The following is a 120,191-nucleotide window of genomic DNA, read 5'->3' as shown; positions in this document are numbered from 1 at the left end:
GTAAATATGTTTACTGTATTTGTAATAATTATAATCCATTCGCTGTACAGCATAGATGTGTCATGCAGATATCCTAATTCTATGTGTGGTAATCTTGCACCATTGAACTGTTAGTGAATGAGGCAACAATAAAAGTGGGAAACGTGCATTAGCAGATCAAGTTCTGCCTGCTTATTTCCTGCTTTATGTGAGCTTCTGCTGTAGTTTATTATGTGCTTTTAGCCCCAAGAAACCACCCTTTTACTGTGGCGCACGATAAGATCTTCTGATGTTTGGTGTCATCTTCCTGTGATCTCCTGTGAACAGGTGGATTCATTCATTTCAAGTTTATGTATGTAGCACCAAATCACAGCAGGGGCTGAACACTGTAAAGACTCTAGAATAATTATGGAGGCACAACATTTAAAGGACTAACACAGACAAAGAATTAATCATACAATGAAGCAATGTCATTTTTAAATGTTTATTTATAAACAGGATAAAACCATTCAAGTATTGAGTCACAAATAAAACAGCAACCTCTGATCTGCTAATTAGGAAACAGAGGATGTCAGTGTATTTTTCAGTGCTAGTTGTCCAAATTAAGTGAGATGACTTTACATTTGAATAGATTTGATTACAAGTTATATTTGGTTTTAATTGAATGAGTTCAATTTGATTTAAATCAAGCCAATTCACAACAACATTTTTCTCGATATGCTAAAATTTCCACTGAGACTGGATAAGATTATTCTAAAACTGGTAAAAATACAATTCTCTTCATGCACAAAATCCCACCCAGTCCCACAACCCAGGACGAATATTCCTTGTGTGTTCTTGAGCTGGACAGAAATTCCTCTTGCTGAGCGGGGTCCACGCCAGCCTCGTGCCAGGCAGACGAGGAGACTCCTGTCCCAGTCTCGTCCATCCACTGGGCCCATCACATCCCAGCCCAGTTCGCATTCTGCATTGGAGTCCGTTGCTCGATACCACCGCGGCTCCCCTCACACCATCACCTGTAAGTTAAAACAAATAGGAGCCAGAACCATCATCCCGGAAGCTGCCCTGGCTTATAGCCATGGCGACCCTCTCCCAACACGGCTGCACCCAGTGAACAACAGTGAGACACTACTCACAAATGCAGGCAGTGGTATACATCTGCCCTGATGTCAATCACACACGTTGTCTCCTACTGTCGCCGTTCCTGCTGTCGGGACTGGGTCACCACATCACGCTGACCGGTCTCCAGACGAGGCGTCGCACCCCCACGATCAAACACAGCGGCTCCCTCTTTTCCACCTGGCCTTCATGCGTTCCTCTTCCAATCTAGGGCCTCTCTCCTTCCAGTGCTCAGCTTGCTTCCTTTTAATACGACCTTTAAACAGCTGAAAGGACACCTCTGGACACACCCATGCCTCAACATGTGATCACTATCAGCTAATTTGTCCCATTGCCAGCCAATCCACAGTGGATTAAAACAATGTAAAAATAAAAGACTAAAAACAATGAACTCAGAATAAAAAAAAAAAAAAAAAAAGATAAACAAAGATTTCTAATGTGTTAAATTAAATGCATCACCAACTGAACCTTTTATGTAAACGTTTCAAGTTGCAGCCTAACCTCATTTAATTTTGCTTAGCAAAGTACTTTTCAACTCTAATAATTAGTAAGAGTATATTTCTTATCATCTATTGGTCATCTCACCTGATAAACTTCAATGAACATTATAACACAGGAGTGATTGTCTCTAAAAATGGGCTCCTGCACGCTTGCAGACATTTTTCCATCACAACTTATGGATGATGAATGATTTGATTAAAGCTGTGAAAACATTACTGATAACCTTCATGTGATATTACATTAAAGCCAATTTTTTATTAAAATCAGGGACTTTTCTAAGTGACCTCCAACCTTTGAGCAGCAGTGTGTACTGTATGTTTGTATGTAACTGTATCTGACCTGGATTTTATCACCAGTTTCAAATACAAATTTTCTTTAAAGTCTGTCTTTAAATACAAATGAAGTTCAACTTTAGCAAGGCTGATGGTAAACTGGCCCTAACAAGTCCACTTTATTGCGTGCTCATTGACTTTCTCCTATCAGAGCTGTTTAACAAGCCCACTTGATACATGCTGATTAATCTATCACGCGTATCAGTGGCTCATGGTTGCTTAAAGCCTATGTCTGAACTTGAGCACAGAGGCAGAGCATCATTCAATCCTTGAATCCCATCATTCAAGGATGACAAACTCCACTTTCTCTGCATTAAGACAGCTCATAACTTTTAACAGTGTCTCTGTCCTCATACTTTTATATATTCTTCTGTAATAGATAACTATACGCTATCATTGCAATCTACACTACAGCTCAAAAGTTTGTAGTCAGAAACGTCTTTTTTTCTTAAAAAAAACAAGATTCTTTTCATATTTTGTAAATTAGTTGTCAATGCAAATAAATAGTATTGCTTAAAACTTGCATTGATCACCAATTATGATTGATGTTTGATAAAATATTACCTGGTGTATGGATACAACAATAATAGCGAGTTTGTAGATTATATTACCTATCCTCAGTTTATCACATTAAATCTCAGCCTACTGGTGTCCCAGCATTTTTCAAAATACAACCGCGCTAACCAACATCATTTTTTCAAGTAATATAAAAATCAATTTTATTTATTACCTTTTTAAACATCTGATTTTTCTTTCTAATGTCACTAAAACAAGTTTGCACATTTGTATAACAACAGTTGGACCTCCAGATCTTTTAAGCTTTCAGTTTATTTCTCAGTGTGACACATAGATTTGTTTTTGTCTCTTTCAATAAGAAAGTCAAATCTTCAAACCCTAAAGTAATCTTTGTTTCTTTCAATCATTCCAATATTTATCATCTCCTGTTAATTGCAGTTAACCAGGGCTTAGCTACTCTGATCTACAGTGATTTTGGGGCGGCAATGGTCACAGTGGCTGGTTTTAAGTATGTTTGCCCCATAGAAATCCACTGATGTTCAGTGAGTCCCTTTGACACATATTTAGACCTTCATAATTTTCAGGGTGCATGAGTGTTATATCTCCATCTCATCCTAAACATTGTACCATCATGTAAAAGACAATTAATTTTAATTTAAACTTGTTTTATTCTGAATAAATGTGTGAGATGGCCCTCAGGCCTCTAAATCCACGTCCAGGTTTGGGTGACTACTTGGATTAGGGGAGTATTATTTAGAGCAATGTTTGTCACTTTGGTTAATTGCTCAACTCAGGCCGTTTTTGTTCAGTCTTTTTCTAACTGAACTTTCACATTTAACATGCTAACTGAAGCCTGTAGAGTCTGAGATGTAGCTCTTTTTTTTTTGTATTGTACAGTCTGACTTAGGGGTGAATTTGCTGGGATTGGTGACTGTGTTGCATGTTTTGAATAATCTTAAACTGATAGTGAATGAAAAATACTATAAAAAGCTGCTGTGGTTTTAATTTTCCAAGAGAGGTAATGCACATAATGCAGAGACGAGCGCACGGGGGATATCCAAATTCTAGGAAGGCAGCCTGCTGCTGTACACAGGCGGATTCTTCTCAGTCATAGTTCTTAACAACTTGACTGTTTTCTCAAACCACACAAAGAGTGCTGTTTCCATTCTGGGAAGTCTACTCATTGGTGTAGGCAGCTCTTCAAATTCCTGAACATCCTCAGTCTTCAACACACTACAAGCATTTCATCTCTCTTGACTCCAGGTTCATGTTGGTGGACCCAGTTACCTTCATCTGGACCTCATTCAAGCCCCTCCATTTAACGGAGAAGAGATTAAGCTGATTAAAGTGGAGGAAAACCACACCAAAGATGATCCAATCAACACTTTCTGATCTGATCACACTTCAGCTGCTCAATGCGACCAAACAGCTGTTCATGGGGGAAAACAGTACTATTCTGTTAACATCAAATAATTCAATGCAATAACATTTAAACAGTGTGTTGCTTTAAATCCACAATTATTGAGAGTAATACGCACTGTACAGTTGAATGAACAATTTTTTAAATGACAAATAAAGCATCGTAAAATATTTTGTTGATTGTTGATTCCTTGAGTCATGAAGTCGTATTTCTCATAGACGATGTGAATTCATGGTTTTATTAACATGAAGTAAATGTCATTGGTGGGAGAAAAAGTTGATATTTAATTAAACCTGAAAAGTGCAGAAAAACTCTTGGTGGATTTTACATCAAAAACATTGATTCTTCAAAGTTTATATTTTCATATTAGGTCATGAATATTCTGAAAAAGAGAAGACGCCCATGCCTCTCATTACAGATGCATAAACATGACACAGACAAAAACAGCACATGTAGCATATTTTTATTATGGTGCAATGTTGCAGAGTGCAAAGATGTTGAAAAAAAATATGCAAAAAATAAGTAGTTACTATATAGAGAGTATATACATGAGGATTACAGTGCCCTGTACCAGGTGATATAAAATACATCGAAGCATTTCGGTTCGCAGCGTTTTCCATGCACTGTTTTATCTGAGAGAACAAATGATAAGGGTGTTGTTTCCAATGTTTCACTGGAAAGTTTCATCACACTCTTTTGTTCTTTGAAAGTGTGAAAGTACTGCTCTCCCACAACTTCCTTACACATTTAAATTCACCAGAAATGGCTTCAGTTGTTCTGCAGTTACAGGACTTGAATACATCTGCGAGACAGAGTGTGAGAGCATGTAAAGGAGGGTAACAATAATTTACTGCAAGTTTGATTTTGATTGATTATATTCTTGTTCGTGGAATGACAATCGCAGTACCTTCAGTAAATGTTTATGATTTCTCTGCAAGTCTTTTAACATACAGCACAATGCTTTTATTTTTAACTGACTGTGTTCATCATCTGTGTGGTTTGGTCAAAGAAAATTTGAGAATTTATGTTCATAAAAGTAAAAAGGGTTTCAAGAAATATCTGCATCAGCCTAAAAATGTTTGAAAACACAGCTCACAGGAGTAAATATATTTGCTTGCTTTATTTCTGATGGTGGAAATTTTAGAAAAAAAAATCTACTCAAGTGTTTTAAGAGGAGGAAGACTCAGCTTTTATTAAACCAACAACAATTAATACCATTAATACCCGTTTGTGATCAGGTGGGGCCCTCCAGTGGAAATGAAACAAACTGCAAGTACTGGACTGCTGGAGCTTGTGTGATCACTGCTGACAGGAGGCTGCGACAGACCGCTGCAGTGCTTCTGTTTATTCAGTTGGGAAACAGTGATAGAACGTGTCAGCCATGACACCAGGATCAGTCACACGTTCTCCGTGAAATAGAAGTTTTAGTCCTTTCCTTGTTGAGAGATCTTTACATCTCTGATAATCAGAGAAAATGATCAGATCAAGGCAGAAGCACTAAAAAGTAAAATACCAACGTACGTAGTGAATACAGCTCCTGTTGTTATGCAAGTACAACAGATCACGTTTAACAACAACGACTTAGTTTGGAGGATTGGCAATTTCTTATAAGGTACACTTGAAGCTGATGGAAGTGTTGTTCTTTTTGCTGGTGCTTGGTACCAAATCAAATTTTTGGACAGACAGATTTTTGACACTGTATGAAAAGTTAAAGAATGATCAAATCTTGTAGATCTCATCCTGAGGGATGGACTGATGAAGACTCATCCAAAATGTCACAGTAATCCATCAACCCAGCAGTTGTTGAACCGATTCCTGATGAAGACAGTGCATAGTAACTTATTAACGTCTGTCTCTCTTCCACAGCATGTCTTTTATCCTGTCTTCCTTCTCTCACCCCAACTGGTCGCAGCAGATGGCCGCCCCTCCCTGAGCCTGGTTCTGCCGGAGGTTTCTTCCTGTTAAAAGGGAGTTTTTCCTTCCCACTGTCGCCAAAGTGCTTGCTCATAGGGGGTCATATGATTGTTGGGTTTTTCTCTGTATCCATGAAGCGCCTTGAGGCGACTTTTGTTGTGATTTGGCGCTGTATAAATAAAATTGAATTGAATTGAATTAAACATTTGAATTCAATACATGTAAAAAGGACGTCTAAGGTCAACAAATGATTTCAAACTCAGACAACCATTTGACTCCATTTTAAAAAAAAAAAAAAAACTCTTTTTGTACAATAATTTCTGAAAAAAAGTACTTTCATTTGTCTTGATGCATTCTCAATCATCCAGGAAAATAAATCTCCAAAAGTTGATTCTGTTCATCTGGACGTAGCGTTTTCTGGGACAAACGTTTCGTCACTCATCCAAGTGACTTCTTCAGTCTCAGCTGACTGCAGTTTTCCCCAAATCTTATAAATAGTACATTTGCATAATGACTGAAACCAGCCCACTGAAGGAACAATGGGCTGTGAGGTCAGTTCCTTAATCATAATTATGCAAATTCTGATGACCATTGATCAACAACCACTGACCAAAATCCACTGATCAAAGATCACTGATCAATGGCCATGAGTACCATTCACAGAGAGTTGGGAAATGGCTGCAATCACAGCAGGAGGAGGCGAATATGTTCACCTTCGTGTTTACAAGAAACTCCCGGCTTATGGAGGAACGCTCCAGCTGACCAGACTGCAGCACCCCAAGAGTCAACATGACACTATTGCGTACTTCTAATGGGAGAACGAACCAGCCAAAGCATCAGTGCCCACAGTAGTCTCATTGTAATTCATTAATAACCTGCCTCTTCATGAGGGGAAAGCTTTCCTTGTTTCCATATAATAACATACTGTAGATAATGGAAATAAGACAAACTAGATCAGTTAAATACGAGGTGGGTAAATAAATAAAGCAGTTTTTTTGTGTGTGTGTGTGTGTAATTGTAAGATACATTCTGTGGTCATATGGGCTATTTTTAAAGTATGTGATTGGTTGGGGAATTGAACTGACTCACAATTAACCACTTATGTGACTCACTTCAGAGATGCCATCAGAATAGCAAGGATAACCAGCGCAGTTTCAAAGAAACAAATAAAACATCTACTTTTGTCCATAGTGAAGCAGATAATACGTTTGAAATAAACATTATGCTTTAAAAAGGGCTGTAAAGTAGTGAGACTGTCATGGTGAATTGGGTTAAAGGACTCAGGTGCGAGACTTCTTGCAGAGTGACAGTGAATTTATTCACAGTGAAAAAAAATAAGGCAACAGTTCGAGTCTGTAATCCAAAAGGGCAGTGCAGTGATACGGTGACTTCTCCCCTCGGTGACAGTGCAGTGATTATCCAAAACTACTTCTTGTGCCTGCTCCTCCTCCGATCCCTGGATCCTGGAGGCAGATGAGAAAAACACACGCACGGTAACTTAAACGTTCTCTCTCCTCCACAAACTAGGTACGCTAATCGCGACTACGCTACCCGGTTTAGCTCAACGTTCCAGCGTTGGTTGTGACCCGACCGCGCCGTTAAATAGGTCTGCTTCGGATTAGTAGCAGCCGGCGAAGTGATCAAGCACAGGTGTGGCGATTCCAGCTCAGGATACTCCCCCCGGGTCAGCTGCCGTTCCGTGCCACGGCTTCTGGAAGGACATGTTCCCACATACAAACACACACGCACAGGATGGAGAGGAGAACACCACAAAGTACACACAAACACAACAAAAATTGGCAAGGCGACCGGTGAGGACTGTCTAGCCGTGACAGAGACATCTATAGTCTGTGCTGTAACCCAGCAGTATCGAGACATCGCTCTGGCAGTGTGTTTGGGATCATCGTCTCACTGAAAAACAAAGCCATTTGGTTGTTGTAAAGGGGTTTTCTCATGACCATGGAAATGATTCTGCGATCATCCACCCCCGTTGTCTTTCTTTGACATTCAGGTCTTTTTTGCATTGCTGAGTTCACCAATCCTTTGTTTCTTTCTCAGGATGTACCAAACTGTAAATTTTGCCACTCCTAATATTGTAGCAATTTCTTGGATGGGATTTTCCCATTTTCAGAGCTTGAGGATGGCTTGTTCCACCTACACGGAGAGCTGCTTTGACTGCATGTTGTCTATTCACTAGTGATGTGCGATACTACTGATTTCCTTTCCGATCCAATACTAAGTAAAATTCAGGGTGGCATCGACAATACTGATCCGATACTTTGTACAAAAATGTAATGTTTTATTGTATTTTATATTATAGCTTCATAATGATTACAGGACATCAGACTACTTGTTCTTATTGCTTAATAATGCAGAATTATATAGAAATAAAAAAAACAACAACCCTGAAGTTGTGTGCTATTTGAACATTTGCCTTCCTGCAGCTCTAAAGGACTCTTACAAGATGTCTGTCTCGCCCTAGCTGCACCTTTCCTGTCCTCTCCTCATCTTCAGTTCCCCTCAACATAAGCTCGTCATAGTCTGTGATATGATTTACTCTGAGGTGTTTGATGAGGTTAGTGGTGTTTCCACAACACCTCACTGTCTTGCCACATGTATCGCAAACCACGTCTTGGCTGTTTGTGGAGGTAAAATACATCCACACATGACTCCATTTACGCTTGGCCATTGTTGAGTGTGCACGCCAAAGGGCTGCGACACATTTATACAGCCGTATTTTGCATATGACTATTGTGAGTACCTCCATATAATCATCTTCCAAGTTAGATGATCCAAATGATATAGTTTCTTTCCACCATGTTCCTGTTAGTGATAAACTACAAATTTACTCCATATTACTAAAAAATTGATATTTTAATATGAGAATTGATTCTAGCACATTAATAACTGTTACTGGAGGAATCGATATTTGAACCAAAAACTTCAATATTGATCTGCACAACACTACTGTTCACAGCAAAATATTCCAAATGCAAGCACCACGCCTCAAATCAGCTCCAGGCAATTTATCTGCTTGATTGATAATGACATAATGAAGGAATTGCCCACATCTGCATAGCACATAGCGTTTGAGTCAATTGTCCAATTACTTGTAGTTCTTTTAAAAAGAGGGTGGCATATGTTATGTAGCTGAAACTGCTAAAGCCTTCATCCAATTTGAATGTGGATACCCTCAAATGAAAGATGAGAGTCTACACATTGTGTCTATAATATAACTATAATATTGTTCAGTAAGAAGTTGAGAATTGTTTGAACCAAAAACTTCAAATTTGGATTCATCTCTCCATAAGACCTGTGGCCACTGATATTCAGTGCAGTTCTTGTGTAACTTTACATATTTCTGCTTTCCTTGAAAATGGTAAACGGTAGATGGACCGACTGTGTCAGGGTTTTTTCTGGATATTTTTTCTCATTTCTGAAGGGCAATGTTTTCAGATACAGTTAATCTGTTGTAGGTTGTTTTTTGTTTTGTTGTTGTTGTTGTTTTTTCTTTAGGTCTGCCACTCACTTGTTGTTCAGTTTCTTCATTTTTTTAAGAAGTGTAGATTATACTAAGTTATACCAGTTTTTTGGCTAACAGCTCACTGGAAATCACCTTCTGGTGTAAAAATATTGATTTATGTATGTCAAACAGTGCTTTTTTGTCATTTTTCATAGATTTAACAAAATAAATGGGAACAAATTATTTATTTCTGGAACAAGCTGCAAATAACAAAGTGCCCAAAGATAAGTTAACTGGTTCCTCTCTTGAGTTAGTTTTTTTTTTTCAATGCTCGAATGATTAATATGTCAGCATAAATTGCCCTAACAAATAAAACCATTCCACTGAAACTGCTCAGGCACAAGGACTGGTCTGAAAATAAGTGGAAAAACAGCCAGAGTTTACAGTTTATACTAAAAATCTCATCTGTTTTATTTATTCATATTGCCTCCGTCTCTCAGGCTAAGAGTTATTTCAGTTATTGGGAATGTATTATCATTAAAAAATTATGTTTCCAAGCTTCAAATTAAGCATGCGACACATTAAAGTGGCTTCGTTTGATTTGTTGGGATATAGTTGGGATATATTCGCTGTACACAATATATCCCAACTATGACTGCGGTGATCCCACACTAAGCTGATAAGATAAGCATTTGCAGCATACCTTATCAAAAAGCAGCCTTCATTTCCTTTTAATATCATACACCATCAGCAAATTGATGTGAGTTTTTAAAATGCACATGTAGTATATGGTTTATTAGTATTCGCTATGACACAAAAAAGGAAAATTATCCAAATTTTTTATGAATATTTGAAGCATGAAAAGCAAAAAACATCAAAGCTTACAGGAGGATGGGAAAAGGCAAAACTTCACCCACTCTTTTACTCAACCTGTGGTGAGCTGCAAACATAAAGCTGCTAAAATTAAGCAAAAAGCAAACAAATTATCCTCATTCAAAATGTCATGTAAGAACCTCATTGGCTTACGGAATGTTGATGTTATTTAAAAAAAAATTCATACAAAAATATGACCTCATTCAAAAATGTCATGTGACAACCTCATTGGCTTATGGAATTCTGATGTCACAGGCTTCTAAAGCTTTGATCCTTTGATCCTTTGATCCTCATGAATCCTTAAGTAGGGGTGAGGATGTACAACTTTTAGTCCGTTATTTGCAGCACTTGTGTTAGCAGCATTCAAACGTTCACCAGAAAAGCATTTTCAAACATTTGGATCCTTTTCGTACTCACGGTATACAGACTCCAACATGTCTCAGAAACAGCAAGAAAGACAAGAATCTGACCCCAGCTCTATTCCATGGTATGAGTCCCTAGACCCTTATATCAGCTCTCTTCCTTGGGATGAACAGGTAGAATAAGAGGAAAAGCGATTGGAAGAAATGGAGAAAGAAAATCTCATGAACAGAGAGAAGATTAAGATCCTGACGGAAGAAAATGAGAGAAAGAGCGCTGAATTAGAAAAATTATCCTACCAGCTTCAGGAAAGGGAAGGTATTATTGAGGAGAAACAAAGGGATCTCCAAGATAAGAACAATCAGGAGCTCCAAGAAAAGCTTGATGAAGCTTTGGAAAAAATTAAAGATCTGCTCCAAAAGGAGACAAAAGAGAGCATTAAAGGGGATAAAATGCTCAAGAAGAATCAAGAGCTCCAAGAAAAGCTTGACGAAGCTCTGGAAAAAAATAAAGATCTGCTCCAAAAGGAGAAAAAAGAGAGCATTAAAGGGGATAAAATGCTCAAGAAGAATCAGGAGCTCCAAGAAAAGCTTGACGAAGCTCTGGAAAAAAATAAAGATCTGCTCCAAAAGGAGAAAAAAGAGAACATAAAACAGGAAAACATGCTCAAGAAGAATCAGGAGCTCCAAGAGAAGCTTGACGAAGCTCTGGAAAAACTGAAAGAAATCCACCAAGAAGAGAAACAACAGTCCACACAGCAGAGAGACATGCAGAGCAAACTCCAAGCCATGGAGGAAAAATACAAAGCGCTGCAGGTGAAGCATGACAAAACTCTGCACAAAAATCAACAGTTGCTTCAAGACAAGAAGCAAATGGAAATGAAACTGAAAGAAATGGACTCCAATGTTGACAAGATGGAGGAAAAACACAGATTGCTCCAAATCAGGCTCGATAAAACAGTGCACAGAAATAAAGAGTTCATTCAAGAGAGAGAGGAACAAGAAATGCTCGAGAAAGAAACGGATTCCAAGCTTGAAGTCTTGGAGGAAGAACTGAAAATGCTGCAAATGACTCTTGAGAAAACACTGCTCAAAAATAAAGAGATGCTTCATGAGAAAGACCAACAGAAAATACATCAGGAAGAAATGGATTGCAAGCTGAGGAACATCGAGAAACAAAATGAAGGCTTGCAAGTAATGCTTGACGAAGCTCTGGAGAGAAATAAGGAGTTCCTTCACGAGAAAGACCAACAAAAAATACAACAGGAAAAAATGGATTGCAAGCTGAGGAACATCGAGAAACACAACGAAGGCTTGCAAGTAATTCTTGATGAAGCTCTTGAGAGAAATAAAGAGATCCTCCAAGACAAGAAACAAGAGCCCGTAGAGCAGAGAGACCTACAGGGCAAACTCCAAGCCATGGAGGAAAAATACAAAGCTCTGCAGGTGAAGCATGACAAAACTCTGCACAAAAATCAACAGTTGCTTCAAGACAAGAAGCAAATGGAAATGAAACAAAAGGAAATGGACTCCAAGCTTGACGAGATGGAGGAAAAACACAGATTGCTCCAAATCAGGCTTGATAAAAAAGTGCACAGAAATAAAGAGTTCATTCAAGAGAGAGAGCAACAAGAAATGCTTGAGAAAGCAACAGACTGCAAGTTTGAAGTCTTGGAGGAAAAATGCAAAATGCTCCAAATAACTCTTGAGGAAACACTGCTCAAAAATAAAGAGTTGCTTCACGAGAAAGACCAACAGAAAATACAACAGGAAAAAATGGATTGCAAGCTGAGGAACATCGAGAAACACAACGAAGGCTTGCAAGTAATTCTTGATGAAGCTCTGGAGAGAAATAAAGAGTTCCTCCAAGACAAGAAACAAGAGCCCGTAGAGCAGAGAGACCTGCAGAGCAAACTCCAAGCCATGGAGGAAAAATACAAAGCTCTGCAGGTGAAGCATGACAAAACTCTGCACAAAAATCAACAGTTGCTTCAAAACAAGAAGCAAATGGAAATGAAACAGAAGGAAATGGACTCCAAGCTTGACGAGATGGAGGAAAAACACAGATTGCTCCAAATCAGGCTCGATAAAAAAGTGCATGGAAATAATGAGCTGCTTCAAGAAAAAGACCAACAGAAAATACAACAGGAAGAAGAAAAACTTGTTCTCCAGAGGAAAAATGAAGAACTCCAAGAATTGTATAATGAAACAAAGTACAAAACAACTGTACTGGAAGGAGAAAAGAAAAAACTGGAAAATCAATGCTCAGCGATGCAGAGTAGCATCAATGAAATGCTGAGAAAAAATACAGAACTTGAAGAATTTTCTAAGACCTTGAAGCACAAAACCACTGAAATCCAGGCGCAAAAGCAAGAACAACAGAAAACACATAAAGACCTGCAGTGTAGACTTCAAGATATCCAGAAGAGAAACCAGCAGCTGGAAGACATGCACACGGATGTGCACAAGGCAAAGCAAATAGAGGAGGCAGCAGTTAAAGAACTGAAAGACCATCTGAAAGAAAAACAAGAACAATTAGAAGACATGGTGAAAAGATGCAACAAACTTGAGAAAGAAAACACAGAAACAATGGATGAGCTGAGAACCCTCATCATTGAGAAAAAGGTGCTCGTGGAAGAGTATCTGAAAAAGAAGAAAAAACGCTTCTTCTGGTTCTGGAGGAGAGACACTGCTGCTTCTCACCTGATGTAACCTCGTCTTCCTCCACCTCTATTCCATCTTCATTTTCCCCCTTCCCCTTCCCCTTCCCCTTCCCCTCCCTCCTTTTTCTTTTTTCATCCTCACCCCCCGACCAGTCCCGGCAGTTGACTGCCCCCTCCTGAGCCTGGTTCTGCCATAGGTTTCTCCTTTAGGTTCCTTTCACTTTAAAGGAGTTTTTCCTATCCACTGTCGCCTGGTGCTTGCTCAGAGGGGATTGTTGGGCTTTTCTCTCCCCTTTCTTTTCTTCTTTCTTTCCCCCCTTTTCCCCCTTCTACCTTTTCCTTTACCCAATAAACACAATTGGCCACATTTTACATGTGTTTGAAAAATGTCTTCATTCAACAATAATTGATCTTAGGCATAAAAACAAGAAATGGGTAATAGCTGCATGTGTGTTTGTGTGTGTGCATAATATACATACTTGTATCCCAGAAGGAATTAATACTAGATGGGTAGAGACAGGTTTTAAAGACTAGAAATGAAAACATGTGAGTCCTATAATCTAAGCTTGTTTAACCAATAGGTGATGTTACATTTTAAATTAGGCACTTCATTACAGGACTGCCATTGTACCGAGGTACATTAAATACCATGAAAATGGATTTCTCGTGCCGCAGGTGACCTCGCTGTGAAGCTATTAACTTGTTGAATAATTTAGTTATTTAGTTATATAAAGTTATTTCTCACCACAGAGGGGAGGGAAATTCAGAAAGTCAAAAAAAATTTAAACTTGTAAACATTACAACTCATTCAACATGCCAACAAGGCATCAAGGAAATAAAGACATCTCAGTATCAGCTCTCTTCATGTCGTCTACTGACAGCAAAATGAGCACAATTCTATGGTTTTCTTGGCTTTTGGCATCTATTCGTCAGCTGAAGGTTTATACATCATTATAATCAGGACAGCCAGACTGGGAGACAGATCTGATATTCTCAGTCAATGATGAAAATCAAGCTTTTTTAGTTCCATCATATTAAAGCAAATTACATTTTCATTTCCATTTGTCCTGACAGGAAATAGCAGAAAATACCACATTTTGTTTAAACATGGGATGAATGCTATGCAGTTTAATATCTGAGCTGATATCATGCTACAAAACAACAAAAATCATTCCTATTTTCACACGTGAAGTCAAAGCTTTCTGGGAAGTTGAGTATATTGGATGTTTAATGGTAGAAACAGATGTTTTAGACTTCTAGAGACTGACAGATGTTAGTTTAAATCAAATCTGAATCCGATGTGCTTATCTGTCTAGTTGTGGTTTGCACAGATGTCAGGTTTTTAAAACTAATTAAAGGGTAATAGTGTGATATTTTATATTTATTTATTTCCTTTTCTTTGTCCTTCTTTAAGAAATTTGTATTGAAATAACAACAAGAGCAAGGGCCTTTATGTTGGGTCTGTGTTTCCACAAGCCCCGCTAGTTTAGAGACTTATGCATCATGAAGAAAACAAGACAGTCAGTGATCGATCGATTTACTTGCAAGGGAGGCCTCGTCGGTGTCTACCACAAAATGACCCCAACGACGGCCTCCGCTTGCTGCCTTTTATTGGGAAAACAGTTCACACAATACACATCACAGCAAAGCAACGTGCAACTTGTGATAAAACACTACAGCCCCCCCAGAACCTCAAGAGGCTGGGGAGGGGAACAAAGGAATTCCTTTCATCACAGAGTTGAAACAATGTAGAGATGGTTAGCATAAAAATGACAACATTAACAATTCACTTTAACACTTTATTTTGTCCTGATGAAACTCACTTTACTATACTTGACATAATTCTTTTTTATTTATACAGATATGCAGATATACTACATGTGTAACATTCATTGCATTGTTTAAATGTTTAATAATAAAGTACATGAATAACATGAGCTTATTATATCAGAGTAAAGTATATTTCCTATTAACTAGGCAGGTCATTGTCTCTTTTGACAACGCTGTCTTCAAATAAAAATAATTCCCTATATTCCCATCTATTCCAAACAACGGTAGTAAGTAACAAAGTTTCAAATTTGTCTTTCACTTTGACTCTTAATTTAGTAACCATGAACAAGAGGTCGGAGGTCAAATGTGGCATGATACCTTAATCTTTCTATGACACTTTCTGTATGTGGACCAGAGATGGGCAATAACGCATAATCCGATTGACTGACTGACGGGGACCATGACAGTGCGGGAAAGAGAACGACCATGCAGCTTTTAAAGCGTGGAAATACTGATCTTACTTTGAGTTTGATTCCTTAAAAAGTGACAAAAGTGTCCGCTGTTCACTGCATGGAAGAAAACTTCTTTTTACAGCAAAAAAACCCCTAAACTTCCGAGCAAGCACCGAGTACGCTGCCACGGGAATGCGAAATTCACAGAGAAACTCCAAGATTCTTCCACTGACATGCGGCACACCTGCACCAGGGCAAACCTTCGCCTGCTCCACTCCTGCTAAGCAGGGGAAAATAGAGCAACAGGACCGCTGAGTCTTTGATTTGATTTATTTTATGCTGTGTTTTACTTGCATCTTTGAAAGAGTGAATGTAAACACAAAAAACTATTTTATTTTATGTGCTGGAATGTGCAGAAAATAGGTTTAAATGTTAAACAAATTTCTTCCAGTCAGAGAATGTTGCATATGATTTCATTTTTGCTTGATGCATAAAGTTAAAAGATTAAAACTAATAAAACTAGTTTTAAAAAGAGACTTTTTCATTTGATTACATTTTGTATGATGGATTATGCAGAAAAAGTAGAATAGGGCTGAAAGATCTTTCGCTTTATCACCTATTCAGGTTGTAAATTGTGTGTTTTTTAAAGTAACTTAGTAACTAATTGCTTTTGAAAATAAGTAATCAGTAACAGGATTACTTTTGGGGGATATAATCAGTAATTAGTTACTGATTACTTTTTTCAAGTAACTTGACCAACACTGATGCCAACTACTCACTAAGTGGTGGAAAAAGTTTGGTTTGGTTTAGTTTTGCTTTCATCTTTGCTTTTGCGCCCTCCTGGGTCGCATTGTCTAATCAGCCTCTTGTGCATTTGTAATCCTGCCTTTCCCTCTGCTTTGCCTCACAAACAGCATGCACACCTGACTTGACTGCAGGATAAAATAAATACGGTCAGTATAAAAAGAAAAGCAGCAGAGAGAAGAAAACATTTAAAGTCCCTCCACCAAGCAAAGATTTATCAGTAAAACCTGGATTTTGGCAGCGTTTGGGAAAACAATTCATCCAAAATGAAGTATTAAGAATCAGTTTCTTATCCTGGTAAAAGGGAGAAAGGATGGACTATAGCAGAGGAGGTGAAAAAGCAGAGATTTATATAGAACAAAAACGACACTGGAGTTTTATGTCAGGAGGTGTGAAAAAGTGATGTAGGTTTGAAAGATGTGAAGAAAAGATAGAAAAGATTGAGAGAAGGGCAAAGAAGTCATCAGAGGGCAGTACAGCAGGAAGAGATATGGACAGAGAGCTTCCCTGTAGTCACATCTGAGAGGGTGCAATAACCAGAAAAGTAAAAAAGGTGAGAAAATAATGAGCTAAAAAAGAGAGCTGCAAAGGATATGAGAGAGAAATGCTGTAAGCATGTCTCCAGGCTCTGAATTGAAGGATTTTAGCACACAATGCTTTGTGTTTTCAAATTCACAAAATCATATTTTACGTTCTTGTAGCAATAACCATGTGAGACTGAAGTTTAAATACTTTTCTTCATCCCGTGTGCAAGAGTCAATTATAGCATCATTTGGAGAGTTATATTTCATTTAGCATGTTATCCTTTTTGAACGTATATCTGAAGGTGACCTAAAATAAAGCACAGTACAGTCAGAGAGTCTTTTATTGATTGAAATCTACTTCTCCAGCTTTTAGGAGATAACTGAAAGTACACATGAAAGGTGTTCAGTAGGTTGTCAGCATTATTTTATTAGCAAATTTGAACATTAGTTTATCTTGTTACTGACACTTGTCTTTTTTTAATTACATCAGTGTGAATTTTGTGGTTTGTTTTGTTCGACAAAGTATTGAGTCAGGTGTTGTACTTAGTTTTTCATAGGACAGTACAGAGTTCAGTGAAAAGTTTCTTTTCCACGTGAGCTAGAGCTAAAGCAAAAAATGTCAGGCTCAGATATGTTTTAAAAAGTGAATAAATAATATTATACAATAGTTAGGATAAACTATAGCATGTAAACAGTTGATGGTAGACTTTAAATATTTGACTTTTATTTGATGTTTATTATGTTTACCATATAGATCAGACATACTTTATCATTTGAATGACAAACTAAAAAAAAGATAAGAAAGAAGTTCTGTGTCAGACTAAAAGAGTTGACTTTAGACTTAACTTGCTGTCATCTGATCTTCAAGCTTACTGTATACCCATGAGGGTGGTATTTATGTTTTTAATTGCATTAAAAAAACAACAAAAATAAATAAATCCCCACCAAAATATCACACAGTACTCTTTATTGCCCTTAATGATATAAGCAGTAAAAGACACTATAAACTGAGTTGATCTTACTTACTGGATATAATATGTTTTGGTCATGAGTCATGCTCTGAGTGCGTGCACCCTGACGGCTCCACTCCGTCAGTCATTAAGCCTGGGAATGCTGGGCACCCCAGGGCTGGAATAAGAGAGCTGCACACTGAAGTGGGAAATGTCAGATATAGGCTGGTGGTGAGGAAAGTCCAGGACTGCCAGTGTGTGTTCAGATACCTGTAAGTATATTGATTACTGCAGTGTGTGTTATTGATGGTAAGAGTTCTGGTGATGTTGACTATGAACGCAACTGCATCTTGTATTTATTTAATCAGTGTTTTGCAGTTATCTTGTAAATGTGAAAGCATTGTGACATGTACAGCATTTTGGATGAAGTCGCTGCTTTTTGGACGGCCTCAGTGCTGCGTGTGTTTAATGTATTTACCTCTATAGTGCTGCGTGCACCAGAATAGTTGCAGCTGTCAACCTTACGGTAAGTTGGTGGCAGAGCAGTGGGGTAGGCTAAAGTAACTGTGCGTGTGTAGATTATATAAATGAACATATAAATTATATAAACTGTATAATCTTTTAATCAATTAATGTATTATTTTAAAATTCCCCTCTTGCCCCTGCAGACTGTCTATCCTTCCAGCGCAGGTCTTCCACCAGAGGCCTGGGATCTTGAGGGTCCTGTGCAGTATCCTGCTGTTCAGAACAGAGATCTCTGATGTTGTTCCAGGATTTCCTGGTGCCACTCGCCTAGCTTGGGAGTCACTGCACCTAGTGCTCCAGTTACCACTGGGACCACTGCTACCTTCACCCTCCACATCTTCTCTGAGCCCTTGGTACTTTTCAAGCTTCTCGTGTTCCCAGTTGTTACATGATATAATCTCGATATCTTTCTACAAAGGGACAAACTCAGCAAAAGCTGTCCTATCGATGCATCAATCAGCATCAATCTCCTTTTTGTTTTTTGTTTTTTATTTTTCCATCTACCATTTACAGCTCCAAATGTTAACTAGAAAAGTGTAATAATTAGGCAGAGCACCCTGAAACTCACTTAAAAACATGTGAAGAGAAGATTTTCTTCAGAAAAAACAAAACGAAACAACAAGAACTAGGGAACAGTAAAATCCAATCTCTACAGCCTTAAACGCCAAATAATAGTAATAAAATAATATCTAAACCACAGAGAGGAGTGTACACTAGAGCAGGGGTGTCAAACTCCAGGCCTCGAGGGCCGGTGTCCTGCAAATTTTAAATATCATCCTGGGTCAACACACCTGAAACACCTGATTAGTTCATTACCAGGCTTCTGGAGAACGTCAAGACATGTTGAGGAGGTAATTTAGCTATTTAAATCAGCTGTGATGGATCAAGGACACATCAAAAACCTGCAGGACAACGGCCCTTAAGGCCTGGAGTTTGACACCTGTGCACTAAAGGTAGGTGGATCACTACCAACTCTAGTATTGGTATCTGATCGATACTAGCTCATTAGGATCAATACTTTGTTTCTATCTCCTTAAGCTCAGTAGGTATAATTGTATTACATAAATAAAATTTTTGGAGATTTAGAAAGGCTGAGGTTCAGGTGTCAGAAGTAGGATAACCGGAAAGGAAGAGCTGAAAGCAGTACTTTGGCTGTGATTCATGTGTGATCCTTTGCAATATTTCAATCACAGCTCACACCCTGTATTTTCACTTCCCGGCAGACTCGAGAGTATTTTGTCATATGCCTCGACAAACCCACACATGCGGTAAAAATGTGGGCAAAAGTTATTATTTTCTTGTGCTAGTCTAAGTGTGCTTGTTTTGTTTTTGATTTTCACCACCCCCCTTTTTCTTCAGCTGATGGTACGGTCCAAAATGCGAAGTCATATGACTCGCTGTTGTGTTATTTGGTTTTTTACATGATCGTTTACAAATACCGTACCAACAAACACCCCTCTTCCTCTGCGCTGGTCCACAATGCAGAGTCTTGTGAATTGGCGTGTGTTTATTAGCTTTTTGGTCATTTTTTACCAACAAAATGTTGTCGAAGTGGAAATGTGCGGGGGGCTGACCGAGGTGAAGCAGGCTGATGAAGCAGTTCAGAAGATCTGTGATGCAGTGAGTAGAAACGGGAGATTTTACACTTGCACAGATATGGCCTGTGCTTCATATTGATGTTGCTGTCATTGTTATTCAGATGAAGCCTCTCGCAGAGCAGAAAACCGGGAGAAACTTCGAGGTTTTCACTGCAAAGAACTACAAAACACAGCTTGTAGCTGGGACCAACTACTTCATTAAGGTAATGTTTGTAATGCAAGCAGTGAGCAGTGACAACACTACAAAGCTCTGAGATCTTGCATGCAATAAAATATAATTAAAAAGAGCATTGATTGATATTGTGCTCTGTCAGGTGAAAACTAAAGCAATGATCAGTGGGGTTTTTTTAGTTACTATCTCTTCACATATGTAGTGATTTTACAAGAAGGTGTGGGCAAACCTTTAACTGTTATTTCTGTGAAGGTTCTCAGTCATCCAGGTCATCGTAGTCAAAGGAGCTTGCAAAGAAAAGCGTCTGGACTTCTTTAAGTTACTTGAAGACGTTTCACCTCTCATCCGAGAGGCTTCTTCAGTTCTAAGGTCAAAACACTGGAAACACTTCTACCCTCTCCAATCTTAGAAGAGGTTTACAAGTTTGTGGACAAGGCTCAGCGGGCCCAACACTCGAAAGGAAAAGAAAGACAACGCAGGAAATTTCACACCTTGCTTTCAAAAACACACACTCCTCATTCTGAATCTGAACCTACACAACCCATAGAAGAAAACACACCTGAAGACAGTCAGGAGAAATGGGTCAAGAACTTTTCAGACAGGAATCTCACTGAACCTGAAAAGAGAGTATTAGCCAAAGGTCTCAATTTTGCCATTTCTCCACAACAGTTGCCCATAGTGGACCTCATCACAGCCACAGAATCTGCCATTCGGATTAATAAATTATCACAGACAGAAGCAGAGCAAATCAGGATGAAAGTCTCAGCCACCCTCTCCAGTGCCAAAGTCCCTCCGTCCAACCTCACAATACAGGAAAAGAAGGCCGTCGCTTCCCTGAGCAAAGACCACAACATCACTGTTTTACCAGCGGATAAGGGAAGATGCACCGTGGTCCTAAACACTACAGACTACCATACAAAGATCACTACTCTCCTCAGTGACAACAATACCTACGAAGCCTTAAAGCGAGACCCCACAAGCAGCTACAAAAAGAAAGTTATAGCTTGCCTTCAAGACTTGGAAAAGGACAAAATCATTGACCGCCTTACTTATCACCGCCTTTACCCAGGGGATGCCATACCCTGCATTTACGGACTTCCAAAAATCCACAAGGAAGCTGTCCCACTCAGACCCATAGTGAGTAGCATAAACTCAGCCACTTATAACATTGCAAAACACCTTGCTACCATCCTTGCTCCTCTCGTGGGGAACACCCCACACCACATCAAGAACTCCACCGACTTCACTGACAAGGTCCAGAAACTTACCCTGGATCCAGATGAAACAATAGTGTCCTTTGATGTAGTCTCTCTCTTCACTTGCATACCCACCACGGAGGCAGTGGAGACTGTCAGAAAACGACTACAAGAAGACAGCTCCTTGGAGGACAGGACCAACTTCACACCCGATCAGATTTGCACACTGTTAGACCTCTGCCTCACCACCACATATTTCAAATACAACGAAGGCTATTACAGACAAAAACATGGCTGTGCCATGGGCTCCCCCGTGTCACCTATTGTAGCCAACCTTTACATGGAGGAAGTGGAAAGGAAGGCTCTTGGCTCTTTCAAAGGAAGAGTACCCAGCCACTGGTACAGATATGTAGACGACACCTGGGTCAAAATCAAGACACAAGAAGTGGAATCCTTCACTGCGCACATCAACGCTGTGGATAAAAACATCAAGTTCACCAGGGAAGACATGAAGGATGACTGTTTGCCTTTCCTGGACTGCGCTGTGCACATTGAAGAGAATGGCAACCTCAACATCGAAGTTTACCGGAAGCCCACACACACGGACCAGTACCTCCTATTTGACTCCCATCACCCTCTGGAACACAAACTTGGAGTAATTAGGACCCTACACCACCGGGCAGAACATGTTCCCTCTAAGCCTGAAGGGAAAAAGAAGGAACACACACATGTAAAGGAAGCACTCAAAACGTGCGGCTATCCTAAATGGGCGTTTTTAAAGTCAGCAAAGAGGCACAGAAAAGAAGATCAGACACCAGCGAGGGAGGATAAGAAGGACAGGCGCAACAACATTGTCATCCCCTATGTAGCCGGTGTATCAGAGAAACTCAGGAGGGTTTTCTCCAAGCATGACATCCCGGTGTACTTCAGACCCAGCAACACACTCAGACAAAAACTGGTTCACCCGAAAGACAAAACGCCAAAACACAGACTTAACAATGTGGTGTATGCCGTACAGTGCAGCGAGGAATGCCCAGACCTCTACATTGGAGAGACCAAACAGCCACTTCACAAGCGCATGGCACAACACAGAAGAGCCACCTCCACAGGACAAGATTCAGCTGTCCATCTGCATCTTAAGGATAAAGGACACTCTTTCGAGGATGCCAATGTTCACATTTTGGACAGAGAGGACAGATGGTTTGAAAGAGGAGTGAAAGAAGCCATCTATGTCCACTGTGAGCGACCATCTTTGAACAGAGGCGGTGGTTTACGACACCAACTCTCTGCCATCTATAATCCAGTTTTGAGATCCCTTCCCAGACGCCTTAACGCCCACTCACACCCTGGGACATCTGACCTCAGGAATTCGCATAATAAGGTGGGGCCAGGTTTCACAATGAACTCACCTGAAACTCTGGCTGATTGGGACCCACACCCAGTTCCACACCTTGGCTCAGGCGATTAGAGGATCATCAGGGGGTCCTTTTGTCCCTCTGTGGGGGGACACTCCCACTAGGGTTATATCTGGGACTCTCCACCATTTGACCTTAGAACTGAAGAAGCCTCTCGGATGAGAGGTGAAACGTCTTCAAGTAACTTAAAGAAGTCCAGACGCTTTTCTTTGCAAGCTCCTTTGACTACGATGACCTGGATGACTGAGAACCTTCACAGACATATGTAATGTGCTCTCTTTTTCATGCCTTTGTTAAGAGCCTTGCAGCAGCAGCATTTTGGACTGACTGGAGACAGTTAAGATTCTTTTGGCTCAAACAAAGAAAACAGCTGTTACAATAATCTAAGCAAGCTGAAATAAAAGCTTGAATAATCATTTCCAATTCAGATTTAGACAACAACAGTCTGGTGAGGAGTAGTTTGGGAGACTGTGGGTGTTCATAAAGTACCTCCTATCTCCTATTCCTAGACTTCTTCCCTGATGTTGATGAGAAAAGGTCATTGATAAATCGATAAACGCCTGTGAAAAATATCATTACAAAGGTTGGCATATGAAAGAAAGAACCTCTAGGGTCAGATCTATGGAACGCCAGGACTGCCATAATGAATTAATTAAATACACCATTAAATAATTAATTAAATGTGGCAATAATTAATTAAAATTGAAAATAATTAATTCAATAAATATTTAAGACACATTTAATTAATTAATTATTGACACATTTTATTAATTATTGACATATTTAATTAATTAATGTCACATTTAATTAATTATTTAATGGTGTATTTAATTAATTCATTATGGCAGTCCTGGCGTTCCATACAGCTCTACTCATGCCTGCAGCAGCTAAAAGCCTTCTTTTGACATTAAAAAGCTGTTGGGTTTACTAAAGAGGCTCAGCGTCAGCTTGTGACTGAAAGTTGTGAACAGGAGTATTTTTGCAGCTGGCCTTTGATTCAAAATCTTAAACACTAAATGGGATTTGAGCCTAAGAAACTCAAACTGAGGATCATCCACAAAGACCAACAAGTCAAAGAAGACAGGCACGTTCTCATTTTTACAATCTCACATGCCAGTGCAACAGGGACTAATATCAGGTTTAAATGTCAACATAGTATACTCACCTAAATCTGTCTCTCAGCCCAGGAAGTCTGAACAGCCCCTGCTATGTAGTTACCAGCACAACAACTTGGATGTGATCCTGATCCCAAAGCTCTACTAAGGGAATAGTTTAAGCTTTTAGCCAATTCATTTCTGTGTTCGGGATTCCCAAAGTAATTCAGAAGGATCAAGGCTCTAATTTTACTTCTAGATTATTTGCACAGGCTCTCCAACAACTTCATTTTAAACATAAATCATTGGTGTGTCATCGTCAAAGTAAGGATTCATTAGAACGCTCCCATCAGCATTTAAATCATTGCTGCTTGTTGCACCGAACTGAAGGCTGATTGGGATGAAAGTTTGCCTTGGCGCTTACTGGCAGCCAGAGTAAGTAAGTTAATCCAATTTTTTTATATAGCGCTTTTTAAGACATGAAGCTATTAAAAAGTGCTTCTCAAGGGAATATAAAAGCGTATCAAACAAAACAACATATTACACATGAACATTACCCAAATGCCTGTCTAAACAGATGTGCTTCAAGCTGTTTTTTAAATGAAGCCACAGAGTCGATGGTGTGTAGTGGGGAGGTAAACTGTTCCAGTGTTGGAGCTAGGGTTTGAAAAGCGCGATCCCCCTTTGTTTTCAAACGGGTCCGTGGAATAGTCAGAAGACCACTATCACTGGCTCTGAGGATCCGGTTTAGAGAGTTTGAAGGTTGAAAAAGCTCCGCGATATAGGTGGTGGTCTCATCTTGTGAAAATATGAACATAAAAGTGAGAATTTTAAACTGATATCTGCACCCAACCAGACACCAGTGTAAGGATTTTAACATGAGAGTGATATGGGACTTCCAGCCTAATTGCAAGCGACAACGTTTTGTCTAGTTTCTGGTTTCACTTACTTTCTATTGTGAGTTTATGTATTTTAGTTTAGTTTTTATTGTTTGAAATTGTTTTGCTTTTCATTACAATTTTCAGTTCAATTCTATTTTATTTATATAAATAAAATTACAAATCACAGCAACAGTTGCCTAGGGGTGCTTTAGACTGTAAGCTAAAGACCCTACAATAACACATACCCCACAGTGGCCATGAAGAACTCCCTTTTAAAAAGAAGAAACCTCCAGCAGAACCAGGCTCAGGTAAGGGGCTGCTGTGCCAGAGAGCAAGAGAATAATAATAACTAATAATAAGATGCAGAGTGGCGTATAAACACATAGTCAGAAAAGTGACATGAGAAGAATCTTATTTCAGCACAACTAAGGGAGAATTCAGGGTCCCCTGGTCCAGTTCTAACTTTATGCTTTATTCAAAATGAAACTTTATGTTAAAGGAATTCCCTGACTTACACTGTCTTTGTGTCTTTGTTTAGAAGCAGAACGACACAGATGGATCCACTTCCCAACCCTGTCATTGCTGTGGTGGTGGGAAAGATATTTCTGTTCTAAAACTTTTGTGCATACAAAATAATACGACAGGACTTGAAGGAAAGTAACACATTTACTCTCATTTGGGGCGACTGAGGATGGATCAGATGAGTTTCACACCTACCTTTTGTCCTCATACCTGGTGGTAATGGACAGCGTGTTGACTTATCAACACTGGGGTCTTTTGTTTGATGGCTCCACAGTGCCTCCTTCTGGCCGTGAAGAAGCACCACACCCCTCTACTCTTTCCATTACAGGGAATGTGTAGAAAGCACAAACCTTTAATAATCACAGCTGAGATCATAAAGTGTAGTTATCCTTCCTTCCTTTCTTTCTTCCTTCCTCTTAAGCACTTAAGGGTTGCTGAAGAGGGGGTTGAAGAGTATCCCAGCTGTCACGAGGTAAAACTCAGGGTACACACTTGACAGTTCACCACTCATGATCACATTCCCAATAGATTATTGTAGTTCCCAAAAGAATCAACAATTAACCTAAAAAAGCAAGTTGTTGGACAGTGAGAGGGAGCCGGAGCATCCTCAGAGAACCCAACATGCAAACAACAGATTCACATGCACGACCTTCTTGCTGTGAGGCAACAGAACTAACCACTGCATCGCCATGCTGACCTTAGAGTGCAGTCCTGTGGTGGAAAATGTTACTGTGGGTGCTTTAGATTATATTACATACAAACAAAAAGTACTGGTTTATTATATCAGTGGGTAAAAGAGTCAAGATTGGATCTAAAGGATGTAAATGGACACGCACAGTGCATTTCTGCTCAGTCTGAACACTCAACGCAGCCTCATTCGCCCAACTGAAACTCAGCGTTCAGTATCTCCTTTTTTTCACCAAAAGACTTTCTCTGTATCTCTGCTCTGTTTGTTTTTGACTTGAAACACTAAATAAATGTTTTACTACACATCTGTCTCGATTGTTTAATCAGCTGCTGTAAACTGTCCAAATTTAAAATGCTACATTTAGTAGTTTTATTATTATTATTGTTATTATTACTGGTATTTTTTACATAATTATTATTATAAATTTGTTGTTATTGGCATCATTAGTAGTAGTACTAGTTATATTATATTATTATTTAAAATATTATTGTTATTATTATTGTTGCTGTTAAGTAAAGTAAGTGTATTGCATTTGTGCAGTGGTTACAGTGGTGACACTTATTAGACTCTGTAGGCTGTGCCCCAGTTTTTCAGGGTCCTTTTAGGTGCAGTTGTTGCAACCACTGTCAATGTGACACCATCACAGAACAAGTTTATTAAACCAGAAGAAGAAAGAGAACTCTAATATGATGGCTGCACACCAGCTGGACCATTATAATCACATCACATCACTTCAAGGACTCCAAGAATGTTCATACAGGGAGGATAAATAAAGTTTTTGATTATTTATTATAAAAAAGAGATGATATATATATAATGCAGCAGGGACTCCACCAGCTAACATGTCAGTTCATTTGACACATTGATTTATTTATCATTTCTTTTTCTCTCTCAGCTTTTCAGCTCCACATTTTTGCCATTTCTTCCACACTTAACTCTTTTCTACAAGGTGAGCCCACAGTGAATGTAGGAGAGGGCAGGTGGCATTAAGAGATTTAAATTGGCAATCTAGGGGCCAGTTAGTTCTTCCTTTGGTGAAAGCTGGGCTCTTCAGTTCAGCATGGTACAGCTCCAAAGATTCTGCAACATCAAACCCTCTGTTTGCTAATGTTACATCACCTGGGCTGAGGCAGTCCAGGTAATTTCAACAGTTTCTATTTTTGTTTTTAAACTTTAGATATAAACAAAACAAGAAAAGTAACATTTGTCACTCTCTATCTTCACGATGGAAGATTCATGTTCATCTCAAAAGTGTTAGCAACAGTTCTAGAAAAGGAGACATGTTTGTTCCAGTTTGCAGAAATGTTATTATAAATGTTCAAACTACTGCACTGTAAAATCTAATTAGTTCCCAGAACTCAAAAAACTATGCAAACTCGTTACCTCCAAAAAATTGAGTAAAGTTTACTTAAGATGACTGTTAGGAGAACTTATTCATTGCAAGTATGCAGTACTAAGAATAACTTGATGTTCCTGAAGGTGCTTTATGAATTGTTTACCCACTGACAAACATTTTGAGTTCTTCTAAATTAAAAAACAATTTGTGGAAACCTGATTATTATTTAAAAAGAATGATTAACAACACTTCTTGTAATGGTGTTAAAATCAGCTCAATGTTTATTTTCAAATGCAAAAAGTAAACTACACTGCCGCCATGGCAACTATGACACGTTTAGAATCTTATGACCACTTTGTCCTTTGATCCTTTGATCTTAAAAACCCTCAAATAGGAGTGAGACACAACCACTTTTAGTCCGTTATTCGCAGCATTTATGTTCGCAGCATTCAAACGTTCGCCAGAGAAATCTTTTTAAAAATTTCAATACTTTTGAGAGTGACAGTTTACAGATTCAAACATGTCTCAGAGAAAAAACAATAAAGAAATCCTTGAAGAGAACGAACACCTGAAAATAAACCAGAGAGACATGCAGTGCCAACTCCAAGACATGGAGGTGAAAAACAGAGCGCTGCAGGCAAAGCTTGATGAAAGACCGCACACAAAGGAAGAGTTTCTTCAAGAAAAAAGGCTACAGGAGATAAAACAGAAGGAAATGGATTTCAAGCTTCAGGACATGGAGAAACACAACAAAGGCTTGCAAATCAAGCTTAATGAAGCTCTGAAAAAAATTAAACAACTCCTCCAAGAAAAACAACAACAGGACATGAAGCAGTGCAAACTCCAAGGCATGGAGGAAAAATACAAAGCGCTTCAGGTAAAGCTTGATAAAACACTGAACAAAAATAAGGAGTTGCTTCAAGAACAAAAGCAACAAGAAATTAAACAGAAACAAATGGACTGCAAGCTTGAAGACGTGGAGGAAAAATACACAGCGCTGAAAATAAAGCTTGATAAAGCACTGCAAAGAAACAAAGATTTCCTTCAAGAGAGAGAACAGCAAGACATGAAACAGAAACATCTGGATTGCAAGCTTCAGAACATCGAGAAACACAACGAAGGCTTGCAAGTAATGCTTGATGAAGCTCTGCAAAAGAATAAAGAAATCCTTGAAGAGAAGGAACACCTGAAAATAAACCAGAGAGACATGCAGTGCCAACTCCAAGACATGGAGGTGAAAAACAGAGCGCTGCAGGTAAAGCTTGATGAAAGACCGCACACAAAGGAAGAGTTTCTTCAAGAAAAAAGGCTACAGGAGATAAAACAGAAGGAAATGGATTTCAAGCTTCAGGACATGGAGAAACACAACAAAGGCTTGCAAATCAAGCTTAATGAAGCTCTGCAAAAAAACAAAGAACTCCTCCAAGAAAAACAACAACAGGACATGAAGCAGTGCAAACTCCAAGGCATGGAGGAAAAATGCAAAGCGCTTCAGGTAAAGCTTGATAAAACACTGAACAAAAATAAGGAGTTACTTCGAGAACAAAAGCAACAAGAAATTAAACAGAAACAAACGGACTGCAAGCTTGAAGACGTGGAGGAAAAATACACAGCGCTGAAAATAAAGCTTGATAAAGCACTGCAAAGAAATAAAGATTTCCTTCAAGAGAGAGAACAGCAAGACATGAAACAGAAACATCTGGATTGCAAGCTTCAGAACATCGAGAAACACAACGAAGGCTTGCAAGTAATGCTTGATGAAGCTCTGCAAAAGAATGAAGAAATCCTTGAAGAAAAGGAAAAACTGAACATTAACCAGAGAGACATGCAGTGCCAACTCCAAGGTGTGCAGGAACAATACGGAGCGCTGCAGGCAAAGCTTGATGAAACACTGCACAAATATCAAGAGCTGCTTCAAGACCAAGAACAACAGGAAATAAAGCAGAAAGAAGGCAAACAAGCCAAATTAGAAGAAGTGGAGAAAACATGCAAGAGACTTGAGCAGGAGAATACAGAAACAATCGATCAGCTGAGAACCCTCATCCTAGAGAAAAAAGTGCTCGTGGAAAAGCTGATGGAAAAGAAGAAAAAACGCTTCCGCTTCTTCTGGAGGAGGGACACTCCTGCTTTTTCTACTTTTTCTACTTTTTCTACTGCTGATGTCACCTCGTCTTCCTCCACCTCTGTTCCATCTTAACTTTCACCTCTCCTCTCCCTTTCTCTCCCTTTCCCTCCTGACACCTCTCCCTCCCCTGTCTCCCTTTAACTCCTATCACCTGTCCCATCTCCCTCCCCCCTCTCTCTCTTTTCACCCTCACCCCCCAGCCAGACCCGACAGTTGACTGTCCCCTCTAGAGCCTGGTTCTGTCATAGGTTTCTTCCTTTAAAGGGAGTTTTTCCTATCCACTGTCGCACCTAGTGCTTGCTCAGAGGGGATTGTTGGGGTTTTCTCTCCTCTATCTCTTTCCTCCTTTCTATCCCTTTCCTTTACCTTCTTCTTTACAACCTCCTCCCCCCCCCCCCCCCCCTTTCTATTTCCTCAATAATTTAATGATAAACACAATTGGCAAAATTTTAAAAAGTCAGATCAATGTCTTCATTCAAGAATTAATTGTCTTTGTTACGGGGTCATGTGTATTTTGTGTTTTCCTCGGGCTGGTGATCCTTGCAGTCGTTGAGCACAGGAGTCCAGATTTTTAGTGTTTTAATCACATTTAGTGTTACAGTTTAGATCACAACAATAGGATATCCACAATTTAGGATTCAGACATTTGTTTTTTCCAATACCGTAATCATTCTATGATTGAGTCGTTTACAGAACCAGCAGTTAGCAGCAATAACTTCAGTAAAATGTAAAATTAAAGATCATTTTTTGAGTTAGACCACTTTGAGCCGTGTCTTTTTTGGCCGTTAAAGAATACAAAGAACTTGATTTAATACATACTTGACAGTGGATTTGAGGTGTTTGTGCTGTGTTTGATTTTTGCTAAAGTTACTGCTGTGCATTATGGCCAAACCTCCACTTTGGTCTCATCTTTTAAAAATATGTTGCTCCAGAAGCCTTCAAGGGCAAATTTGCAAACCTCAACTGAGTTGTTGTGTTCTTCTTAGAGACAATAAGCTTTCTCCTGGCAGCCCTTCGAAACCAACCATACATGTTTTGTCTTTTTCTAATTAAACTGTCATGAATGTTAACATTTAACATGCTGTTTAAGGCCTGCAGAGGCTCAGATGCAGCTCTTGGGTATTGTGCAGTTTCTGTGAGCACTGAACAGTCTTTGGGGTGGATCTGAATGCTCCAGACTAGCAAACTTGCTCACGGTCAGTTAATCAAGTGCATAGAACTCTGTGATGAATTTTCACATTTACTCTGTGAATCTTCATTCTTCTAGCTAGTCTTTACTCTTCTAGAAGCTTTCTTTGGGGGTAAGGGTAAGCTGAAGCCATCTGATGTTTATGTTCATGAATATGACACACGGAAACATTTTGACTTTTTTTTTTATTGTTTACTAAAATACTTTTAAATCTCTAGTTTTAGTTTAAGAACCATCTAGTCCAGCAGGTGGCGGTAATGCACGTTAAAGCTCTAACCGCCAAAGTAAAACCCAAAAGAAGAAGAAGCCGCAGCGTTCCCACTTCATTGCGTTTGTGTTTTAGTTTATTTTTCTTCCTCATCTAAAGTGAAGCACTAAGGTAACTTTGATTTGAGTTCAGTCAATCTTGAATTTAGCTCCTGAGTGAAGTTTTCTGTTGCTCTCCTCGGTCTCTGTTGTCAGTTATTTGTGAATCTGTTGAAAGAAAAAGCGTCTACATCAAGTCAACCTGCTATAAACTAATTTACAAGAAGATATCAACAAATACTAATGAAACACTGAGAAGACAACAGTGTTATTATTAGAAGAAAGCTTTTAAATTAGCTAAGTGTAATCAGGGTTTCTGTTGTTTTATTAGTCTGTTACTAAGCGCTAGTTAGCATCTCTGTGTCACTTTGTGGCACCTGCACAGTTTTTGAATGCAGCGTGCTATCCAAGCTAGCTAGCTAGCGCCACCCTTCATCCATATAAGGTCACTTCTGACTACAAAAAATCCCAACATGTTGGCGGTAAAAGTGCTATAATGAAATCCATTTATGAGAAATGTAAAAATAAATGTATTCCAGGCTAAAACACAGCTGCCTTTGTCAGCGCAAAGTTGTGTTGTCCCACAGGGCATGTGATTGTAAAAACCGGCCTCACTCTGAGACGCCTGTTATTAGAATCATTTCAAAGATGATTTGATAAATTCTGATCAGTATTCAGTAAATGAGTCCGATTAACTGTTAGCAAAATAATAATGATAGGCCAGAGATACCAGAGATGCATTTTCAAAACTTATACAGCCTCAAACCCTAAGAGGGGATCTGTGTTCTTATCGCATTTAAATGTACTGCAGATTTTTTTAAAGCTCCAAACAAAACTGAAATGGAGGAACAAAGATATATAGAATAGAATAAAATAGTCTTTTATTGTCTCTGTACATATTCAACTAAATTGTGGGTGCTCCACACCAACTGTGCATGGAAAACAATATAAATAGTAAGACAGTAAGAATAAATAACATATAAGAGGAGTATATACAAAGAGAAGGAAGGCACACATTAGAGAACAGAATGCTTGAAAGTAGTGCAATGGACTTGATACAAGTAGAGAATCGGAGTGTGACTGAGTGATGAGAGTTACTCAGATCATGGCTTTCTAAACCCACTCAGATAGGATAATCTTCCACTCAAACTTGTTGAGAGATTGTTAACAGCCAATCTCTCAACAAGTTTGTGCTCTCTGCTCATATAGTCTTCATATTAAATCATTTTGTGCTTTTTAAAGAACTTATTTTAACATTGCACTCAACAACAAGCAAATCCTCCATAACAACAAAAGTAACTTCAATGGCGAAACTGCATTATATTTCTTCAGGTCAATATACGGGCCCCAAGTAGGAGTGAGGTAAGCCGTGAGTTTGAGACCCTTGCTAAAATGAAATGATGGAGAGTCCCAGGTATTTATACACAGGGACATACATGGAAGTCTAAACTAAAACAACATCAGCTCATCCACACTGGAGAGAGACCGTACCAAAGATGTGTACTGGTGTGATCAGTGTGGCAAATACTGTACAACAGACGCACAGTTACAACGCCACATGTTTACCCACACTGAGGAGAGACCTTATCAATGTGACCTGTGTGAGAAGACTTTTAAAGTACCTCGTCACCTGAGACAACACCAACAGATCCACACCAGAAAGAGACTCTACAAGTGCAGTTACTGTGAGGTATGTTTTTTTATTTTCCTCTTGTAAGTTCAGTCTGACTGTTTGGAACAAGTCTGCTCATTAAATTATGTTAGCATGTTAGCACTTCTACTGCACCGAAGAGTAGCTCTGAGCCATTATTCAGATTTTCATTTCAGTTATGATTTTTGTGACAAATTAAAGTTTTGCAAATGACTAATGCAAAACTGAAAAACAGGGGGCACCCAGATTTGAACCGGGGACCTCTTGATCTGCAGTCAAATGCTCTACCACTGAGCTATACCCCCTCACGTTAAACATGGAGGACGCATATGTATTTATCAGGATCATAATCATTCCCCCACACGAAGTTGGCATAGAGTTCATGTTTATATCTTCAATTATGTGATAACGAATTGATTTCGTATACTTTACATACTCTACAGCACACCATTGTCTGTTTAACTGGAAAGACATAACGCTATCAGCGGATGTGTCGTCATCAAAACGAGACGCTACCGGATACAGCAGTGTATCGAAAGGAAAGGGGAACAAACAAAGTGAGAATGGTATGATAGCGTTTTTAATCCCTATACCATATTTTTAAATATCTTAAACCTTGTTGTTGCGTACTCTCTCTGCTTTAATAATCTATGTGATCATTTGAAGTCTCGGTGGTGAAGTTGTTTGTCTTTAACCGTGCCCAAACTGAGTAGCTGTGAATTTGATTAGTCACTCGAGCTAATGCCAGCTAGCGCTTAGGTTAGCCACAAGGTCCCTTAGATAAATACAACTTCCAGTATTTGTTGCTATTAGCTACATTAGATAGCCATTAGCTAAGTGTTATCAAATGTAAATGGTTTATGTATGTCTTTGATGTGGACTACAGAATTCCAGAGGACTTCGCTCTCAGCTTAAGGACAGTGTACCTGTGGCTGGGTTCTCTCCACAGGGAGCTTACGGAGTGCAGGACTCCCTCCGTAGTGGGTGAGAAACTGTTAAAATAAAACTCTGTTGCATGCTAACCTCAAAAAACACATTTTGTATTAGCCTCCAAATAAAGAGCAATGTGCTTTTTGTAATACTGTTTTTTCTCTTCTACTTTTATTAAACAGATTTACCAGTGTTAAGAATGAACTTCTTCCAAGCCACCAGCTGGAGCTGTTAGAAAAAAATGTGAGTCATTAAACCAATTAATGCTGTCTTCATGAAATGCTTAAATGGTATTTGTGTTTTGTGCTTGGTTTTACTATAAAAAATTACTTTTTTGTCAAATGCAGCTCAGTTTAATCACAATAGACACAAAGTGCAAGTAGTAGTGATCTTGAAAAAAGTCACTCACACAGGCTGCTTTTGTATGATTTCATTTGGTTATTTCTAATAAACTTCATGACTCTCCTCATTGTCCTGGTTCATTTGATCAGTTATTGACATTTTTAGATGAGCTTTCGCTGATAAAATTACCTGGTGATGTGTTCAGAGAGAAGGTGTAACAAAGCCTCACTCTACCCACTCTGAGTATGTTCACCTGTATAGCTAACATTGATTCGCCAATGCAACAGGTTAATAAAGAGCAACACTTGTATTTTAATCCAGGGGCGATTTTAGCCCAGTTTTGGAGGTGCTTCAGCACCCCCAAAATGAATCAAAGCACCCCCAAAGATGTCTTACTTTTTTTGAAAATATTTGCTGTTTGTGGGACACACTACTAAAAGTATAAAAAGCATACAGTACTTAATTGAGATGGAACATTTTAACAACAAAAGTATAGATAACCCCTCCCCCCTCCCAAAATGGTTTGTTCCAGCTCGGCTCTCTCCTACTTACTTTAGCGCAGTTGCTGCCAGAGCGATGGTGGCTGAGACGCAGCGGAGCAGAGGTGGAAGTGCCTGGCTTAAAACAGGACATATTAGCTGCATTTAACTTTCAGTTACTCTTTATATAGTTAGGTAGGAGTCAGACCATGTTTCTTTTTAACTGAAAAACATTACACCAGGTAACCTGCTGTGTTGAAAATAGGGTTGCCACGATTAGTCAACTAGTCACGATTACGTCGACTATCAAAATCATCGACGACTGATTTAATAGTCGACGCGTCGTTTGAAGCTTTGTAAGATCACAAAAGACGCAGGAACAAGTAGTAGAATTTAAGAGTGTAATAACGGACTGAAACAGAAGATGGCAGCACTGCATGTACAAGGATGCCAGCTGCCGTTAAACCCTGAAGAAGAAGAAGGAGCTGTGTCCCAGAATTCATAGCGCAGCCCAGCTCAGTTTCCAACAATGGCGGCAGCTATTTAGTTTTAATATTACTCTTATTATTCTTTCTGGGTCACAAAATAAACGTTTAGCATATTTTCAGGCGAGAATGTAGCTGTGTAAACCTCAAATATCTGCTCAGTTTATCAAGACGCCACATATTTTCAAAAGCGCTCCGACGTTTTCGGAGACGTCTGTTACCCACTAGCTTGATAGCTAGCCGGGGGCAAGGCTCTCTAGAGCCCGTGAGAACACCGGACTCCAGCAAATCGTTTTCAAACCCACTGCGGTCTTTCGCTACTCAGGTTAAACATATATAAGTCACTTAGATAACTTAAAAATGTTATTGTTTGGCTTTTTTTAGTATTTTATTTGTTCCTGAGTAAATCGGTTAGGCTGAGAATAAAGTTATAGTTTTTACACAGCTGAATAAACTTCAAGCAGACAACTGATTATCAGAAGTGTGAGATGCTCGAGAATATACTCCGGTGTCCCGTTATATTTTAGATAACAATGAGTTTATTAAACTTCACCGAAACAATCTGCAAATTTCATTCAAATTTAATAAACTATCATCTTGTCTTTATTTTTAGTTAGCACATACCTTAAACACTTAGAGCTGTAAGCTAATGATAGTTATATGAGAGCAGATGCATGCTGGTGCAATAAGCTGTACGCTGTACATCCAATGGATGCATGATCTGATTAGTCGACTAATTGCAAAAATAATCGGTGACTAGTCAACTATCAAAATAATCGTTTGTGGCAGCCCTAGTTGGTAAGAAAACAGACAGGGAGTATTAACAGGCAAAACAGTAACTGTTTAACTGTCAAAGAAAAAGAAAGACAAACAACTAATACAAACAACTCATACAATCTGGAAGTTGTGTTCTCCCTATATTAAAGCTGCTATACAGAATCTGCAAAACAAACTGGGTTGTCAGCCCTGGCACTGCATTACCATATTGAGCTTCAGTCAGAGGAAGTCACGGTTGCCAAAGACTTTTTGAAGCTCAAGAGTGAGGCTGGTGCCATTCCAGATATGTTAACATTGTACAATCTTCTGGATAATCAGATCTTCCCCAAACTGAAAACTGTTATTCAGGTTGCCCTAACAAACCCAGTTAGCAGCTGTAGCTGTGAAAGGTCTTTTAGTGTCTTGAGTCAGCTCCATACCTGGCTGAGAAGGACCATGGGTCAAAGCAGATTCCAGCACCTGGCTGTGATGTCAGTTGAGAAAGAGATGCTTGAGAGACTTGACCACCAAAATGCGATAGACAGATTTACCAACCTCAAGGTGAGGCGACATAGGTTAAAAGAAAAGAAAAAATCTGCAGAGCCATAGTAGTATCTGCAGTAAAGATCTTTTCATACATTGTATACATTGTACCAAAGGCCAAGTGTCTCCATTTTCTAATAATATTTTGTATATTTCAAGGACTCTTCTATTTTTGGAGTGTATTTTTTATGTATCTGTATTGTATTATACATACACTTTAGAAGTGAATCTCTGTGCAAAAATGCACACAGTTTACTTTTTACTCACTATGAGCATCATTTATCATTTTTCCCCAGTAATTAAGGTTAGGATATGTAATTTTTTTAAATTCCAATCCATTCTTCTTTGGCAGCATTTTAATAACCTTGATCAGATTTGATGGTTTTGTTACAGACTTTTCAAAAAAGTGTTTTGCTATTCTTTCAAAAATGTGGGGATTAAATTGTGTTAAAATGTACAAAACAGTGATGTCATGTTTTGTGACGAGGACCCAGGCACAGAGAGACTTGATGAATTTAAGAAACTTATGATTTAATAAAGAAATTTGCAGACTTGAACAGAGAGGGTAAAATTATGATGACTGATAATGGAGATGAAGACAACAGACGATGAGGACAGGGAGGAACAGGGGTTTAAATGCACCAAGGAGGCAGTCAGACAGAACTCGGGAAAACTGGAGGCATTTAGGGATGCAGGGACTGACAGAGACGGGGAAGAAGTCTCATTGTGATGAGTAAAGTTTACCTTGCCTGGATGGGCAGCTCTCTGGGTGCTCAGCACCCCCAAAGCTCTGATCCTAGAATCGCCCCTGTTTTAATCCATGTTATTCTTCACTTCACTCATTCTTCATTTGCCTAACTTGAAGTGTCCTTAAAAACTCATTGATATTTAAATCGTTTGTTTTTTCATCCCACAATTCAATTCTTCAAATATGTTATTTAAGTCTAATTGCATGTTTATATGACTGTACTGTCCAATTAGAGCTTAAGGAGCTGTTAGCAAGGCTCTCCACTCTCTTTAAAAATTTGCACTGTGAAGCCCGAGGTTGTTAACATTAATAGCAGGGTGGAAATCACTGAGGTTGAATTTATAATGGCTGCTGCATGGTGGCATGGGCCGGTCAACCATCTGCAGCGAGTTGAAAAAACGTAGAGTATAGGTTTGTGATTGATGCTTTTCTGGGTGATGTATGACGTTCATGTGAAAATGTGCTAAAGAGAAATCCTACAAATGAACCCTAAAAAGGCACATCTGTGAAGTGAAAACCATTTCATATATCATGATGCTCATTGAGAGAAGGCTGAGGGTTTGTGGCACTGTGAAATAAGCAAAGCATGGCTACTTCCAGGAATCTAAAATATAAAACATATTTAGTTATTTATCATTCTTTTTGATGGTACATGATTCCATATTTCTTGCTTCATTTATTTGACGTCTTCAGTTTGTATCTACAATATAGAAAAACCCTGACAATGTGTGTCCAAACTTTTGACTGGTAGCTTTCAAGAAAATCTTTCATACATGCTGCTTCATTTGCTCTGATATGTAACTTTCGGAAAAAGACTTGGTGCATTTTTTGTGTGGCTCGTTGGTCTAGGGGTATGATTCTCGCTTCGGGTGCGAGAGATCCCGGGTTCAAATCCCGGACGAGCCCAGATGTTGTCTACAAGACCAAAATATTGTTTAGCCTCTATTTGATCCAGCAATCAGTGAGATGTTCTCTACAGCTGCAAATCACACATGTTCCCATAGCAACTCATTTAGGGGCAGCTAAGAGATCTGATATGAATGACCTCATTGGCCTTGGCCAAGTAGAAAACATCCATAAATATTTCCAAAAATCTAGTGTTGTGTTCGTTTTTTATTTTCAAATATTGAATAACAAGACAAAACTGCAAAGCTGAATTAATTATTTTCACATTCTTAATTAACTGAAGCCTTTCACTGAACTACCAAACAAACAACTTGGTACTCTCTTTCTGGCCAGTGTCATTGAAGTGTTTAAAAAAAACTATAAACATGTGATGAGCATCTTTTGAAGTGGATTTTAATATTACGCTGCAGCTGAGAGAGCACTCTGGTCAAACGTCAAAATGGTCTCTTAAGTTTACACGTTAGTTTTGACTGCTAATGAAAATAGTTTTCTTTACAAATAACTCTCGCACTGAACTAACAGCCAATCCCTCAACAAGTTTGTGCTCTCTGCTCATATTGCCTTCATATTAAATCATTTTGTGCTTTTTAAAGAACTTATTTTAACATTGCACTCAACAACAAACAAATCCTCCATAACAACAAAAGTAACTTCAATGGCGAAACTGCATTATATTTCTTCAGGTCAATATACGGGCCCCAAGTAGGAGTGAGGTAAGCCGTGAGTTTGAGACCCTTGCTAAAATGAAATGGTGGAGAGTCCCAGGTATTTATACACCAGTGGGATGTGTCCCTTAAAGGGATCCGGACACTCATCTTTCAAAGCTCCTTAGACTAACAGGCCCTGGATGACTGAGAACAGACAAAACTACTATCTTTTAGGCACTGCTGGGAGTTGAACCCAGGATCTCCTGTTTTCTAGTTTAATACTTACTAGACAGGAACTTTAACCAACTAAGCCACAGTGCCACATACACACAGGTGAGTGACTGATGAACACTGAGAAAACCTCCAACCGTTAAATAGATTTGAGTCTAAATGGAAACACATGAAAGGCAGTCTTGTTTCTTATATTAATCACCAGAGGTTGTCGCATAAAAAGAGACGACGTGTTTAAAACTCAGGGGTTAAAAGTGGGACAGTGTTTTTGTTTTTGCTAGCTAAAGGTTCAGCTGCTGTTTTTCACAGGGACAGAGAAGACAGGGAGCTAACATCACATGGAAATGGAGAAAGATAAGAAAGATGGGACAGGAGAGGTGAAAGTGGTTCACAATAATATCACACAGATGTACATAAAACATACATCATCATCATACAGCACAAATCCATTTAGAAGCTAGTCTAAATAAATGAGTCTTTAGCTGCTTTTTAAAAAACCTAAAGATGGAGTCAAAGTATTCCACAACCTGGGGGCCACCGCTCTAAAAGATCTGACTCCTTTGATCCTAAAACGTGTTTGTGGGACCACCAACAGCCTTTGATTAGATGATCTCAGGCTGTGAGAGGGAGGGTGGGGTTCTAACAGATCAGAGATGTAGGCAGGAGCGTCACGACTCAGAGCTTTAATAGTCAGCACTAAGAGTGAATTCTAAAATGTACTGGAAGCCAGTGTAATGAGAAGAAAACCTATGTAATGTGCTCTCTTTTTCATGCCTTTGTTAAGAGCCTTGCAGCAGCAGCATTTTGGACTGACTGGAGACAGTTAAGATTCTTTTGGCTCAAAGAAAACGGCTGTTACAATAATCGAAGCAAGCTGAAATAAAAGCTTGAATAATCATTTCCAATTCAGATTTAGACAACAACAGTCTGGTGAGGAGTAGTTTGGGAGACTGTGGGTGTTCATAAAGTACCTCCTATCTCCTATTCCTAGACTTCTTCCCTGATGTTGATGAGAAAAGGTCATTGATAAATCGATAAACGCCTGTGAAAAATATCATTACAAAGGTTGGCATATGAAAGAAAGAACCTCTAGGGTCAGATCTATGGAACGCCAGGACTGCCATAATGAATTAATTAAATACACCATTAAATAATTAATTAAATGTGGCAATAATTGATTAAAATTGAAAATAATTAATTCAATAAATATTTAAGACACATTTAATTAATTAATTATTGACACATTTTATTAATTATTGACATATTTAATTAATGTCACATTTAATTAATTATTTAACGATGTATTTAATTAATTCATTATGGCAATCCTGGCGTTCCATACAGATCTACTCATGTCTGCAGCAGCTAAAAGCCTTCTTTTGACATTAAAAAGCTGTTGGGTTTGCTAAAGAGGCTCAGCGTCAGCTTGTGACTGAAAGTTGTGAACAGGAGTATTTTTGCAGCTGGCCTTTGATTCAAAATCTTAAACACTAAATGGGATTTGAGCCTAAGAAACTCAAACTGAGGATCATCCACAAAGACCAACAAGTCAAAGAAAACAGGCACGTTCTCATTTTTACAATCTCACATGCCAGTGCAACAGGGACTAATATCAGGTTTAAATGTCAACATAGTATACTCACCTAAATCTGTCTCTCAGCCCAGGAAGTCTGAACAGCCCCTGCTATGTAGTTACCAGCACAACAACCTGGATGTGATCCTGATCCCAAAGCTCTACTAAGGGAATAGTTTAAGCTTTTAGCCAATTCATTTCTGTGTTCGGGATTCCCAAAGTAATTCAGAAGGATCAAGGCTCTAATTTTACTTCTAGATTATTTGCACAGGCTCTCCAACAACTTCATTTTAAACATAAATCATTGGTGTGTCATCGTCAAAGTAAGGATTCATTAGAACGCTCCCATCAGCATTTAAATCATTGCTGCTTGTTGCACCGAACTGAAGGCTGATTGGGATGAAAGTTTGCCTTGGCGCTTACTGGCAGCCAGAGTAAGTAAGTTAATCCAATTTTTTTATATAGCGCTTTTTAAGACATGAAGCTATTAAAAAGTGCTTCTCAAGGGAATATAAAAGCGTATCAAACAAACAACATATTACACACGAACATTACCCAAATGCCTGTCTAAACAGATGTGCTTCAAGCTGTTTTTTAAATGAAGCCACAGAGTCGATGGTGTGTAGTGGGGGAGGTAAACTGTTCCAGTGTTGGAGCTAGGGTTTGAAAAGCGCGATCCCCCTTTGTTTTCAAACGGGTCCGTGGAATAGTCAGAAGACCACTATCACTGGCTCTGAGGATCTGGTTTAGAGAGTTTGAAGGTTGAAAAAGCTCCGCGATATAGGTGGTGGTCTCATCTTGTAAAAATATGAACATAAAAGTGAGGATTTTAAACTGATATCTGTACCCAACCAGACGCCAGTGTAAGGATTTTAACATGGGAGTGATATGGGACTTCCAGCCTAATTGCAAGCGACAACGTAATTCAAACAGAATTCAAACAGTTTAACAGAAACACATGAAAGGCAGTCTTGTTTCTTATATTAATCACCAGACGTTGTCGCATAAAAAGAGACGACGTGTGTCAAAGTCAGGGGTTAAAAGTGGGACGGTGTTTTTGTTTTGCTAAGTCTCCACGACACTCTAAACTTCAGGCTGCTCATCTACAGTCAGCCTCCTCCATTGCCCCTTGATGCCCACTCACACTAGTCAGCTTCTTGCAGTTACCCCACAGTGGGTGGGGTAACTGCAGAGTTACTCTAGTTTTGCTTTTTCATTTTTTCCATTTTTTCATTTGTTTTTAATTTTGTCTAGTTTCACTTACTTTCTATTGTGAGTTTATGTATTTTAGTTTAGTTTTTATTGTTTGAAATTGTTTTGCTTTTCATTACAATTTTCAGTTCAATTCTATTTTATTTATATAAATAAAATTACAAATCACAGCAACAGTTGCCTAGGGGTGCTTTAGACTGTAAGCTAAAGACCCTACAATAACACATACCCCACAGTGGCCATGAAGAACTCCCTTTTAAAAAGAAGAAACCTCCAGCAGAACCAGGCTCAGGTAAGGGGCTGCTGTGCCAGAGAGCAAGAGAATAATAATAACTAATAATAAGATGCAGGGTGGCGTATAAACACATAGTCAGAAAAGTGACATGAGAAGAATCTTATTGCAGCACAACTAAGGGAGGATTCAGGGTCCCCTGGTCCAGTTCTAACTTTATGCTTTATTCAAAATGAAAGTTTATGTTAAAGGAATTCCCTGACTTACACTGTCTTTGTGTCTTTGTTTAGAAGCAGAACGACACAGATGGATCCACTTCCCAACCCTGTCATCGCTGTGGTGGTGGGAAAGATATTTCTGTTCTAAAACGTTTGTGCATACAAAATAATATGACAGGACTTGAAGGAAAGTAACACATTTACTCTCATTTACTCCATCTGAGGATGGATCAGATGAGTTTCACACCTACCTTGTGTCCTCATACCTGGTGGTAATGGACAGCATGTTGCCTTATCAGCACTGGGGTCTTTTGTTTGATGGTTCCACAGTGCCTCCTTCTGGCCGTGAAGAAGCACCACACCCCTCTACTCTTTCCATTACAGGGAATGTGTACAAAGCACAAACCTTTAATAATCACAGCTGAGATCATAAAGTGTAGTTATCCTTCCTTCCTTTCCTTCTTCCTTCCTCTTAAGCACTTAAGGGTTGCTGGAGAGGGGGTTGAAGAGTATCCCAGCTGTCACGAGGTAAAACTCAGGGTACACACTTGACAGTTCAACACTCATGATCACATTCCCAATAGATTATTGTAGTTCCCAAAAGAATCAACAATTAACCTAAAAAAGCAAGTTGTTGGACAGTGAGAGGGAGCCGGAGCATCCTCAGAGAACCCAACATGCAAACAACAGATTCACATGCACGACCTTCTTGCTGTGAGGCAACAGAACTAACCACTGCATCGCCATGCTGACCTTAGAGTGCAGTCCTGTGGTGGAAAATGTTACTGTGGGTGCTTTAGATTATATTACATACAAACAAAAAGTACTGGTTTATTATATCAGTGGGTAAAAGAGTCAAGATTGGATCTGAAGGATGTAAATGGACACGCACAGTGCATTTCTGCTCAGTCTGAACACTCAACGCAGCCTCATTCGCCCAACTGAAACTCAGCGTTCAGTATCTCCTTTTTTTCACCAAAAGACTTTCTCTGTATCTCTGCTCTGTTTGTTTTTGACTTGAAACACTAAATAAATGTGTTACTACACATCTGTCTCGATTGTTTAATCAGCTGCTGTAAACTGTCCAAATTTAAAATGCTACATTTAGTAGATTTAGAGATATTAATTTCACTATTTTTAGGTAATGATACTTTATAAACCTGTTCGGCTGTTTAACAAAGACAGTATCATCATGTTTACAGCACTTTTAAATCTGACAGCAGCACTCAGTTCTCCTGCACATGTGTGATCTTGGAGTGAACTGAAGGTTCAGATGCATCTCTCAGGTCCTGTGTGGGGACTTTGCTGGACTTTTGTCTGTTTCTTAAAGATGTGACTTTCAGATTCTATTCAGCTGGTGTAGATATTGGAGGGGGTGGGGGGGCGGGTAGGTCTGAAACATCTTCTTTTGTCCTTCACTCTTCCAGTTTTATGTTTGTTTAATCAAGTGTAATAATACACATTGATTAAATGTCCCAAAGTAAAGAAATCTCTCTGTGAACATTTAGTTTGCTGCCATCTTGTGGCAGCAGCTGGCTACTGTTATTTTCACATGTGCATTGTGTTTTAAACAAACCCATTAATTAAATTGGTGATTTGAAGTAATATATGTAATATTAGTGTTGGGTGAGTCCCAGATTTCAGTTTATTTGACAATAGCTACATTTAATAAGAAGATGTGAGATCCAAATATATGCTTCTGTCGACACGTGTTCATTTTGATGAGGTTTACTGAACAAATTTGAATCATCACAACAACCAAAATGTTAGCAACACATTATAAAGTTTATTATTATTACTATGGTAACCATGTTTATGTTTGATTTAGCTGTTTTAGCCTTACCTGCTAACTCAAACACGTTCTGTAGGTGTCACATTTAGAGGACTGTAAGTTCACACACATTCAGACTTTTGCAAACCGGAGTTGGAGATTGCAGAGAGAAGGAGAAGTGTCTTGTAAAAACTTTACAAGTTATACAGATTATTTTCTCAAACAGCAACCAGTGCAAACATGTTTTTCTGGACTCTAAGAAGGAGAAAGGGACAGCCTGATATGTCATGTTTTTTGATATATTTTTTAAAAGTTGCTGTTTTTGTGCAGCACAGTTCTTATTTAATCAAATGCTCTTTGATTTATTTGAATCCTATAATAAAGGAGGTTACTGTGGGTGTTGGAGAGGAGAAGGCCCCTCTAAAAAAGTAAGATCTTTGCTCTGTGATGAAAATTATGTTGATGTTGTACATTTATAAATACACACATAAACATGCATGCACAGTTTTCTGGTTTGAAAGTAAATATTTGTCTGAATATTTGAGCTGAATCAGTTTTTACTGTGTAAGTTGTAGATTTCTTCCCTCTGTGGAGTCAACAGCTTCATGCAGTCGGTTCAGATGACTTTCTTGAGGCACTGAGTGCAGTTTGAGTGCATTACAGCAGACTGATCTTCTCTGTTATCGTTGTGTTTCCAGTGTGAGTGCACAAAAGGGTCTCATGGATCAACATGTGGTCCCTGGGACTCCAGCCACCTCTGCTGCACCAGTGTCACCTCCAGCTGAGACTCAGAGGAACGAAGCAAAGAAAGCTTCCTGGTGGCGCAGATAAGGTGAGTTTAACACTGCAGAAATAAATAAATAGCAGTTTTATTATTATTATTGTACGGAGCCCCGCAGGGGACATGGGAGAAAAAAAAATTAAGACGGACTTTTGCGAGATCTCGCAAAACTAACTCGGGATCTCGCAAAAGTTTTGCGAGATCTCGCAAAACTAACTCGGGATCTCGCAAAAGTTTTGCGAGATCTCGCAAAACTAACTCGGGATCTCGCAAAACTTTTGCGAGATCTCGCAAACGTTTTAGCCGCATTCTTCGGACGCTGGCTCGAAGCCGACCGGGAGGTCGAGGCACGATGTGCCGGGAAAGCGGTGTTCCTCCCGGCTGTAGTAGGTCTCGACCTCCCGATAGCTCGAAGCTAACGGGACGTCTCGACCTCCCGTTAGCTTCAAGCTAATGGGAAGAATGCGGCTAAAACTTTTGCGAGATCTCGCAAAAGTTTTGCGAGATCCCGAGTTTGTTTTGTGAGATCTCGCAAAAGTTTTGCGAGATCCCGAGTTTGTTTTGCGAGATCACGAGTTTGTTTTGCGAGCTCTCGCAAAAGTTTTGCGAGATCCCGAGTTTGTTTTGCGAGCTCTCGCAAAAGTTTTGCGAGATCCCGAGTTAGTTTTGCGAGATCTCGCAAAACTTTTGCGAGATCTCGCAAAAGTCCGTCTTAATTTTTTTTTCTCCCATGTCCCCTGCGGGGCTCCGTATTATTGTTATTATTACTGGTATTTTTTACATAATTATTATTATAAATTTGATGTTATTGTCATCATTAGTAGTAGTACTAGTTATATTATATTATTATTTAAAATATTATTGTTATTATTATTGTTGCTGTTAAGTAAAGTAAGTGTAAAGTAAGTGTATTGCATTTGTGCAGTGGTTCCAGTGGTGACACTTATTAGACTCTGTAGGCTGTGCACCAGTTTTTCAGGGTCCTTTTAGGTGCAGTTGTTGCAACCACTGTCAATGTGACACCATCACAGAACAAGTTTATTAAACCAGAAGAAGAAAGAGAACTCTAATATGATGGCTGCACACCAGCTGGACCATTATAATCACATCACATCACTTCAAGGACTCCAAGAATGTTCATACAGGGAGGATAAATAAAGTTTTTGATTATTTATTATAAAAAAGAGATGATATATATATAATGCAGCAGGGACTCCACCAGCTAACATGTCAGTTCATTTGACACATTGATTTATTTATCATTTCTTTTTCTCTCTCAGCTTTTCAGTTCCACATTTTTGCCATTTCTTCCACACTCAACTCTTTTCTACAAGGTGAGCCCACAGTGAATGTAGGAGAGGGCAGGTGGCATTAAGAGATTTGATTGGGCAATCTAGGGGCCAGTTAGTTCTTCCTTTGGTGAAAGCTGGGCTCTTCAGTTCAGCATGGTACAGCTCCAAAGATTCTGCAACATCAAACCCTCTGTTTGCTAATGTTACATCACCTGGGCTGAGGCAGTCCAGGTAATTTCAAAAGTTTCTTTTTTGTTTTTAAACTTTAGATATAAACAAAACAAGAAAAGTAACATTTGTCACTCTCTATCTTCACGATGGAAGATTCATGTTCATCTCAAAAGTGTTAGCAACAGTTCTAGAAAAGGAGACAGGTTTGTTCCAGTTTGCAGAAATGTTATTATAAATGTTCAAACTACTGCACTGTAAAATCTAATTAGTTCCCAGAACTCAAAAAACTATGCAAACTCGTTACCTCCAAAAAATTGAGTAAAGTTTACTTAAGATGACTGTTAGGAGAACTTATTCATTGCAAGTATGCAGTACTAAGAATAACTTGATGTTCCTGAAGGTGCTTTATGAATTGTTGACCCACTGACAAACATTTTGAGTTCTACTAAATTAAAAAACAATTTGTGGTAACCTGATTATTATTTAAAAAGAATGATTAACAACACTTCTTGTAATGGTGTTAAAATCAGCCCAACGTTTATTTTCAAATGCAAAAAGTAAACTACACTGCCGCCATGGCAACTATGACACGTTTAGAATCTTATGACCACTTTGTCCTTTGATCCTTTGATCTTAAAAAACCCTCAAACAGGGGTGAGACACAATCACTTTTAGTCCGTTATTCGCAGCATTTATGTTCGCAGCATTCAAACGTTCGCCAGAGAAATCTTTTTAAAAATTTCAATACTTTTGAGAGTGACAGTTTACAGATTCAAACATGTCTCAGAGAAAAAACAATAAAGAAATCCTTGAAGAGAACGAACACCTGAAAATAAACCAGAGAGACATGCAGTGCCAACTCCAAGACATGAAGGAGAAAAACAGAGCGCTGCAGGCAAAGCTTGATGAAAGACCGCACACAAAGGAAGAGTTTCTTCAAGAAAAAAGGCTACAGGAGATAAAACAGAAGGAAATGGATTTCAAGCTTCAGGACATGGAGAAACACAACAAAGGCTTGCAAATCAAGCTTAATGAAGCTCTGAAAAAAATTAAAGAACTCCTCCACGAAAAAGAACAACAGGACATGAAGCAGTGCAAACTCCAAGGCATGGAGGAAAAATACAAAGCACTTCAGGTAAAGCTTGATAAAACACTGAACAAAAATAAGGAGTTGCTTCAAGAACAAAAGCAACAAGAAATTAAACAGAAACAAACCGACTGCAAGCTTGAAGACGTGGAGGAAAAATACACAGCGCTGAAAATAAAGCTTGATAAAGCACTGCAAAGAAATAAAGATTTTCTTCAAGAGAGAGAACAGCAAGACATGAAACAGAAACATCTGGATTGCAAGCTTCAGAACATCGAGAAACACAACAAAGGCTTGCAAGTAATGCTTGATGAAGCTCTGCAAAGAAATAAAGATTTCCTTCAAGAGAGAGAACAGCAAGACATGAAACAGAAACATCTGGATTGCAAGCTTCAGAACATCGAGAAACACAACAAAGGCTTGCAAGTAATGCTTGATGAAGCTCTGCAAAAGAATAAAGAAATCCTTGAAGAGAAAGAAAAACTGGACATTAACCAGAGAGACATGCAGTGCCAACTCCAAGGTGTGCAGGAACAATACGGAGCGCTGCAGGCAAAGCTTGATGAAACACTGCACAAATATCAAGAGCTGCTTCAAGACCAAGAACAACAGGAAATAAAGCAGAAAGAAGGCAAACAAGCCAAATTAGAAGAAGTGGAGAAAACATGCAAGAGACTTGAGCAGGAGAATACAGAAACAATCGATCAGTTGAGAACCCTCATCCTAGAGAAAAAAGTGCTCGTGGAAAAGCTCATGGAAAAGAAGAAGAAACGCTTCCGCTTCTTCTGGAGGAGGGACACTCCTGCTTTTTCTACTTTTTCTATTTTTTCTACTGCTGATGTCACCTCGTCTCCCTCCACCTCTGTTCCATCTTAACTTTCACCTCTCCTCTCCCTTTCTCTCCCTTTCCCTCCTGACACCTCTCCCTCCCCTGTCTCCCTTTAACTCCTATCACCTGTCCCATCTCCTTCTCCCTCTCTCTCTTTTCACCCTCACCCCCCAACCAGTCCCGACAGTTGACTGCCCCCTCTAGAGCCTGGTTCTGTCATAGGTTTCTTCCTTTAAAGGGAGTTTTTCCTATCCACTGTCGCACCTAGTGCTTGCTCAGAGGGGATTGTTGGGGTTTTCTCTCCTCTATCTCTTTCCTCCTTTCTATCCCTTTCCTTTACCTTCTTCTTTACAACCTCCCCCCCCCCCCCCTTTCAATTTCTTCAATAATTTAATAATAAACACAATTGGCAAAATTTTAAAAAGTCAGATCAATGTCTTCATTCAAGAATTAATTGTCTTTGTTACGGGGTCAAGTGTATTTTGTGTTTTCCTCGGGCTGGTGATCCTTGCAGTCGTTGAGCACAGGAGTCCAGATTTTTAGTGTTTTAATCACATTTAGTGTTACAGTTTAGATCACAACAATAGGATATCCACAATTTAGGATTCAGACATTTGTTTTTTTCAATACCGTAATCATTCTATGATTGAGTCGTTTACAGAACCAGCAGTTACCAGCAATAACTTCAGTTCATCGACATTTGCAAGCATTTCTTTATACACAGCATTTCTGTCAGGTTGAGGTCTGGACTTCCATGCAGTAGATTTGCTGCTGTGTTTGGGCTCATTATTCTGTTGCATGGCCTAATTTAGGAGAAGCTTTAGCTGTCGGACAGACGGCCTCACATTTGACTCTAGAAAACTTTGGCATACAGAGGAGTTCGTCGACTGCAAGGTGCTTATTGCTTCTGTCTGCAGAACAAGCTCAAATCACCACTATTGAACCATCATATGTTAAGAAATAAATATATATTCTTAATGCTTATTTGCTGATTAGATTGTTTTATGAGAGGCCCAGACTTGACTAGGTCACAGGCTGACAGGAAACTGCATGTTTCTGCAGAATATGAGGACCAGACAGAGTGAAACTAAGACGTTCAGACGAAGGGTGACAGGTTGCCCTGGAAACAGACTTCAGAAAGGGGAAGTTATTGCAAGCTGCACAGGAAGTTTTAGTGCGTTTCTGTGCTAAGTCTCCATTTTCCGGAAAATGTAAAATTAAAGATCATTTTTTGAGTTAGACCACTTTGAGCCGTGTCTTTTTTGGCCGTTAAAGAATACAAAGAACTTGATTTAATACATACTTGACAGTGGATTTGAGGTGTTTGTGCTGTGTTTGATTTTTGCTAAAGTTACTGCTGTGCATTATGGCCAAACCTCCACTTTGGTCTCATCTTTTAAAAATATGTTGCTCCAGAAGCCTTCAAGGGCAAATTTGCAAACCTCAACTGAGTTGTTGTGTTCTTCTTAGAGACAATAAGCTTTCTCCTGGCAGCCCTTCGAAACCAACCATACATGTTTTGTCTTTTTCTAATTAAACTGTCATGAATGTTTACATTTAACATGCTGTTTAAGGCCTGCAGAGGCTAAGATGCAGCTCTTGGGTATTGTGCAGTTTCTGTGAGCACTGAACAGTCTTTGGGGTGGATCTGAATGCTCCAGACTAGCAAACTTGCTCACGGTCAGTTAATCAAGTGCATAGAGCTCTGTGATGAATTTTCACATTTACTCTGTGAATCTTCATTCTACTAGCTAGTCATACCTCTTCTAGAAGCTTTCTTTGCTCAGACGTCTGCAGCACTGAGTCTATGTCTTCTCCACTGTTATTCCAAACATGGTGCTGATGCAGGGGTCATTAACACAGTAAGATTTAAGTGCACAAAATGTTCACATCATAATAGTAATAATAATTAGAGGAGAGTATTATGTAGTCCAAGAAGTGTGTGGAGAAGAGAGTTCAGTGTGGAGGAGGGAACCATGGTGTTCAGGAGCCAGACTGCTTTGGGGGAAAATGCTATTGCACAATCTTGCTGACCTGCTCCTGAAGACGCAGAGTCGTCTTCTGGATGGAAGGGTGGTAAACAGTTGGTGGGAAGGGTGGTGCATGTCAGCCATGATGCTAGTGGCTTTCCCAGTGAGGTGTAAATAACCTGTAGACTGGGTAGAGAGCTGCCAATAACACGCTGTGCAGTCCACACTATCCTCTGCAGGGCTCTGCGGTTGGACGCGTGGCAGTTTCCATACCAGACTGTGATGCAGTGGGTTAGGATGCTCTGCATGGTACCTCTGTAGAAGGTGTTAAAGATGGGTTTGGATGTGCACCTTCTTCAGTTGCTGCTGAGCTCTTTTTGTCACTGATTTGGTGTTGCTGGTCCAGGACAGGTCCAGGGGCGGATCTAGAGAAATGTTCCTAGGGTTGCATGGAAATCAAATGGGGTGGCAAAATCAAAGCCTTGTTTTAAACACATATGCAGGTGTTACATATGGTTAATGCATAAGTATATGTTTCATCTAAATATGGTCTATAACTTAATTATTTTCTATAGCCCACATAATTAAACATTTCTGTTACATAAAATGTGTGAATTTGTATTTTATGTGCTATATAGCCTTTATAATAAATAAATATGTAACCAATGAGTATAAAATCCAGAAAGCTACACAAGTCAAACTTAAGCTTCACACTGTTTTTTGTTAGAAAAACAATCAAATTGTTACTGACTACTACTACAGTCAGAAATATGCACTGTCACAAACAATAATTTAAACCTAATTTTTCATGATTTGTTGGGTTAATATTTTGAGGTCCAAAATATAATTGGCCATTTTTGGCTACTTTTGATTGTTTTTGTTTAGTTTTTTTTTTCACCTCAAAAAAAAAAAACTACAGCAAGAAATAAAGACAATATAGAAATTTTTAAAAAAAAAAAGAAAAAAAAAGAGGTAAAGCAGACATTCCCACTTCAAACGGGGTGTGAAACTGCATATATATTTTATTCCAGAAAATGAACTTGAAATGCTAATCTGGCTATGAAACGATAAAAATGAGACCAGCCAAACTTTGTGCCCAGCTACATTATGTGTTGAGGGTTGCTCAGAGCTTGGTCTACCAAGCTCTGAGCAATTTCTTGGCATCATTCTTTTTCAGCACAACCTCACATGTCCGAATTTACAGTTATTTATTCATTGACAAACTGTATTAACACAACTGGTCTGAAATCACACAAACACATAAAATCCTAGTAGTAGTTATATTTTCTTTTCACTGTAAAAAGTACTAACAAGTTTAGTAAATTATTTTCATAACTTGAAATGCAAATATAAATTGTAAATCTTTAAAAAAAAATTGTGCAAAACCTTTGTAAATAATAAAGTTCTAAACAACTATTCATCTAAAAATGCAGCCAGTGCATCTCGTGTTTTTTTTTTCTTGTAGAGCCATTTAAAAATACTAAGACTTTGCTTGCAAAATTTTGAACACAGTAACAAATCTGGTCGATTCTAAGCTAACCAGTTAAAAATAAAGAAAAAACAACTATATGTGCTGTTGAAGATTTATCTGGGAACATAATATATGACATGACCCTGAAAGAATAAACAACAACATCTTTAGGGATTTCTATGAAACTTTATACTCACCACAAATAAACCCACTTAAAAATGATATTGATCTGTTTTTGGACAACATAACTCTTCCAAAATTACTAGACAGTCAAGAATGGCACTGGATTTGCCGCTGACACCAGGTGAACTCCAGGAAGCCCTGATAAGAATGCCCAATAATAAGGCTCCAGGTCCAGACGGCTTTCCAGCAGAAGTGAGTGAGCTTTGACAGAGTGAACTGGAAAGTTTTACTTGCAACCAAATTTGGTTTTAGAAACTCTTTCATAAACTGGTTAAAAATATTATATAATTCCCCAACAGCTTGTGTCAGAACAAATGACCAAACATCCTCCAGCTTTTGTCTCTTGACGGGCACCAGGCAGGGATGCCCACTCTTCCCTTCACTGTTTGTAATTTTTATTGAACCACTAGCAGCAGCAATTACAGTAATTAGGGGCATAAAGTGCAAGAATGTAGAAGATAAGATCAGTCTTTATGCAGACGATGTGTTGCTTTTTCTCCAAAACTCACAAACCAATCTCTCTGGGGTGATTACATTGATAAACTTCAATAAACTGGTCAAAATCTACAGTCTTTCCAGATAATTGCTCTCTGCGTAATTCCAATGTCTCTTCTGTTTTTTCTTTTCTCAACAGGTGATCCAGGTGATTGTTTTTAAGTGCCCTTTCTCACTGTCCCTCTTCCCCTCTGTTTTCTTTCTCTCCCTCTCTTTCTTTCTATGTTTCTTTCTTTCTCCCTTTAATGTCCCCCAGTCATGTCTGTCCCATCTGTAACAGCTGAAAATAAAATAAAATAAATACATAATAATAATAAAGGTCAATCAAATGAACCAATATGGCAAGGCCATAATGATCCACTTGGTAAAGTAAATCCGTTGGGCAACTTTCTTGGCCTTTAGAAAATAATTCTGATGGAGCCAAATGAAAAAAAGGAGCTGTATGTGAGGCATTCAGGGAACACTGGCCATTTATGTGGAGAGCAATCTGTCTCAAAAGTCTTACAAATGATACTCAATTGTATATAGCATTTGTATTCTATTTATTCTACTGTATATAGTATTTTATTTTATTCTATTCTATTGTGTACAGTTGCGTACAATATCTTATTCTTATCTTATTCCAGTGTTTTTCTAAATTTCCAATGTGTGGGACTAATAAAGGTTATCTTATCTTATCTTATCATATCATAAACTAACATTTTAGAAAAGTGTTCAGTGATTGATAAGTAACTTTTGAGGAAGCGCTCACAAGTGTGCGCTTCGATCCACAGACAAAAACAAAACAATGTTTTGTTTGACAAATTCTATGAAACATTCACGCTCCAGTTTGTTTGCTATTCAGAGATTTCATGGCTTCATGGTGCAGATGAATGACTTTTTGCACCAACCAGGCCGAGTTTATCTGCAAAGCAACACAAGTTATTGTGAGGTTCATCAATCAACCAGTAAAAGATCTAACCTTACTGAGTGGGACCAAGTAGCTATCTATACTTTTCCTATGAAAAAACCTTCTAAAGCTGTCTATAGTTTTACTTCCAAACTTCATCAGCAAACAGTTTGAATGCCTGTAATTATCAGGCTGTACTCAAGCCCATTAATTAATCTGAAAACTGCTGTGACTCCAAACCCAAGTACCCTCCTGGGGAATTATGGCTAATGTCACACTTGGATCTGCTGATAGAGAAGTGAGTCAGTGTAACCTTTATTAAATCAGGCAAAACAACACATACTTATTTCCTGTGGCAAACTGCAGAAAGCAAAACATCTTAAATAAATGGGGGTAAGGGTAAGCTGAAGCCATCTGATGTTTATGTTAATGAATATTACACACGGTCACATTTTGACTTTTTTTTTTATTGTTTACTAAAATACTTTTAAATCTCTAGTTTTAGTTTAAGCACCATCTAGTCCAGCAGGTGGCGGCAGTGTTGCCAACTTAGCGACTTTGTCGCTATATTTAGCGAGTTTTCAGACCCCCTTAGCGACTTTTTTTTCTAAAAAGCGACTAGCGACAAATCTGGTGACTTTTTCTGGTATTATTGGAGACTTATTTATGACGACTTTTTGACGTGAAAACGCATATCGCTCTTACTCTCAACAAGCAGCGGTGCTGCCGTGGGCGCCTCACCCGTGCCAAAGCGCTCACGGGTGGAGGATAGTCCTCCCCCAGCTGCTATCAGGGCAGGAGACGTTCACACCTGTGCGTCCAAACTGCAAATGAATCGCGCATGAGCGAAGCCTCTGCTCCAGCACTGACTGTAATGCAGTCAGTTCTTCCTTTACTGTTACGCTGTTTTGTGGATCACAAGGTTTAAAACTACTTATAAACACACACTCTCACACACAAATTAACTCCACCAGAGTGCCAATTTCGGGTCACTTTTGCTGGTCCACGCCCGGATAAAGGAGCAGGGTTGGAATTGTGACATTAAAAAACAATAATTGCTAAAAGAAATTTAATTTGTAGTTCTAAATAAATTCTAACTGCATTTAGGACGTTTTTTACTCACTTTATGTCTCTTCCACGATGTTATTTCTCTCTCCAACAACGTAGGTTACAATTACATTAGCATGACAAATTATGCAAATTAGGCGATGACGTAATTTGGCGACTTCTAGCGACTTTTAGGACAGCCAATAGCGATTTTCCTTACTAAGGAGTTGGCAACACTGGGTGGCGGTAATGCACCTTAATTCCCAAAAGAAGAAGAAGCCGCAGAGTTCCCGCTTCATTGCGTTTGTGTTTTAGTTTATTTTTCTTCCTCATCTAAAGTGAAGCACTAAGGTAACTTTGATCTGAGTTCAGTCAATCTTGAATTCAGCTCTGAGTGAAGTTTTCTGTTGCTCTCCTCGGTCTCTGTTGTCAGTTATTTGTGAACCTGTTGAAAGAAAAAGCCTCTACATCAAGTCAACCTGCTATAAACTAATTTACAAGAAGATATCAACAAATACTAATGAAACACAGAGAAGACAACAGTGTTATTATTAGAAGAAAGCTTTTAAATTAGCTAAGTGTAATCAGAGTTTCTGTTGTTTTATTAGTCTGTTACTAAGCGCTAGTTAGCATCTCTGTGTCACTGTGTGGCACCTGCACAGTTTTTTAATGCAGCCCAAGCTAGCTAGCTAGCTAGCGCCACCCTTCATCCATATAAGGTCACTTCCAGCTCCAAAAAATCCCAACATGTTGGCGGTAAAAGTGCTATAATGAAATCCATTTATGAGAAAGGTCAAAATAAATGTATTCCAGGCTAAAACACAGCTGCCTCTATCAGTGCAAAGTTGTGTCGGCCCACAGGGCATTTGATTGTAAAAACCCGAGAGGCCTGTTGTTAGAATCATTGCAAAGATGATTTGATATATTCTGATTAGTATTCAGTAAATGAGCCTGATTAATTGTTAGCAAAATAATAATGATAGGCCAGAGATACCAGAGATGCATTTTTAAAACAAATACAGCCTCGAACCCTAAGAGGGGATCTGTGTTCTTATCACATTTAAATGTACTGCAGATTTTTTTAAAGCTCCAAACAAAACTGAAATGGAGGAACAAAGATATATAGAATAGAATAAAATAGTCTTTTATTGTCTTTGTACATATTCAACTAAATTGTGGGTGCTCCACACCAACTGTGCATGGAAAACAATATAAATAGTAAGACAGTAAGAATAAATAACATATAAGAGGAGTTTAAAAAGAGGAGGAAGGCACACATTAGAGAACAGAATGCTTGAAAGTAGTGCAATGGACTTGATACAAGTAGAGAATTGGAGTGTGACTGAGTGATGAGAGTTACTCGGATCATGGCCACTCAGGATAATCTTCCACGGCACAGCTGATCAGTTCTCACGGCACACGTATATATGCCGCAGCACAGTGGTTGGGAAACACTGTACTCGTTTATGCAGCTCCATCGATTGTTCTGTTTTCGTTCTTTGCCAGGGCCTTTTTTAAAAGAGGAATTGCTCTCCTGGTACTGGTGTGCCATACTGCTGAATTTGGTATCGGTGCTCAAACCTTTTGTGTCTGTTTTAAACATGTTGCCCACCCAGGGAGGCTAAAATTGTTGTTTGTGCTCTCAGATGAACATATGAGACACTTTGACTCTTCAGTGCAGTGTGGAGCCTAACAAAGTTCTGTTTTGTGTCCCAGCTGATCAGCAGGAGGAGAAGAGTCTGACGCAGCAGCAGGGGAAATTTCAGCTACTTGGACTCAGCTCAGCCACTGCAGAGAAAACAATGAGTTTGACAAAGAAGGTGACAGATACTAGTGTTAAGAAATACTCCATTAAAAGCTGAAGTACTGATATATGTTCAGTGTTGGGGAGTAACGGAATACATGTACCGCCGTTACGTATTTAAAATACAAAATATGAGTAACTGTATTCCGTTACAGTTACCGTTTAAAAAGGTGGTATTTAGAATACAGTTACTTTGTTCAAATAAATGGATTACACGGTGGTACTTCCCTGTTTCATATTGTGGTGGGTCAGGACTGTTTGGGTTTTGTTTGACAGCTACGTTCTGTTGTTCCAGGCGGCAGCGTTACGGTTGCCATGGTTACAGGGTGACGCTCTCTCTCTGCGTGTTTCCTGGGTGAGAGAGGCCTTTTTGTTGTTGTTGTGCTAAGCTAATAGGCAGAATGCTACCGGTATAGCTCTAAAGAATGTAGCATCATAGGCAGCGTAGTCCGTGCTGCAGGGAGAATGGACTGCCATACCCGTTATGTGTCTGTGAGCGAGGGAGGGAGAAAAAGGAAAAGTACGAGGAAAAGGAAAAAACGGGAGCTGGAAGCATGTAAATATAATAATTACCACTGCAGCCAAGAAGAGTGCCTGAGAGCCCAGTTGTAAGTAAGCTATTAAGACTCGACTGTACACCGTGTTCGTGTTTTCCTCTGAAACAATAAGTCCCGTTGGAGCAGCCTTTCAACTCCTCTCTCTGTCTCTCGCTAGCAAAGTTTACCCAGACAACAAAGTAAAGCTAGTTTTCGGCTACGAGCCCGACACAGAACCCGCTGTATTAGCCAGAGGTGCCTTTACTACGGACCTTCAGTAACAGTAATAAATCACAGCAATAGTACATTCACGTAGTTGTAAACAGCATGATAATATATTAAGTAATCCAAAGTATTCAGAATACGTTACTCTCATTGAGTAACGTAACGGAATACGTTACAGAATACATTTTGGGGCATGTATTCTGTATTCTGTAATGGAATACATTTTAAAAGTAACCTTCCCAACACTGTATATGTTTTATGCTAAACTAATGGAACCTTGTGCTATATTAATGTAATGGTAAAGTAATGTATATAATGCCTACATGACTTTGCCTCTAAAGAGGAAAATGGGCAGGGAAGATGTTAAAGTGGGATTCAGCAGGATTCAACCCTAAAATCAGCTGTAGTGGCTCAGTGTGGGGAAAAGAGTCACAGCTCACAATCATTTCTATTGAAAGCTCCAGTAGATTTTTTAATGTACAGGCTGATCAGCTGACCTGCTGCTCTCTGTGAATTCAACCAGATGTTAGCAGATGTTTCATGAGTTGTCCTGGCTGATTTCCATTCTCTACACTGACAGTACACTGTCTTTATATTAGACACTATACTGTTGGTATGTGGGTGGAGCTCAGTGAATGAATGTCAGCATCATGAGCTTAAGTTTAAGTGCATCTCTGCTACACTTGATGTAACCTAACTCTGACATGAGCACCACAGTTTCTGTGCACCAGTCACACACTGTTCTTTACTTTAAATCCATCACAGTACAATAAACTTGCCTGCTTGTCCTGTACTAACCTGCAGAGGATTTTACTGCAGTCTTTGAATCAAAAATGTAATTTTTTTTAGGTAGGGATTAAAAGTAAAAAAAAACCTCAGGTTACAGTCAGACTCTGACATCATCCTTCACTGAACCAAGCTAGTAATTGTCACATTTGATTTATTATCATTGAAGAAATTAGACAATTATAGAAATAGAAAATAGGAAACAGCAACAGGGAATATAAAAAAAAGTACAGACCTGGTAAACATTTATTACTATTCTGAGTGTGTTAGCATTAATATTTGTGCACAAGCAGGAGGGATGGGCATGATTTTAGAGTGTTTGAACAGTCATTAATTATCTTTAACACCAGGTTGGATGTAATGTGTTACTACTACCAGTAGGTGGGGAAAAGAGACCTTTAAGGTGTTTGGTGCCACACTCCACCTTCAGGTTTAAAACTAGTGTTAATGGAGGGAGTTTGAAGCTTCAGTTTGTTCAATGAATGCATTTCACTCACTGCCTCTGTTTGTATCTCTTTCACTGCAGGACCAACATGGACCGAGAAGTCAGCGCTCTCAGGAGGCCGACAAACCTCTGTGACGAGTGTGGGAATGATTTTACCTGGAAGTCTAAACTAAAACAACATCAGCTCATCCACACTGGAGAGAGACCGTTCAGCTGTGACTTGTGTGGAAAGTTGTTTTCCTGGAAGAAAGCCCTAAAAAGACACCAAATCGTCCACAGTGGAGTTAAAGCTTACAGCTGTGATCAGTGTGGCAGAGCTTTTACTCACAGTAGCCACTTACAGAGACATCTAGTTACCCACTCTGGAATTAAGGCATACAGCTGTGACATCTGTGGAAAAACTTTCAGCCAGCTAGGGTACCGAAATATACACCTATGCATTCACTCCGGAGAAGATGTGTACTGGTGTGATCAGTGTGGCAAATACTTTACAACAGACGCACAGTTACAACGCCACATGTTTACCCACACTGAGGAGACACCTTATCAATGTGACCTGTGTGAGAAGACTTTTAAAGCACCTCCTGAGACAACACCAACAGATCCACACCAGAAAGAGACTCTACAAGTGCAGTTACTGTGAGGTATGTATTTTTATTTTCCTCTTGTAAGTTCAGTCTGACTGTTTGGAACAAGTCTGCTCATTAAATTATGTTAGCATGTTAACACTTCTACTGCACCGAAGAGTAGCTCTGAGCCATTATTCAGATTTTCATTTCAGTTATGATTTTTGTGACAAATTAAAGTTTTGCAAATGACTAATGCAAAACTGAAAAATAGGGGGCACCCGGATTTGAACCGGGGACCTCTTGATCTGCACTCAAATGCTCTACCACTGAGCTATACCCCTTCACGTTGAGCATGGAGGACGCATATGTATTTATCATGATCATAACCATTCCCCCATACGAAGTTGGCATAGAGTTCATGTTTATATCTTCAATTACGTGATAACGTATTGATTTCGTATACTTTACATACTGTACAGCACACCATTGTCTGTTTAACTGGAAAGACGTGATTCTGTACATAACGCTATCAGCGGATGTGTCGTCATCAAAACGAGACGCTACCGGATACAGCAGTGTATCGAAAGCAAAGGGGAACAAACAAAGTGAGAATGGTATGATAGCGTTTTTAATCTCTATACCATATTTTTAAATATCTTAAACCTTGTTGTTGCGTACTCTCTCTGCTTTAATAATCTATGTGATCATTTGAAGTCTCGGTGGTGAAGTTGTTTGTCTTTAACCGTGCCCAAACTGAGTAGCTGTGAATTTGATTAGTCACTCGAGCTAATGCCAGCTAGCGCTTAGGTTAGCCACAAGGTCCCTTAGATAAATACAACTTCCAGTATTTGTTGCTATTAGCTACATTAGATAGCCATTAGCTAAGTGTTATCAAATGTAAATGGTTTATGTATGTCTTTGATGTGGACTACAGAATTCCAGAGGACTTCGCTCTCAGCTTAAGGACAGTGTACCTGTGGCTGGGTTCTCTCCACAGGGAGCTTACGGAGTGCAGGACTCCCTCCGTAGTGGGTAAGAAACTGTTAAAAATAAAACTCAGTTGCATGCTAACCTCAAAAAACACATTTTGTATTAGCCTCCAAATAAAGAACAATGTGCTTTTTGTAATACAGTTTTTTCTCTTCTACTTTTATTAAACAGATTTACCAGTGTTAAGAATGAACTTCTTCCAAGCCACCCGCTGGAGCTGTCAGAAAAAAATATGAGTCATTAAACCAATTAATGCTGTCTTCATGAAATGCTTAAATGGTATTTGTGTTTTGTGCTTGGTTTTACTACAAAAAATTACTTTTTTGTCAAATGCAGCTCAGTTTAATCACAATAGACACAAAGTGCAAGTAGTAAAAATACGTTTCTGTAGGTATCTCACTGTTTTCTGTGTTTCTCCATGAGCAGTTCCAGTTGAACCAGGATAAGATGAATTTCTCAACACTCAGAAACATCCAGGGTCTTCACGCTCCTCTAAAACTGCAAATGGAGTACAGGGCGGCCCGACAGGTAGCTGCAGTCCTTTTTCAGGTGTTCTCGTGTTTTGTTTTTCTTTTTTCTTTCTCAGTCCTGACACCAACGGTTTCTTCCCTCCAGATCCAGCGTCTCCCATTCCTACAGAGCTCAAATTTGGCTCTCGATACGCTGCGAAACAGCGATGAGTCCATTGGATTTGAAGACATCCTCAACGGTGGGAACCTTGTCCTTCCCTTTTACACCTTCAGTGATATGTGTGTTGACGTGAAACCATAGCTTATACTGTGCTTTTGTCTTTTTCCTTTGTAGATCCAGCCCACAGTGAAGTGATGGGTGAGCCACACATGATGGTGGAGTACAAATTGGGATTGTTGTGAACAGAGTTGTGCACACAGATCCATATTATTATTATGTTTGAATACATTTGTTTATCAACTCCATAACCAAAGTTAGTAGTTGGTGGAGAGTTTTAGTTGTGGAGTACTTTTGAGCAGGAAATGTGTGTGTGTGTGTAGTGATCTTGAAAAAAGTCACTCACACAGGCTGCTTTTGTATGATTTCATTTGGTTATTTCTAATAAACTTCATGACTCTCCTCATTGTCCTGGTTCATTTGATCAGTTATTGACATTTTTAGATGAGCTTGCGCTGATAAAATTACCTGGTGATGTGTTCAGAGAGAAGGTGTAACAAAGCCTCACTCTACCCACTCTGAGTATGTTCACCTGTATAGCTAACATTGATTCGCCAATGCAACAGGTTAATAAAGAGCAACACTTGTATTTTAATCCATGTTATTCTTCACTTCACTCATTCTTCATTTGCCTAACTTGAAGTGTCCTTAAAAACTCATTGATATCTAAATCGTTTGTTTTTTCATCCCACAATTAAATTCTTCAAATATGTTATTTAAGTCTAATTGCATGTTTATATGACTGTACTCTCCAATTAGAGCTTAAGGAGCTGTTGGCAAGGCTCTCCACTCTCTTTTAAAATTTGCACTGTGAAGCCCGAAGTTGTTAACATTAATAGCAGGGTGGAAATCACTGAGGTTGAATTTATAATGGCTGCTGCTTGGTGGCATGGGCCGGTCAAACATCTGCAGCGAGTTGAAAAAACGCAGAGTATAGGTTTGTGATTGATGCTTTTCTGGGTGATGTATGACGTTCATGTGAAAATGTGCTAAAGAGAAATCCTACAAATGAACCCTAAAAAGGCACATCTGTGAAGTGAAAACCATTTCATATATCATGATGCTCATTGAGAGAAGGCTTAGGGTTTGTGGCACTGTGAAATAAGCAAAGCATGGCTACTTCCAGGACTCTAAAATATAAAACATATTTAGTTATTTATCATTCTTTTTGATGGTACATGATTCCATATTTCTTGCTTCATTTATTTGACGTCTTCAGTTTGTATCTACAATATAGAAAAACCCTGACAATGTGTGTCCAAACTTTTGACTGGTAGCTTTCAAGAAAATCTTTCATACATGCCGCTTCATTTGCTCTGATATGTAACTTTCGGAAAAAGACTTGGTGCATTTTTTTGTGTGGCTCGTTGGTCTAGGGGTATGATTCTCGCTTAGGGTGCGAGAGGTCCCGGGTTCAAATCCCGGACGAGCCCATATGTTGTCTACAGGACCGAAATGTTGTTAAGCCTCTATTTGATCCAGCAATCAGTGAGATGTTCTCTACAGCTGCAAATCACACATGTTCCCATAGCAACTCATTTAGGGGCAGCTAAGAGATCTGATATGAATGACCTCATTGGCCTTGGCCAAGTAGAAAACATCCACAAATATTTCCAAAAATCTAGTGTTGTGTTCGTTTTTTATTTTCAAATATTGAATAACAAGACAAAACTGCAAAGCTGAATTAATTATTTTCACACTCTTAATTAACTGAAGCCTTTCACTGAACTACCAAACAAACAACTTGGTACTCTCTTTCTGGCCAGTGTCATTGAAGTTTTTAAAAAAACTATAAACATGTGATGAGCGTCTTTTGAAGTGGATTTTAATATTACGCTGCAGCCGAGAGAGCACTCTGGTCAAACGTCAAAATGGTCTCTTAAGTTTACACGTTAGTTTTGACTGCTAATGAAAATATTTTTCTTTACAAATAACTCTCGCACTGAACTAACAGCCAATCCCTCAACAAGTTTGTGCTCTCTGCTCATATTGCCTTCATATTAAATCATTTTGTGCTTTTTAAAGAACTTATTTTAACATTGCACTCAACAACAAACAAATCCTCCACAACAACAAAAGTAACTTCAATGGCGAAACTGCATTATATTTCTTCAGGTCAATATACGGGCCCCAAGTAGGAGTGAGGTAAGCCGTGAGTTTGAGACCCTTGCTAAAATGAAATGGTGGAGAGTCCCAGGTATTTATACACCAGTGGGATGTGTCCCTTAAAGGGATCCGGACACTCATCTTTCAAAGCTCCTTAGACTAACAGGCCCTGGATGACTGAGAACAGACAAAACTACTATCTTTTAGGCACTGCTGGGAGTTGAACCCAGGATCTCCTGTTTTCTAGTTTAATACTTACTAGACAGGAACTTTAACCAACTAAGCCACAGTGCCACATACACACAGGTGAGTGACTGATGAACACTGAGAAAACCTCAAACCGTTAAATAGATTTGAGCCTAAACAGAAACACATGAAAGGCAGTCTTGTTTCTTATATTAATCACCAGAGGTTGTCGCATAAAAAGAGACGACGTGTTTAAAACTCAGGGGTTAAAAGTGGGACGGTGTTTTTGTTTTTGCTAGCTAAAGGTTCAGCTGCTGTTTTTCACAGGGACAGAGAAGACAGGGAGCTAACATCACATGGAAATGGAGAAAGATAAGAAAGACGGGACAGGAGAGGTGAAAGTGGTTCACAATAATATCACACAGATGTACATAAAGCATACATCATCATACAGCACAAATCCATTTAGAAGCTAGTCTAAATAAATGAGTCTTTAGCTGCTTTTTAAAAAACCTAAAGATGGAGTCAAAGTATTCCACAACCTGGGGGCCACCGCTCTAAAAGATCTGACTCCTTTGATCCTAAAACGTGTTTGTGGGACCACCAACAGCCTTTGATTAGATGATCTCAGGCTGTGAGAGGGAGGGTGGGGTTCTAACAGATCACAGATGTAGGCAGGAGCGTCACGACTCAGAGCTTTAAAAGTCAGCACTAAGAGTGAATTCTAAAATGTACTGGAAGCCAGTGTAATGAGAAGAAAACCTATGTAATGTGCTCTCTTTTTCATGCCTTTGTTAAGAGCCTTGCAGCAGCAGCATTTTGGACTGACTGGAGACAGTTAAGATTCTTTTGGCTCAAACAAGGAAAACGGCTGTTACAATAATCGAAGCAAGCTGAAATAAAAGCTTGAATAATCATTTCCAATTCAGATTTAGACAACAACAGTCTGGTGAGGAGTAGTTTGGGAGACTGTGGGTGTTCATAAAGTACCTCCAATCTCCTATTCCTAGACTTCTTCCCTGATGTTGATGAGAAAAGGTCATTGATAAATATGAAAAATTAAAAATATCATTACAAAGGTTGGCATATGAAAGAAAGAACCTCTAGGGTCAGATCTACTCATGTCTGCAGCAGCTAAAAGCCTTCTTTTGACATTAAAAAGCTGTTGGGTTTGCTAAAGAGGCTCAGCGTCAGCTTGTGACTGAAAGTTGTGAACAGGAGTATTTTTGCAGCTGGCCTTTGATTCAAAATCTTAAACACTAAATGGGATTTGAGCCTAAGAAACTCAAACTGAGGATCATCCACAAAGACCAACAAGTCAAAGAAAACAGGCACGTTCTCATTTTTACAATCTCACATGCCAGTGCAACAGGGACTAATATCAGGTTTAAATGTCAACATAGTATACTCACCTAAATCTGTCTCTCAGCCCAGGAAGTCTGAACAGCCCCTGCTATGTAGTTACCAGCACAACAACCTGGATGTGATCCTGATCCCAAAGCTCTACTAAGGGAATAGTTTAAGCTTTTAGCCAATTCATTTCTGTGTTCGGGATTCCCAAAGTAATTCAGAAGGATCAAGGCTCTAATTTTACTTCTAGATTATTTGCACAGGCTCTCCAACAACTTCATTTTAAACATAAATCATTGGTGTGTCATCGTCAAAGTAAGGATTCATTAGAACGCTCCCATCAGCATTTAAATCATTGCTGCTTGTTGCACCGAACTGAAGGCTGATTGGGATGAAAGTTTGCCTTGGCGCTTACTGGCAGCCAGAGTAAGTAAGTTAATCCAATTTTTTTATATAGCGCTTTTTAAGACAGGAAGCTATTAAAAAGTGCTTCTCAAGGGAATATAAAAGCGTATCAAACAAAACAACATATTACACACGAACATTACCCAAATGCCTGTCTAAACAGATGTGCTTCAAGCTGTTTTTTAAATGAAGCCACAGAATCGATGGTGTGTAGTGGGGGAGGTAAACTGTTCCAGTGTTGGAGCTAGGGTTTGAAAAGCGCAATCCCCCTTTGTTTTCAAACGGGTCCGTGGAATAGTCAGAAGACCACTATCACTGGCTCTGAGGATCCGGTTTAGAGAGTTTGAAGGTTGAAAAAGCTCCGCGATATAGGTGGTGGCCTCACCTTGTAAAAATATGAACATAAAAGTGAGGATTTTAAACTGATATCTGTACCCAACCAGACGCCAGTGTAAGGATTTTAACATGGGAGTGATATGGGACTTCCAGCCTAATTGCAAGCGACAACGTAATTCAAACAGAATTCAAACAGTTTAACAGAAACACATGAAAGGCAGTCTTGTTTCTTATATTAATCACCAGACGTTGTCGCATAAAAAGAGACGACGTGATTAAAACTTAGGGGTTAAAAAAAAAAAAAAAAGCTACTTTTTGTTTTGCTAAGTCTCCACGACACTCTAAACTGGCTGCTCATCTACAGTCAGCCTCCTCCATTGCCCCTTGATGCCCACTCACACTAGTCAGCTTCTTGCAGTTACCACACAGTGGGTGGGGTAACTGCAGAGTTACTCTAGTTTTGCTTTTTCATTTTTTCCATTTTTTCATTTGTTTTTAATTTTGTCTAGTTTCACTTACTTTCTATTGTGAGTTTATGTATTTTAGTTTAGTTTTTATTGTTTGAAATTGTTTTGCTTTTCATTACAATTCTCAGTTCAATTCTATTTTATTTATATAAATAAAATTACAAATCACAGCAACAGTTGCCTAGGGGTGCTTTAGACTGTAAGCTAAAGACCCTACAATAACACATACCCCACAGTGGCCATGAAGAACTCCCTTTTAAAAAGAAGAAACCTCCAGCAGAACCAGGCTCAGGTAAGGGGCTGTTGTGCCAGAGAGCAAGAGAATAATAATAACTAATAATAAGATGCAGAGTGGCGTATAAACACATAGTCAGAAAAGTGACATGAGAAGAATCTTATTGCAGCACAACTAAGGGAGGATTCAGGGTCCCCTGGTCCAGTTCTAACTTTATGCTTTATTCAAAATGAAAGTTTATGTTAAAGGAATTCCCTGACTTACACTGTCTTTGTGTCTTTGTTTAGAAGCAGAACGACACAGATGGATCCACTTCCCAACCCTGTCATCGCTGTGGTGGTGGGAAAGATATTTCTGTTCTAAAACTTTTGTGCATACAAAATAATACGACAGGACTTGAAGGAAAGTAACACATTTACTCTCATTTGGGGCGACTGAGGATGGATCAGATGAGTTTCACACCTACCTTGTGTCCTCATACCTGGTGGTAATGGACAGCATGTTGACTTATCAGCACTGGGGTCTTTTGTTTGATGGTTCGACAGTGCCTCCTTCTGGCCATGAAGAAGCACCACACCCCTCTACTCTTTCCATTACAGGGAATGTGTAGAAAGCACAAACCTTTAATAATCACAGCTGAGATCATAAAGTGTAGTTATCCTTCCTTCCTTTCCTTCTTCCTTCCTCTTAAGCACTTAAGGGTTGCTGGAGAGGGGGTTGAAGAGTATCCCAACTGTCACGAGGTAAAACTCAGGGTACACACTTGACAGTTCACCACTCATGATCACATTCCCAATAGATTATTGTAGTTCCCAAAAGAATCAACAATTAACCTAAAAAAGCAAGTTGTTGGACAGTGAGAGGGAGCCGGAGCACCCTCAGAGAACCCAACATGCAAACAACAGATTCACATGCACGACCTTCTTGCTGTGAGGCAACAGAACTAACCACTGCATCGCCATGCTGACCTTAGAGTGCAGTCCTGTGGTGGAAAATGTTACAGTGGGTGCTTTAGATTATATTACATACAAACAAAAAGTACTGGTTTATTATATCAGTGGGTAAAAGAGTCAAGATTGGATCTAAAGGATGTAAATGGACACGCACAGTGCATTTCTGCTCAGTCTGAACACTCAACGCAGCCTCATTCGCCCAACTGAAACTCAGCGTTCAGTATCCCCTTTTTTTCACCAAAAGACTTTCTCTGTATCTCTGCTCTGTTTGTTTTTGACTTGAAACACTAAATAAATGTTTTACTACACATCTGTCTCGATTGTTTAATCAGCTGCTGTAAACTGTCCAAATTTAAAATGCTACATTTAGTAGATTTAGAGATATTTATTTCACTATTTTTAGGTAATGATACTTTATAAACCTGTTCGGCTGTTTAACAAAGACAGTATCATCATGTTTAAAGCACTTTTAAATCTGACAGCAGGACTCAGTTCTCCTGCACATGTGTGATCTTGGAGTGAACTGAAGGTTCAGATGCATCTCTCAGGTCCTGTGTGGGGACTTTGCTGGACTTTTGTCTGTTTCTTAAAGATGTGACTTTCAGATGCTATTCAGCTGGTGTAGATAGTGGAGGGGGTGGGGGGGGGGATAGGTCTGAAACATCTTCTTTTGTCCTCCACTCTTCCAGTTTTATGTTTGTTTAATCAAGTGTAATAATACACATTGATTAAATGTCCCAAAGTAAAGAAATCTCTCTGTGAACATTTAGTTTGCTGCCATCTTGTGGCAGCAGCTGGCTACTGTTATTTTCACATGTGCATTGTGTTTTAAACAAACCCATTAATTAAATTGGTGATTTGAAGTAATATATGAAATATTAGTGTTGGGTGAGTCCCAGGTTTCAGTTTATTTGACAATAGCTACATTTAATAAGAAGATGTGAGATCCAAATATATGCTTCTGTCGACACGTGTTCATTTTGATGAGGTTTACTGAACAAATTTGAATCATCACAACAACCAAAATGTTAGCAACACATTATAAAGTTTATTATTATAACTATGGTAACCATGTTTATGTTTGATTTAGCTGTTTTAGCCTTACCTGCTAACTCAAACACGTTCTGTAGGTGTCACATTTAGAGGACTGTAAGTTCACACACATTCAGACTTTTGCAAACCGGAGTTGGAGATTGCAGAGAGAAGGAGAAGTGTCTTGTAAAAACTTTACAAGTTATACAGATTATTTTCTCAAACAGCAACCAGTGCAAACATGTTTTTCTGGACTCTAAGAAGGAGAAAGGGACAGCCTGATATGTCATGTTTTTTGATATATTTTTTAAAAGTTGCTGTTTTTGTGCAGCACAGTTCTTATTTAATCAAATGCTCTTTGATTTATTTGAATCCTATAATAAAGGAGGTTACTGTGGGTGTTGGAGAGGAGAAGGCCCCTCTAAAAAAGTAAGATCTTTGCTGTGAGATGAAAATTATGTTGATGTTGTACATTTATAAATACACACATCAACATGCATGCACAGTTTTCTGGTTTGAAAGTAAATATTTGTCTGAATATTTGAGCTGAATCAGTTTTTACTGTGTAAGTTGTAGATTTCTTCCCTCTGTGGAGTCAACAGCTTCATGCAGTCGGTTCAGATGACTTTCTTGAGGCACTGAGTGCAGTTTGAGTGCATTACAGCAGACTGATCTTCTCTGTTATCGTTGTGTTTCCAGTGTGAGTGCACGAAAGGATCACATGGATCAACATGTGGTCCCTGGGACTCCAGCCACCTCTGCTGCACCAGTCTCACCTCCAGCTGAGACTCAGAGGAACGAAGCAAAGAAAGCTTCCTGGTGGCGCAGATAAGGTGAGTTTAACACTGCAGAAATAAATAAATAGAAGTTTTATTATTATTATTGTTATTATTACTGGTATTTTTTACATGATTATTATTATAAATTTGTTGTTATTGGCATCATTAGTAGTAGTACTAGTTATATTATATTATTATTTAAAATATTATTGTTATTATAATTGTTGCTGTTAAGTAAAGTAAGTGTATTGCATTTGTGCAGTGGTTACAGTGGTGACACTTATTAGACTCTGTAGGCTGTGCACCAGTTTTTCAGGGTCCTTTTAGGTGCAGTTGTTGCAACAACTGTCAATGTGACACCATCAAAGAACAAGTTTATTAAACCAGAAGAAGAAAGAGAACTCTAATATGATGGCTGCACACCGGCTGGACCATTATAATCACATCACATCACTTCAAGGACTCCAAGAATGTTCATACAGGGAGGATAAATAAAGTTTTTGATTATTTATTATAAAAAAGAGATGATATATATATATATATAATGCAGCAGGGACTCCACCAGCTAACATGTCAGTTCATTTGACACATTGATTTATTTATCATTTCTTTCTCTCTCAGCTTTTCAATTCCACATTTTTGCCATTTCTTCCACACTTAACTCTTTTCTACAAGGTGAGCCCACAGTGAATGTAGGAGAGGGCAGGTGGCATTAAGAGATTTAAATTGGCAATCTAGGGGCCAGTTAGTTCTTCCTTTGGTGAAAGCTGGGCTCTTCAGTTCAGCATGGTACAGCTCCAAAGATTCTGCAACATCAAACCCTCTGTTTGCTAATGTTACATCACCTGGGCTGAGGCAGTCCAGGTAATTTCAACAGTTTCTTTTTTGTTTTTAAACTTTAAATATAAACAAAACAAGAAAAGTAACATTTGTCACTCTCTATCTTCACGATGGAAGATTCATGTTCATCTCAAAAGTGTTAGCAACAGTTCTAGAAAAGGAGACAGGTTTGTTCCAGTTTGCAGAAATGTTATTATAAATGTTCAAACTACTGCACTGTAAAATCTAATTAGTTCCCAGAACTCAAAAAACTATGCAAACTCGTTACCTCCAAAAAATTGAGTAAAGTTTACTTAAGATGACTGTTAGGAGAACTTATTCATTGCAAGTATGCAGTACTAAGAATAACTTGATGTTCCTGAAGGTGCTTTATGAATTGTTGACCCACTGACAAACATTTTGAGTTCTACTAAATTAAAAAACAATTTGTGGAAACCTGATTATTATTTAAAAAGAATGATTAACAACACTTCTTGTAATGGTGTTAAAATCAGCCCAATGTTTATTTTCAAATGCAAAAAGTAAACTACACTGCCGCCATGGCAACTATGACACGTTTAGAATCTTATGACCACTTTGTCCTTTGATCCTTTGATCTTAAAAAACCCTCAAACAGGGGTGAGACACAACCACTTTTAGTCCGTTATTCGCAGCATTTATGTTCGCAGCATTCAAACGTTCGCCAGAGAAATCTTGTTAAAAATTTCAATACTTTTGAGAGTGACAGTTTACAGATTCAAACATGTCTCAGAGAAAAAACAATAAAGAAATCCTTGAAGAGAACGAACACCTGAAAGTAAACCAGAGAGACATGCAGTGCCAACTCCAAGACATGCAGGAGAAAAACAGAGCACTGCAGGCAAAGCTTGATGAAAGACCGCACACAAAGGAAGAGTTTCTTCAAGAAAAAAGGCTACAGGAGATAAAACAGAAGGAAATGAATTTCAAGCTTCAGGACATGGAGAAACACAACAAAGGCTTGCAAATCAAGCTTAATGAAGCTCTGAAAAAAATTAAAGAACTCCTCCAAGAAAAAGAACAACAGGACATGAAGCAGTGCAAACTCCAAGGCATGGAGGAAAAATACAAAGCGCTTCAGGTAAAGCTTGATAAAACACTGAACAAAAATAAGGAGTTGCTTCAAGAACAAAAGCAACAAGAAATTAAACAGAAACAAACGGACTGCAAGCTTGAAGACGTGCAGGAAAAATACACAGCGCTGAAAATAAAGCTTGATAAAGCACTGCAAAGAAATAAAGATTTCCTTCAAGAGAGAGAACAGCAAGACATGAAACAGAAACATCTGGATTGCAAGCTTCAGAACATCGAGAAACACAACGAAGGCTTGCAAGTAATGCTTGATGAAGCTCTGCAAAAGAATAAAGAAATCCTTGAAGAGAAAGAAAAACTGGACATTAACCAGAGAGACATGCAGTGCCAACTCCAAGGTGTGCAGGAACAATACGGAGCGCTGCAGGTAAAGCTTGATGAAACACTGCACAAATATCAAGAGCTGCTTCAAGACCAAGAACAACAGGAAATAAAGCAGAAAGAAGGCAAACAAGCCAAATTAGAAGAAGTGGAGAAAACATGCAAGAGACTTGAGCAGGAGAATACAGAAACAATCGATCAGTTGAGAACCCTCATCCTAGAGAAAAAAGTGCTCGTGGAAAAGCTGATGGAAAAGAAGAAGAAACGCTTCCGCTTCTTCTGGAGGAGGGACACTCCTGCTTTTTCTACTTTTTCTACTTTTTCTACTGCTGATGTCACCTCGTCTCCCTCCACCTCTGTTCCATCTTAACTTTCACCTCTCCTCTCCCTTTCTCTCCCTTTCCCTCCTGACACCTCTCCCTCCCCTGTCTCCCTTTAACTCCTATCACCTGTCCCATCTCCCTCCCCCCTCTCTCTCTTTTCACCCTCACCCCCCAACCAGTCCCGACAGTTGACTGCCCCCTCTAGAGCCTGGTTCTGTCATAGGTTTCTTCCTTTAAAGGGAGTTTTTCCTATCCACTGTCGCACCTAGTGCTTGCTCAGAGGGGATTGTTGGGGTTTTCTCTCCTCTATCTCTTTCCTCCCTTCTATCCCTTTCCTTTACCTTCTTCTTTACAACCTCTCCCCCCCCCCCCCCCCCCTTTCTATTTCCTCAATAATTTAATAATAAACACAATTGGCAAAATTTTAAAAAGTCAGATCAATGTCTTCATTCAAGAATTAATTGTCTTTGTTACGGGGTCATGTGTATTTTGTGTTTTCCTCGGGCTGGTGATCCTTGCAGTCGTTGAGCACAGGAGTCCAGATTTTTAGTGTTTTAATCACATTTAGTGTTACATTTTAGATCACAACAATAGGATATCCACAATTTAGGATTCAGACATTTGTTTTTTTCAATATCGTAATCATTCTATGATTGAGTCGTTTACAGAACCAGCAGTTAGCAGCAATAACTTCAGTTCATCGACATTTGCAAGCATTTCTTTATACACAGCATTTCTGTCAGGTTGAGGTCTGGACTTCCATGCAGTAGATTTGCTGCTGTGTTTGGGCTCATTATCCTGTTGCATGGCCTAATTTAGGAGAAGCTTTAGCTGTCGGACAGACGGCCTCACATTTGACTCTAGAAAACTTTGGCATACAGAGGAGTTCGTCGACTGCAAGGTGCTTATTGCTTGTGTCTGCAGAACAAGCTCAAATCACCACAATTGAACCAGCATATGTTAAGAAATAAATATATATTCTTAATGCTCATTTGCTGATTAGATTGTTTTATGAGAGGCCCAGACTTGACTAGGTCACAGGCTGACAGGAAACGGCATGTTTCTGCAGAATATGAGGACCAGACAGAGTGAAACTAAGTTCAGACAAAGGGTGACAGGTTGCCCTGGCAAAAGACTTCAGAAAGGGGAAGTTATTGCAAGCTGCACAGGAAGTTTTAGTGCACAGGCATATTAATAAATCAGACACAAAAAAAAGAGGAACTAAGTAAACTGAGTGTGTGTGACGTGCAGCGGAACTATATAACCATGCTGGCTTCTAATGTTTTCAGACTTAAGCTGGCGTTTCTGTGCTAAGTCTCCATTTTCCGGAAAATGTAAAATTAAAGATCCTTTTTTGAGTTAGACCACTTTGAGCCGTGTCTTTTTTGGCCGTTAAAGAATACAAAGAACTTGATTTAATACATACTTGACAGTGGATTTGAGGTGTTTGTGCTGTGTTTGATTTTTGCTAAAGTTACTGCTGTGCATTATGGCCAAACCTCCACTTTGGTCTCATCTTTTAAAAATATGTTGCTCCAGAAGCCTTCAAGGGCAAATTTGCAAACCTCAACTGAGTTGTTGTGTTCTTCTTAGAGACAATAAGCTTTCTCCTGGCGGCCCTTCGAAACCAACCATGCGTGTTTTGTCTTTTTCTAATTAAACTGTCATGAATGTTTACATTTAACATGCTGTTTAAGGCCTGCAGAGGCTCAGATGCAGCTCTTGGGTATTGTGCAGTTTCTGTGAGCACTGAACAGTCTTTGGGGTGGATCTGAATGCTCCAGACTAACAAACTTGCTCACGGTCAGTTAATCAAGTGCATAGAGCTCTGTGATGAATTTTCACATTTACTCTGTGAATCTTCATTCTTCTAGCTAGTCTTTACTCTTCTAGAAGCTTTCTTTGCTCACATGTCTGCAGCACTGAGTCTATGTCTTCTCCACTGCTATTCCAAACATGGTGCTGATGCAGGGGTCATTAACACAGTAAGATTTAAGGGCACAAAATGTTCACATCATAATAGTAATAATAATTAGAGGAGAGTATTATGTAGTCCAAGAAGTGTGTGGAGAAGAGAGTTCAGTGTGGAGGAGGGAACCATGGTGTTCAGGAGCCAGACTGCTTTGGGGAAAAATGCTATTGCACAATCTTGCTGACCTGCTCCTGAAGACGCAGAGTCATCTTCTGGATGGAAGGGTGGTAAACAGTTGGTGGGAAGGGTGATGCGGGTCAGCCATGATGCTAGTGGCTTTCCCAGTGAGGTATAAATAACCTGTAGACTGGGTAGAGAGCTGCCAATAACACGCTGTGCAGCCCACACTATCCTCTGCAGGGCTCTGCAGTTGGACGCGTGGCAGTTTCCATACCAGACTGTGATGCAGTGGGTTAGGATGCTCTGCATGGTACCTCTGTAGAAGGTGTTAAAGATGGGTTTGGATGTGCACCTTCTTCAGTTGCTGCTGAGCTCTTTTTGTCACTGATTTGGTGTTGCTGGTCCAGGACAGGTCCAGGGGCGGATCTAGAGAAATGTTCCTAGGGTGGCATGGAAATCAAATGGGGTGGCAAAATCAAAGCCTTGTTTTAAACACATATGCAGGTGTTACATTTGGTTAATGCATAAGTATATGTTTCATATAAATATGGTCTATAACTTAATTATTTTCTATAGCCCACATAATTAAACATTTCAGTTACATAAAATGTGTGAATTTGTATTTTATGTGCTATATAGCCTTTATAATAAATAAATATGTAACCAATGAGTATAAAATCCAGAAAGCTACACAATTCTAACTTAAGCTTCACACTGTTTTTTGTTAGAAAAACAATCAAATTGTTACTGACTACTACTACAGTCTGAAATATGCACTGTCACAAACAATAATTTAAACCAAATTTTTCATGATTTGTTGGGTTAATATTTTGAGGTCCAAAATATAATTGGCCATTTTTGGCTACTTTTGATTGTTTTTGTTTAGTTTTTTTTTCACCTCGTCTTTCTTGGCATCATTCTTTTTCAGCACAACCTCACATGTCCAAATTTACAGTTATTTATTCATTGACAAACTATATTAACACAACTGGTCTGAAATCACACAAACACATAAAATCCTAGTAGTAGTTATATTTTCTTTTCACTGTAAAAAGTACTAACAAGTTTAGTAAATTATTTTCATAACTTGAAATGCAAATATAAATTGTAAATTTTTAAAAAATTATTCAAAACTTTTCTAAATAATAAAGTTCTAAACAACTGTTCATCTAAAAATGCAGCCAGTACATCTCGTGTTTGTTTTTATTTCTTGTACAGCCATTTAAAAATACTAAGACTTTGCTTGCGTAATTTTGAACACAGTAACACATCTGGTCGATTTTAAGCTAACCAGTTAAAAATAAAGAAAAAACAACTATATGTGCTGTTGAAGATTTATCTGGGAACATAATATATGACATGACCCTGAAAGAATAAACAACATCTTTAGGGATTTCTATGAAACTTTATACTCACCACAAATAACAACAGGTGATCCAGGTGATTGTTTTTAAGTGCCCTTTCTCACTGTCCCTCTTCCCCTCCGTTTTCTTTTTCTCCCTCTCTTTCTTTCTATGTTTCTTTCTTTCTCCTTTTAATGTCCCTCAGTCATGTCTGTCAAATCTGTAACAGCTGAAAATAAAATAAAATAAATACATAATAATAATAAAGGTCAATCAAATGAACCAATATGGCAAGGCCATAATGATCCACTTGGTAAAGTAAATCCGTTGGGCAACTTTCTTGGCCTTTAGAAAATAATTCTGATGGAGCCAAATGAAAAAAAGGAGCTGTATGTGAGGCATTCAGGGAACACTGGCCATTTATGTGGAGAGAAATCTGTCTCAAAAGTCTTACAAATGATACTCAATTGTATATAGCATTTGTATTCTATTTATTCTACTGTATATAGTATTTTATTTTATTCTATTCTATTGTGTACAGTTGCGTACAATATCTTATTCTTATCTTATTGCAGTGTTTTTCTAAATTTCCAATGTGTGGGACTAATAAAGGTTATCTTATCTTATCTTATCATATCATAAACTAACATTTTAGAAAAGTGTTCAGTGATTGATAAGTAACTTTTGAGGAAGCGCTCACAAGTGTGCGCTTCGATCCACAGACAAAAACAAAACAATGTTTTGTTTGACAAATTCTATGAAACATTCACGCTCTAGTTTGTTTGTTATTCAGAAATTTCATGGCTTCATGGTGCAGATGAATGACTTTTTGCACCAACCAGGCCGAGTTTATCTGCAAAGCAACACAAGTTATTGTGAGGTTCATCAATCAACCAGTAAAAAATCTAACCTTACTGAGTGGGACCAAGTAGCTATCTATACTTTTCCTATGAAAAAACCTTCTAAAGCTGTCTATAGTTTTACTTCCAAAGTTCATCAGCAAACAGTTCGAATGCCTGTAATTATCAGGCTGTACTCAAGCCCATTAATTAATCTGAAAACTGCTGTGACTCCAAACCCAAGTACCCTCCTGGGAAATTATGGCTAATGTCACACTTGGATCTGCTGATAGAGAAGTGAGTCAGTGTAACCTTTATTAAATCAGGCAAAACAACACATACTTATTTACTGTGGAAAACTGCAGAAAGCAAAACCTCTTAAATAAATGGGAGTAAGGGTAAGCTGCCGCCATCTGATGTTTATGTTAATGAATATAACATAGAGACACATTTTGACTTTGCTTTTATTGTTTATTAAAATATCTCTAGTTTTAGTTTAAGAACCATCTAGTCCAGCAGGTGGCGGTAATGCACGTTAAAGCTCTAACCGCCAAAGAAAAACCCAGAAGAAGAAGAAGCCGCAGAGTTCCCGCTTCATTGCGTTTGTGTTTTAGTTTATTTTTCTTCCTCATCTAAAGTGAAGCACTAAGGTAACTTTGATCTGAGTTCAGTCAATCTTGAATTTAGGTCCTGAGTGAAGTTTTCTGTTACTCTCCTCGGTCTCTGTTGTCAGTTATTTGTGAACCTGTTGAAAGAAAAACCCTCTACATTAAGTCAAGCTGATATAAACTAATTTACAAGAAAATATCAACAAATGCTAATGAAACACTGAGAAGAAATATGAAGAAAGCTTTTATATTAGCTAAGTGTAATCAGAGTTTCTGTTGTTTTATTAGCCTGTTACTAAGCGCTAGTTAGCATCTCTGTGTCACTGTGTGGCACCTGCACAGTTTTTGAATGCAGCCCAAGCTAGCTAGCGCCACCCTTCATCCATATAAGGTCACTTCCAGCTCCAAAAAATCCCAACATGTTGGCGGTAAAAGTGCTATAATGAAATCCATTTATGAGAAATGTAAAAATAAATGTATTCCAGGCTAAAACACAGCTGCCTTTGTCTTATCAGCGCAAAGTTGTGTTGTCCCACAGGGCATGTGATTGTAAAAACCGGCCTCACTCTGAGAGGCCTGTTGTTAGAATCATTTCAAAGATAATTTGATAAATTCTGATCAGTATTCAGTAAATGAGCCTGATTAACTGTTAGCAAAATAATAATGATAGACCAGAGATACCAGAGATGCATTTTCAAAACAAATACAGCCTCAAACCCTAAGAGGGGATCTGTGTTCTTATCACATTTAAATGTACTGCAGATTCTTTTAAAGCTTCAAACAAAACTGAAATGGAGGAACAAAGATATATAGAATAGAATAAAATAGTCTTTTATTGTCTTTGTACATATTCAACTAAATTGTGGGTGCTCCACACCAACTGTGCATGGAAAACAATATAAATAGTAAGACAGTAAGAATAAATAACATATAAGAGGAGTATATACAAAGAGGAGGAAGGCGCTCATTAGAGAACAGAATGCTTGAAAGTAATACAGTGGACTTGATACAAGTAGAGAATCGGAGTGTGACTGAGTGATGAGGGTTACTCAGATCATGGCTCAGATTTCTAAACCCACTCAGATAGGATAATCTTCCACGGCACACCTGATCATTTCTCACGGCACACGTATATGCCGCGGCAAAGTGGTTGGGAAACACTGTACTCGTTTATGCAGCTCCATCGATTGTTCTGTTTTCGTTCTTTGCCAGGGCCTTTTTTAAAGAGGAATTGCTCTCCTGGTACTGGTGTGCCATACTGCTGAATTTGGTATCGGTGCTCAAACCTTTTGTGTCTGTTTTAAACAAGTTTCCCACCCAGGGAAGCTGAAATTGTTGTTTGTCCTCTCAGATGAACATATGAGACACTTTGACTCTTCAGTGCAGTGTGGAGCCTAACAAAGTTCTGTTTTGTGTCCCAGCTGATCAGCAGGAGGAGAAGAGTCTGACGGAGCAGCAGAGGAAATTTCAGCTACTTGGACTCAGCTCAGCCACTGCAGAGAAAACAATGAGTTCGACACAGAAGGTGACAGATACTAGTGTTAAGAAATACTCCATTAACCCTTTAAGGCCTATTGGAGCAGGAATGCTCCGTTTTGCGTAACAATTTTAAAATCCCGTTAGAACTGCAATTAAGCTAGCACAATTATTTTATTTAGGAGGACTTGTACTTACATCTTATGCCATCAGCTTGCCCTAGGTCACGTTTCCTTCCACATATGTATTTGCAAAAATTGCATAAAAAGCACTTGCAGCAAAAAAACATAACATACCAGAAACACACTTTGCCGATCCGATCAGCTGTTCATAACACTTCCTACTTCATAGCACTTCCTATGTTGGAATAGATGTCAGCAAAAACTATCGTATGTCCGACTTTACCTGCCAAAACCTGCCTTCAGCGATACCTATACTGGTGTTTTTAAAAATTAGTTTGACTTTATTGTTTTCTGTATTGTTTCTGGGATTCTTAGAACTTAAATTTCACTGCTGGAAATAGTTTATTTTGATGCACATGCTGTTTGTTTTGCAAACTTGCATATATTTATGTATATGTTTATTATTATTATGTATAATATTTATTTTTGTTTTTCCTGCAGTATATAAAAATCTCAAAAATACTCAAAACAAATTTCCTGTGGTTGGAAACAATGTGCAACGTTTTTGCATTTACAGTTTTGAGGGATAAACCTCTAAAATTTCTCTAACTAGATATATGTGTAAAAACAATTTTAAATTTTTTGTATTTTATTGCACTTTTTTGCACTTTATGTAGTTACTATGGACTTAATGCATCGATATTATTAAAATTTGGGATATAATGGTCATATTGATGTATAGCAACTTGAAATGCTCCCAAAAATGGCATTAACGGCATGTAAAAATATAAAGATAAGCTCTGACAAACTTGTTTCTATGGTAGGTTTTAAAGGGTTAAAAGCTGAAGTACTGATATATATTTTATGCAAAACTAACTGAACCTTGTGCTATATTATTGTAATGTAATAATCATGTAATAATACAATGCCTACATTGTAGAGGGTGACTTTGCCTCTAAAGAGGAAAATGGGCAGGGAAGAGGTTAAAGTGGGATTCAGCAGGATTCAACTCTAAAATCAGCTGTAGTGGCTCAGTGTGGGGAAAAGAGTCACAGCTCACAATCATTTCTATTGAGAGCTCCAGTAGATTTTCTTAATGTACAGGCTGTGATCAGCTGACCTGCTGCTCTCTGTGGATGTACACAACTGAATTCAGCCAGATGTCTGCAGATGTTTCATGAGTTGTCCTGGCTGATTTCCATCCTCTACACCAGGGGTGTCAAACTCAATTGCACAGGGGGCCAAAACTCAAGCCACACTTAAACATTTATTGAACACACTAAAACCATGTTCTTTAAACATAAATATGAATAAAACCAGACAGGAATATTATTCCACAATAAATAAACTTTAACTTTAAATGTTTTGATCTTCATAAAAATATATCCTGTCAAAATTATGCAAGTTAGAAATATGAACATGCTGCCAAAAAACCCCAAAAAAATAAATGAAAACATACACAAGGTTCGAGCTGCATGTAGACGGAGCTGGGGCATTGCTGCAGGAATGGAACTAATAAACTGTGCGGGCCATTCAGTGTCGTACTTTGCCTTGAGTGTACCATTACACTGCAGCTCCATCTAAATCTGCACAGGTGCAGTTTCCACGTAAATGGGTTGAGAAGCAGCTCGAAATTCTCTTTTTGTGCTTCACAGTCACCAAAGCGCCGTGCGAACTCAGTGCGTTCAGTTTATCAGTGTGTGATGCACTTTACCCACGTACACACACGCACACACACATGGTACGTTATTGCCAGATGCAACGTTTATTCTGAGTTTTTTTATTAGTTTTGACAGTCCGCCGTCTGGACAGCTCCCATCTCAGCTGATCCCAGCTTCCCCTCCGCTGCTCTTCCGTGTCACTAAAAAGGGGAAGGAAAGACATCATCAGCCCAAACTCCATCAGCTGTGTTCTCACCTGCCTCTCCAGCACCGCCCCGTTGAGCTCACTGCACCACTCCTCCTCTGCAGCCGCGCCCGGGACCACACCTCCGCCACAATCAGCAAAGTGCGCCGACTTGTTTCAACATTACTTGCAACATTACTTTAAATCACATTGTGAGACAAACTGCACACAAACAGTTTGTGTGTTTGCTGATGTTTGTTGGGCTGATAGAATCGCTGCATTTGAAATTACCTGCCACATAAAAAATATTACTCTATTTATTCTCGCTCGTCTTCTGTATTGCTAGCTAGATGTTGAAAACAAAACAAAACACTGGCCCACTTTAACCCCTAACTAAGGCATACAGCTTATGATTAGTACATGATCAGGATTGGATTGCATGTGTTAGTGTTTCACTTTGATCTTTGATACCTGCAGTGATGAAATAACTCCCCTCAAATGCCTTAAACCAAAAGTAACAAGCCTGTTTTGAAAATGTAAGGAGTAGAAAATACAGATATATATTTTTTAATGTAGAGAGTAAAAGTAAAAAAAACCCTCAGGTTACAGTCAGACTCTGACATCATCCTTCACTGAACCAAGCTAGTAACTGTTACATTTTGTCACATTTATTCTCTCAGGAGGCCGACAAACCTCACAGAAGAAAGAGAGAGAAAAAAAACACCTGTGACGAGTGTGGGAAGGATTTTACCTGGAAGTCTAAACTAAAACAACATCAGCTCATCCACACTGGAGAGAGACCATTCAGCTGTGACTTGTGTGGAAAGTCGTTTTCCTGGAAGAAAGCCCTAAAAACACACCAAGTCATCCACAGTGGAGTTAAAGCTTACAGCTGTGATCAGTGCGGCAGAGCTTTTACTCAAAGTAGCACCTTACAGAGACATCTAGTTACCCACTCTGGAATTAAGGCATACAGCTGTGACATCTGTGGAAAAACCTTCAGCCGGCTAGGGTACAGAAATATACACCTACGCATTCACTCCGGAGAAGATGTGTACTGGTGTGATCAGTGTGGCAAATACTTTACAACAGACGCACACTTACAAAGCCACATGTTTACCCACACTGAGGAGAGACCTTATCAATGTGACCTGTGTGAGAAGACTTTTAAAGCTTCGCATCACCTGAGACGACACCAACAGATCCACACCAGAAAGAGACTCTACAAGTGCAGTTACTGTGAGGTATGTATTTTTATTTTATTCTTGTAAGTTCAGTCTGACTGTTTGGAACAAGTCTGCTCATTAAATTGTGTTAGCATGTTAGCACTTCTACTGCACCGAAGAGTAGCTCTGAGCCATTATTCAGATTTTCATTTCAATTATGATTTTTGTTTACACGATCATGAAAAACGAAAAATGCTGAAAATTGATATGTTGCTGTTATTTAATCTTCAGGCAGCTTCGTGGTGTATCATGGTGTTGTTATTTCTGCATAAATGGCCTTTGGTTTACAGCAGCTCATTTTGTCACATTTATTATTAGAAATATATTAGAAAATTATAGAAATATATAACAGGAAACAGCAACAGGAAATATAAAAAAGTACAGACCTGGTAAACATTTATTACTATTCTGAGTGTTAGCATTAATATTTGTGTACAAGCAGGAGGGATGGGCATGATTTTAGAGTGTTTGAACAATGATTAATTATCTTTAACACCAGGTTGGATGTAATGTGTTACTTAGAGCTGGTCGATATAAGATTTTTTCATATCACGTTATGTTTTTTTCATTTCAGGCGATAACGATATATATCACGATATAAGCCAAATAACTATATGTGTACGATTTAAATGTGCCGTTGCTCACAAGTAAAATGTGAAATAATCAGCAGCTTGTTTTGATTTAAATATTTATTTCCCATAATAAGTTCAACAGGGTAGATGTACTTAAGGAACATGAGACTTTTTCAGATAAATAAAGGCAAATATTGCAAACTACACAAAAGGCAGCCGCTAAAGCGTTTAAGTTTCAAAATAGAACAAACAAAACAGACTACTAAATTGTCAATTCCACTTAGAAACAAAATATTAATTCTAAAAATAAATTTTAGTTAGTTTAATTTTGTCTGTTCTTCTGTAAAACAAACGTTTGTCAATATCAAATAAACTGAGAACTAAAAGGAAATTCTCAATCTCTCCTTGTTGTATAGCTTAGCTTTTCAAACAGTTTTAACAGTTACTTTAGTCTGACAAAAGCCGAATGACGAATTAGCGCTTTATTTATTGTATTTCCAGACTTGCTTTCGGCACAATTTACAGTGCGCGCTACTCTGTTTTTTGTCAGACTTGAAATAGCCGAAATACCTTCACACTACAGAACGTCTATGGCTCTTCCGTTCGACAATCTCTCCGGCCTTGGAACCATCATCTGTTTTCTCTTCGGTAACCTTCGGTCACGCTCTCGGTTGATTTTTTTCTAGTCGGCACATTCATTTCCTCCATTACCTGGGCGGCACGGCGGCTGGCTGCTTCCCAAACAAATACACATGTGCGGCTTGGCACTTGTGCTGTCTGTAACAAGTCACGTGACGTGACGCTGCGGCTGTGATTGGTTCGGCTCTGCGCTAGTTAATTTGGATTGGCTGTTCTTGTTCTTTTTTTTTAAGAGGACAAGAGAGATGAGGCCTATCGCAATAGTTTAATTTTTCTATCGAGAAAAAGTTATTTCGCAATACATATCGTTATCGTTCTATCGCCCAGCTCTAGTGTTACTACTACCAGTAGGTGGGGAAAAGAGACCTTTAAGGTGTTTGGTGCCACACTCCACCTTCAGGTTTAAAACTAGTGTTAATGGAGGGAGTTTAAAGCTTCAGTTTGTTCAATGAATGCATTTCACTCATTGCCTCTGTTTGTATCTCTGTCACTGCAGGACCAACATGGACCGAGAAGTCAGCGCTCTCAGGAGGCCGACAAACCTCACAGAAGAAAGAGAGAGAAAAAAAACACCTGTGACGAGTGTGGGAAGGATTTTACTGTGAAGTCTAAACTAAAACAACATCAGCTCATCCACACTGGAGAGAGACCGTTCAGCTGTGACTTGTGTGGAAAGTCGTTTTCCTGGAAGAAAGCCCTAAAAACACACCAAGTCATCCACAGTGGAGTTAAAGCTTACAGCTGTGATCAGTGCGGCAGAGCTTTTACTCAAAGTAGCACCTTACAGAGACATCTAGTTACCCACTCTGGAATTAAGGCATACAGCTGTGACATCTGTGGAAAAACCTTCAGCCGGCTAGGGTACAGAAATATACACCTACGCATTCACTCCGGAGAAGATGTGTACTGGTGTGATCAGTGTGGCAAATACTTTACAACAGACGCACACTTACAAAGCCACATGTTTACCCACACTGAGGAGAGACCTTATCAATGTGACCTGTGTGAGAAGACTTTTAAAGCTTCGCATCACCTGAGACGACACCAACAGATCCACACCAGAAAGAGACTCTACAAGTGCAGTTACTGTGAGGTATGTATTTTTATTTTATTCTTGTAAGTTCAGTCTGACTGTTTGGAACAAGTCTGCTCATTAAATTGTGTTAGCATGTTAGCACTTCTACTGCACCGAAGAGTAGCTCTGAGCCATTATTCAGATTTTCATTTCAATTATGATTTTTGTTTACACGATCATGAAAAACGAAAAATGCTGAAAATTGATATGTTGCTGTTATTTAATCTTCAGGCAGCTTCGTGGTGTATCATGGTGTTGTTATTTCTGCATAAATGGCCTTTGGTTTACAGCAGCTCATTCCTCTGTCAGGTGTAAATGGAATAAAATAAAACATAAAATAAGTACAAAACCAAACCCTTCAGTAATCTTCTCTTTATGGTTAACAAAGTTGTATTGTTACGTAATGTTATTGCAGTATTGTAGCCGCAGTATCATTGCTTACATATAGCTTTAGTACTTTTAAACATTAGTGTTAAAATACCCATTTAATGTTATAATTGCAGCGTCATTGGGGGTAATAGTTTTTCTTGTATCCCGTCAGCTGAGTGTTATAACTGCACAATTACAGTGTTGTTAATGCAGTATTAAATTAGTATTATTGCAGTGTTACAGTAGTTTACCATGGGTACCCTAAAAACAGTAGTGTGGTAGTACTTAAGTGTAAGTCAGATGTTACTGTAATATTAAATTCAATTCAATTCAATTCAATTTTATTTATATAGCGCCAAATCACAACAAAAGTCGCCTCAAGGCGCTTCATAGATACAGAGAAAAACCCAACAATCATATGACCCCCTATGAGCAAGCACTTTGGCGACAGTGGGAAGGAAAAACTCCCTTTTAACAGGATGAAACCTCCGGCAGAACCAGGCTCAGGGAGGGGCGGCCATCTGCTGCGACCGGTTGGGGTGAGAGAAGGAAGACAGGATAAAAGACATGCTGTGGAAGAGAGACAGAGGTTAATAACAGATATGATTCAACACAGAGAGGTCTGTTAATACATAGAGAGCGAGAAAGGTGACTGGAAAGGAAAAACTCAATGCATCATGGGAATCCCCCGGCAGCCTACATCTATTGCAGCATAACTAAGGGAGGATTCAGGGTCACCTGGTCCAGCCCTAACTATATGCTTTAGCAAAAAGGAAAGTTTTAAGCCTAATCTTAAAAGTAGAGATAGTGTCTGTCTCCCGAATCCAAACTGGAAGCTGGTTCCACAGAAGAGGGCCTGAAAACTGAAGGCTCTCCCTCCCATTCTACTTTTAAATACTCTAGGAACAACAAGTAGGCCTGCAGAGCGGGAGCGAAGTGCTCTAATAGGGTGATATGGTACTACAAGGTCATTAAGATAAGATGGGGCCTGATTATTTAAGACCTTGTATGTGAGGAGCAGGATTTTGAATTCAATTCTGGATTTAACAGGAAGCCAATGAAGGGAAGCCAAAACAGGAGAAATATGCTCTCTCTTTCTAGTCCCTGTCAGTACTCTTGCTGCAGCATTTTGGATTAGCTGAAGGCTTTTCAGTGAGTTTTTTGGACATCCTGATAATAATGAATTGCAGTAGTCCAGCCTGGAAGTAATAAATGCATGAACTAGTTTTTCAGCGTCACTCTGAGACAGGATATTTCTAATTTTAGAGATGTTGCGCAAATGGAAGAACGCAGTCATACATATTTGTTTAATATGTGCGTTGAAGGACATATCCTGGTCAAAAATGACTCCAAGGTTCCTCACAGTGTTACTGGAGGCCAAGGTAATGCAATCCAGAGTAAGAATCTGGTTAGATACCATATTTCTAAGCTTTTCAGCGCCGAGTACAATGACCTCAGTTTTATCTGAGTTAAGAAGCAAAAAGTTAGTGGCCATCCAAGACTTTATGTCTTTAAGACATTCCTGCAGTTTAACTAATTGGTGTGTGTTATCTGGCTTCATGGACAGATAGAGCTGGGTGTCATCTGCATAGCAGTGAAAATGTATGCTATGTCTTCTAATGATGCTGCCTAGGGGAAGCATGTATAATGTAAACAGAATTGGTCCTAGCACTGAACCCTGTGGAACTCCATAATTAACCTCAGTGTGTGAAGAGGACTCTCCATTTACATGCACAAATTGGAGTCTATTAGATAGATATGATACAAACCACTGCAGTGCAATACCTGTAATACCTACAGCATGTTCTAATCGCTCTAATAGGATATTATGGTCAACAGTATCGAATGCTGCACTAAGGTCAAGAAGGACAAGCACAGAGATGAGTCCACTGTCAGAGGCCATAAGAAGATCATTTGTAACCTTCACTAAAGCTGTTTCTGTGCTGTGATGAACTCTGAAACCTAACTGAAACTCTTCAAATAAACCATTCCTCTGCAGATGAGCTGTTTGACAACTACTCTTTCAAGGATTTTTGATATGAAAGGAAGGTTGGAGATTGGCCTATAATTAGCTAAGACTGCTGGGTCTAGAGATGGCTTTTTGAGTAAAGGTTTAACTGCAGCCACCTTGAAGGCCTGTGGTACATAGCCGATTATTAGCGATAGGTTGATCATATATAAGATCGAAGAATTTATCAATGGCAGGACTTCTTTGAGCAGTTTTGTAGGAATGGGGTCTAAAAGACACGTTGATGGTTTGGAGGAAGTAATTATTGTAGATAACTCAGAAAGATCGATTGGAGAAAAAGAGTCTAACTTAACATCAATGGTACTAAGAGTAGCTGTAGATAATATTACATCTGTGGGATGATTATTGGTAATTTTTTCTCTAATGATAAAAATTTTATTTGTGAAGAAGTTGATGAAGTCATCACTAGTTAACGTTAAAGGGATGGTTGGCTCAAAAGAGCTCTGACTTTTTGTCAGCCTGGCTACAGTGCTGAAGAGAAACCTGGGGTTGTTCTTATTTTCTTCAATCAGTGATGAGTAGTAAGCTGTTCTGGCTTTGCGGAGGGCTTTCTTATAAAGCCACAAACTATTTCTCCAGGCTAAATGATGATCCTCTAAATTTGTGACACGCCATTTCCTCTCCAGATTACGAGTCATCTGCTTTAGGGTACGTGTTTGAGAATTATACCATGGGGTCAGGTACTTCTGATTAGAGACCTTAGTTTTCACTGGAGCTACAGTATCCAGAGTCGTACGTAGTGAGGAGGTGAAATTATTAACAAGATAATCAACCTCTGTTGTGGTAGCGTTCAGATAGCTGCTCTGCTCTATGTTGGTACAGGGCATTGACGATGATAACAGTGGCTGGATTATATTCTTAAACTTAGTTACAGCGCTTTCAGAAAGACATCTACTTTGATAAAGTCCACTCTCCACTGCTGCATAATCAATTATTGTAAATGTAAATGTTATCAAGAAATGATCAGACAGGAGAGGGTTTTCAGGAAACACTGTTAAATGTTCAGTTTCTATGCCGTATGTTAAAACAAGATCTAGAGTGTGATTAAAGTGGTGGGTGGGTTCTTTTACATTTTGAGAGAAACCAATTGAGTCTAACAACAGATTAAATGCCATGTTGAGGCTGCCATTTTAACCATCAACATGGATGTTAAAATCACCCACAATAATTATTTTATCTGAGCTCAGAACTAAATCAGATATAAAGTCTGAGAAATCAGACAAAAACTCTGTGTAAGGCCCAGGTGGACGATAGATGATAACAAGTAAGACTGGTTTCTGAGTTTCACAGCTGGGGTGGACAATGTTAAGCATCAGGCTTTCAAATGGATTAAAAGTCTGTCTTGGTCTTTCATTAATTAATAGACTGGTGTGAAAAATTGCTGCCACACCGCCCCCTCAACCTGTGCTTCGAGATTTCTGGTAGTTAGAATGACTCGGGGTGTTGATTCATTTAAACTAACATAATCATCCTGCTGCAACCAGGTTTCTGTAAGGCAGAGTAAATCAATTTGTTGATCAATTATTAAGTCATGTACTAACAGAGACTTGGAGGAGAGAGACCTAATATTTAATAATCCACATTTCACTGTTTTACTCTTTGGTTCAGATGTGGATACTGTATTGTTCTTTCTTTGTAAATGTTTAAGTTATTTGTTGCTGGTTTTTAGTTTGTTTTTTGTCTTTTTGGAAGCAGACACAGTCTCTATGGAGATGGGTTTTTGGGGGGGTAGCAGGAGAGAAGTATTCCTGTAGTATTATGGTGGTAGTATTGTAGTTATTGTAGCCCAGTAAACTGAGTGTGTTAATTGAAACAATTAAATTGTAATTGGACGTCTGCAGAGATGCTCTTTATTTCAGGCGACGTTCAGGATAAAAGTGTTGAAGGACTGACTTACACTGTCTTTGTGTCTTTGTGTAGAAGCAGAGCGACACAGATGGATCCACTTCTCAACCCTGTCATCGCTGTGGTGGTGGGAAAGACTTTCGTTGTGACATCTGTGGAAAAACTTTCAGTCAGCAAGACGGCCTAAAAATACATCAACGTAAACACACTGGAGACAAACTGAAATACTGCAAAGAATGTGGGAGAAGCTTCCCCACATCAGGTGACTTAAAACGACATGAACTCTTTCACAGTGGGGTCAAAAAGCACCTCTGTGATCAGTGTGGGTCATCCTTCACCACTGCAGGTAACCTTAAAAGACACAAACAAGTCCACACAGGAGAGAAACCATACAAGTGCAGACACTGTGACAAAAGCTTCTCACGTTCAGGTAATCGTAACGATCATGAACGTACACACATGGAAAGAAACTACAGCTGTGAGCAGTGTGACAAGAGCTTCAGTAATCTCAGTTCATACTCTGCACACAAACGATCCCACGTTACTAATAAACTTTTTCACTGTTACCAATGTGCCAAAACATTCACTTCATTATCTGCTCTGTGCAAACATCAGCGTGATCACGCAGGGCTGAAATCGTTCCCATCACAGGATGACAGCGAATCTGAAGAGAGAGAAACATCCTCTTCTGGTTTCAGAGTCCAACCTAAAACCCTGGAGATCAGGCTCCACAGAGTTCAGATAAACTCTCCTTAAAGTTCTAATGAGGCTATGAATCAAACTGTTCATGTACTTCAATGTTAATCTTTATAAATTGTTCTTCTGTAGTGTTTGTGTTCAGTGGTTACCTTCCTTTTTATTTTTTCAGTGGCTGGAGGAAAATCAGTTTCCTGTTCAAGTTTTTATTGAATGTAGTTTGTTAAATAAAGTTCTTAAATAAAGTTTAAAAAATGTTAAATAAAGAATTGGTTTAACGACAAAGATTTTGAGCCGTGATGTCATTTCCTGTATTTCAGAGTAAAGACTGAAGTGACAAATGGAAACATGTTTACAGTCATGGAATAAACACTGATGGGTCATCTGTAGGAAGTACTATTGCTGACCTGACAGACTCGTAAATAAAAATAAGTAAAACTGATTTCGTAACATCTGTAAATGATCTCTTGGCTATAGTAGATCTTTGACTTTTTCCTTTTTTAATTGTTTGTTTAAAATAGTTTTCTCTAGCTTAAGGCGTACGGTCCAGGCCTTCAGAGCAGTGGTCTGACTGTTGGAAAACCCACTGAATTCACAGTTGATGCCAAGCAAGGAGGAAAAGCTCCTCTGAAAATTATAAATTATAGCCCAGCAATATCTGGCTTTGTATATGATCACAAATATGTTAAATATATTGCATGTACCATATTTTTCGGACTATGAGTCGCACTTAAAATCCTTTAATTCTCTCAAACATCGACAGTGCGCCTTATGTATGAATTCTGGTTGTGCTTACTAACCTTGAACTGATTTTATGTAATACACGGCGCTCAAAAATCTGTCAAAAAAAGTTTTAGTATGACTTTGGTAAGCCACGAAGTCGCACCGCTTGATGGATTGTCGGAGCATTACGGCTACGTAGTCAGGAGCCTCGCGGAGTGATACGTACTGCGCTTCAACATAATATTACTGTATTGTGTGTGGATAAGGACCCCAAAATGGCACCTGTTAAGAGACATTCTTACGAAGCGGATTGCAAACTCAAGGCTGTCAGTCACGCAGTAGAACATGAGAATAGAGCAGCTGCGAGAGATTTCAACATGAATGAATCAATGGTACGGAAGTGGAGGAAGCAAGAAGAAAGAGTTGAGTAAAGTTTGACTTATCTGACTGTTTTGTTTCGCTTAATGCGTTTTATAGTCCAGTGCGCCTCATGTATGAAACCAGACCTGTTCATCGAAAGTGCGCCTTATAAACTGGTGCGCCTTATGGTCCGAAAAATACGGTGTGTTAAATCTGATTGAACTTATCCCTCGTCTTCTGCAAAGGATGTTGAAGTCAATTCTGTGGATGTCTAGGTTAAGGATAATGACAACAGCACATACACCTACACCTACACCCCACGTAAGCCTGTGAAGCACACTGTGATGGTCTCCTGGGGAGACTGAGAGTCCATTCAGGGTGAGTATGCACTCACACACGCTCTCACTTTCACTCTGGCATGCAGGGTTTGTCTTTTCTTCTCACTGAAAAGTCTCTTGAGTTTTGGTGTTTGTGCCCACAGATGAATGTGGGAGCAGGCTGTCATCCAAACAAGGTGAAGGTCTCTGACCCTGGAGTGGCAAAGACGGGCCTCAAAGCCTTCCAGCCAACATACTTCACTGTTGACTGCTCAGAGTCTGGTCAAGGTAAAGCTCCATAAATCTGTGTGTGTGAGAGTAAAGAGCGCAAACATATGATCATGTCAAAGAAATATTCCAAACAACAGTAACATGTTTAGAAACAGATATTACAGGGAAACTTATTTAACCCACCTGCTGTCTGAGGCTAAAAATGACTGTAGAGCATTACCTGCAAAGGTAACATGCTAACACAGCCTTTGTCCTCTGCCATCAGGACAAAGGCTGTTTGTGTTTAGGCTATTCCAATGACACCGTTCAGGGTCAAAGTGGATCCTTCTCAAGGCAGAGGGACCAGGACTCAGCTGCAGTGGTAAGAATACTTGTACTGCCTCACAGAGAGTACTAACAAAAAACAGTCTGTTTATTTAGTTTATTGGTCTATAATACGGTCTGAATGTTTTCCGTCATACTACATGGAACAACTCTTCATAACACTTTTATGAAAATGTTTGACGAAATTGACAAGATCAAAATTAAAATCACAATCGCAAGGACTTAAAAACAAGAATAAACATGAATAAACAGGGTTATAGTTGGTATGCTAATGTAAACAGGTCCTTTTGAGCTGTCATTTGAACTGTTTACCAGTCAAAGCAGTAGTAGCAGCAAGCTGTGAAAGACTTTGAAATCATCAACAACCACAACAAAACACATGCTGTTAAATATACACCTGTGCAACAGGCGAGAGAAGAAATGCTCACACATGCGGGCGTGGACAAGGAAGCGTTCTTCTGGCTGTTATGCATCATATTAAATGGGAGAATGTGGATCGCTTCCCTTTCCCGTGACAGGGTCCCCTGGGAGTTGCGTGACCTACGGTGGAGATCACATTCCCAGGAGCCCTTTCAGTGTCGTCATGGCAGCCACACTGGACCTTAGCAAGGTCAAGGTGACAGGCCAGGGAGACCGTATGTACCTCTGTCATTGTTCTTGGACATCCACACCTTCTGACACCAAACCTCAGGCTACATAAAGCCTAGTGATAACCTATGAAACCATTATTTGCTTTTAAATGTTTGTCTAAGCATGAATGTTTTTACGATGGCTTTTCCCCCCTTGTACAGTTGCCAGTATATTGATGTTTTTATTTAATTTTTTTAAATGAATCTAAGCTTTTTAAGCAGATCAGAGGTGTCAGTGTATTTTCTTTGGTCTCTGTTCCTGCAGAGATAGCTGTTGGCAAAGACCAGCTTGTGCTGGTGCTTGTTTATTCAAAGAAGATGATCTGATCTTTTGGCTCGTCTGTCCAATAGTGTAGATTTCTGGTGAGTATCAGCTGAACTGGGTATGTAAATCGGGCCATCCAGCTGCAGTGTTAATCTGACGCCACTTGTGCCAAAAGTCCAGACAAATGTCATTTGATCAAGGAGCAAATCTGAGCCAAATAGACTGATCATTTTTTTCCTGTTCCAAGCTCCTGTAGAACTCGGGGAGGGAAAGCTGCTGATGCTGATTCTTCAGAGAATCATCACACTGGATTTTGATGAGCTCTAATTGCAGATTCTCTTCCACTTCTTCGGCATCCACCAAGAAAGGAGTGGCTAATAGCTTGATTTCTTTTTCAATGACAGAAAAATCCTGAATTCTGTTTCGATACATGTAATCCCAGACACATATTTCCCTTTTTTAGCAGAAAGGTTGGCCTGTGGATAATCAGTTCTGATCTCAGTGTGGGGAAGTGCACAACGTTGAAGTTGCGCAGTTGTGTCTTAAAGACATTGAGCTTCACACAAAATGCTTTCATGAGTGCATAAAGTTGTGGTACAAGCTGCTCTTTCCCTTGTAGGCTCTTGTTCAGGGTGGTTAAATGATCAGTAAGATCAACTAAAAATGCTAGGTCTGCCAACCATAGCGGGTCATTCAGCTCATGAAGAGGTCGGTCCTTCTCTTTCACACATGGTCAATTTCTGACCTCAGACAGTAAAAACGCTTCGGCACGGCGCCACAACTTAGCCAGCGCGCCTCCAAGTGGTATAGTAGACCCCCATATTCAGCATCCACATCAGAAAGGAAAGCCTGAAATTCTCTGTGGTACAGTCCTCTTGCTCGAATTATGTTGACAGTTGTAACAATTGTGTTCATTACATCTCCAAGATTGACTGTCTTGGCACAAAGGGCTTCTTGGTGAACAGTACAGTGCATTTTAACAGCCTCACCTCCAGTCTCTTTCACCTGAGCGCACATCATAGACGCCATTCCTTTGTGTGCACCTGCCATAGCTGGAGCCCCGTCTGTTGTATCTCCACACAGCTTGTCCCATTTAAGTCCCATTTTGTCAGTTGAGCCTGACACAGCTTCAGAAATATCCATACCCGTTGTTGTGCCTTTTAGACTCTTAAGATCGAGCAGCTCCTCTGTAACTCCATGTCTTGGGCGACCTCATAGCTGGCTATTGTAGCCTTTTCCTGGACTTTTTGAGCACAAAAAATGCTGTTGCTGACCCTGCAGGACAGCTACCATTTACTTTACTTTCTGCTCTCGCTCAGCACCACTGTAGGATGCATAGGCCTGATGTTTGGTTTCATAATGACGTTGTACATTATACTCTTTCATAACTGCCACAGTTTCAGTGCAGGTCAAACAGACACACTTCCGCTTGAATTCTTTGAAGAAATATTCAGTCTCCCACCGTGTCTGAAATTTTCTGCACTCACCTTCTACCTTTCGCTTCTTTGGTTCTGACCTGTTTAGTAACTTGGGGTAAATTTCTTCTAGGATTGTCCTTTTTGGTGGAGCAACTGCTTTGATCAACAGTAGCTTCCCCTGGTGTTAAAACTAAGAAGTGCAGTACACTCAAGCAAAAGTTGAAGTGTGGGCCAATTAAAAATGGACCGCGGGCCGTAGTTTGGACACCCCTGCTGTAGACATTAGCACACACTCCAACAGGTTTTCATCCTCTAGAGTCACTTGGATGACACTGAAAACACTACGTCCAGATAAACTCTGTGTATATAGTGTATTATCTTACAAAAAATACAAACAAATGTAAAATAAGTCTTTTATTTTATAAATGTAATGCTTCATTTTAGGAGGAAGGTGGAGGAGCAGCTCCAGCAGAGCAACACCAGAGGTGTGTGGAGAGGACTGAACACCATCACTGGACGGAGCACTGTGAGCGTAGGGGGTCCAGAGTCTGGAGACCAGGTTCTGGCTAACAGATTGAACCAGTTTTTTAACAGGTTTGATTCAGTAGCCCTTCCCTCCCCCATCCACCAGAGCTCTTCACACCTCTCTGCAACCCCCCATAGCACCGGGGACATGAAATGCACCTCACCTGTCCCCCTTTTCCTTTTCCTTCAACGACTCTACTGGGTCTAAGTCGTCTCCACCTGCTACGGCGGCTGAGATCCTTTGGGCTGAACAGGACACTCCTCAGGACATTTTATGACACTGTGGTGGCGTCTGCTATTTTCTGTGCTGTGGTCTGCTGGAGTGGTGGAATGGCAGAGAGGGACAGGGGGAAACTCAACAAACTGGTCAGGAGGGCCAGCTCTGTCCTGGACTGTCCGCTGAAGTCCATCGAGCAGGTTGGGGAGGAGAGGATGTTGTCTAAGCTAACATCCATCATGGACAACACCTCCCACCCCCTGCATGAGACTGTAGGAGCACTGAGCAGCTCGTTCAGCAGTGGACTTTTACACCCACAGTGTAGGAAGGAGCGCTACCGCAGGTCATTCTTACCAGCAGCTGTCAGACTCTATAATGCAGCTTAACATTCCTGTGGTCGTCTTACTCACCAGCTTGTTTGTTTACTCTACATTTTATACATATCTCTGTACAATTTTCTATCAATTTTTTTCTATCAATTTTTCTATACATACTCTGTACATTGTTACCTGTATATACGAACTTCAGTTGCTTATAGGACCACCTTGTGTCTTCCTTTTATATTTTATTTTCCCTTGTTGTAAGAGCTCTGTAACACCAAAATTTCTAATCCGTGGGATAATAAAGGTTTATTCTATTCTATGTTTTATATTTGTTTGTATTTTATTTGTATTTTCTGTATTTTCCTTCTGCTATCTGTACCTGAGCTGAGGTAACGCAAAAATTTTCCCGCCGTGGGATCAATAAAGTCTTATCTTATCTTCTCTTACAGAATGAACCTTTTGGGATTTAGTTACCTGGATGATTGAGCATGCATCAAGACATAACTGGACCCAGTTTGCACTTTTGTTTGAAGGGAGTTACACACCACGGTGTAAGAAATCTTCACTTTTTGTTCCAGTTTCATACATAAACACCCTCATCCTTATACAAAATATTATACTCGCTCCAAAAATAGTAAATCTAGCAACATCTGTGTCTGAAACACAACATTTCTAATATGATTAGATCAAATTTGCACTGTCCTGAAAAGAGAGTGACACGTCCAGTTGTGTAAAACCTTTTTCTATAGACATTAGCACACACTCCAGCAGCTTTTCATCCCTTTGAACCCAAAAAGTAATTGCTCAGGACCCTAAACTTTCTAAATATAATGCTTCCTTTGATGAGAACAATGTTTTTCAGTTTCTGAAATGCAGTTGCAGAAAACCTGAGCTATGCTATTTTCATCTGGAATGGCTTATTCTTTGTAGAAAGGTTTTTCTACTCATATATTATCCATCTGACCTGATAAACTTGGACACAGAATCACAATCTGAGATTACAACATACAGGAGTGATTGTTAGTAAAAGTGGGTTTCTGCATACCTGTGTAGATATTTCCTTAAACATCAGAAGTAATTTACAATGAATGATTCTGGTGGGTTTAAGTCAACCCTGCTGGTAAACAGAAACTGTTACTCAAAGCAGCCACACAGACACCTCAGTACGTTTTACTTGCAAGGGGAGCGTCGGAGAGCAGTGCTGCCACTCGCCTGTCCAAGCAACTCCAACTCCTCTGCGTCCGCCTCACTCTTTTATTGACAACAGCGGTTACACACAATTCACTTAACCACCAAGACAGGCATATGTATGTGTGTGTGTCACTTCCTGACACCATACAAGGCATGATATCAATCAACGACCTAGCGTGTGTCATGCTGAATCAGCAGAAGTGAGCGTCTCGCTAAACTATAAAAACAGGAACTTGCCAAAGGTCACAGAAGTGTGAAATCTAAGTGTGTAATGGGGAATTATAGCATGTCTGCACAAAGCTGAAAATAAAGCTTCTAATCGTCTAGCTCTTTCTGCACAATGACAACCATATTAGGACACATAAAAGCAATGGTTGTATATATCTTAGCACAAATGACAATCTTAAATGATCAATTCTGACATTCCCTCCTGTTTGTCGTTTGTGCAAGGCACTTCTATTGTTGGTGATCCACATCTGTTTTTCTGCTCTAGGGTTAGGGGCAGAGCATGTCCTACACCCCCCGTAGTCTTCCTCAATGTCACCGCAGGATCACTTTCCACCTTTTCGGATTTCACTGTTGTTCACAATCTCCTCATGACGATCTGTAGCAAGCCGAGTGGTACAGCCCTCTGCCTCCTCTCTGGATTGCTGGTTGTGCTGGAAATGGTCCCTGCTTCCCACTGGTCCTTATGGAGCTTCCTCTCCTGGTCTCAGTCTGCACCTGCACCTCAGTCTCTCCTTTCATAACACTCACGTCATGGTACCTGCAATTTAAAAAAGAAAGCTCCCCCACAAAAGCCTCTTTTGCCACATGGTTGTTGCAATGTGTCAACTCAACACAATTAGAGATACACAATAAAGTTGCACATTCTCTATTAAAAGTTTCAGGGCTTCTCCCCTGGAGTAGCTCCGCTCCAGGCCTGTAAACCTGCGTTAGGAGATGTTAGTGTGGTTTTCATGTTAAGTCTCTTTAACTTCTAGCTTCACCTGGAGCCTGCATCCTAGAAAACAAAATCTATAAGTTAATACAACTTCACATTTGCAAGCAACTGTAGGCCATAAGAGTAATAATGCATCCAACACCACAGACACACCAGTGTGCCGTTTATTTCCCCAAATCATTAAAAACACTACTGTTGCCATAATTTCCCCAAATCATGGATCATCCCATGTATTTATTCCAAACTACTGTAACCAGTGACTTTTCTTAAGTAATGTCACTCACTTATTTTAACACTATGAGCTCAATAGTGGTGTGATAATGAGCCCAACACTAAAGTGTTCTGTAATCACTGCACATCTTGCACTCATGTCTGTCTGTGTCTGTGCCGAATCCTCCACAAGCACTCTTAGAGAGAAACAAAACATTAGCAGTGGAGCGTCCTGGAGGTCAGGCCTGGATTAACAGATTCCAGAGGTGCTGCTGTGAAAGGAGTGACACTGATTTTAACACAGTATGTATTTCACATTGCACACACATTTTTCCCACTGTGACATTTAACATTTTCCAACAATACAGTGTGATACTATAACCAACAAGCAGCCAGTGAAACAGTTTCCTTCACATGAAAATCACAGAAAAGTGGCAGTTAAAGGGTTACGTCTGCAGGGCCCACACACACTCATGTGAACCTACAGTCTCCCCCTCCTCTGGTCTCTGTCATCCTCCCGCTCCTGCAAAAACAAACAAACAACAAACAAACACATACATCCACCTTTTTTTTTACTGTTTGGGGTGGATTAGGCATTAGAAGTGACTGATCCTAAAATGGTTACTGTCCTTAATCTCAATTTCAAGTCAGTCACACTTAGTCCACATCATCAGTCCAGTCACAGTCCAGTCACACGCATTCATACCAGTTATTGCTGAGAGTGGAAAACCGCACACTACTTTGAGCATCCACCCACAGCAATATGACATCATTACAAAAATAAAAACAGTTCACTATGATTTAGGAATAGACTGAATCGCTACAATCCTTTTAGACACTTACCACCTAATATGGTCAGCGTCCTAGGCAGGTGAATTTGCTCCGAAGCCCATTGAAATCTGGAGAAGCTCACAGTATATTTGCTCTCAATGACAGATTTTATAGCGCTTTTAATTCCAATCTTGCAGGCCTGATAAAAGAGAGCTGACTATTAAATCATCAACACACAAAACATCATCACCAGAGGGCTGACACCTGACAGGTTTTCTCTAAGTGCACTGTTACACAAATATTAGCCCAATTCCAGACATGTCCACCTATAGAAACACTCTCTCTCTCAAAAAAAAAACAAAAAAACAGCCCAAACCTAACTGGCAGAATCACTCTATCACTAAAACAAAAACCTCAAATTAATCACAGAAAAGTTTTTGCTTCCTAGTACAACAATATGTTTGTACTAGGAAGCAAGGAACAATTGACTTATCTCACAAACGGACGGCTTATTGAAGCAGGACTCCAACAGGGTTGGGAATCAAGTCATGTTGAGCCATAAACAACATTCCTATAACAAGGTAGAAGACGCATAGAGTTTTTGGTAGTGACTTTTATATGTGCTTTATTTATCTAGTTCCAAAAATGTGGTTGACATTAAAAAAGTGTTTTTGAAGAGTAATGTGGGCAAGAGGACAGCAGGTTTTGCAAGAAATATAAGAATAGTTGTGTAAAGATATTTTAAGTGGACAAAGAGGATAAGGCGTTTGTAAACCCTGTTCAGTGAAGTCTATCTAGCAAGATATGCAAAGATATTGGAGATAAAAAAAAATAAAAAATAAAAAAACACAGGGAAACATAGGAAATATTTTTTGTCAGGCAATGACTTGTTGGCACGAGAAGAGTGGTCCTTGGTAGCCATGACAACAAGGGGGTCCCATAAATCGGGCTGGGCTGTTTGTTGCTGGTAGGAAAAAGAAAACACACACAAAGTCAGGGGAAGCCCAGGCTGAACAAGGTTCATCCCTTGGAAGTTTCACTCCAAGATCACCTGCCTGGACCTCCCCCTAGCAGGTGAACATAGAGAGTCAGGTGAGCCGAGGGCTCGAACCCGGGCCTGTATGTTACTAACCTGCTTTTTTCCCTGCACACCTCTTTCTCCACTTATCTCTCAACAACCACTCCTTTTTCATCTCTGCTACCTTGCCTTTGTTACATCCTCTTAGCTAGCATCGATGACTGGACAAAAGAGCAACCCAGTGCTTTTCTCATCATTTCTTTAGTCACGCTCAATTCATTCACCTCTACGGATTAGCTAAACCAACTTTACAAAACAAGTTTCCCCGAAGAGCCCACTTCTCATCTTAGCTGCCTAGATTTCAGGACCTAGCTAAGGACAGTAGTTACTGACATTTAATTTACCGAAAAATAGCGGCGAGGCCTCGGTCCCTCTGTGGGGTAGTCCAGTTTGCTGAAGACACCTCAGGCTGTCCAATAAATATAAATATCATGCTTTATTGCAGCTTGAAAAACTCCATGCCCTTGGCTACAAACCAGCGCTGCTTCTTGGGAAGAAGAGCAAAAAAGGAGAAATCGGATGTGAAATATTAACTCCTGGCTGCAGACTAACAGCCTATGTCCAGGAATCCCTTCAGAGGATGGGCTGATGTTATGAGTACCTTTGTGAAGGTAAGATTCAGATCCTGCAGTTTTAAAGTTATGATTTATGTTAGTGTCTAAAAATATTTTCTTATGTTTACCTGTTAGAAGACCATTTTATTGTAAAAACAGAAATTCAATCATCACTCCTTCTCCCATTTTCACATAAGCAGCACATAATTTATAAGTGTTGGTTCCTTCCTCAGCAGTAGTTAACAACATATGGTGGCTTATTTTTCCTTTCCAAATCTTGAGTGACAGCCACTTTTGCTGCTATCACGCTTAAAGATAGAAAGAAAGCAAAGTTATCAAAAGAATGATCTGCAGATTGCAGCTACTTAGACAACTGACAATCTGTTTGTGCCTGTTTTCTTCCTTCATTGATATATGTGTAACTGACACATGTGATGTGTAACTGACACATGTGATGTGTAACTGACACATGTGATGTGTAACTGACACATGTGATGTGTAACTGATACACGTGATGTGTAACTGACACATGTGATGTGTTACTGATAATCTATGTTATTTAAAGTATTAAAGTACTTACACACTGTAAATGGTGTAAAATCAAGTGATGGTGTAGCTTAATAAAATAGTGATGGGTATAGATAACGTTGCATCGGAACCTTTGTGGATATTTAAATGTTAATAATCTGGGCAGAAATGATCACATTTTACTTTAGTTTGTTTAAAGGTTTAAGTAATGTTTTAAATATTGTATTGGGTGTATAGCTACTTTTAGTTGCTCCCTTGTGACAAAGGATCGCTCCGCGTGTTTAATTCGGGACCTTTTTACACTGATGCTCTTCCTGTGGGCAGTTGTGTTCCTGACTGGGATCACACCAGTGATCCTTTGGTTAAATGTGGTAACCAGTACGCTGTTGATGAAGGAAAATGGAAATAACTGAGACAGTCCCTGAATAATTAAATGTTGCTGATCTATTGCTGAATGGTGTTTAAATGGCCATTACAAATCAGTTTAAGCTGAAAGTGCTGTAGTGTGTCTTATGGTCGTTGTTACATACCCATCTTTGTACAAATATATTGAAACATTATTAATAAAAAAATTAAATTAAATTAACACATTCAGTAGCTGTTGTGAGATGAACTGGCATTTATAGTACATCTGTTCCAACACAGTGAAGTCACATGCAATTTAGATAATCATCATAAGACGTTTTACCAAAAGCTTTGTAATTCTTTTCAGTCTGTCAGTGTGGCGTCTGTGTCTACACTTGGATTTGAAGTTTATAGAGGTTAAAGAGCACGTTGCACACGGGCCTTGAAGAAAAGGTATGTAGTCTTAAGCACGATGTTTTGGTGGAGTCAGGGGTCTGTAGCATTTTGCACTTCCAGTAGACTGACGCTTGGTCATCATCATCATCATCATCACTGAGTCACAACATCTTCTCCTTCACCCTCAAACTTTAACTCCACTCTGTTCCCTTTCATACGTCATATATACTTAATCTGCTACAAACCAGGAGGCGTAAAGCAGGATAAAGTTAAAAGTTTGACCCATTGTGTAAACTAACTTGATCTATGAATGATCAACAACCAGGAGGAGGCAACGATTATGGAGGCACGGGAGGTGAGGACCACGCAGGTGGAGGAAGTGAGGAATGTGATGGAGAAGATTGAGCTCAACAAGGGACAGGATGACCCACTGAGCACTTCAGAGGGGCAAGTGGAGCACGCAGGCAACAAGACCAGCAAAGGTGATTTGTATGTTTGTATGGATTGTATGCTTTATATGTGGAGTCCAGGCTGAATTTTAGAGGAGTACCTGATGGCTGAAACAACAGTAATTCATGTTCCCTGACCAAGGATCAAGGAACATGTATTTTACAGCAGTTGATACATGTACAGTCAAATCTGTTGGATGTTGATATTATTACATTTAATGTAACCATTTAAAATGATTTAGTTTTTCTCCTAAAATCACATTCGTCAACACAGGATCCACCAGGGGGAGAGTTTTTGGTGAAAGCCACAAAAAGACAAAGATGGGTATGTCATTGTTTGTGGAAGTATTTAGAATAGTTTGATACACTGTAGTAGAGTGTGTGTGGTAGATTTGATTCAAGGAACATTATCATATGAAGATGAAAACCAAAGTTGTGCGATCTCTGAAAGTGTTTTGTTTATTTGCTTTTTGTTTGTTTATTGTTTATGAAACTGGTGACTTGGCTGTGATCTTCAGTCCCAGAAGCATCAAGATCCAGACCTAAGAAGAAAAGGCCACTAGTAAGTATGCTTTTGTTAATGCTTTTAATCACCACAGCTCATTTCATTCAGTACAAATACCTGTAGATACACAGACAGGAAACTGCATACATGTGTCACCTTATACACATACCACATACTATAGAATTCAGTCCCCTTTGCTTTTTGCAGTCTTATTGCAATATATAAGTACTTTTAACAGATGATGCAAGTACAGTTAAATGCATTCACTCCAGTAAAAATGCTTCTAACACAATGCTGTTGCAAGCAGCAGATTTTCTTTTTCTGTTCTCGATGTAGATTAGATAGAACTTTATTAATCCCTCGGGTGGTTCCTCCGGGAAATTCAGTTTCCAGTATCAGAACACTGACAGAAGTTGCATATTACAGAGTTAGAATATCAAGTAAAGGGGATTGAGAGAGTACGAGCATAAGCATAAAAATATAGCACATATACACACCCCACACATCTGAGGCTCTACAGGCCACAGTTAGCATGCTAAATGTTGGAGTTCATGGCAGTGCAATTCAACAAAGACTCAACAAATATGGCCTGTTTGGAAAGGCTTCCAGGAGAAACCATTTTCCCTCTAAATACAACATGGCAGCATGGGTTAGGTTTGCAAAGTTGAAAACTTAAGCCCTAATTCACAGCTTCAACATTGGTGAAAACCATATCAGATAAACAGGTTATACCAACGGTTTTGCTCAGGTGATGATTATTTGGGCTTTTTTTTGCTGCCAAAGAACCTGCAAAGTGTCCAGGTCACTGAGTGAGCCATGAAGTACTCTAGAGTCAAAGAGATCATCGTTGGGTCAGTGACTCCAGAGCGCAGCAGCAAAGCAACAGCAGAGTGGTGCTGCGGTGGCTCAAAGTTGAGACTTCAACATGATTGAAAGTTAAGAAAGCTGTGAATTAATAAATATCTGCAAACTTTAATGAACCGAAGAAACATTGTAAAGACAAATGGGCCGGAAATCCGTCCACACTGCTATGAAACACTAATAAAAAATGATTATCTCAAGTTTTTGCTGCTACAGTTGGTTCCATCAGCTGCTGAATCACAGGTATAATGATGATGTGGTGTAATAATCTAGATCCAGAAGCTTAAACTGCTTTTTCACGTGTCTGTAAATGAATTTCTTTCTTATCATTGTCCCGATTGGTGTCGGCTGACACTTGACACTCTGTGGCTCCTGATTTGTCTGTTGTCAAGGTCTCACCTCAGTGCGATTCCTCACGTTTTGTCATGATTAAAGGATGAATGTGAACACCGCTAACTTTTCCTCTTTCTGTGTTTTTCAGCACTTTCTATCTCTTTGAGGCAGTGTGGGACAGCTCCCTGCACAACTCCCTCCTGCTCAACCGCGTAACTCCCTATGGAGAGAAGATCTACATGACCTTATCTGCGTATCTGGAGGTCAGCCGCTGCTCCACCGTGTTGTACCTGTTTGTACGTGTTGACATCAAGTCTCTTGATGTCATCGTGTCTAACACACACCCTTTATCTCCTCTCTACAGCTGGACCATTGCATCCAGCCTGCCATTATCACCAAAGACATCTGCATGGTCTGTTACTCCCGAGACGCCAAGTTGTCTCCACCCCGTTCTCTCAAGAACCTCTTTGGGACTGAATACTCCAAAACTCCTGACTGGTAAATCTGGGCTGCTGCACTGTGGCTATCTCTGTTTCACAATCAAAGATATCTGCCCTGTTACAAAGTTTCCTTCTTTCCTTAGATAGCCTCATCCTAGAGCACCAGTGGGAGCTAGAGAAGATGGAGCAGCTGCAGGAGGTGGGGCCTTAAAAGATTTATAAAGAAATGAATCTCTGTTTAATATCGTAGAGGGAAAAAAGACTTTTCAACTCAAAGACCAAAGTGCTATTCTAAAAAGGGTTTTTTTAGAGTACAGACTTTACATGACTAACCCTCCCCTTTTCTCCCCACCTCACATTCGCCCCCATCTTTCGTCCAGGTGGATGAAAAGACCCGTCACCTTCTGGCGCTGAGAGAGAAGCTGGGACAGGCGGTTCCCATGGGAACAGCTCCCACCACCAAGTCCCTGAGCGAGTCTCTGTCCCCCAGCGTGAGCTCGGGCACTCTGTCCACGTCCACCTCCATCTCCTTGCAGATCTCAAGCACCACCTTTGAAAGCGCCATCAGGCCGATGGCGCCTTATTGTGTCTTTCTTCACCTCATCACTTTTTTCTGTGTGTGTTTTTCTGTTGATGCCTTTCAAACAAAACTAGCCATGATATTTTCCACCTTCCCCCTCTGACAATTAATATCAGTTAACCCCGCCCCCTTTCAGATTTGTTTACCAAAAGAAAAGAAAAAAAAAAGTCATTAATGCTGTTTATTATTTGTCAGACCGGTTTCATTTTCATACTTTGTAAATATCTATGTTGTATGGAGCTTGAACTAAAATGTAAATATGTTTACTGTATTTGTAATAATTATAATCCATTCGCTGTACAGCATAGATGTGTCATGCAGATATCCTAATTCTGTGTATGGTAATCTTGCACCATTGAACTGTTAGTGAATGAGGCAACAATAAAAGTGGGAAACGTGCATTAGCAGATGAAGTGCTGCCTGCTTATTTCCTGCTTTATGTGAGCTTCTGCTTAAGTTTATTATGTGCTTTTAGCCCCAAGAAACCACCCTTTTACTGTGGCGCACAATAAGATCTTCTGATGTTTGGTGTCATCTTCCTGTGATCTCCTGTGAACAGGTGGATTCATTCACTTCAAGTTTATGTATGTAGCACCAAATCACAGCAGGGGCTGAACACTGTAAAGACTCTAGAATAATTATGGAGGCACAACATTTAAAGGACTAACACAGACAAAGAATTAATCATACAATGAAGCAATGTCATTTTTAAATGTTTATTTATAAACAGGATAAAACCATTCAAGTATGGAGTGATAAATAAAACAGCAACCTCTGATCTGCTAATTGGGAAACAGAGGATGTCAGTGTATTTTTCAGTGCTAGTTGTCCAAATTGAGTGAGATGACTTTACATTTGAATAGATTTGATTACAAGTTATATTTGGTTTTAATTGAATGAGTTCAATTTGATTTAAATCAAGCCAATTCACAACAACATTTTTCTCGATATGCTAAAATTTCCACTGAGACTGGATAAGATTATTCTAAAACTGGTAAAAATACAATTCTCTTCATGCACAGAAATCCCACCCAGTCCCACAACCCAGGACGAATATTCCTTGTGTGTTCTTGAGCTGGACAGAAATTCCTCTTGCTGAGCGGGGTCCACGCCAGCCTCGTGCCAGGCAGACGAGGAGACTCCTGTCCCAGTCTCGTCCATCCACTGGGCCCATCACATCCCAGCCCAGTTCGCATTCTGCATTGGAGTCCGTCGCTCGATACCACCGCGGCTCCCCTCACACCATCACCTGTAAGTTAAAACAAATAGGAGCCAGAACCATCATCCCGGAAGCTGCCCTGGCTTATAGCCATGGCGACCCTCTCCCAACACGGCTGCACCCAGTGAACAACAGTGAGACACTACTCACAAATGCAGGCAGTGGTATACATCTGCCCTGATGTCAATCACACACGTTGTCTCCTACTGTCGCCGTTCCTGCTGTCGGGACTGGGTCACCACATCACGCTGACCGGTCTCCAGACGAGGCGTCGCACCCCCCACGATCACGCAGCGGCTCCCTCTTTTCCACCTGGCCTTCATGCGTTCCTCTTCCAATCTAGGGCCTCTCTCCTTCCAGTGCTCAGCTTGCTTCCTTTTAATACCACCTTTAAACAGCTGAAAGGACACCTCTGGACACACACATGCCTCAACATGTGATCACTATCAGCTAATTTGTCCCGTTGCCAGCCAATCCACAGTGGATTAAAACAATGTAAAAATGAAAGACTAAAAACAATGAACTCAGAATAAAACAAAAAAAAAAAAGATAAACAAAGATTTCTAATGTGTTAAATTAAATGCATCACCAACTGAACCTTTTATGTAAATGTTTCACGTTGCAGCCTAACCTCATTTAATTTTGCTTAGCAAAGTACTTTTCAACTCTAATAATTAGTAAGAGTATATTTCTTATCATCTATTGGTCATCTCACCTGATAAACTTCAATGAACATTATAACACAGGAGTGATTGTCTCTAAAAATGGGCTCCTGCATGCTTGCAGACATTTTTCCATCACAACTTATGGATGATGAACGATTTGATTAAAGCTGTGAAAACATTACTGATAACCTTCATGTGATATTACATTAAATCCAATTCTTTATTAAAATCAGGGACTTTTCTAACTGACCTCCAACCTTTGAGCAGCAGTGTGTACTGTATGTTTGTATGTAACTGTATCTGACCTGGATTTTATCACCAGTTTCAAATACGAATTTTCTTTAAAGTCTGTCTTTAAATACAAATGAAGTTCAACTTTAGCAAGGCTGATGGTAAACTGGCCCTAACAAGTCCACTTTATTGCGTGCTCATTGACTTTCTCCTATCAGAGCTGTTTAACAAGCCCACTTGATACATGCTGATTAATCTATCACGCGTATCAGTGGCTCATGGTTGCTTAAAGCCTATGTCTGAACTTGAGCACAGAGGCAGAGCATCATTCAATCCTTGAATCCCATCATTCAAGGATGACAAACTCCACTTTCTCTGCATCAAGACAGCTCATAACTTTTTAACAGTCTCTCCTGATAGTCTCATATCATCTGCTCTAATCAATAACCATACACTATCATTACAATGTAGACCACAGCTCAAAGGTCTGAGGTGAATTAGAAATGTCTTGTTTTCTGAATAGACTCAAATTTGGTTTCAGATTGAATCACAGCAATTAATCAAAAGCGTAAATAATCATATAAATGCTTAATATTAACACTGATCACAAATCATAAATGATTTTTAATAGAATATCTACAGAGGTGTTCAGAGACCCATTTTCAGCAATAATCCCTCCTGTGTTCAGTGGTACATTGTCTTATCTAATGCAAGCTTAACACATTAAAAGCCTAACTTATCACTCAAAACAGCTTTTTAAGGCATTTTAGCACAAACTCAAACTATTGTGGGGATTAAAGAAACAATAAATGTGTCTGGATCATCCCAGTTTTTGTTTTTAACCTCGTTAAACCAAGTTTACATTTTCCTCTAAAGGGGCTGCAACACCCAGCTGCACAAAACCTTCACTTTTCCAACAGTTTCACTCTTTTTTTTCATTTCTTACAATCAGAATTTTCCAATAGATTTGTAGAAGAAAATTATTTTTCTTTCGTGCATCAGCAACTGAACCTTTTATGTAAACGTTTCAAGTTTCATCCTAACCTCATTTAATTTTGCTACTAAAAGTACTTTTCAACTCTAATAATTAGTAAGAGTATATTTCTTATCACCAGAGTTGAAGGGAGCCACCAGGCTGAAGAAGGAGTCCTATCGGGCTTGGTTAGCCTGTGGGACTCCGGAGGCAGCCGACAGGTATCGACAGGCCAAGCGGAATGCGGCTCGGGCAGTGGCTGAAGCAAAAACTCGGGTGTGGGAGGAGTTCGGAGAGGCCATGGAAAAAGACTTTCGGACTGCCTCGAAGAGATTCTGCCAAACCGTCAGGCGTCTCAGGAGGGGAAAGCAGTGCTCTACCTGCACTGAGTATAGTGCTGGCGGAGCACTGCTGACATCAACTGAGAAAATTGTCAGGCGGTGGAAGGAATTCTTCGAGGACCTCCTTAATCCCACTGACACGTCTTCCGAGGAGGAGGCAGAGTCTGGGGATGAGGGGAATGACCCACCAATTTCCGGGGGCAAGGTCACTGAGGCAGTTAAACAACTCCTTGGTGGCAGAGCCCCTGGTGTTGATGAGGTCCGCCCCGAGTTCCTGAAGGCTCTGGACGTTGTAGGGCTGTCCTGGTTGACATGCCTCTACAATGTTGCAGGGAGATCAGGGGCAGTACCCGTGGACTGGCAGACCAGGGTGGTGGTCCCCATCTTTAAGAAGGGAGACCGGAGGGTGTGTTCCAACTACAGGGGGATCACACTCCTAAGCCTCCCTGGGAAAGTCTATGCCAGGGTGCTGGAAAGGAGAGTTCATCTGCTAGTCGAACCTCGAATACAGGAGGAACAATGCGGTTTTCGTCCTGGTCGCGGAACACTGGACCAGCTCTTTATCCTCTCAAGGATACTTGAGGGTGCATGGGAGTTTGCCCAACCAGTCTACATGTGTTTTGTGGACTTGGAGAAGGCATTCGACCGTGTCCCTCGGGGTGTCCTGCGGGAGGTGTTGCGGGAGTATGGGGTGTCTGGCCCATTGCTACGGGCCATTTGATCTCTATACAACCATTGCAAGAGCTTGGTTCGCATTGCTGGCAATAAGTTGGACTCGTTCCCGGTGGCTGATGGGCTCCGCCAGGGCTGCCCTTTGTCACCAGTTCTGTTCATAATTTTTATGGACAGGATTTCTAGGCGCAGCCAAGTGGCGGAGGGCTTTCGCTTTGGTGACCTCAGAATCTCATCTCTGCTTTTTGCGGATGATGTGGTTCTGTTGGCTTCATCGGGTGAGGGCCTCCAGCTCGCACTGGAACAGTTCGCAGCCGAGTGTGAAGCAGCGGGAATGAGGATCAGCACCTCCAAATCTGAGGCCATGGTTATCAGCCGGAAAAGGGTGGAGTGCCCACTCCGGGTCGGGGATGAGTTCCTGCCCCAAGTGGAGGAGTTCAAGTATCTCGGGTCTTGTTCGCGAGTGATGGGAGAAGGGAGGCGGAGATCGACAGACGGATTGGGGCTGCAGCTGCAGTAATGCGGACGCTGCACCGGTCCGTCGTGGTGAAGAGGGAGCTGAGTGTAAAAGCGAAGCTCTCAATTTACCGGTCGATCTACGTCCCTACCCTCACCTATGGCCACGAGCTGTGGGTAGTGACCGAAAGGACGAGATCGCGGATACAAGCGGCAGAAATGAGCTTCCTCCGAAGGGTGGCTGGCCTCTTCCTTAGAGATAGGATGAGAGGTTTGGCCATCCGGGAGGGGCTCAGAGTAGAGCCGCTGCTGCTCCACATCGAAAGGAGCCAGCTGAGGTGGTTCGGGCATCTGACAAGGATGCCTCCTGGGCACCTCCTGGGTGAGGTGTTCCAGGCATGTCCCACCGGGAGGAGGCCCCGGAGCAAACCCAGGACACGCTGGAGAGATTATATCTCTCGGCTGGCCTGGGAACGCCTTGGTGTTCCCCCGGATAAGCTGGAGGAGGTGGCTAGGGAGAGGGAGGTCTGGACCTCTCTGCTTAGGCTGCTGCCCCCGCGACCCGGCCTCAGATAAAGCGGATGAAGATCGATGGATGGATGGATATTTCTTATCATCTATTGGTCATCTCACCTAATAAACTTCAATGAACATTATAACACAGGAGTGATTGTCTCTAAAAGTGGGCTCCTGCACGCTTGCAGGCATTTTTCCATCACAACTTATGGATGATGAATGATTTGATTAAAGCTGTGAAAACATTACTGATAACCTTCATGTGATATTACATTAAAGCCAATTCTTTATTAAAATCAGGGACTTTTCTAACTGACCTCCAACCTTTGAGCAGCAGTGTGTACTGTATGTTTGTATGTAACTGTATCTGACCTGGATTTTATCACCAGTTTCAAATACGAATTTTCTTTAAAGTCTGTCTTTAAATACAAATGAAGTTCAACTTTAGCAAGGCTGATGGTAAACTGGCCCTAACAAGTCCACTTTATTGCGTGCTCATTGACTTCCTCCTATCAGAGCTGTTTAACAAGCCCACTTGATACATGCTGATTAATCTATCACGCGTATCAGTGGCTCATGGTTGCTTAAAGCCTATGTCTGACCTTGAGCACAGAGGCAGAGCATCATTCAATCCTTGAATCCCATCATTCAAGGATGACAAACTCCACTTTCTCTGCATCAAGACAGCTCATAACGTTTTACCAGTCTCTCCTGATAGTCTCATATCATCTGCTCTAATCAATAACCATACACTATCATTACAATGTAGACCACAGCTCAAAGGTCTGAGGTGAATTAGAAATGTCTTGTTTTCTGAATAGACTCAAATTTGGTTTCAGATTGAATCACAGCAATTAATCAAAAGCGTAAATAATCATATAAATGCTTAATATTAACACTGATCACATATCATGAATGATTTTTAATAGAATATCTACAGAGGTGTTCAGAGACCCATTTTCAGCAATAATCCCTCCTGTGTTCAGTGGTACATTGTCTTATCCAATGCAAGTTTAACACATTAAAAGCCTAACTTATCACTCAAAACAGATTTTTAAGGCATTTTAGCACAAACTCAAACTATTGTGGTGATTAAAGAAACAATAAATGTGTCTGGATCATCCCAGTTTCTGTTTTTTAACCTCGTTAAACCAAGTTTACATTTTCCTCCAAAGGGGCTGCAAAACCCAGCTGCACAAAACCTTCACTTTTCTAACAGTTTCACTCTTTGAATATTTTTCATTTCTTACAATCAGAATTTTCCAATAGATTTGTAGAAGAAAATTATTTTTCTTTCATGCATCAGCAACTGAACCTTTTATGTAAATGTTTCAAGTTGCAGCCTAACCTCATTTAATTTTGCTTAGCAAAGTACTTTTCAACTCTAATAATTAGTAAGAGTATATTTCTTATCATCTATTGGTCATCTCACCTGATAAACTTCAATGAACATTATAACACAGGAGTGATTGTCTCTAAAAATGGGCTCCTGCACGCTTGCAGACATTTTTCCATCACAACTTATGGATGATGAATGATTTGATTAAAGCTGTGAAAACATTACTGATAACCTTCATGTGATATTACATTAAAGCCAATTTTCTATTAAAACAAGTTTGCACATTTGTATAACAACAGATCTTTTAAGCTTTCAGTTTATTTCTCAGTGTGACACAGATTTGTTTTCGTCTCTTTCAATAAGAAAGTCAAATCTTCAAACCCTAAAGCAATCTTTGTTTCTTTCAATCATTCCAATATTTTTCATCTCCTGTTAATTGCAGTTAACCAGGGCTTAGCTACTCTGAGCTACAGTGATTTTGGGGGTTTGGATTTGTTTTTCACAGGTGCAGAGCCTTTTTCTACAAAATTACGAACAAACTGCATTTTTTTAAATTACCATTAACATTAATGTAAACTGACAAGTAACTCAACATGTGACACAGTGATCATTAGAGAAGAAAGAAAATAACCCATTTCAAAATTTCTAGTTCAGATCAAAATTATTGTTCTGATTAAGGAAACAGTAAATTTGGCCACATTATTGTTCTGATCCTCCAATTTTCCCTTTCCAATGTGAATAAATAAAATTCAACTTTTGTTGTTTTTTAAATAAAAGCAGATGCACACCCAGATATTTCTTACAGTACGAATCCTCCAACAACCTTTCAAAAGAAACTTTTTTTGTCTTTCCTCGATTTTGAGAGCAACTGAACCCACAAACCTGAAGCTCGAGACCCCAAACTAACCAAATGTAATGTTTCCTTAATCAGCACAGTAATTTTAACTCTTTGTGTGTTATGTTTACTCACAGTTTTGATGCTTGCTTCTTTGACTTGATCCACGATTAGCTCTGCACCATCGCTCTGCTGTTTTCTCTCTCCTCATGCTTCTCCTTCATGCGTCCTGTCCTCAGATATAATCCAACCTGCCTCCTTGTTTCCTCCTTGACTTGTATTAGCAAAATTTCCAGTTAAATTAAGAGAAATCCATAAAAAGTTTTCCTGCTTCAAAAGCTCTTCCAGTTGCCTGTCTTCTTGTCCTCCTTTAAATGTGCATTTTTCTACATTTGCATTTATTTGACTTCACATTGCCATGACAACAGAGCACAGAGCATCATGGTAGTTTAAAGCAGGTGGTTCTGTCCTCTGCAGAAATGCTGGTGTTCCATAGTGATGTAAAAGTATGTTAATAGTCTTTAAACAGACACTCACTGATCCTGTAAGAGCAGGAATTTAACTACAAACCCTCACAGTCCCCATCAGTATTCTTCATTCTGCTCTGCAGCAATGGTCACAGTGGCTGCTTTAAGTATGTTTGCCCCATAGAAATCCACTGATGTTCAGTGAGTCCCTTTGATACATATTTAGACCTTCATAATTTTCAAGGTGCATGAGTGTTATATCTCCATCTCATCCTAAACATTGTACCAACATGTAAAATACATACGTCCTCAAGATTTTGATTTGTTTAATTTTAATTTAAACTTGTTTTATTCTGAATAAATGTGTGAGATGGCCCTCAGGCCTCTAAATCCACGTCCAGGTTTGGGTGACTACTTGGATTAGGGGAGTATTATTTAGAGCAATGTTTGTCACTTTAGTTAATTGCTCAACTCAGGCCGTTTTTGTTCGGTCTTTTTCTAACTGAACTTTCACATTTAACATGCTAACTGAAGCCTGTAGAGTCTGAGATGTAGCTCTTTTGTTTTCTGTATTGTACAGTCTGACTTAGGGGTGAATTTGCTGGGATTGGTGACTGTGTTGCATGTTTTGAATAATCTTAAACTGATAGTGAATGAAAAATACTATAAAAAGCTGCTGTGGTTTTAATTTTCCAAGAGAGGTAATGCACATAATACAGACACGAGCGCACGGGGGATATCCAAATTCTAGGAAGGCAGCCTGCTGCTGTACACAGGTGGATTCTTCTCAGTCATAGTTCTTAACAACTTGACTGTTTTCTCAAACCACACAAAGAGTGCTGTTTCCATTCTGGGAAGTCTACTCATTGGTGTAGCCAGCTCTTCAAATTCCTGAACATCCTCAGTCTTCAACACACTACAAGCATTTCATCTCTCTTGACTCCAGGTTCATGTTGGTGGACCCAGTTACCTTCATCTGGACCTCATTCAAGCCCCTCCATTTAACGGAGAAGAGATTAAGCTGATTAAAGTGTTGGAAAACCACACCAAAGATGATCCAATCAACACTTTCTGATCTGATCACACTTCAGCTGCTCAATGCGACCAAACAGCTGTTCATTGGGGAAAACAGTACTATTCTGTTCACATTTAAACAGTGTGTTGCTTTAAATCCACAATTATTGAGAGTAATACGCACTGTACAGTTGAATGAACAATTTTTTAAATGACAAATAAAGCATCGTAAAATATTTTGTTGATTGTTGATTCCTTGAGTCATGAAGTCGTATTTCTCAAAGACAATGTGAATTCATGGTTTTATTGACATGAAGTAAATGTCATTGGTGGGAGAAAAAGTTGATATTTAATTAAACCTGAAAAGTGCAGAAAAACTCTTGGTGGATTTTACATCAAAAACATTGATTCTTCAAAGTTTATATTTTCATATTAGGTCATGAATAATCTGAAAAAGAGAAGACGCCCATGCCTCTCATTACAGAAGCATAAACATGACACAGACAAAAACAGCACATGTAGCATATTTTTATTTATGGTGCAATGTTGCAGAGTGCAAAGATGTTGAAAAAAAAATATGCAAAAAATAAGTAGTTACTATATAGAGAGTATATACATGAGGATTACAGTGCCCTGTAGCGCTCTGTTGGACTGCTTTGATGTTAGTGTCTATATTGGATGATTAGACGCTGCTGAGTAAGGTGAGCAGGGATAATGGAGATGGGCTCCTCCTGAAGTCTGCTGTCATCTGTACTGTTTTGCACATATTCTGCTCTAGTTATCAAATTGTCCTGGATGCATTTATTGATTCAGTTTCTTTATACACTCGCAAACAATTTCCACCTGCTTACACAGGTGATATAAAATACATCGAAGCATTGCGGTTCGCAGCGTTTTCCATGCACTGTTTTATCTGAGAGAACAAATGATAAGGGTGTTGTTTCCAATGTTTCACTGGAAAGTTTCATCACACTCTTTTGTTCTTTGAAAGTGTGAAAGTACTGCTCTCCCACAACTTCCTTACACATGGAAATTCACCAGAAATGACTTAAGTTGTTCTGCAGTTACAGGACTTGAATACATCTGCGAGACAGAGTGTGAGAGCATGTAAAGGAGGGTAACAATAATTTACTGCAAGTTTGATTTTGATTGATTATATTCTTGTTCGTGGAATGACAATCCCAGTACCTTCAGTAAATGTTTATGACTTCTCTGCAAGTCTTTTAACATACAGCACAATGCTTTTATTTTTAACTGGCTGTGTTCATCATCTGTGTGGTTTGGTCAAAGAAAATTTGAGAATTTATGTTTATAAAAGTAAGAAGGGTTTCAAGAAATATCTGCATCAGCCTAAAAATGTTTGAAAACACAGCTCACAGGAGTAAATATATTTGCTTGCTTTATTTCTGATGGTGGAAATTTTAGAAAAAAAAATCTACTCAAGTGTTTTAAGAGGAGGAAGACTCAGCTTTTATTAAACCAACAACAATTAATACCATTAATACCCGTTTGTGATCAGGTGGGGCCCTCCAGTGGAAATGAAACAAACTGCAAGTACTGGACTGCTGGAGCTTGTGTGATCACTGCTGACAGGAGGCTGAGACAGACCGCTGCAGTGCTTCTGTTTATTCAGTCGGGAAACAGTGATCGAACGTGTCATCCATGACACCAGGATCAGTCACACGTTCTCCGTGAAATAGAAGTTTTAGTCCTTTCCTTGTTGAGAGATCTTTACATCTCTGATAATCAGAGAAAATGATCAGATCAAGGCAGAAGCACTAAAAAGTAAAATACCAACGTACGTAGTGAATACAGCTCCTGTTGTTATGCAAGTACAACAGATCACGTTTAACAACAACGACTTAGTTTGGAGGATTGGCAATTTCTTATAAGGTACACTTGAAGCTGATGGAAGTGTCGTTCTTTTTGCTGGTGCTTGGTACCAAATCAAATTTTTGGACAGACAGATTTTTGACACTGTATGAAAAGTTAAAGAATGATCAAATCTTGTAGATCTCATCCTGAGGGATGGACTGATGAAGACTCATCCAAAATGTCACAGTAATCCATCAACCCAGCAGTTGTTGAACCGATTCCTGATGAAGACAGTGCATAGTAAACATTTGAATTCAATACATGTAAAAAGGACGTCTAAGGTCAACAAATGATTTCAAACTCAGACAACCATTTGACTCCATCTTTAAAAAAAAAACTCTTTTTGTACAATAATTTCTGAAAAAACGTACTTTCATTTGTCTTGATGCATTCTCAATCATCCAGGAAAATAAATCTCCAAAAGTTGATTCTGTTCATCTGGACGTAGCGTTTTCTGGGAGAAACGTTTCATCACCCATCCAAGTGACTTCTTCAGTCTCAGCTGACTGCAGTTTTCCCCAAATCTTATAAATAGTACATTTGCATAATGACTGAAACCAGCCCACTGAAGGAACAATGGGCTGTGAGGTCAGTTCCTTAATCATAATTATGCAAATTCTGATGACCATTGATCAACAACCACTGACCAAAATCCACTGATCAAAGACCACTGATCAATGGCCATGAGTACCATTCACAGAGAGTTGGGGAATGGCTGCAATCACAGCAGGAGGAGGCGAATATGTTCACCTTCGTGTTTACAAGAAACTCCCGGCTTATGGAGGAACGCTCCAGCTGACCAGACTGCAGCACCCCAAGAGTCAACATGACACTATTGCGTACTTCTAATGGGAGAACGAACCAGCCAAAGCATCAGTGCCCACAGTAGTCTCATTGTAATTCATTAATAACCTGCCTCTTCATGAGGGGAAAGCTTTCCTTGTTTCCATATAATAACATACTGTAGATAATGGAAATAAGACAAACTAGATCAGTTAAATACGAGGTGGGTAAATAAATAAAGCAGTTTTTTTGTGTGTGTGTGTGTGTGTAATTGTAAGATACATTCTGTGGTCATAGGGGCTATTTTTAAAGTATGTGATTGGTTGGGGAATTGAACTGACTCACAATTCACCACTTATGTGACTCACTTCAGAGATGCCATCAGAATAGCAAGGATAACCAGCGCAGTTTCAAAGAAACAAATAAAACATCTACTTTTGTCCATAGTGAAGCAGATAATACGTTTGAAATAAACATTATGCTTTAAAAAGGGCTGTAAAATAGTGAGACTGTCATGGTGAATTGGGTTAAAGGACTCAGGTGCGAGACTTCTTGCAGAGTGACAGTGAATTTATTCACAGTGAAAAAAAATAAGGCAACAGTTCGAGTCTGTAATCCAAAAGGGCAGTGCAGTGATACGGTGACTTCTCCCCTCAGTGACAGTGCAGTGATTATCCAAAATTACTTCTTGTGCCTGCTCCTCCTCCGATCCCTGGATCCTGGAGGCAGATGAGAAAAACACACGCACGGTAACTTAAACGTTCTCTCTCCTCCACAAACTAGGTACGCTAATCGCGACTACGCTACCCGGTTTAGCTCAACGTTCCAGCGTTGGTTGTGACCTGACCGCGCCGTTAAATAGGTCTGCTTCGGATTAGTAGCAGCCGGCGAAGTGATCAAGCACAGGTGTGGCGATTCCAGCTCAGGATACTCCCCCCGGGTCAGCTGCCGTTCCGTGCCACGGCTTCCGGAAGGACGTGTTCCGGCATACAAACACACACGCACAGGATGGAGAGGAGAACACCACAAAGTACACACAAACACAACAAAAATTGGCAAGGCGACCAGTGAGGACCGTCTAGCCGTGACAGAGACATCTATAGTCTGTGCTGTAACCCAGCAGTATCGAGACATCGCTCTGGCAGTGTGTTTGGGATCATCGTCTCACTGAAAAACAAAGCCATTTGGTTGTTGTAAAGGGGTTTTCTCATGACCATGGAAATGATTCTGCGATCATCCACCCCCGTTGTCTTTCTTTGACATTCAGGTCTTTTTTGCATTGCTGAGTTCACCAATCCTTTGTTTCTTTCTCAGGATGTACCAAACTGTAAATTTTGCCACTCCTAATATTGTAGCAATTTCTTGGATGGGATTTTCCCATTTTCAGAGCTTGAGGAGGGCTTGTTCCACCTACACGGAGAGCTGCTTTGACTGCGTGTTGTCTATTCACTAGTGATGTGCGATACTACTGATTTCCTTTCCGATCCAATACTAAGTACAATTCAGGGTGGTATCGACAATACTGATCCGATACTTTGTACAAAAATGTAATGTTTTATTGTTTTTTATATTATAGCTTCATAATGATTACAGGACATCAGACTACTTGTTCTTATTGCTTAATAATGCAGAATTATATAGAAATTAAAAAAAACAACAACCCTGAAGTTGTGTGCTATTTGAACACTTGCCTTCCTGCAGCTCTAAAGGACTCTTACAAGATGTCTGTCTCGCCCTAGCTGCACCTTTCCTGTCCTCTCCTCATCTTCAGTTCCCCTCAACATAAGCTCGTCATAGTCTGTGATATGATTTACTCTGAGGTGTTTGATGAGGTTAGTGGTGTTTCCACAACACCTCACTGTCTTGCCACATGTATCGCAAACCACGTCTTGGCTGTTTGTGGAGGTAAAATACATCCACACATGACTCCATTTACGCTTGGCCATTGTTGAGTGTGCACGCCAAAGGGCTGCGACACATTTATACAGCCGTATTTTGCATATGACTATTGTGAGTACAAGAAAACAATTATTAGAATACCTCCATATAATCATCTTCCAAGTTAGATGATCCAAATGATATAGTTTCTTTCCACCATGTTCCTGTTAGTGATAAACTACAAATTTACTCCATATTACTAAAAAATTGATATTTTAATATGAGAATTGATTCTAGCACATTAATAACTGTTACTGGAGGAATCGATATTTGAACCAAAAACTTCAATATTGATCTGCACAACACTACTGTTCACAGCAAAATATTCCAAATGCAAGCACCACGCCTCAAATCAGCTCCAGGCAATTTATCTGCTTGATTGATAATGACATAATGAAGGAATTGCCCACATCTGCATAGCACATAGCGTTTGAGTCAATTGTCCAATTACTTGTAGTTCTTTTAAAAAGAGGGTGGCATATGTTAAGTAGCTGAAACTCCTAAAGCCTTCATCCAATTTGAATGTGGATACCCTCAAATGAAAGATGAGAGTCTACACATTGTGTCTATAATATAACTATAATATTGTTCAGTAAGAAGTTGAGAATTGTTTGAACCAAAAACTTCAAATTTGGATTCATCTCTCCATAAGACCTGTGGCCACTGATATTCAGTGCAGTTCTTGTGTAACTTTACATATTTCTGCTTTCCTTGAAAATGGTAAACGGTAGATGGACCGACTGTGTCAGGGTTTTTTCTGGATATTTTTTCTCATTTCTGAAGGGCAATGTTTTCAGATACAGTTAATCTGTTGTAGGTTGTTTTTTGTTTTGTTGTTGTTGTTGTTTTTTCTTTAGGTCTGCCACTCACTTGTTGTTCAGTTTCTTCATTTTTTTAAGAAGTGTAGATTATACTAAGTTATACCAGTTTTTTGGCTAACAGCTCACTGGAAATCACCTTCTGGTGTAAAAATATTGATTTATGTATGTCAAACAGTGCTTTTTTTGTCATTTTTCATAGATTTAACAAAATAAATGGGAACAAATTATTTATTTCTGGAACAAGCTGCAAATAACAAAGTGCCCAAAGATAAGTTAACTGGTTCCTCTCTTGAGTTAGTTTTTTTTTTTTTAATGCTCGAATGATTAATATGTCAGCATAAATTGCCCTAACAAATAAAACCATTCCACTGAAACTGCTCAGGCACAAGGACTGGTCTGAAAATAAGTGGAAAAACAGCCAGAGTTTACAGTTTATACTAAAAATCTCATCTGTTTTATTTATTCATATTGCCTCCGTCTCTCAGGCTAAGAGTTATTTCAGTTATTGGGAATGTATTATCATTAAAAAATTATGTTTCCAAGCTTCAAATTAAGCATGCGACACATTAAAGTGGCTTCGTTTGATTTGTTGGGATATAGTTGGGATATATTCGCTGTACACAATATATCCCAACTATGACTGCGGTGATCCCACACTAAGCTGATAAGATAAGCATTTGCAGCATACCTTATCAAAAAGCAGCCTTCATTTCCTTTTAATATCATACACCATCAGCAAATTGATGTGAGTTTTTAAAATGCACATGTAGTATATGGTTTATTAGTATTCGCTATGACACAAAAAAGGAAAATTATCCAAATTTTTTATGAATATTTGAAGCATGAAAAGCAAAAAACATCAAAGCTTACAGGAGGATGGGAAAAGGCAAAACTTCACCCACTCTTTTACTCAACCTGTGGTGAGCTGCAAACATAAAGCTGCTAAAATTAAGCAAAAAGCAAACAAATTATCCTCATTCAAAATGTCATGTAAGAACCTCATTGGCTTACGGAATGTTGATGTTATTTAAAAAAAAAATTCATACAAAAATATGACCTCATTCAAAAATGTCATGTGACAACCTCATTGGCTTATGGAATTCTGATGTCACAGGCTTCTAAAGCTTTGATCCTTTGATCCTTTGATCCTCATGAATCCTTAAGTAGGGGTGAGGATGTACAACTTTTAGTCCGTTATTTGCAGCACTTGTGTTAGCAGCATTCAAACGTTCACCAGAAAAGCATTTTCAAACATTTGGATCCTTTTCGTACTCACGGTATACAGACTCCAACATGTCTCAGAAACAGCAAGAAAGACAAGAATCTGACCCCAGCTCTATTCCATGGTATGAGTCCCTAGACCCTTATATCAGCTCTCTTCCTTGGGATGAACAGGTAGAATTAGAGGAAAAGCGATTGGAAGAAATGGAGAAAGAAAATCTCATGAACAGAGAGAAGATTAAGATCCTGACGGAAGAAAATGAGAGAAAGAGCGCTGAATTAGAAAAATTATCCTACCAGCTTCAGGAAAGGGAAGGTATTATTGAGGAGAAACAAAGGGATCTCCAAGATAAGAACAATCAGGAGCTCCAAGAAAAGCTTGATGAAGCTTTGGAAAAAATTAAAGATCTGCTCCAAAAGGAGACAAAAGAGAGCATTAAAGGGGATAAAATGCTCAAGAAGAATCAAGAGCTCCAAGAAAAGCTTGACGAAGCTCTAGAAAAAAATAAAGATCTGCTCCAAAAGGAGAAAAAAGAGAGCATTAAAGGGGATAAAATGCTCAAGAAGAATCAGGAGCTCCAAGAAAAGCTTGACGAAGCTCTGGAAAAAAATAAAGATCTGCTCCAAAAGGAGAAAAAAGAGAACATAAAACAGGAAAACATGCTCAAGAAGAATCAGGAGCTCCAAGAGAAGCTTGACGAAGCTCTGGAAAAACTGAAAGAAATCCACCAAGAAGAGAAACAACAGTCCACACAGCAGAGAGACATGCAGAGCAAACTCCAAGCCATGGAGGAAAAATACAAAGCGCTGCAGGTGAAGCATGACAAAACTCTGCACAAAAATCAACAGTTGCTTCAAGACAAGAAGCAAATGGAAATGAAACTGAAAGAAATGGATTCCAATGTTGACGAGATGGAGGAAAAACACAGATTGCTCCAAATCAGGCTCGATAAAACAGTGCACAGAAATAAAGAGTTCATTCAAGAGAGAGAGGAACAAGAAATGTTCGAGAAAGAAACGGATTCCAAGCTTGAAGTCTTGGAGGAAGAACTGAAAATGCTGCAAATGACTCTTGAGAAAACACTGCTCAAAAATAAAGAGATGCTTCATGAGAAAGACCAACAGAAAATACATCAGGAAGAAATGGATTGCAAGCTGAGGAACATCGAGAAACAAAATGAAGGCTTGCAAGTAATGCTTGACGAAGCTCTGGAGAGAAATAAGGAGTTCCTTCACGAGAAAGACCAACAAAAAATACAACAGGAAAAAATGGATTGCAAGCTGAGGAACATCGAGAAACACAACGAAGGCTTGCAAGTAATTCTTGATGAAGCTCTTGAGAGAAATAAAGAGATCCTCCAAGACAAGAAACAAGAGCCCGTAGAGCAGAGAGACCTACAGGGCAAACTCCAAGCCATGGAGGAAAAATACAAAGCTCTGCAGGTGAAGCATGACAAAACTCTGCACAAAAATCAACAGTTGCTTCAAAACAAGAAGCAAATGGAAATGAAACAAAAGGAAATGGACTCCAAGCTTGACGAGATGGAGAAAAAACACAGATTGCTCCAAATCAGGCTTGATAAAAAAGTGCACAGAAATAAAGAGTTCATTCAAGAGAGAGAGCAACAAGAAATGCTTGAGAAAGCAACAGACTGCAAGTTTGAAGTCTTGGAGGAAAAATGCAAAATGCTCCAAATAACTCTTGAGGAAACACTGCTCAAAAATAAAGAGTTGCTTCACGAGAAAGACCAACAGAAAATACAACAGGAAAAAATGGATTGCAAGCTGAGGAACATCGAGAAACACAACGAACGCTTGCAAGTAATTCTTGATGAAGCTCTGGAGAGAAATAAAGAGTTCCTCCAAGACAAGAAACAAGAGCCCGTAGAGCAGAGAGACCTGCAGAGCAAACTCCAAGCCATGGAGGAAAAATACAAAGCTCTGCAGGTGAAGCATGATAAAACTCTGCACAAAAATCAACAGTTGCTTCAAAACAAGAAGCAAATGGAAATGAAACAGAAGGAAATGGACTCCAAGCTTGACGAGATGGAGGAAAAACACAGATTGCTCCAAATCAGGCTGGATAAAAAAGTGCATGGAAATAATGAGCTGCTTCAAGAAAAAGACCAACAGAAAATACAACAGGAAGAAGAAAAACTTATTCTCCAGAGGAAAAATGAAGAACTCCAAGAATTGTATAATGAAACGAAGTACAAAACAACTGTACTGGAAGGAGAAAAGAAAAAACTGGAAAATCAATGCTCAGCGATGCAGAGTAGCATCAATGAAATGCTGAGAAAAAATACAGAACTTGAAGAATTTTCTAAGACCTTGAAGCACAAAACCACTGAAATCCAGGCGCAAAAGCAAGAACAACAGAAAACACATAAAGACCTTCAGTGTAGACTTCAAGATATCCAGAAGAGAAACCAGCAGCTGGAAGACATGCACACGGATGTGCACAAGGCAAAGCAAATAGAGGAGGCAACAGTTAAAGAACTGAAAGACCATCTTAAAGAAAAACAAGAACAATTAGAAGACATGGTGAAAAGATGCAACAAACTTGAGAAAGAAAACACAGAAACAATGGATGAGCTGAGAACCCTCATCATTGAGAAAAAGGTGCTCGTGGAAGAGTATCTGAAAAAGAAGAAAAAACACTTCTTCTGGTTCTGGAGGAGAGACACTGCTGCTTCTCACCTGATGTAACCTCGTCTTCCTCCACCTCTATTCCATCTTAATTTTCCCCCTTCCCCTTCCCCTTCCCCTCCCTCCTTTTTCTTTTTTCATCCTCACCCCCCGACCAGTCCCGGCAGTTGACTGCCCCCTCCTGAGCCTGGTTCTGCCATAGGTTTCTCCTTTAGGTTCCTTTCACTTTAAAGGAGTTTTTCCTATCCACTGTCGCCTGGTGCTTGCTCAGAGGGGATTGTTGGGCTTTTCTCTCCCCTTTCTTTTCTTCTTTCTTTCCCCCCTTTTCCCCCTTCTACCTTTTCCTTTACCCAATAAACACAATTGGCCACATTTTACATGTGTTTGAAAAATGTCTTCATTCAACAATAATTGATCTTAGGCATAAAAACAAGAAATGGGTAATAGCTGCATGTGTGTTTGTGTGTGTGCATAATATACATACTTGTATCCCAGAAGGAATTAATACTAGATGGGTAGAGACAGGTTTTAAAGACTAGAAATGAAAACATGTGAGTCCTATAATCTAAGCTTGTTTAACCAATAGGTGATGTTACATTTTAAATTAGGCACTTCATTACAGGACTGCCATTGTACCGAGGTACATTAAATAACATGAAAATGGATTTCTCGTGCCGCAGGTGACCTCGCTGTGAAGCTATTAACTTGTTGAATAATTTAGTTATTTAGTTATATAAAGTTATTTCTCACCACAGAGGGGAGGGAAATTCAGAA

General features: G+C 39.4%; 6 protein-coding genes, 2 long non-coding RNA genes, 6 other non-coding genes and 1 pseudogene across 16 annotated transcripts; 11 read left to right on the top strand and 4 right to left on the bottom strand.

Moving 5' to 3' along the window:
• Positions 1-10,468: 10,468 nt before the first annotated feature.
• On the top strand, positions 10,469-13,499 carry LOC148101307 (uncharacterized; annotated as a pseudogene).
• A 14,087-nt stretch (positions 13,500-27,586) lies between these two features.
• On the top strand, positions 27,587-29,578 carry LOC148101306 (uncharacterized). Its single transcript, XM_087846026.1, has one exon. The coding sequence runs from the start codon at positions 27,587-27,589 to the stop codon at positions 29,261-29,263; it is 1,677 nt and encodes a 558-aa protein (XP_087702152.1). The 3' UTR covers positions 29,264-29,578.
• Positions 29,579-32,135: 2,557 nt separating this feature from the next.
• Positions 32,136-33,714, top strand: LOC148101304 (uncharacterized). The gene is made up of 4 exons (XR_015719617.1): positions 32,136-32,376; positions 32,781-32,903; positions 33,224-33,321; positions 33,450-33,714. It is a non-coding gene; the product is annotated as an uncharacterized LOC148101304 (long non-coding RNA).
• Positions 32,571-32,642, bottom strand: trnac-gca (transfer RNA cysteine (anticodon GCA)). The gene has a single exon. It is a non-coding gene; the product is annotated as a tRNA-Cys (tRNA).
• A 3,740-nt stretch (positions 33,715-37,454) lies between the features above and the next one.
• trnap-cgg (transfer RNA proline (anticodon CGG)) lies at positions 37,455-37,526 on the top strand. Its single transcript has one exon. It is a non-coding gene; the product is annotated as a tRNA-Pro (tRNA).
• An 879-nt stretch (positions 37,527-38,405) lies between these two features.
• trnat-agu (transfer RNA threonine (anticodon AGU)) lies at positions 38,406-38,494 on the bottom strand. The gene is given in 2 exon segments: positions 38,406-38,441; positions 38,457-38,494. It is a non-coding gene; the product is annotated as a tRNA-Thr (tRNA).
• A 7,813-nt stretch (positions 38,495-46,307) lies between these two features.
• On the top strand, positions 46,308-70,424 carry LOC148101296 (uncharacterized). Its single transcript, XM_087846027.1, has 3 exons — positions 46,308-47,033; positions 47,160-47,264; positions 69,187-70,424. Exons 1-3 carry the CDS (start codon positions 46,433-46,435, stop codon positions 70,155-70,157), a joined length of 1,677 nt encoding a protein of 558 aa, XP_087702153.1. The 5' UTR covers positions 46,308-46,432; the 3' UTR covers positions 70,158-70,424.
• On the top strand, positions 53,916-58,084 carry LOC148101301 (uncharacterized). The gene is made up of 3 exons (XR_015719619.1): positions 53,916-53,976; positions 55,342-55,445; positions 57,503-58,084. It is a non-coding gene; the product is annotated as an uncharacterized LOC148101301 (long non-coding RNA).
• trnac-gca (transfer RNA cysteine (anticodon GCA)) lies at positions 58,260-58,331 on the bottom strand. Its single transcript has one exon. It is a non-coding gene; the product is annotated as a tRNA-Cys (tRNA).
• On the top strand, positions 58,527-60,073 carry LOC148101299 (proteasome maturation protein-like). Its single transcript, XM_087845706.1, has 6 exons — positions 58,527-58,604; positions 58,925-59,022; positions 59,152-59,216; positions 59,372-59,508; positions 59,596-59,689; positions 59,785-60,073. The coding sequence occupies exons 1-6, from the start codon at positions 58,527-58,529 to the stop codon at positions 59,850-59,852; spliced, it is 540 nt and encodes a 179-aa protein (XP_087701832.1). The 3' UTR covers positions 59,853-60,073.
• On the top strand, positions 61,029-61,100 carry trnap-agg (transfer RNA proline (anticodon AGG)). Its single transcript has one exon. It is a non-coding gene; the product is annotated as a tRNA-Pro (tRNA).
• On the bottom strand, positions 61,979-62,067 carry trnat-agu (transfer RNA threonine (anticodon AGU)). The gene is given in 2 exon segments: positions 61,979-62,014; positions 62,030-62,067. It is a non-coding gene; the product is annotated as a tRNA-Thr (tRNA).
• Positions 70,425-74,955: 4,531 nt separating the features above from the next.
• LOC148101295 (uncharacterized) lies at positions 74,956-87,176 on the top strand. 2 transcript variants are annotated; one of them, XM_087846021.1, is made up of 5 exons: positions 74,956-75,034; positions 76,414-76,517; positions 79,116-79,679; positions 81,369-81,965; positions 86,266-87,176. In XM_087846021.1, the coding sequence occupies exons 2-5, from the start codon at positions 76,500-76,502 to the stop codon at positions 86,944-86,946; spliced, it is 1,860 nt and encodes a 619-aa protein (XP_087702147.1). In that variant the 5' UTR covers positions 74,956-75,034; positions 76,414-76,499; the 3' UTR covers positions 86,947-87,176. The 2 variants fall into 2 exon arrangements, with proteins under 2 accessions (XP_087702147.1, XP_087702149.1); XM_087846023.1 differs by lacking the exon at positions 79,116-79,679.
• Positions 87,177-96,968: 9,792 nt separating this feature from the next.
• LOC148101294 (kinesin-like protein KIF1A) lies at positions 96,969-100,884 on the top strand. 2 transcript variants are annotated; one of them, XM_087846030.1, is made up of 7 exons: positions 96,969-97,022; positions 98,560-98,716; positions 98,958-99,008; positions 99,202-99,295; positions 100,029-100,034; positions 100,531-100,645; positions 100,747-100,884. In XM_087846030.1, exons 1-7 carry the CDS (start codon positions 96,969-96,971, stop codon positions 100,882-100,884), a joined length of 615 nt encoding a protein of 204 aa, XP_087702156.1. The 2 variants fall into 2 exon arrangements, 1 of the variants encoding a protein (XP_087702156.1); XR_015719614.1 differs by lacking the exons at positions 96,969-97,022; positions 98,560-98,716; positions 100,029-100,034; positions 100,747-100,884 and having other exon boundaries at positions 98,963-99,008; positions 99,202-99,245; positions 100,531-100,602.
• Positions 100,885-116,726: 15,842 nt separating this feature from the next.
• On the top strand, positions 116,727-119,782 carry LOC148101293 (uncharacterized). The gene has a single exon (XM_087846017.1). The coding sequence runs from the start codon at positions 116,841-116,843 to the stop codon at positions 119,475-119,477; it is 2,637 nt and encodes an 878-aa protein (XP_087702143.1). The 5' UTR covers positions 116,727-116,840; the 3' UTR covers positions 119,478-119,782.
• Positions 119,783-120,191: the final 409 nt, after the last annotated feature.

This window comes from Neolamprologus brichardi, chromosome 9 (genome assembly GCF_056152115.1).
Source record: "Neolamprologus brichardi isolate AB-2024 chromosome 9, ASM5615211v1, whole genome shotgun sequence".
Lineage (NCBI taxonomy): Eukaryota > Metazoa > Chordata > Actinopteri > Cichliformes > Cichlidae > Neolamprologus > Neolamprologus brichardi.
Note: the sequence above shows the minus strand (reverse complement) of the source record. Positions and strands in the feature narration are given on the sequence as shown.

Bases quoted from the DNA above. Each gene is read 5' to 3' on its own strand.
- LOC148101306 (XM_087846026.1), top strand. From the start codon at position 27,587: ATGTCTCAGAGAAAAAACAATAAAGAAATCCTTGAAGAGAACGAACAC.
- LOC148101296 (XM_087846027.1), top strand. From the start codon at position 46,433: ATGTCTCAGAGAAAAAACAATAAAGAAATCCTTGAAGAGAACGAACAC. The intron at 47,034-47,159 runs GCTTGCAAGTAA...AACACAACAAAG, and splicing joins CATCGAGAAACACAACAAAG to GCTTGCAAGTAATGCTTGAT. The intron at 47,265-69,186 runs GTGTGCAGGAAC...GCCAACTCCAAG, and splicing joins CATGCAGTGCCAACTCCAAG to ACATGCAGGAGAAAAACAGA.
- LOC148101299 (XM_087845706.1), top strand. From the start codon at position 58,527: ATGTGTCGTCATCAAAACGAGACGCTACCGGATACAGCAGTGTATCGA. The intron at 59,023-59,151 runs GTAAGAAACTGT...TTTATTAAACAG, and splicing joins CAGGACTCCCTCCGTAGTGG to ATTTACCAGTGTTAAGAATG. The intron at 59,509-59,595 runs GTAGCTGCAGTC...TCTTCCCTCCAG, and splicing joins AGTACAGGGCGGCCCGACAG to ATCCAGCGTCTCCCATTCCT.
- LOC148101295 (XM_087846021.1), top strand. The intron at 79,680-81,368 runs GTATGTATTTTT...CTGTCACTGCAG, and splicing joins ACAAGTGCAGTTACTGTGAG to GACCAACATGGACCGAGAAG. The intron at 81,966-86,265 runs GTATGTATTTTT...GTCTTTGTGTAG, and splicing joins ACAAGTGCAGTTACTGTGAG to AAGCAGAGCGACACAGATGG.
- LOC148101294 (XM_087846030.1), top strand. From the start codon at position 96,969: ATGTCCAGGAATCCCTTCAGAGGATGGGCTGATGTTATGAGTACCTTT. The intron at 98,717-98,957 runs GTGATTTGTATG...TCGTCAACACAG, and splicing joins AGGCAACAAGACCAGCAAAG to GATCCACCAGGGGGAGAGTT. The intron at 99,009-99,201 runs GTATGTCATTGT...TGTGATCTTCAG, and splicing joins CCACAAAAAGACAAAGATGG to TCCCAGAAGCATCAAGATCC.
- LOC148101293 (XM_087846017.1), top strand. From the start codon at position 116,841: ATGTCTCAGAAACAGCAAGAAAGACAAGAATCTGACCCCAGCTCTATT.